The 144179-nt window shown below is 41.9% G+C and overlaps 1 protein-coding gene and 1 long non-coding RNA gene across 2 annotated transcripts; one reads left to right on the plus strand and one right to left on the minus strand.

Annotated features, from left to right (window-relative positions):
* Positions 1 to 13315: 13315 nt before the first annotated feature.
* Positions 13316 to 82580, minus strand: LOC131203692 (zinc metalloproteinase-disintegrin-like NaMP). Its single transcript, XM_058194155.1, has 25 exons — positions 81725 to 82580; positions 69367 to 69479; positions 68333 to 68409; positions 64132 to 64210; positions 57914 to 57990; positions 56711 to 56906; positions 55812 to 55874; positions 54011 to 54082; positions 52606 to 52775; positions 49735 to 49819; positions 48606 to 48736; positions 43255 to 43432; positions 41776 to 41865; positions 38376 to 38571; positions 35056 to 35158; positions 30540 to 30696; positions 28843 to 28923; positions 28250 to 28328; positions 24681 to 24783; positions 23450 to 23546; positions 21737 to 21805; positions 20612 to 20659; positions 18117 to 18185; positions 16377 to 16448; positions 13316 to 15106 (listed from the first exon to the last, which is right to left on the minus strand). Exons 1-25 carry the CDS (start codon positions 81774 to 81776, stop codon positions 15086 to 15088), a joined length of 2478 nt encoding a protein of 825 aa, XP_058050138.1. The 5' UTR covers positions 81777 to 82580; the 3' UTR covers positions 13316 to 15085.
* LOC131203694 (uncharacterized) lies at positions 67714 to 73870 on the plus strand. The gene is made up of 4 exons (XR_009156453.1): positions 67714 to 67793; positions 68014 to 68124; positions 69378 to 69514; positions 73692 to 73870. It is a non-coding gene; the product is annotated as an uncharacterized LOC131203694 (long non-coding RNA).
* Positions 82581 to 144179: the final 61599 nt, after the last annotated feature.

Below are 144179 nucleotides of genomic sequence, written 5' to 3' on the forward strand. Positions count from 1 at the left end.
TCAATAGATGCAATCTACATAGACTTCTGCAAAGCTTTCGACTCAGTAGTACACGATAAACTTCTCCTAAAACTAATATCCTATGGCATCTCAGGACCCCTCCACAAATGGATATCTGCTTTTCTGTCTAACAGACAACAAGTGGTCAAAATTGGCAATGCTTTATCAAATCCTGTTCCTGTCAAGAGTGGCGTTCCTCAAGGCAGCGTTCTTGGACCAACACTCTTTATACTATACATTAATGATCTTTGTGACCATATCTCAAGTAATTGTGTTCTCTTTGCTGATGATGTCAAACTATTTAACACCACAGACAATACTTCTATCATTCAAAACGACCTTGATCATCTAACCGCTTGGTCTAAAAATTGGCAGCTCCAAATTTCAACCAGCAAATGCTCAGTCTTACATATAGGAAAAAAGAACCCAAAAACTAAGTACATACTAGATGGACATTACCTTACAGACGACCCCCATCCCGTTAAAGACCTTGGAGTTTTCATGTCAAATGATCTAAGTGCCAAAGCCCACTGCAACTACATAGCAAAAAAAGCTCTAAGAGTTGTAAACCTAATCTTAGCTTCTTTTCCAAAACACCACACTACTAACCAGAACATATAAAACATTTGCTAGACCAATTCTAGAATACAGCTCACCGGTTTGGAACCCTCACCACATCTCTGACATCAATACAATTGAACATGTCCAGAAATATTTTACAAGAAGAGTTCTCCATTCCTCTGAAACAATAAATACCTTATCCCACCAGACTTGAAATCCTAGGCTTAGAAAACTTGGAACTCCGTCGCCTTGACAAGACCTAAGTTTAACTCACAGAATCATCTATTGTAATGTCCTTCCTGTTAAAGACTACTTCAGCTTTAATTGCAGTAATACTAGAGCAACCAATAGATTTAAACTTAATGTCAACCGCTTTAATCTAGATTGCAGAAAATATGACTTCTGTAACAGAATCATCAGTGCTTGGAACACTTTACCTGACTCTGTGGTCTCTTCCCATAATCCTAAAAGCTTTAACCAAAAACTTTCTACTATTGACCTCACCCCATTCCTAAGAGGACCATAAAGCGTGCATAAGCACAAACGTGCCTACCGTTCCTGTCCTATTGCTGTTACTTTTCTTCTTTCTATATATATGCTTATACCTCCTTATATTTACCCATATATGTTTATATACTATATAATCTTTTGTATGATTCCTACATATATTGTTGTGACAAAATAAATAAATAAATAAATAAATAAATTCTGTGTGGAGCGCATGCATCTCTTTTTTTATTTAAAATAAATTTTATTTTTATTTTTATTTAAATATTTTAAAATAAAATAAAATATTTTATTTTATTTATTTATTATTTATTTATTTTATAAATATTATTTTATTTATTTATTTTGTCACAACAGTATACACAAGCATCAACATAAAACAACAACACATCATATAAGCATATATATAAGCAAAAGTATGCAATAACTATATTAATTTGATATAATGAAAGGAAACAATAGGACAGGAACGGTAGGCACTTTTGTGCTCTTATGCACGCCCCTAATAGTCCTCTTAGGAATGGGGTGAGGTCAATAGTAGAAAGTTTTTGGTTGAAGTTTTTGAGATTTTGAGAAGAGACCACAGAGTCAGGTAGTGTGTTCCAAGCGTTAACAAGTCTGTTACAAAAGTCATATTTTCTGCAATCAAGATTGAAGCGGTTAACATTAAATTTAAATCTATTGTTTGCTCTTGTATTATTGCGATTGAAGCTGAAGTAGTCTTTTACAGGAAGGACATTGCAATAGATGATTCTCTGTGTTAAACACAGGTCTTGTCGGAGTCGGCAGAGTTCTAAATTTTCTAATCCCAGGATTTCAAGTCTGGTGGTATAAGGTATTTTGTCGTTTTCAGAGGAGCGGAGAACTCTTCTTATAAAATATTTCTGGATGCGTCCAATCGCATCCAGCCTTGACAAATCATCATGTCAAATACAAATACGTCACATCACATGCAACGGATTGGTTTGGCATCGATCGAATATGGAGATTTACAGATTAGTCTTCAAATATCGAAAAGGAAGACATGTAGGAGAGGACGGAACTTACAAAAGGACTGTCCTCCCTAAAGGAGGACCATTGGTCACTTTACTATACCTATCTCTATACATAAGGTGATGTTTTGGATACATTTTTAAACCATTAGTGTTGCTTGAATATACTTCTTTTGAATGGTTTCAAGAACTTTAAGCTTTGAAAAAGAGCAAATTTGGGAGCCATAGAGTAGCTGAATACCTTAGCTTGGAAAATCTTGCAAGCTGAGGAATTATAATGGGCTCTTTCTGAGTAATAAAAGTTATAGTACTATGTGCAACATTTTCCCAATGAAATTAATGAGTATCCCTCCCAATTCAGGAGTTCACTATGAGAGGGAATCCCATCTGAGATTACATCAGAATCAATGGTGAAATCAATTTTTTTTTACTACCTGTTCTGTGGGCACGTCTTGGTGGGCATAGTTTGGTGGGTATGTGTTGTGTCTTGCCCACTCTCACAGCAGCCGGGGCCTTCTTATCTGCTCCCAAACACGGAGGAATGTATGCCTCCCGTTCCCAGTCCTGGCTCCATGCCCAAGCAGGCTGCAGAGAAGGGAGCACCCCCCGGCCCCAGCCCTGGCTCCATGCCCAGGCAAACGGAGCAGCTAGACCCCTCCCCCTCCTCCACAGCATGTGAGCCTGAGGAAGGTTTATTTCCAACAGCTGCTGATTGGAGTGACCCTCGCATCAGAAGACTGGATAGGCGGAGGCAACAGAAGGAAGGGAGGGGCAGGCCTTAATGAGTGCTGAGTCATGGAGCCACACCCCATGGCCTATATAAAGGATCTGCTTTCTGGCAGTCTCTGAGTCAGGCAAAGTCGAACTTATCTTGCTGAAGTCACTTTCTGGTCTCCTGCCTGCTCTGAGGACTTTGCTAGGACTTTGGGCAGAGCTGCAGAGGCAAGCCTGATTCGGATTTCCCTGACCCGGCCTTCAGCGGAGGAGTGCGACACGACAGTATGGCAGGGGAAGGATACTGCAAAATCTCCATTCCCACCATACTCCAGGTGAAGGATACTGCAAAATCCCCATTCCCTCCCCACTCCTGAGGCAAGGATATTGCAAAATCTCCATTCCCACCCCACTCCAGGTGAAGGATACTGCAAAATCCCCATTCCTCCCACTCCTAGGGAAGTGTTATGTATTAACGTTTGTACCTTTAAATATTTTATTTATTTTATAAAATATTATTTATTTATTTAAATATTTGAGCGGGAAATCAGCACGTTGCTGATTGGACGAAGCCTCCAGCAGAACTGTATAAAAGGAGAGGGTTTTCCCCCAGCCTGTTGCTGGGTTCACCCTATATTAAAGAGCTGTCGTCACTACCCTGGTCTCCAGCCTCGTTACTTCCCGAACTTAACATTGGCGACGAAGGTGGGATCTCGAGGTTAAGGAGAACCAGAACCGAGCTGAAGCACGCACGATAGAACCGAACCCAGCAAACCCAGGGCAGAAAAGCGGAGATGGCCAGCTACACTCCGCCCGCACCGTTTGACCCGGCCAAAGAGAAATGGGGAACGTATATGACCCGTTTCGAAAGCTTTCTAGAAGCCAACGAACTGCACGGAGTTCCAGATAACCGAAAGAGGGCTTATTTCCTAAGCCACTGCGGTCCGGAGGTCATCGACATCGCGGAAGCCCTGGCAGAGCCAACGCCGTTGCAGTCGGTGTCGTGGCCAACTTTACAGACTTTGCTAAGGAACCACTTCGCACCAACGCCGTCCAAATACGTGCGGCGGTTTGAATTCGGGGAGCGAAGGCAGATGGAGGGCGAGTCTATCGGTGACTACATGGCCGCCCTGAGAAGAGCGTCCAAGGACTGCGGATACCGTGACCTAGATGAGGTGCTCCTCGAGCAACTCATCCGAGTCAAAGACATCCGTTCTGGCGGCGGCTGCTAGCAAAGAGCAACCTAACGCTGGCCAACGCTGTGGACGAAGCCAGAGCACATGAAATGTCATCCCAAGGGGCAGAGACGCTACAGAAGCCGGTTCCACAAAAGGCGAGCGCGAAGGCAACCCCGGTGCACCAGGAGGAGGTTCAGACCGAATCCGACGGTGAAGACGAGGAAGGGTCTGCCGCACCGGAAAACGCGACAAAGGGGACCGAGGCGAATGCGGAAGCTGCGGGTCAACACCAGCGCCAACGCTGCAAATTTAAAGATGCGACATGTCGGCGGTGTGGGAAGAAAGGGCACCTAGCTCAAGTTTGTCGAGCGGCCCAACCTTCCGCCGAAAATTCAAATCGCCAATCAGAGCGCGGAATCGGCAAGGCGACCCGCGATTGGCTCAAACAAAAAGGCGCGATTCCAACCAAACAACGGTGGTCATAGGCCGCGCCTCGACCAAAGTGGAGAAGAAGATCTTCACCAGGCCAAAAATAGAGGGAGTGCGGTGCCGGCTTGAAGTAGACACGGGATCAGCGATCACCATCATGTCCTGGGACACTTTGGCGAAGTCGCTGCCGTCCGTCGCGAAGCGCCACCTGCAAGCACAACGGCTACGAGTCCACGACTACCAGGGGAATCGCATCCCTGTTCGAGGGACCACCTCCGTCCGAGTCGAGTACGGCCCTCACAAGAAGACCCTGCCCATCACGATCGTCGAAGGAACTCTGCCCAGCCTGTTGGGACTAGACTGGTTTCGTGCCCTGGGCATGGGAGTGACTGGCATCTACAGAAGTGACTGTAACCTGAAAGACATTCTCTTTAACGAGTTCGAAGATGTCTTCAAGGACTGCCTGGGCAAGTACAAGGGGACCCCTATTTCCTTCAACTTAGACCCCCAGGTAGCCCCCATTAGGCTTAAGGCGAGGAGAGTCCCTTTTGCCCTAAAACCAAAAATCGATAAGGAGCTGGACAAGCTCATAAATCAGGGGATTTTGGTGCCAGTCGATCACGCAAAGTGGGAGACGCCAATCGTCACCCCAATAAAGTCGGACGGGTCAATTAGAATTTGCGCTGACTACAAGGCGACACTTAACAAAGCCTTACAGAAAAGCGCTTACCCGGTTCCCGTGGTGCAACACTTACTGCACTCTTTGGGGCAAGGGCAAGTCTTTGCGAAATTAGACTTGGCCCAAGCCTACCAGCAACTGCCCGTAGACGCCCGCACAGCCGAAGCCCAAACGATTGTAACGCACAGGGGGCATTCAAGTGCACCGATTGCAATTTGGGGTCAGTGTGGCACCAGGGCTGTTCCAAAACCTAATGGAACGACTACTGCAGGGCTCCCAGGGTAGTTCCCTACTGATGATGTCCTAATTTCAGGGAAAACATGGAGGAATTGGGGAACGCTTAAGAAAGGTTTTGGGGATTTTCCGGACAGCGGATTAAAAGTCAAGGCAAATAAATGCCAGATAGGGGTCGAATCCGTCGATTTCTTGGGCTACCGGATAGACAAGAAAGGAATTCACCCTACTGAGAGCAAGGTTAAGGCAATTAGGAAGGCTCCAGCGCCCAAAAACAAAGCAGAGCTGCAGGCATTCCTGGATTGGTTAATTTTACGCGGTCTTTTAAAGAACAAAGCGACCGTTGCAGAACCGCTGCATAGGCTCTTAGGAAAAATACTGTTTGGTCTTGGGGAAAGTCAGAAAATAGGGCTTTTGAAGCAGTAAAGAACCTGCTCTCAAGTGATAGCCTGCTCATCCAATATCACGACTCATTACCCCTAGTGCTGGTTTGCGATGCCTCCTTATGGGGTGGGGCTGTACTCAGCCATAGACTTCAAACGGCACAGAAGCCCCTATAGCTTCTACTCTAGAACGATGTCCTCCCAGAGAGGAACTACAGCCAATTAGACAAAGAAGCACTAGCCATTGTGTCAGGGGTCAAAAATTCCACAGTATGTTTTGGGCGGAATTTTGAAATCGTGACTGACCACAGACCGCTACTAGGGATACTGGCTGGCGATCACCAACGCCTGTGGCACTTTCGCCACGCTTGACCCGATGGACTATATTCTTAGCCGCTTATTCGCACAAGCTGCAGCATCGACCAGGAAAAGAAGTGGGCATGCAGACGCATTAAGCCGATGCCCACTACCAGGGGCGATCAAGACCCCACCCGGGACGCCCATCCTACTTATTGACTCTTGACTCTGGCCCAGTCACATCTAAGGAAGTGGCTCGGCATCATACCGACATTGTGTTAAGGACTGTACCGGTTGGGTACAGAGAGGGTGGCCGCTGCGCGAACGGTTCAAAGAATTTGTTAAAAAACGAGATGAGCTCTCGGCTCAAGGGGGGTGCCTGTTGTGGGGTGATCGTGTAATAATTCCTGATAAGCTAAGGGGAAAGGTATTGGACCTCCTCCACGAGGGTCACCCAGGGATCGTAAGGATGAAGGGGTTAGCTAGAAGCTATGTATGGTGGCCACTCATGGACGCAGAAATTGCTGAGAGGGTAGGGAAATGCCAAGCTTGCCAAGAGTCCAGACCTCTACCCCCAACGGCCCCAGTCAGAGAATGGGAAAAGCCCCAGGGCCCCTGGTCAAGAATCCACATTGATTTTGCTGGCCCTTTCCACGGCCAAACGTTCCTAGTGGTGGTGGATGCATTTTCCAAATGGTTGGAGATCATACTCATGAAGTCCACTACGGCCGAAGCAGTAATCGCAACCCTGCGCCACCTATTCGCAACTCACGGGTTGCCGGACACTCTGGTGTCCGACAATGGGCCCCAATTCACGGCAGCCCAGTTTGAAGAATACCTGGCAGAGGAAGGCATCCGACATGCCCTCTCTGCGCCTTTCCACCCTGCGTCGAATGGCCTTGCAGAGCGTTCCGTTCGGAGCGCTAAGGAGGCATTGTCCAGGCTCAAGCCAGGCGACTGGCAAACAAAAATAGACTTTTTCCTAGTGGCCCAGCACAGAACCCCAAGCACGGCCACTGGGAAAAGCCCAGCCGAATTGCTAATGGGACGGAAACTCCGGTGCCCACTTGACCGCTTGAACCCCCATTACACACCCGAGGGTTACAAGGGGGAACTAGAAAAGACAAGGGAAATGAGCATAGGCGACCGGGTGTGGGCCCGAAACTATGGGGACGGCCCGAGTTGGTTCGCAGGACAAATAATAAAGATAACCGGCCCAAAATCGTACGTGGTAGAGCTACCAGACAACCGAGTGTGGCGGCGCCACATAGATCAGTTAAGGAAACGAATAACTGATCAAACCGACCCAAGAGAGACAGCTAATGACCAATACCATTTTGAATCCACAGCTGACAATGACCCGGGGGAGGCGCAAGACTTAGCTGAGGTCCCAGAGTTCCAGCGACGCCATCAGGTCCCCGAGGGAAGCAGCAGGGAAAATCCCAAAATTAATCCAAGGCCGGATGGCCAAGAAAAAGAGTCGGCCAATAATCCGGAGCCCGATGGCCCAGAGAAAGAGCTGGGAGGGGAAAACAGCCCCTCCGACCAGCTCAAAACACCACCCAGAACTGAACCGCGCAGGTCAGAAAGAACTAGGAGACGCCCAGGTTATTTGCGTGACTACGTCGAAAAATAACATGTAAATAAATATGTAAATAGAGGCAAAGTGTTTTCTGGGAGGGGAGGAGTGTTATGTATTAACGTTTGTACCTTTAAATATTTGAGCGGGAAATCAGCACGTTGCTGATTGGACGAAGCCTCCAGCAGAACTGTATAAAAGGAGAGGGTTTTCCCCCAGCCTGTTGCTGGGTTCACCCTATATTAAAGAGCTGTCGTCACTACCCTGGTCTCCAGCCTCGTTACTTCCCGAACTTAACAGGAAGGATATTGCAAAATCTCCATTCCCACCCCACTCTGGGGCCGGTTCTCTGAACTACTCAAAATTTCTGCTACTGGTTCTCCAGAACCTGTCAGAACCTGCTGGGTTTCACCCCTGATCAGAATCCCTGCTAAAGGTGTCACAGAAGTGATCTTCCCATTTTCCTGCAGATATTTGTAGTGTTAGGACTACAGCATCTGTCTTTAAGGCACCAATTGATTAAATGCCAAAACCAAATGGAGTTCATATGTTTTTCTCCTGAAATTAAATTCCTCCAATTCTTTCTTACTGCCTGACTTTTCTTTATCCTCAAAAGGTATTTATATTTTTCCAGAACCTTGGATAATTGGGAAGCCCTCAAAGGATTTTCATGATGAAAGGAAGTTATTGCAAGAAGCTTTTTAGAAGGAGAAGGAGAGGGGAAAGGAGGAGGAGGAGGAGGAGGAGGTGGAGGAGGAGGAGGAGGAGGAGGAGGAGGAGGAGGAGGAGGAGAAGGAGAAGGAGAAGGAGAAGGAGAAGGAGAAGGAGAAGGAGAGGAGAAGACCTGTTACTAGAGAACTAATACATGCATTGTTTTATGCATGTATTAGCAAACTGTAACTTTGTTTTATTTATTTATTTATTTATTTATTTATTAAACTTATATACCGCACCATCTCCCATAGGACTCAGGGTGGTTCACAGGCATATTAAAACAATATAAAACAATATAATAAATAGACTTTTAAAACCCAGATTAAAACTAAATATTATCAAGGCCTGATCACTAAAACAATAAGAACCAATAAAACCCCCATTAAAATTTGTTTAAAACATTTTTATTCTTAGGCTAGTCCCGCGCGCTGAAATAATAGAGTCTTCAGTTCACGTCTGAAGGTCCGGAGGTCAGGGAGTTGTCGTAATCCAGGAGGAAGCTCATTCCACAGGGCTGGTGCCGCCACAGAGAAGGCCCTCCCCCTGGGGGTCGCCAACCTGCATTGTTTGGTCGACGGCACCCTGAGGAGGGCCACTCTGTGGGAGCGCACAGGTCGTTGGGAGGCAATCGGTGGCAGAAGGCGGTCTCGAAGGTATCCCGGTCCTAAGCCATGGAGCGCTTTAAAGATGGTAACCAAAACCTTGAATTGCACCCGGAAGACTACCGGTAGCCAGTGCAGGCCGCGCAGGATAGGTGTTATATGGGAGCAACGCAGTGCTCCCTCTATCACCCGCGCGGCCGCATTCTGGACTAACTGGAGCCTCCGGGTGCTCTTCAAGGGGAGCCCCATGTAGAGAGCATTGCAATAGTCCAGGCGGGAAGTGACGAGGGCGTGAGTGACCGTGCGTAAGGCGTCCCGGTCAAGGAAAGGGCGCAACTGGCGAATCAGATGGACCTGATAAAAAGCTCCCCTGGCGACGGCTGTCAAATGATCCTCTAAGGACAGCCGGTCGTCCAGGAGAACGCCTAAGTTGCGCACTCCCTCCCTGGGGGTCAGTACTTCATCCCCCACAGTCAGCGATGGTGTAAGCTTTGTTGCTTGTATGCTTACGATTTATATTGATATTGATTGTTTTCTGATTGCTTATTTGTACCTTGTGACTATCATTAAGTGTTGTATCTTAAGTGTTAAATTTGTACCCTTTGACTATCATTAAGTGCTGTAAGTGTTGTACCTTGATGAAGGTATCTTTTCTTTTATGTACACTGAGAGCATATGCACCAAGACAAATTCCTTGTGTGACCAATCACACTTGGCCAATAAAAATTCTATTCTATTCTATTCTATTCTATTCTATTCTATTCTATTCTATTCTATTCTATTCTATTCTATTCTATTCTATTCTATTCTAGTCTATAAATTGCAAAGCAGATTTCAATGCAACATTGAGTTGATCTGCATTTAACTTGAGAGTTTGATCAGATAGCAATTTGCCATTTGCTTCTAACAGTCCTACAGGCCTGGAAGAGAAACTGTAGGGGAATTGTAGAGGCCAAAAAGAGAATTAGAACCCTATTTTTCACCTGCAAGTATTCTTTTTCTTCAGCACCCTGTTTTCCCCCCCCCCCACTAAAAATCCTCAGTTCTGAAGATGACAAGCATGTGCAACGTATATTAATGTACACTAATTTTCTAATCCTTATAAACTAGAAAATCCAATCTCGTGGATAAGTCTGTAGCAGTCCTCGATTTACAATTATTCTTTCAGCAATTTGAAATTACAGTGATTCTGAATGGGGGGTGTGTGTGTTACAATTTCTTCCCAACCAGCATTTCTTGTACGTGCTTGCTTTATGATCGCATCACTCAGTGATGACAATTTTGGCCTCAGTTGCCATTATAAATTGAGGACCCTCCTGTATTTAAATTCAAGACAATGCAAATACCCCTTCCTCTTCTGATCTAGCAATCAATCTTGCTAAATTTAGACAAACGAAAGGGAGACTTGGTGATAACTGTCACCCAGACAGTATATATGCTCCCTCACTCCTAACATAAATGAATATTCTCTATTTATCCCTGACTCCCAAACTGAACTTGAAGTTTCCTACATGTAAGTTATGCATACATGGAAACCTAAAATTAAAAAGCAATATATTTAATTCTGTTAAAACAGCCAAAATCCTAGATGTGTGCCAAAATCCACAAGATGTCAGTGTTGTACAACAAAATAATGCAAGATTTCAGCCCAGAGCATGCAAAGTTTTGGCATTGATATATAAGAACTTGTAAAAAGTTGAAATCTTTTAAGACTTTGCAACCTTGTGTAATTCCAATTCATCTTTAAAAAACAAAATTTGACATTAAAGAGCCTGCCTACACCTCCTCTAGAATAAGATAATGCCACTCGAGGAGAAGTGATTGAACAGATACAATCAGTACAGATAAGGCACATTTTATGGTAATTTCCACATGTCAAACTGGGCTATTTCTGGTGCAGAGGACATGCAGTGGCGGGCAATGTTCCATCCACTTCACAAATGCCCATGTGTTTCTTTTGTTCATCAGGCAATGTAGGCTTTCATGCCAAGTACTTGCCTCTCCATGCCTCGTTAAATCTTGATCAATGGTTGTGCTGCTTAGAAAATTCTATCTGACTACTTTGAAGGCGCCAACTTAGAAAGCTATTTACAGTATGGAATTCTAATTGTAATTAGTTGTAGTTGTAATTGACTGTTGTCTTTCTGAAGATGACATAACTTTTGTTGACGGAACATGAGATGCTTACTCTGACCCGAAGGCTGTTTTGAAAACACCTTGAAATCTAATTTCAGTTCAATTCAGAAAATCAATTACATTTTTTTTCTGAATTAATGGGGGAAAGGGACTTTTTATCTATGCAAAAGCTTTTTACATTTTCTGATCATTTTGCAAGTACCTGATTCAATTAATCAGTTCAGTTTTTCCTGACTTTCAGATTCTGCCCTGAATCTGACTCAGATTTAATGAATAGAAGGACTAGGAGTGACATGATATCAATATTCCAATATTTAAGGGACTGCCACAAAGAAGAGGGGGTCAATTTATTCTCCAGAGCAGCTGAAAGCAGGACAAGAAGCAATGGATGCTTGCTTCCAAAAGTTGTGGGTGCTCCAACATTGTCTCGAATGGTATAGTATAGCATTTCTTGCTTGAGCAGGGGTTTGGACTAGAAAACCTCCAAGGTCCCTTCCAACTCTGTTATTCTGGTTGGAAGGTAAAGGTAAATGTAAAGTTTCCCCTCGCACATACGTGCTAGTCGTTGCTGACTCTAGGGGGCGGTGCTCATCTCCGTTTCAAAGCTGAAGAGCCAGCGCTGTCCGAAGACGTCTCCGTTGTCATATAGCTGGCATGACTCAACGCCAAAGGCGCACGGAATGCTGTTACCTTCCCACCAAAGGTGGTCCCTATCTTTTCTACTTGCATTTTTATGTGCTTTCGAAACTGCTAGGTTAGCAGAAGCTGGGACAAGTAGTTCACCCCGTTACACGGCAGCACTGGGGATTCGAACCACTGAGCTGCCGACCTTTCGATTGAGAAGCTCAAGCTCAACATCCTAGCCCCTGAGCCACTGCGTCCCTCTGGTTGGAAAGTTGACCCAATTGCCTTCAAGTTGAAAATCCAAATCACAGGTTTATGCTATCCTAGTCATGTCTTCCATATGTGCAAGGTATAAGCAACTTAGACTGAGGGACATGTGCATTCAATCTTTGATTCATTTAGCTGACACTATTTTTCTCAACTTCTATTTCTTTGTAGTATATTAGAAATCCCGTAAGAATACTGAAAAATGCAAGTCACCAGTTGCAGCAATCATGGCAGCTCTCCATGTCAGTCCTCTCAAATTTCAATTTATTTTTTATTTATTTATTTATTAATCGTATTTATATACCGCCCTATCTCCCGAAGGACTCAGGGCGGTTCACAGGCAAATAAAAACACATAAATACAGATTAAAATAACAATTAAAAAACTTATTCTAAAAAGGCTGAATGTTTAAAAACAATATAAAAAATAAAACCCATTTAAAACCCATTTAAAACCAATAAATTTAAAATCTAATCCAGTCCTGCGCAGATGAATAAGTGTGTTTTAAGCTCGCGACGGAAGGTTCGGAGGTCCGGAAGTTGACGAAGTCCTGGGGGTAGTTCGTTCCAGAGGGTGGGAGCCCCCACAGAGAAGGCCCTTCCCCTGGGCGTCGCCAGACGACACTGCCTCGCTGACGGCACCCTGAGGAGTCCCTCTCTGTGAGAGCGCACGGGTCGGTGAGAGGTATTCTGTAGCAGTAGGCGGTCCCGTAAATAACCCGGCCCTATGCCATGGAGCGCTTTAAAGGTGGTTACCAAGACCTTGAAGCGCACCTGGAAGGCCACAGGTAGCCAGTGCAGGCTGCGCAGGATAGGTGTCATACGGGAGCCACAAGGGGCTCCCTCTATCACCCGCGCATCCGCATTCTGGACTAACTGCAGCCTCCGGATGCCCTTCAAGGGGAGCCCCATGTAGAGAGCATTGCAGTAATCCAGGCGAGACGTCACGAGGGCGTGAATGACCGTGCATAGGGCATCCCGGTCTAGAAAGGGGTGCAACTGGCGCACCAGGCGAACCTGGTAGAACGCTCTCCTGGAGACGGCCGTCAAATGATCTTCCAGAGACAGCCGTTCATCTAGGAGGACGCCTAAATTGCGCACCCTCTCCATCGGGGCCAATGACTCGCCTCCAACAGTCAGCCGTGGACTCAGCTGACTGTACCGGGATGCCGGCATCCACAGCCACTCTGTCTTGGAGGGATTGAGCTTGAGCCTGTTCAACTGACATTTCCTAAACATGTAAAGGTTGCCTCCGTTTCTTTGATACCTTTGCATCCCCTGTTGAGCAAAATGGACAATAAAAAGCACTGCAAAAGAGTAGCCTGGCGGTACCTCAAGGCATCATAATTCCGTCCCATTCTTGGTGTTTCTTGCAATAGGCAAAACAACATATAAAATCATGTAGATGTGGAGATGTGTATTGTTTTTTTTTTTGGCAGTGTTTTTTTTTTTTCATGTGCAAAATGAAGAAGGGAGGAGGAAGAAACATGAATGAAGTGAAAACTGAGCAAACAGTGTTACTTCCTCTTCCACACAAAAATACAATGGAAAATCACAGACAGGATCAGTCATTCAAAAGCTTAACAAACTCAGAAAGAGTTTTAGATGTGGCGGAGTTCAGAAGCGGCCTTATTTAAAACACAAAAAAAGAATTTTAAAAAATCGACAAAATTATATACTTTTGGTTCTGTTCCTTGACCTATTTTTTTCAAATCACATTACATCTTTTGGTCCCTATTGCACCTGTCCCGATATCTCCCTTAGTCTCACAGCTGACTTTTTCAAAGAGTAGCACATTTTTTTAAAAAAAGAACATTGCATTGCTTTCTGCAATCCTGCCTCCTAACCTTTCTCATCATTTTAATCCATGGACTATTTGGCTGCTTGATGAAAAGGTCCTTGAAAGATCTAAGCATTTAAATGCTTTTTTTAAAAATTGTAATGTAACAAAAAGTAAGTACTTAAAATGATCTCCAAGGAGATCTCAGATGCTCCTTGAATAATTGAATAATTAGCATTATTCAAATGCTAATAATGAATTCCTTCTACCATTTAGAGTTATTAGCTCTTCATGTCTGTTTCTATCTCTGTCTCTGTCACTTTCCTTTTAAATACTAAAGAACAAATGTCAGAACCTGCTGAATGGCACCCCTGAGCTAGAACCTTTAGAGTTATACTCAGGGGTATCCAGGGGGAGGGGAATCAAAAAGTCAAGATGAAAGCTGTAGCCATGCCATTAATGCCCTGCCTCTTTTAATGCACCTATGTAAAAAGGGGGGAGCTTCAATGGCATGATCAGAGCCATTATCTTGACCACTGGACTGCAAATGTCCTAGGTAAACTGGTCAAGGCTGACCAGAGACAAAAAGCACCAGGAATTCCACTTCTTTATCTCTCTTGTACTTTTTTTAAAGTATTCCTTTTCTCTCAAGCAACATCCAAAAAGGGTTAAATATCTCTACTAGAAGCCTGAGAGGATCGCTTGCCAATGGCTTTTGAAATTAAGCCAAAGGTTACATGTAGCCTTAGGGAAAAGGAGCAGAATCTGGTGAAAAAGGTTGGCAGAGCTAATATAATAGTACCTTGAAAAGTCCTTGAGCAATACACAATAGCCACTGGAGTTCCTAAGTCTCATCTCTGCTTCTTTGTTTGCACAGGTAGAGAGAAGGTTCAAAGAGATCTGCCTTCACTTATGTCAAAGAATCTGGTGGCATCATACAAGACTCAGTCATTTTGTACTCCAAGAGAATAAAGTGATTAATTCAGTAGGCAGGGACAGTTTCTGTTTCCACTTGCAGCAAGCATCAAAAAAATATTTCATTAGTTTTGATTTTGTCCACAATTGGCAGTGATGGATGTTTAAATCTCCTATGGAGGCATCATTTGCTTCTACGCAATCTTTTGGCTCGGTTCACAATTCACAATATCATCCCAACTCTGCTAGGATTTCCCCATTTGATATCCAAGGATATAATGGAGGAACGCTGAAGATCTTCCTATCAGTTCCCATCTTTACTACAGGGGATGCTGTCCCCAAAGTTTAAAAGACAGAGGAAGCCTTAGACTTGTGGAAAGAAGTCACCATCAGTTGTCCTTTGCAGATATGGAAACTGAGAAAATGGAAAAGGTCTTCTTGGAAATCAGAGAATCGGTATTATTTCTGATTCTTGTTTTGTTTCATACACTCAGATTATTTAGTGGGTTTCAGCGCCTGCAGACGATAGCAAACAGATATCGAAATCAAATGACTGAAAGCAAAACATTATAAATTAATTTAAGTCATCAGTCCTGAAGATGGAAAACAAACCAGAGTGGAATAGGGAAGGAGGCAATAAACAGGTAGGAATCTTGCAGATTTTACTCTAGTAGTCATTGCCAACTATAAGGGGTAGCATTCATCTCCGTTTCAAGGTCATGGAGCCAGTGCTGTCCAAAGACACTTCCATGGTCATGTGGCCAGCATGACTGTATGCTGAGGTGCATGGAATGCTGTTATTTTCCTACCAAAGTGGTACCTATTTATCTACTTGTATTGCATTTAAACTGCTAGGTTGGCAAGAGCTGGGCAAGGATGAGATATCACCGTATCGATTTCGAAACTGGGCTGCCAGCTTTCCAGCCAATAAGCCCAACATCTTAACCACCGAATCACTGTGCCACAATAAATAGGTAAAGACACTTCCAAAATAAGCTTTGCTTTTGTTGTTTTGATTTTTTTTCCTGAAAAAAATGTACTGTATGTTTATTGATTATGATAGCTTCAGACTGATCAAGTTGATGACCACGTGTTTTTTTTTGGGGGGGGGTGAACATCATTGGGAGAAGTTATACCCAACAGGGCCAATATACATCCATCCATCCATCCAAGTCTCCAGCATATTTTATTTTAGGAATTAACAGCCAAACAAAGAACTAGTATATATCTAGTTCCATTTATTCACAGATAACTTCTTCATCCCACAAAGGCAGTTTCTCTAAACTAAATTATTTGACCTCGGAAATGTTAGTTTAGATGGTGCAATTCCCTTTTGTACCGTTCTTGTCCATGATCCGTGTATCAAAGATCATACGTTGCCATTTCTTTCTTTTTTTTGTTTGTTTACATTTATATCCTGCCCTTCTCCGAAGACTCAGGGCGGCTTACAGTGTGTAAGGCAATAGTCTCATTCTATTTGTATATTTACAAAGTCAACTTATTGCCCCCCCAACAATCTGGGTCCTCATTTTACCTACCTTATAAAGGATGGAAGGCTGAGTCAACCTTGGACCTGGTGGGGCTTGAACCTGCAGTAATTGCAGGCTGCTGTGTTTTAATAACAGGCTTCTTATAGCCTTGAGCCACCACGGCCCGTATTTCTAATAATACGTTGCATTTTTCTACCCAAATGTAATCTTGAGAACAAACCATAACCTCTTGATCTTTCTACCTCTACCATCACTCTTTAACATCTTTTATCATTTTTTGTAAACCTGCCTCTTACCTGCGGTGGAGGGGGAGGGGGAGGTGGTTTAGACTGAAGTCGAGAAGAAGGAGCTGGATTCATGATTTTTGTCTGTAAGAGAAATGCCAGGTTATTTCTATTAAATATTAACCAGCCGTTTAATATATGTTGAGTATATTATTGCTGAACTGCCATTTGCAAACAGCCAAGAGTCCTTGGTTGATTCAGCAGTTTATAACTCTAACAAGTAAATGAAGAAGATGCAAAGAAATGTTTATATCGAATTACTCTTGCTCACTTACTTTACACTTGCCTGCACCAGGTTTGTATGGAGCGTTGAGGGTCATAGTTGAAAATTGAACTGATAAAGGGTCATTTTTTAGAATTTTTATGGGTAAAATAGAGAGCTTAAGTACCAATTTTGTTTCTTAATATTGCCCACCTATCCCCTCCTCCCCAAATGAAAGGGAGAGACAAGCATTTTGCTCCAGGACATTCTGAATAGAATTTGGCAGCTGCAATATAGATTCTGGAAGGCCATTTTTAATCTCCAGTTAACCCTTGGTGCACTCCTGGTCTAAAACTTGGGCTTGGTTGTAAAAAAAACCCAAAACCCAGCATCAAGGAGTACAGATGTTATTGTGATAAATAACATTTCAAGAAATGAGCCAGCTTCTGCCTAATGGCCATGTTCTGGCGCCATTCTTGGATAATTTATCTGCAAGAAACTTTGTAATCCAAGATCTTCAGAATATGTGTTTAAAGCAATTTAGCTGGTTACAAAGAGTGGAATTCACTGCTTGAAAGGCAATTCATGATGAAGGGTTAAAAGTTTTGCACCAAGATCGGATGGCTTCAGTTTTCCTATGGGAAGTTGTTTCTTTGAAAAAGGAACTTTCAAGAATAAAATCTGGAAAGTAAGTATTTCTGGGCCTCTTAAATTCTTACATGAAGGAAGGGAGTATTTTAATAATGGAACATATTCCAACCATTTCCCATTAAAACTGGAGTTTGGACAAAGCTTTTATGAGAATATTATCACTCTGTTACTGTACAAAAGAGCAAGAGCAGAACTGAAGGGTGGAGTTAAATGCATTATCAGTTCAAAGTCCTTGCATTGTCACAAGAGTCACAAGTCCAGACCACCCTGAATTCTGTTGACCCTTATCTAGTGCCAGTGTAGTGTTGACCATTAGTTGACTAGATTCTTGTGTATAGGTTTGAATAAATCTTCTATGCTCTAACTTCTTGAATGATCTTGTTTCTTTGTACTTGACGTTAATCACATTTAACGCCCCCCTCCAGTTCTCTGCTCCTACAGTTACTATCGTAGATTAACTGTCCTAGATAGATGGAGATTCAAGAATAAGGCCATAATGCAATTCAATTTATTAATGGCAATTCAATCTCCCTTTACAAAAGCATCAGACCTAGACTAGATATGCAACATTCCAAAGGCTTTGTGACCTATCTTGGCTTTAGGAAGAAAACTGAATTACTACTAACTCTGGTTGTATTCAACAAGCAATTTAAGCTACTATATGGTTAGGCACAATCCCTGGAGGGTCAGGTCCATTAAAAAAAAAATCCCCACCAGTTACCCACCAGTTGAAGTTTTTCTCCCAGTGCAGTTCTTTGCCTTATTTTTCATCCAGAAGTCCAGAAAAGTGAAAATGTCATACTGGCTAGAAGGAGTTACTATCACAAAGCCTCACCCTAACATCCTGCTATAAAGGAACAAAATATGTCGGAAGAGTGATGTTTAGGAAGCTGACATACCATAGTTGGATATATGGTGGATTTTGCCGTTGGAACAGGAGGTGGAGGGATATTTGGTTTCACAATGGGCTGAAATGAAAGAAAATTGGAAGGGGTGTTTTTTTTAGTTGCCTTTGCACACAGTAGTCAAGATGCTTTCAACGTCTATTGGAGATCACATTTCCTGTCAGGCTTAAAATCTGAGTCATCTGTCTGCAACCCAAATTAACCCTTATTCTCTTTCTCCACCAAATGTGCGGTTGTATGAACTCAAAATTCTCAGCATTTTCACAAAGCGAAAAAATTCCCCTGGTTCTCTGAGGAAAGCTCTGACAGAAAATTCAGATAGAAATCCACAACAAATTTGTTTATTATCATAGGATCATAGACTATATGAAATTGAATATAGAATAGAATGTATATGGAGTGTGGAGTGGTATGTGAGGGTGTCCTTGGGAGACAAGAGGAAGAGAAGCAGAGGAAGTAGCCTCCCAGTACCTTAACAATCAGGTGAAGAAACTTAGAAAGGACTCACCTTAATTTATTAGGTAATTAAAGTGGTGGTCGGAAGTTTGTGCTTTTAGAATTGTAAGATTTTATTAATTTAGCCTTACAATAAAGTAGAACAAGTTTCTTTCTTTCCTTCCTATTTTACCCAGGACGGATGACAGACAAGTCTATGGCCCTCCAACCCGTAGTTGAAAAACATTCATAATGGGGAGTTGCCATTGTTCTAATCAAATTATTCACTAATATTCATCCTCACTGTTCTTTCTTGTCATTTCAATTCACCGAGGCACGTTCCAATTTCTGTTTCAACAGACGGCAGGCCTATTTTCTCTAGCGCATGGCAGCCCTTTAAATATTGGCAAGTCTTTTGCCAATTTCGGGTGCTGAGTTCCTTACATTTTGTCACAAAGTGAACATCTCCACTTTCCCAGACCCTTCAACTTTTCAAAGGACAGAGAGTCCAGGCCTATCATCCTAGTAGATCTCCTACAAGATCGCCCTCTGTTGGAGTCACAAGGGAAAGGCACAAGGATGTTATCATGCCTGCCATATAGAGGCGCCAATGGGAGTTCAGTGTGCCATGCCATAAGAAATCCTTTCCCCAGTTAGAAGAAACTAAAGTATAAAAGAATCTGGTTGATTCTCAAGAAACTGTATCTAGTAGGATTATAGAGCTCTGCAGAAGTCATAGGGAATGGTCTTGAAGGATAGGAGGAAGGGGCTTGAAGAGAGACTTGAGCCTGTGTCAAGGAAATAATTGTAGGAGGAGGAGTCACCGCCTGGAGGTGGAGTCAAGAGAGGAATCAGCCTGGACTCCTAACATTCCCATAAACAGTCTAAGTCCAACCCCTCTTGAATTCTGTTAACTTTCATCTAGTGCCAGTTTAGTGCTGACCGTAAATTGACTAGATTCTTGTGTATGAGCATGAGCAATACATCAGCTTAGTTGGAACTTAACCTATGGTCCTGTTTTTTCACGTCTGGTAATAACTTAAGAAAACACCTCAGACAAGTTCCTCGCTATTTCACATGAAGATAAAATGAGGACGGAGAAAACACATTTAGACTTACAAGATTCTATTACTCTATTGCAAACTTGGCTCTTTTAAGACTTGTGGACTTCAACTCCCAGAGTTCCTCAGCCAGCTTTGTTGAAGTTGAAGTCCACAAGTCTTAAAAGAGCCAAGTTTGCAGACCCCTGCTCTATTGCAATAAAAATAGTCTTGGTAAAAATAGTATGTCATTGGTTTCTACTTTGTTGGGCTGACAAGTCCTTCAAACTGATTTCTTATATCACTCAATCCTTGCAACACTCTCCACAGTGTTTTTAAAATATGGTGCCCAAAACTGTACCTAACATGTTCAGCAAACAAGATTTAACCAGCCAGAATTCAGTGGAAGCATTACATCTGGGCACAATGCTTCCATTAATACAGCCCAGGAATGCCTTCAACTATTTTAGCCCCTGGATTGTCCTAGTCTATTTTTCCTTGGCAGGGTTGCAACAAAAACTGCTCAAGGGATGCATTCTCTATCATGAAATCACTTAAATGCCCTCTGACTACATATATCCCTTTGGGTATTGAAAAACTTCACTCATAATGACTGACCTGTCGTTGGTTATTTTCTTGAAATCTGCCTAATTCAAAACAGAATTAGAATGTTTTGAGATAATTGACATAATCCAGTAATTTGCATCTCCAATTGATTTGTTACCAGTTTATGAAAAAAAAAAATCTCTGCTAGAAATGCACTGTAGAAAATACTATGTTAATGGACGGTTTGGGAAATTGAAGCATAGTACTCCATATTAGCATTTGTAGATGAAGAACAGTTGATTTCTTGTCTTAAAAAAATACTCATCAGATCAGATTTTCACTTTTCTATACAGAATGAGGTATGATTACAGGGTGGGGTGAATTGTCAGTGTATTAGCAAAATCAGAGGGAATGTTTACCAGTATTCTGAAATTGTTAGATCAAATGGCCATTTATTTAGAAACTTACCATTCTGGCATTTTCATATTTGTGTCTTAATGGATCATCTGGGGTTTTCTGTTAATAATGAAATAGTATCAGTTTAATCAGCTGATTTCTCTAAGAATGTGTGTGAACTCCCTAATTTTGTAGAACTCCCTTAATGGTAGAATCATGATGTTCCTATATAACATTGGATATTATGCAGATTATCCCTACTCTATATAGGGATTTAGAGTGCAGAAAGGAAATAATAATTTAAATAATCAGAAACTACTTATTGTGTTTCAGAATAGTAGTATGGATTTTTCAACAATCAGGTTAAAAAGTGTGTAGATTATTTGTTCTTCATTTGCAACATTCTAGATCTTAAAGTTGCTAAATTTGGAAAAAAAATACCTATTTTTTAAAGTACAGTTACAATCTCTCTATATATCTGCTTATAAAGAAGTACATTGAGTCCAATGGGTACTGCACAGAGGTGGGTTTCAGCAGGTTCTGACCAGTTCTGGAGAACGGTAGCAGAAACTTTGAGTAGTTTGGAGAACTGGTAGTAAAAATTCTGACTGGCCCCGCCCCCATCTATTCTCTGCCTCCCAAGTCCCAGCTGATTGGGAGGAAATGGGAATTTTGCATTATTTTTCCCCCCGGAGTGGGGTGGGAATGGAGGTTTTACAGTATCCTTCCCCTGCCACGCCCAACAAGCCACGTCCAGCAAGCCATGCCACACCCCACAAACCACACCCACAGAACCGGTAGTAAAAAAAATTGAAACCCACCACTGGTACTGCAGCCAAATGAACATAATAAATTAGAGACAACATTTTCACATTTGTTTAAAATCCTTCACATTTGTCAAGTAACCATACTCACATATCACAATAAGCTATATTGTTCTAATCATAATATATTGTATGAGCCACAATGCTTAGTTTACACTAACCATAAACCATGATTGATAAACTACAATATTCTGATTCACACAACATGCTAACCTGAAATAAAATAAAACTTACTTGGCTCAATATAATATGCACGTTTACACCACTGACAAGACACAGCATATTTTATTTTATTTGTGAAATATATGTATTTTGTTTGTTAAAGACTGCTTTAGACTCATATGCAGGAATTGTTCCATTGAATTCTACTCACGACATGGACTTCTGGTGTACTTGCTTGGAATGGAATCGGGCAAGGGAGGAGAAATCGGGAAGAATTTATCTGAAAGGAAGAAACAGTCAGACTGTTTGAGCATATTGGTTTTAAAGCCAATATCTTCAAACACTCAGCCACATCAGTTAGAAGCCTTGTAGCTGCACTTCCATACATACATAATTCCGTTAATGTTAATCTTAATTGTTTTGTGTCGCTTTCTTGACCAACACATTCTATTGACTTTATTGTGCAAACAATAAGTTAGTTCAGTATTTATAGCAATTGTGTTATTTTTGTTTTTGAAAACAACAGAGAGTTGTGTTGCATCTCGAAAAATAACAGGTTGATTGACCTTGTCTTATAATATTTTTTTTTATTTGCATTTATATCCCACCCTTCTCCGAAGACTCAGGGCGGCTTACACTATGTTAGCAATAGTCTTCATTCTATTTGTATATTTATATACAAAGTGAACTTATTGCCCCCAACAATCTGGGTCCTCATTTTACCTACCTTATAAAGGATGGAAGGCTGGTGGGACTAGAACCTGCAGTAATTGCAAGCAGCTGTGCTAATAACACAGCTAATAATAATTAGCTGTGCTAATGTCTTAGCAGCCTGAGCCACCATAATCACGGCAATAGAAGCAATAACATGTTTCTATGTATAATGAATAAAGGAGGCAAGCATTTTGTCGGTGTGTTGATGAAAAGCTACCACATATAGCACAGTTTCAGCATCTTGTTTCTTGCTCTAGGCGTTGTCCATGGGGTAAAGAGCCTCTAAACCCATCCTGGTTCCCAAATTCCTTAAATTGCCACTGAGGAACCATTCTTCTTATGACCTATTATGGAGCCAATGGATGAAGCATTTCATAAAATTGCAGTGTTCTACTTTGCTCAGTTAGCCCACTTGACCTCTCACCCAGTGGTGAAATCTGAACCAGTTTACTACCAATTTGGTGGCTGTGCATGCACCAAATGTGCTCTTCATGCACGCATGTACAGCATGCACCAAATGCGAGGTGCACGTGTGTAGTGCACGCCAAAAGGAGGCATGGGAAGGAAGGTAAGCAGAATGGTGCGCGGGGTGTGTGTGATCAGCTGTGGCACGAGATCATCGGAGCCTTTTTTTTTACTTTTTTAAAAGCGGGCGAATAGGTAGTAAAAATGCTTTAAAAAGTAAAAAAAAAAAGCTCTGACGATCTCGTGCCACAGCTATGATCATTGTAACCTTTTTTTTTTACTTTTTAAATGCATTTTTTAACTACCTATTTGGGCGAATAGGCAGTAAAAATGCTTTTAAAAGGTTAAAAAAGGCTTGACAGTCACAGCAGTGGTGTGCGATCATCAGAGCCTTTTTTTAACCTTTTAAAAGCATTTTTTAAACCTATTCGGCCGAATAGGTTGTAAAAAATGCTTTTAAAAGGTTTTTAAAAAGGCTCCGATGATCACAGCTGAGCAGTGCGATCGTCAGAGCCTTTTTTTAACCTTTTAAAAGCATTTTTACAACCTATTCCTACCATTCAGGCGGGGAAAGCGAGCGAGCCAGAAAGAAATGGCAAGCGGGCAAGCAGGCGACCAGGCGATTGGGTGGGCATGGGCAGGGGGACCAGGGATTTTTGATACTGGTTCTCCAAACCACCCACCGCCATCGCTACCAGATCGGCCGATCCGGTCCAAACCGGGAGCATTTCACCCCTGCTCTCACCTCTCGATCATTGGACACTGGACCAAGATGCTGTTTCCTCTTCTGATCTGGACCAGAGAAAGGAGGATTTGTGGCTGCAGGTGCACTTTTGTGAATGCTGCCATAAAATAATAGAATATTATAGTTAGGATAGGATTCTGCACCATACCCAACATCAAAGTCAAGGTAACACTGGAAATACATTAAATGTCTCCCTTCCTTCCTTCCTTCCTTCCTTCCTTCCTTCCTTCCTTCCTTCCTTCCTTCCTTCCTCCCTCCCTCCCTCCCTTCCTCCCTCCCTTCCCCCTCTTGTTAACTAGTTACCTGAAAACTGCTGATATCCTAGAACTGTTTTGTTTTGTACATATACTATATTTCAGTTCATACTATAATTCCGTCAACATCTATTAACTCCAATGAGAGATTTCCTGAACTGAATATCCAGTTTTATACAGCTTTTTCCAAGTCAGTTTATGTTCAGCTTCTTCATTAATTTGGGAGAAACCCCCCCATCCCCACTGCTGTTTTTCTGGGACTCAGCAAATTGGTAATATCCCCACACTTAAAATAATAGAAAGCTAAATGAGGGAAATGACAAAAAAAGAAATAGAAATCCAGATAACACCAGAGTAAATGGAAAAGGGGAATGGGAGTGGGGGAGAAAGAAGATTATAAATATAAATGTACAATTATGAAATGACAGATTGGGTAAAATGGTAAAGAAACTGAAAAGAAAGTATATATTATTAGAGAATCAGAGTTGCTCGGATACCAAACAAGGGAAATATTATACAACAAAGAAGAAAGAAGGAAGAGAGGAATAGAGGGTATGATAGAGGAGGAGAGGGAGAGAGAGGAATGGAAGAAAGGGGAAGGAGAGGAAGATAGGATAGAGGACAAGAGTAGGAGAGAAGGTGAGAAAGGAGGGAAAGAGGGGAGGAGTGGAGAGAGGAAGGGAAAGGAGGAAGGAGGAAGGAGAGGAAGAGGAAGAAAGTAGGAGAGGCGAGGAGGGAGGGGAAAGAGGAGAAGAAGGTTTATTGTGAAAGGAAGGGAAAGAAAGGGTAGAAGAGCAACCCCAAATGTAATTAAAATGTTTTATCTTTGTGCTTTCTTCAGAAAAAATATGTATGATTATTTTATGGACAAGAGAATGTACATTTATGACATGTGTAAAAAAGAAAAAACTGAGCAAAAAAGAAGAAGGAGAAGGAGAAGGAGAAGGAGCTTGACTGAGAGCATTCCAAAGTTTCACCTCTCTCTTTGTTTCTTCTTTAAAATATAGCAGCCGAAGAGAACTGCCAGGAGGATGGCTATGGCTATTGAGACTACTACAGTTACAACAATGATGATGATATCTAAAAGAGAAAAAGAAAATGGTATGAATATAGTGGATGAAATCGCGGTGGAAACATAGAGATAATCCATTGAAAATTATATTGCTCCAAGCCCTGGCGTTTCTCACCCATGCAATAAGAGCCATTGTTGAGAATTGGCTAGAGCCATGATGGTGAATCTATGGCATGCGTCACCACCTGTTTTTCCAGGTTTTGTTGTGTGCATGCTCGTCCGATGTGCATGAGCACCAGCCAACTGCTCTCTTCCAGCATGCGAGCGCCGGAACTCAGAAGAGAGCAGCTAGCCAGTGCGCATGTGTGCTGAACCAGCTGTCCAACATGCATACGCATGATGGAATCCGGAAGAACTGCTGGTTGCCGCACACATGTGCACTGCTCTCTACTGGGTTCTGGTGCTCTGGCGCATGCACGCTCCAGTTTCAGTACTTGGTGCTGAAAAGATTAACCATCACTGGGCTAGAATGTATTAATTTATTCAACTATTTTAATTTAGGTGCTACCCAACTCTGAACCAACTCTGGGCAATTTAATTTAGGAAAACAAATGATATACAATAGACATGAATGACTTTAACTAGATATCATCATTCTTTAAGATTAACACAGTCTAACTCAAGGATGTCCAAACTTGGACCCTTGAAGAAAGGTGGACTTCAACTCCCAGAATTCCCTAGCCAGCAACTTGCTCATATTTATAGCTCATGCTGGCTGGGGAATTCTGGGAGTTGAAGTCCACCATTCTTCAAAGGGCCAAATTTGGACACCCTTGGTGTAACTCAACATGCAGCAGACTTGGTGTCAGTCTGCTGCATATATGCATCTACCCACTATGAAGATGTAGCACCACCACAAAGCCAAACAACAGCTATGCAGCTCACCAGCTCAAATCCCCCTGCAACACAGACTAAATTGAGCACAACCAAGCCCCCACCCAAACAGGACACACCCCCAGCCAATCAGAGCACAAAAAAACCTCCATCCAATCAGAGCACAGCCAAGCTCCCACCCAATCAGTTCAAACCCCCACTAGCAGTTAAAAGGAAGAAACAGCTGCGATCACACATTGCTCCCAGAAGCACGAAGCTGAAGCCTGAAGATGACGAATGAGACTTCGTCGAAACGTTGCCAAGACATTTCCAATTTTACACGGGAGAAAACCCGAACAACCAAAGACCTACATACAAACACCCGTGAAAACCTCAGAAAACATACATACATACATACATACATACATACATACATACATACATACATTTATTTATTTATTTATTTATTTATTAATTAGATTTCTAGACCGCCCTTCTCCCGAAGGACTCAGGGCGGTGTACAGCCTTATTAAAACACATAGGTACACAATAAATTTAAAATACATTTAAAATGAAATATTTAACCGGCCAATTTAAAACTAAAAACGGTCAAACGACCGATATAAAACCCTAAACTATAAAATCACCATTAAAAACCCATAACTTAAAAAACTAACCCAGTCCAGCGCAGATAAATAAGTAAGTTTTGAGCTCGCGGCGAAATATATATTCTATTATGTGGGTCTTGGTATATCACAGAAGCATAAAGCCGAAAGCACCAGCCTGAAGATGATGAGTGAGACCTCGTCGAAATGTCGCCAAGACACTCTCAACCTTACATGGGAAAAGACCCGAATATGCCAAGACCTACATACCTATACCCGTGAAAACCCTACGAACACAAATATTCTATTATATATATACCGTATATACTCGAATATAAGCCGATCCGAGTATAAGCCGAGGTCCCCAATTTTACCCCAAAAAACTGGGGTAAACTGGGGACTCGAGTATAAGCCGAGGGAGGGAAATGAGGCAGCTACCGGTCAGGGAAAGCCTCCCTCCCTCAGCCGAGAAGGCTGGCGGCTCCCCCGCCCCGCCCTCTCACTGCACCGGCAGGGCTTCCCCGCGCTAATGCAAAAGCCCGCCAAGTTTGCACCATCCGGTATAATGTGAAAAAAAGAAGAAAAAAAAAACTCAAGTATAAGCCGTATATACTCGAGTATAAGCCGAGGGGACGTTTTTCAGCACAAAAAACGTGCTGAAAAACTCGGCTTATACTCGAGTATATACGGTATTTATATATTCTATTTTAAAAATACGAGTTCCAGGTATATTTCTAAAATAAAAAAACAGACATTCTGCGAGCTTCGGAACTGAAATAATTAAAATTTTATTCTACTATTCTACTAGCTGGCATGTAATGGCATTATATGCCCTATAATGGCATATAAAGGCAAAGTTCTCTGCAATGGTAATTTAATGCTCTGATGATGTCAGCAGACGGCTGATGAAAGCTTAGTTGAATAAAATTTTAATTATTTCAGTTCCGGACTCGCAGTATATATTGCGAGCAATATATATTGTTTTACAGATATAGATATATTTATTTTTATTTTATTTATTTATTTAATCATATTTATATACCGCCCTATCTCCCAAGGGACTCAGGGCGGTTTACAGGCACTAAAAACAGATAAATAGAATATAAATACAATATAAAACATTTAAAAAACTTATTCTAAAGCCCGTCCAATTAAAAATAGAAATAAAACCCAATTTAAAACCCAAAATTTAAAATCTAGCTCAGTCCTGCACAATTAAATAAGTATGTTTTAAGCCCGCGGCGGAAGGTCCGAAGGTCCGAAAGCTGACGAAGTCCGGGGGGTAGATCGTTCCAGAGGGTGGGAGCCCCCACAGAGAAGGCCCTTCCCCTGGGCGTCGCCAGACGACATTGCCTCGCTGACGGCACCCTGAGAGCGCACGGGACGGTGGGAGGTATTCGGTCGCAGTAGGCGGTCCCGTAAATAACCCGGCCCAATGCCATGGAGCGCTTTAAAGGTGGTCACCAAAACCTTGAAGCGCACCCAGAAGGCCACAGGAAGCCAGTGCAGTCTGCGCAGGATAGGTGTCATATGGGAGCCACGAGGGGCTCCATCTATCACCCGCGCAGCTGCATTCTGGACTAACTGTAGCCTCCGGATGCCCCTCAAGGGGAGCCCCATGTAGAGAGCATTGCAGTAATCCAGGCGAGACGTCACGAGTGCGTGAGTAACCGTGGATAGGGCATCCCAGTCCAGAAAGGGGCGCAACTGGCGTACCAGGCGAACCTGGTAGAACGCTCTCCTGGAGACGGCCATCAAATGCTCTTCTAGAGACAGCCGTTCATCCAGGAGGACGCCTAAGTTGCGGACCCTCTCCATCGGGGCCAATGACTCGCCACCGATGTTCAGCCGCGGATTTAGCTGACTGTACCGGGATGCCGGCATCCACAGCCACTCTGTCTTGACGGGATTGAGCTTGAGCCTGTTTCTCCCCATCCAAACCCGTACGGCCTCCAGACACCGGGACAGCACTTCGATAGCTTCGTTGGGGTGGTTCGGTGTAGAAAAGTACAGCTGAGTATCATCCGCATACAGGTGCCCTCCTGAATTAACTCACATTTATTTCCGGTGGAGTCATCACAGTAAGGAGGTGTTGATCCTTCTTTGCATTGGCACTGCAGTTCATGGTCACATTCCTAGGATAGCAAAGACCAGTATTAATCTTTGAAACAAATACAAGGAAAAAGTAGTCAACATTTCTCTTACACTTTTATGAAGTCTGAAGAAAGCAGAAAATACTGAACCATAAAATTGAAACTAAAACTGAGCCATGGTGGCGCAGTGGTTAGAGTGCAGTACTGCAGGCTACTTCCGCTGACTGCCGGCTGCCTGCAATTTGGCAGCTCAAATCCCACCAGGCTCAAGGTTGACTCAGCCTCCCATCCTTCCGAGGTGGGTAAAATGAGGACCCAGATGAACCAGTTGCCAAGCATCCAAGCATGACCATAGGGACGCTGCAATGGTCATAAGTGTGAACAACAGTCATAAATCACTTTTTTTTCATTCCTGTTATAGCTTTGGGTGGTCACTAAATGAACTGCTGAAAATCAAGGATTACCTGTAAGCTTTCTATAGGCCAAGCCCAAAGCAGAACAGTCTTAAAGAGCGTGGAGAATACTTTAGCCAGAATATAAAATACAAAATGCTTACCGAGTGTCCTGTGCATTTGTGGGAACAGTTGGTCGATCTGTAGGCTGTTTCTATCTCAACACACTGCCCGTTGTTGCAGACCTGAAAGTCAAAGTAAAAGATTATGAATAGAATAAGACAGCAGTTTCCTACACATCTAAACTCTGTCATTCTCTAGAACATGTCCCACAGGTGGCACATATCGGTGGGCACGCAAGTGTTGCTCTAGCTTAGCTCCAGTGTGCATGTGTTGATTTTTGGGCCTTCTGGGCCCACCAGAAGTCTAGAAACAGGCTGTTTCTGGCCTCCGGAGGGCCTCCAGGTGGGTGGGAAAGGCTGTTTTCGCCCTCCCCAGGCTCCAAGAAAGTCTCTAGAGCCTGTGGAGGATGCAAAACGGGCCTACCAGGCCCACTGTGCCATCACATGCCAAATATGGGGAGAGTGCGGTGGGGTCACGGGTGCACCGCTGGTGGGGGGGGAATTATGGGTGCAGGCATGTGTATGCACAACCAACCCCCTGTGCTCCCCACTCTTTTGGCAAAAAGGTTAGCTGTCACTGCTCTAGAACAAAACCAGGATATTCAATAAATTTCTTCCAAGTTCTACACTGTGTAAAAAGACAGGTGTGTGTGTGTATGTGATTCCTGATCCTTTGGAATCTAAGCTTTGGGATTGCTTCAGCACTTCAAAGTGGCTTCACTGAATTGGTGTCCTTTAGGTCAGGGATCTCCAATCTTGGCAACTTTAAGACTTGTGGACTTCAACTCCCAGAGTTCCTACAGCCAGCTTTGAGGGGTCTCCAACCTTGGCAACTTTAAGACTTGTGGTGCTGGCTGAGGAATTCTGGGAGTTGCAGTCCACAAGTCTTAAAGTCGCCAAGGTTGGAAACCCCTGTTTTAGCTCACAACCAGTTCAGTGGTGGGTTTCTACTTGTTCACCCCAGTTCAGGTGAACCGGTAGTTGCGGTGGCAGGAGGCTCCGCCCATCCACCCGGACATCTTCATGGATGCTCTGTGCATGTGCAGAAGGTTCTGCGCATGCACAGAAGCATCACACACGAGTGAAGCAAGCACATGCATGCAGTCCCGATTCTGAACCAGTAGCGAAGGTAAGTGGAACCCACTATAGAACCAGTTCTACCCCTGATTTTCTCATCTCTTTTCTCTCTTCCACCTTCCCTATGGAGATACCTATAAGACTGTCTCTGTCCAGAAGGTGTTGCAAAGAACAATCACAAGGCTCTGAGAAGGCCAGGCATTTTTTTTTCTTAGAAGAACAAAACAGCCCTGGACATTCACCGGAGAAGCCTTGGTGGTGCAGTGGTTAGAATACAGTATTGCAAGCTAACTCTGCCCACAGCCTGGAGTTAGATCCTGGTGGGATTCAAGGTTGACTCAATTTTCCATCCTTCCAAGATCAGTAAAATGAGAACCTAGATTGTTGGGGGCAATATGCTGACATTCTAAAGTGCTTAAAACTACCATGGGCTGATATATACGCCCAAGTGCTATTGCTAATGCTGATTTGTTGTCTGCAGGAAAAACAAAATAATAAAAACAAGAAGGCTAGATGGATTTTTTTTTTCCTTCTACAGAGATTCACTGTAGTATGCAAAATCTAAACCAGCTTTCAGCAAGATCCATTGCAAAATTATTTTATTGCTAACCCCTTGCAATCAGACCTTTCAGCACACCGATTAGATGTAATCTTTGACTAACCATTCCTTCTTCACATTTTGTTCCAGGATCAACCATTCCAACATCTATTTCCTTTCCTTTTGCAAAACTGGCTCTGCATGATCCAAATTCCACCAGGCTTCCACCTACGGGCATCTCTTTACCACCTACGCAATATAGCTTGCCACACTTTATAGACCTGAAAAGGAAATAACCAATTCTTTTTAACGAACAAGAGTAGAGTAGAGTAGAGTAGAGTAGAATAGAATAGAATAGAATAGAATAGAATAGAATAGAATAGAATAGAAATAAGGACTAGACTAGACTAGACTAGACTAGACTAGACTAGACTAGACTAGACTTGGCTAGGCTAGGCTAGAAATAAGGACTAGACTAGACTAGACTAGACTAGACTAGACTAGACTAGACTAGACTAGAAAAGAAAAGAAAAGAAAAGAAAAGAAAAGAAAAGAAAAGAAATAAGGACTAGACTAGACTAGACTAGATTAGACTAGATTAGGCTAGGCTAGGCTAGACTAGACTAGATTAGAACAGAATAGAATAGAATTCTTTATTGGCCAAGTGTGATTGGACATACAAGGAATTTGTCTTTGGTGTATGTGCTCTCAGGGTACATAAAGGAAAAATAAAATACATTCATCAAGAATCATAAGGTACAACACTTAGTGATAGTCAAGGTTACTAATAAGCTATCAAATCGTACTAGGAAACAAATAAAAACAATATAAATTGAAAGATACAATGGTTTCATGTTCCTTTGCTCATTTGCAAACATAAACTGGATTCTTGGATTAATGCTATTTTAAATTAGAGTGGGACAACCAGAGATTTGCTCAGCATCAAAATGAACTTGGTTGCATTTAAGAGATAATTTAAAAAAAAAAATCTCAAGAAGTGTTTCCAGGTTTTGGGGATAAAAAATAGAGAAACACAGTTTCTGTATCTCTAATGAGTTTGTGTGGATTCCCTGTTTTTGAGGGTGAAGGTAGTTTGAGTCAGAAAGTATTTTCTCAGAGCAGGTGATGCATCTGTTATCCACCTGGCAAACTCTTAAAGCAGATTCAAGAGGGCTTGATTTTTCCAGACCTCTAGTTTAACATTCCCATAATCTGTGACTAGTGGATGACAGGGAATGATGTGACCAGTAGTGGGATTCAAAAAGTTTTTACTACCAGTTTTCTGGGCGTAGCTTGGTTGGTGTGGCATGGCTTGGTGGCCGTAGCAGGGAAAGAATACTGTAAAATCTCCATTCCCACCCCACTCCAGGGGAAGGATACTGTAAAATCCCCATTTCCTCCAGATCAGCTGGTACTCGGGAGGCAGAGAATAGATGGGAGCGGAGTTAGTCAGAGGTGGTATTTACCGGTTCTCTGAGCTACTCAAAATTTCCACTACCAGTTCTCCAGAACTGGTCAGAACCTGCTGAAACCCACCTCTGACCCTATACCAGTGATGGCTAACCTTTCTGGACTGAGTGCCCAAAGTGCGCACGAACCCCAAAATGCAATGCGCGTACGGCTCCCTGCATGCGCCCCACCTCCCTGTGCATGCATGTGTGCTGCCTCCTCACGCACATGCACACCATGCATGACAGAGACCCAAAGATCAGCTGGCCGGCAGGAGGCACACAAACTTGTGCAGCACAGCACAGAACTGGGGCAATGGCTTGTGTGCCATCAGAGAGGGTGCTGTGTGCCACCTCTGGCACACGTGCCATAAGTTCGCCATCATGGCCCCAAACCATTCCAAACAAATGGCTGTTAAAGGTAAAGGTTCCCCTCGCACGTATGTGCTAGTTGTTCCCGACTCTAGGGGGCAGTGCTCATCTCCGTTTCAAAGCCAAAGAGCCAGCGCTGTCCAAAGACGTCTCCTTGGTCATGTAGCTGACATGACTCAATGCCAAAGGCGCATGGAACGCTGTTCCCTTCCCACTAAGATGGTCCCTATTTTTCTACTTGCATTTTTTACGTGCTTTCAAACTGCTAGGTTGGCAGAAGCAGGGACAAGTCACGGGAGCTCACCCCATTACATGGCACTAGGGATTCGAACCGCTGAACTGCTGCCCTTTCGATCGATAAGCTCAGCGTCTTAGCCACTAAGCCACCGCGTCCCTGTTAAATGGCTGTTAATCCTATTGTAAAAACCTCCAGTGATGGAGCACCAACAGCTTCTGAACTGAAGCCATTGCACTGATCAATTGTTCACACTGTCAGGAAATTTCTCCTTAGTTCTAAACTGGATCTTTGCTTGATAAGTTTCTATCCATTACTTTTTGTCTTGCCTTCAAGTGCTTTAGAGACTGGTTGTTCCCCTTTTCTTTGTTTGTTTTTTTTTATAAAAAAGTTTTATTTTTACATTCATATCCAACAACTCATCCAATGTAGAGTCATATACAATTAGTCGGGCTTGCCCAGTCACCACCCCCTCCTTTTAGCTCTCTTCCATCTTCTACCTTCTTCTACTTTCCAGACCTTCCTCCCCTTCTCTTATCTATGTCCTCTCCTCCCTCCACCCTACACCTTCCTTCTCCCTCTTCTACCCCTCTTCCTTCCTCTTCTCCCTCTTCTACCCCTCTTCTCCTCTTTCCTACCTCCTATTCTCTCCTCTTTTCTCCCTCCCCACCATTCTAAAATGGTAACTGGGCAGACCCGACCCTACATTAATTATATTTATACATCTTCAATAATCCCTGTACATTAACCATCACTCCATCCTCTACCCTCAACCCACCCCAATTCCCCTCCCCCTTACCCCCGCCCCCCCGACTTCCCAGAACAAAATGCAGGGTATCAAAACTAACAATCATAATCCAAAATAAATCCTAAATTATAATCTCTAGTCACTCTACACATAATCACACTCTCAATTCCCCTCTCCTTCAAAAATATATCTTTCCCCTTTTCTTTGTGACAGCCTCTTAAATATTGTAGGACTACTATTTGTGTCACCCTAGTCCTTCTCTTCATTAGACATGTCCAGATCTTACAACTGTTAAAAATGGCCATTATTCCATTTCAATTTCAAATAAATTAGAACAAGAAAGAAATTAAAAATGTAAATAAGAACTGCCCTTGTTTTAGTAGGAAAAAATGGTACAGGGTCTAAACCAGTGGTAGTCAACCTGGTCCCTACTGCCCACTAGTGGGCGTTCCAGCTTTCATGGTGGGTGGTAGGGGTTTTGTCCAATAGTGAAGCACTTTCCTTTTTTTTAATTTAATTGACTTTTTAAACAATTTTTATAGCATTAGAAACATTTTCATTAGGTTTTCATAAAATTCCCATGACAATTTAAATTTCTGAAAATATACTATTTGTATCGCCCGCGCATAAGTTTAGTTCATGTTACGTAAGTGAAACTAAATGGCGCTGTAGCGTGACCGCAAACAAAAGAGCCTCATCTCAGAATAGCTCGCGCATCTCCCCCGGAACCAGTAGGCGGTTAGAAAATTTTATTACTAACAGAGATACAAAAGTGGGCAGTAGGTCTAAAAAGGTTGACTACCCCTGGTCTAAACTGTTTAAGAGGCAGAATCTGTATTACACACACCACTAAACGATATTGTGGCTCATTCTTTGTTTTGGGTTCAACTTGTGGTGCAAATCTAGCCATTGTGGTTTCTAAATTGCACTTCAGCCAACCAGGGCTTATCAAAAAAATATTGCAAAATGAGTTATTGCTGGGTGGTGTCAGGACGGAAAGAATTGCTGACTGTGTGGTAGTCCTTGACTTAGGACCACATCTGGGTCCAGAACTTCCATTGCTAAACAAAACAGTGGTTAAGTGAGCTGCACCCAAGATTGATAATCTTTCTCCCGTGGTTGTTAAGTGAATCACACAGTTGTTCAGCAAATCCAACTTCCCCCATTGACTTTGCTTGTTGGAAGCTGCCCGGGAAGATGGAAAATGGTGACCCTGGGACACTGCAACCCTCATAAATGCATGATGGTTACCAAGCACCTGGATTTTGATCACATGACTGTAGGGATGCTAGAACTCATTGTAAGTCACTTTCAGTGTTGTAACTGTGAATGGTTAAAAGCTGAGGATTTCCTGCTCTTACTCACGCAGTCTTTTAAAGCATGGGTCTCCAACCTTGGCCCCTTTATGACTTGTGGACTTCAACTCCCAGAATTCCTCAGCCAGCTTTGCTGGCTGAGGGATTCTGGGAGTTGAAGTCCACAAGTCTTAAAGGGGCCAAGGTTGGAGACCCATGCTTTAAAGGGTACTTTAAAGGTTCTCGTGGCCTTTTTTGATATCCCGCTTTTGCTCCATCTTGTAACTCAAACAAAAAACAAAATTAGCCGTTCCAAAATTGACTCGCATTGCTGTTGATTTTAGTGAGATGATAGAATTATGTTCCCATGGATGACCCATATTTCTTATATTACCCGTACACGATCATCACCATAAATGAGGATCCAGATTGTTGGGAGCAATATGCTGACTCTGTAAACTGCTTAGAGATGGCTGTGAAGTACTGTGAAGCGGTATATAAGTCTATTATTGCTATAGTAGGAAATAATTTAGACTGCTTACTTTGGGTTACATGGAATGTATGTACCATTTGCTTTTCTGCAGTAGCCATAATAAAGCCCTTTCCGATTGACTCCATAACATGTATCTGCAGCCACTTTCCCACCTGTAAGAGGGAGTGAGGAAGAAACACAAAATACCTGAGTGTGTAACATGCCAGCAGGATAAAGAATGGCTTAAAGACATCTCAGAGGAGTTCCAACTAATTTAGTTAATGTTCGCTTATTTGTAACCAATTATTTTCTAACCCATTACTTAGCTCATCCTCATTATGCACGAAGCATTCACCATCTCCTGCAGTGTTACGATAAACTTGCTTGTTCCACTTTGTAGACACAACGCTGAAGGTACTCTTATGCAACTTACAGAAGACTACCTGGTAAATCAATGGCTGTCGAGAAATCTGGATCCAGATTCCTTTCCCCGTATTCCCATTTTTTAACTTCATCACTGTCAGATACATTTCTGTGCTGGAATGTAGTGAAGAGATAGAATCCCAGGAAGAGGGAGAGAGGCTGCATTCCAGAGGAATAAGAGGCAACTCTGCCTATAGACAAGAGTCCTAGTGGACAACCATTTAGATATGAGCCAGCAGTGTGCAGCAGCTGCCAAAAAAGCCAACTCAGTTCTGGGCTGCATAAACAGAGGGATAGAATCAAGAACACATGAAGTATTAATACCACTTTATAAGGCCTTGGTAAGGCCCCACTTGGAATATTGCATTCAGTTTTGGTTGCCACAATATAAAAAAGATGTTGAGACTCTAGAAAGAGTGCAGAGAAGAGCAACAAAGATGATTAGGGGACCGGAGGCTAAAACATATAAAAAATGGTTGCTAGAATTGAGTATGTCGAGTTTAATGAAAAGAAGGACCGGGGAGACATGATAGCAGTGTTCCAATATCTCAGGGGTTGCCACAAAGAAGAGGGAGTCAAGCTATTCTCCAAAGCACCTGAGGGTAGAACAAGAAGCAATGGGTGGAAACTAATCAAGGAGAGAAGCAACTTAGAACTAAGGAGAAATTTCCTGACAGTTAGAACAATTAACCAGTGGAACAACTTGCCTCCAGAAGTTGTGAATGCTCCAACACTGGAAATTTTTAAGAAAATGTTGGATAGCCATTTGTCTGAAATGGTGTAGGGTTTCCTGCCTGAGCAGGGGGTTGGACTAGAAGACCTCCAAGGTCCCTTCCAACTCTGTTATTATTATTATATCCTACCAAATAGTATATTAAGATTCTCAGTCTGACAGGATTTTGTCCATAGTATGAAACACTAAAGAACTCAGCTTGTAAGAACCACCACGTATCCGTCTGTCAATTCTTGGGCATAAGTCTTTTTGAATGTACGGTAGCTAGATTACTTGCAACAGATTGAGCTATTCCCATTCTTTGGAATGTAACATCATTTCATGTTATTTACTGACCAAAATAAAGACCTCTTTGTCTGAATTGAGAGTTTCCGTTCTGAAAGCAATAGAAATAAAAGAGTAACGTTCCATTTATGGTCTTAAATAAATGGACTGCAAAGGTAAGACCACACCTGGAGTAGTGCATCCAGTTTTGGTCAATATGTTAGGGGAAAGTTGCTGAAACCCTAGAAAAAGTGCAGAGAAGAGCAACAAAGATGATAAAGAGGTCTGGAGGCTTAATTGTACCATGAATGGCTGTGGAAACTAGGTATGAAGAATTTAGGGTTGACATGACAGCAACCTTCCAATATTTGAGGGGCTGTCATAGACAAGATACCTGAGGGCAAGACAAGACGTAATGGATGGAACCTTATCAAAGAGAGGCCCAACCTAAAATTAACGAGAAATTTCCTGACTGAGAAGAATTAATCATCTTGCCTCCAAAATCTGTGGGTGTTCAATCACTGGAGGTTTTCAAGATGAGATCAGACAACTATTTGTCCAGAATGATACAGGGTCTTCTACTTGATCAGGGGGTTGGTCTAGAACAGGGTCTCCAACCTTGGCAACTTTAAGCCTGGAGGACTTCAACTCCCAAAATTCCCCAGCCAGCTGGCTGGGGAATTCTGGGAGTTGAAGTCCTCCAGGCTTAAAGTTGCCAAGGTTGGAGACCTCTGGACTAGAAGACCTCCAAGGTCCCTTCCAATTCTCTTCTTTGTTCTACAAGAGAATGACAAGAATCACATCACCCAACACCTGTTCCTTTCATTATTATGCCAAATGGAAAGAAAATTTCAGTCACCAGGTATGAACAGTCTTAGCAGACAGTCCCATTTTCAATCTCCATTATCTCTGATGGAGAACTGTGAAAAGAGATGGGTCAGTCAGTGGCCCTAATTAACTCTTGGAAGAATAAAGCTAGATGGATAAAATTCTAAGCATATGATGCTTATTGATGTTCTTGTTTGTGCTTCTCCAGTAGTAGTGTTGGCTCGCTTCACAACACCCGTTGATTTAAGACAGAGTATTGGAGAATAAAAAAGGGATGCGGTTGCTCAGTGGCTAAGATGCTGAGCTTGTCGATCAAAAGGTCGGCAGTTCAGCAGTTCAAATCCCTAGCACCGCATAACAGGGTGAGCTCCCGTGACTCGTCCCAGCTTCTGCCAACCTAGCCATTCGAAACCACATAAAAAATGCAAGTAAAAAAATAGGGACCACCTTTGGTGGGAAGGGAACAGCGTTCCGTGCGCCTTTGGCATTGAATCATGCCAGCCACATGACCACGGAGACGTCTTCTGAGAGCACTGGCTCTTCGGCTTTGAAACGGAGATGAGCACCGCCCCCTAGAGTCGGGAACGACTACACGTATGTGTGAGGGGAACTTTTACCTTATTGGAGAATAGTTTTGAGCTGTTGCTACAATATACAAAATAAAAACCTATTTATGGCGTGCATGCATGTGCATGTACATGTACACAGACACACACACACACATCTTTGTGCAATTTGGGAATACATCCTTCCCCAAAAATCAGTCTTTTCAGATTTCCGGTCTACAATTGCTATCATCTTTAACCATCAGGCCAGGTTCTCTAGCAACATTTGGAGCTTTAAAGCAAAAGTTCAGGAGGAGTGAGCATTAAAACCTCCAAAGAAAGAACTTTATCTTCAAAGATTATGAACAAAACACAAATAGAACAGAAATAAAAAGAAGAAAATGTCTTCGATCGATACAAATGATTGTCTTAGGGGGTTTTGCTTTGCTTTTTGCTTCTTGCCTTGCCTTGCTTTGCCTTGCCTTGCCTTGCCTTGCCTTGCCTCGCCTCGCCTCGCCTCGCCTCGCCTCACCTTGCCTCCCTTCCCTTCTCTTCATTTCGCAATACCACTATTCTGAAATCCTAAGGTTGACTTACCTGGCCCCCAGAGAGCATGACATTGGTTTGCCAAGGTGGGACACTTCCCCATGTAGCAGTAACCTTGGTTGTTTTGGCATGGGTGTCCATTGATACGGAAGCGATCCAAGGGACACTGAGCAGACTGGCCAGTGCACAGTTCAGGCAAGTCACAGTCATGCTTTACTGCCCGGCATACAGCTCCTGCTCTCTTAAGCTGTGGGTGAGAATGAAAAATATTCCCAGCTATCACTCTTTAGCAGCAGAGATCGAAGAGCTAAACCATTATTCACAACACATTTCAAAGCCACTTTTCATCTATCTTGAAGGTTACCAATCAAGGCATTGTTCTGACCTATGTTTCCTGAGATGGTAAAAAGAACACAATTAGTCCCAAAAACCCTCTTTTTATTTCAACGGCTGTGAATTCTGTTCATTCACAGCCCGTAATGAGTCACAAATAGTTTGTAGAGAGTCAGACAGAAGTCTGCCACAGTCCTTCGGGATAAGGACCGATAAGCACCCACCTTTATCTCCCTTGACACGCTGCCCTGGATCTAATTGGCAATTAGCTTTGCAAGGCCACACGGAGTACAGAGTCAAAACGGAGCTTTAGAATTTAAACCAACCAGAACAAAGAAAGTTGCTTCCTACAAAGGCTCACGTGCCTTTGCTCCTCTTTTATGTTTGTGGGAGGGGCTCATTATCTCCAAGCCCTACTCCCAAGTCGTTCCTTTTGTCTTAACTGTTCTTGCCTTCTGGCAGCTCTGCATATGTGCGCACTGGGAACAGGCTCCCCCTGTTCCTCTGCCTTGATGATGTCCAACTCTGGAGGCTCTGGAGGCAGCACATAACTCCCAGATGGCCCTGGCCCCCTTTCGGCCACTAACGCAGAGCCCTCATTTGAGCCTTCCCCAGACTCCAGGACTGGCCCATGTTCCTCCCCACCTCCTCGCTATCTGCCAGCTCCACAGGCCACTGGCGGACCACAACAGGCATCGCTGCTATGTTATAAATGGCTTCCAGGTCTTAAGACATTGTGTGTAGTGCCTAGAGGTCCCAGCCTAGAAGTGCCAGCTTCTCTTATTTGCTATGAGAAAATACTTGCCACGAAAGGCTGAATTCCTGAAACACAAGTTCCAAATGTTAGCTGACCATGAAAGTCAATTTGTCTCTAGTGAAAAAGCAGCAAAAAGTCTATTGCTGAACATTTGCAGGGTATATTTTTATTCCTTTACCTCAGTGATCTAGACGTTGTCTGACTATATGGTAGAGCTTTTTAACATTCATATTTTATTGTATTTTTTAATTTAGGTGAAATGTTCATCTGAGTTGTAAGTTCGTCTATGTTACGTCATATGCTAAATAAATAATTTTCTCCATGTGATGAAAAAAAATGTGACTTCTGTAAATCGAGGCTTGTGATGGAAATATGGAAAGAACAAAATGTTTTGGGCCCTTCAAAATATTTGAGCCTTAGTGGCACAGTGGTTAGAGTGCAGTACTGCAGGCTACTTCTGCCGACTGCCTGCAATTTGACAGTTCGAATCTCACCAGGCTCAAGGTTGACTCCGAGATGGGTAAAATGAGGACCCAGATTGTTGGGGGCAACATGCTGACTCTGTAAACCACCTAGAGAGGGCTGGAAGCATTGTGAAATGGTATATAATTGTAAGTGCTATTGCTATTGCTTCTGCTCAAAAGGTTCATTACAGGGTCAACTGGGATTCCATATTGAAGGAATGAGCAATTTACACTTCTCACCATGGTCTTGCAGCACCTCCAGAATGCGCCACCAAAATAATGAATTTAGAGGTTTGGGAAGCAGTTGGAGAATTTACTGGTGGGAAAGAAAGAAAGAAAGAAGCCTCTGACTTCTAGAGGTTTTCTGTCCCCTAAAAGTCTCAGAGGGAAAAAAAATAATAAGTGCCAAAAATGGTCCTTAGTAATGTCATAGCATTATCAGAGGGCCACTTAGAATCTTCCAGCAAGCCAAGGAGTTGAGTTAGGGCAGTGTTGATGAACGTTGTGCGGAAACGTTGTGCGGAAACATCGCTCGTGCACGCACAAGTGTGTTCGTTGGGGCCGTGCTCTGGAAAAGCCAAACTTCTGGGTTCTAGCACGCATGCGCGCCCGACGATCTGCTGCCTATGCACAGGCCAGGTTTTTGCACTGCCACACACACAAAGGGATCACGCTCTGGAAAAGCTGAACTTCAGGGTTCTGTCACGCATGCACACCCAACAATCAGCTGGCCGACGTGTACGCACACATCGGTTTTCAGCACTGCTGCATGTGTGAAGAATAGCTGATCGTTGTGCGCACATACGTGCCAGAAACCCAGAAGACAAGCAGGCAAGGCTTTGCGTGCCGGGCGACATGGCTTCATGTGCCACTTTGGGCATGCGTGCCATAGTTTCACCATCGCAGAGTTAGGGCATCAATCTCAGATCTTGCCTTGATTGATTGATTGATTGATTTAATGTTTCACATTTCTGAACTTCTCATCTCTGTCGAAGAAGGACCCTGAGCGGTATACCATAAAACATCAAAAATATGGAATACTATATAAAAAAATAAAATGTTAGATTTTTTTAAAGAAATTAAAAACTTTTATGAAAAAATGTTTAAGGAGGCAGGACTAATTAAACCCTGTTAAAATTAGTTGACAAAGGAAAAGGGAAGGATCTCCTGGCACCAATCAACCCTCCGTGCCTTCACGCTCCTTTGGGCTCCCCACGCAAGGCCGCATGCTACGTTTTAACCCCTTTTAAGGGTTAAACCCCTTTAAACTGGGTGTCCATGCAAAGTCAGTCAAAGAAGGATAGATATTATTTACACAGCAAGTGTATTTTAGACTGTAACAGTGCAATGCTGAAATTTTGTAAACTGTCCTTCCTGTGGATATGTTCATAAGCAGGGGTCTCCAACCTTGGCAACATTAAGACTTGTGGACTTCAACACCCAGAATTCCTCAGCCAGCAAAGCTGGCTGAGGAACTCTGGGAGTGGAAGTCCACAAGTCTTAACGTTGCCAAGGTGCTGGCTGAGGAACTCTGGGAGTTGAAGTCCACAAGTCTTAAAGTTGCCAAGGTGCTGGCTGAGGAATTCTGGGAAATGAAGTCCACAACTCTTAAAGTTGCCAAGGTGCTGGCTGAGGAATTCTGGGAGTTAAAGTCCACAAGTCTTAAAGTTGCCAAGGTGCTGGCTGAGGAATTCTGGGAGTTGAAGTCCACAAATCTTAAAATTGCCAAACTTGGGAGACTCCTGTTCATAAGAGTCCATTGAGATGGAGGAAGGGACAGGAACAGAATTTGAATGTTTTTGTTCACAGTAAAGCGCCAAAAGGTATCCCATTTTCATGAGATTACTAAGGAGCAAGGTAAAATCTGTCCTGGTGTTAAAAAATAAACAAGACTTACCTGGCAGTTCTCACAACACTCCCCATGTGCACATTTTGCCTCAGGTTTCAGTTTACAGGTTGCAGCATCGCAGCATTCATTTTTACACTCCTGAAAAGCAAACGTATCAAATGACATCGTAAGCATTTCTTCCTGGTCTCTTTTAATTGGGCTATTTTGAAAAGGAGAACGGATATTTCTGCCATGTGCTCCAGAGGTGGGTTTCAGCAGGTTCTGACCAGTTCTGGAGAACCAGTAGGGGAAATTTTGAGTAGTTTGGAGAACCGGTAGTAAAAATTCTGACTGTCCTCGTTCCCATCTATTCTCTGTCTCCCAAGTCCCAGCTGATCAGGAGGAAATGGGGATTTTGCAGTAACCTTCCCCCGGAGTGGGGAGGGAATGGGGATTTTGCAGTATCCTTCCCCTGGAGTGGGGAGGGAATGGGGATTTTGCAGTAACCTTCCCCTGGAGTGGGGAGGGAATGGGGATTTTGCAGTAACCTTCCCCTGGAGTGGGGAGGGAATGGGGATTTTGCAGTAACCTTCCCCTGGAGTGGGGAGGGAATGGGGATTTTGCAGTAACCTTCCCCTGGAGTGGGGAGGGAATGGGGATTTTGCAGTAACCTTCCCCTGGAGTGGGGAGGGAATGGGGATTTTGCAGTAACCTTCCCCTGGAGTGGGGAGGGAATGGGGATTTTGCAATATCCTTCCCCTGGAGTGGGGAAGGAATGGGATTTTGCAGTATCCTTCCCCTGGGGATAGTGGGGATAGATAATGTGGCCGTGTCAAGAAAGTAATGCGACCATTTCAACAGAGTAGGGGTTTTCAGTAGGGAAGCATTTTCTTGGAGTGATAAATCACTCATTTTTTAAAACACGTCGTTCTCCCCAAAATAGTAGTGAGGTATCAGTACTATTCCTGATCAGTATTCCACTCCTCGCTGTGGAATGGTGAAAAGTTGATGGCTAACCTTTTCGGCACCAAGTGCCCAAAGCGCGCATGTGTGCACCCATAATGCAATGCCTGTGCCTCGCCCCTCACCCCCGACTGCATCCCATGCATGCGCCCCCCCAAGCATGTGCATGTGATCTCCCCATGTGCGTCCTGCCCCCGAGCATGCACATGCGACCACATGTGTACACTCCATCCCCCGTGCATGCATGGCAGAGACCCAAAGACCAGCTGGCCGCCGGGAGGCGCACGCACATGCGCAGTGGAGCTGGGCTGGGATAACGGCTCGCGTGCCCACAGAGAGGGCTCTGCGTGGCACCTATGGCATGCGTGCTATAGGTTCGCCATCACGGCTCTATAACTTTCTTAAATCCAGGAAACCGCTGCATAATACATGTACATAAAGGACACAAACCTATGCCATTCACAAACCAACCTGTTGGGCGGCTCATACCCGTTAGAAAAAACAGACGTTTTGCAAGGATTCCTATTTCTGAGAAATTTTTTGGAACCACCCTTGTTCATAAAAAAAAGAAAAAAAAAACCATACCTTTGGAGAACCACAGTCACATTCTTCTCCCACCTCCACAAAGTCATTCCCACAAACTGCAGGTGAAACTATATCTTTCCTTGTGGGTCTGTTGATGATACATTGTGGGGTTTCTTGCAAGATATACTTCTGATATTCCTGGAAACTGCAAGAACTGAACTCATGGGGAGGTTTATAGCTGTAAAGGTGAACCAATATACTGGTTATATTATAATATATAATATGAGAGAGAGAGAGAGAGAGAGAGAGAGAGAGAGAGAGAGAGAGAGAGAGAGAGAGAGAGAGAGAGAGAGAGAGAGAGAGAGAGAGAATATAATGGACATAAACTGTTTCAACTCCTATCATCAAAACAAAGCTATAGAGCACTGCACACCAGAACAACTAGACACAAGGAGAGTTTTTTCCCGAAGGCCATCACTCTGCTAAACAAATAATTCCCTCAACACTGTCAAACTATTTACTAAATCTACACTACTATTAATCTTCTCATCGTTTTCATCACCAATCTCTTTCCACTTATGACTGTATGACTGTAACTTTTTGTTGCTATCATTAAGGGTTAAATTGCAACCTATGACCATCATTTGTGTTGTAAATGTTGTACCTTTGATGAAGGTATTTTTTTTCCTTTTATGTACACTGAGAGCATATGCACCAAGACAAATTCCTTGTGTGTCCAATCACACTTGGCCAATAAATTCTATTCTATTCTATATGAGATCATGACATCATCTATATTTGGACCAGGAACAGAATTCATCGCAAAAACATATAAGGTAAAAAAAAAACAGCAAATAGAATAGAATTTTTTATTGGCCAAGTGTGATTTCAAGGAGTTGAAACAGTTTATGTCCAGGATGTGAGGGGCCTGTAGATATTTTCACAGCCCTCTTTTTGACTCGTGCAGTATACAGGTCCTCAATGGAAGGCAGGTTGGTAGCAATTATTTTTTCTGCAGTTCTAATTATCCATGTAATGAACAAAGCAGTATTTTTTCTCTCTAAAGCTAACAAAATAGCTAAGAGAACTCTTTGTACCCCTTGATCTTACTCCCAGATTATGATCCCTCAGTTAATTCCACCAACGTTTCCTCCCCACACACACACTTTATTTTAACATGATGAATTTGTAGCGAGAACTCCATGTGGTGTTAGTTGCTTAAGCGACTTCTTGTGTTTGAGTGGGCTGCCTTTTGTTTTCATTTTTAGTCAGTCTCACTGTAGAGGGGGGGTGTCTGGAAATGAGACAGTGACTTCACTGGTGGGATTCAGCCGGTTCGCACCACTTCGGGAGAACCGGTTGTTAACTTTCTGAGCACTTTGGCGAACCGGTTGTTGGAAGAAATCATTAGGGCAGAGAACCGGTTGTTCAATTACTTGAATCCCACCACTGGTGACGTTGCTGATGTGACAAAGAAGAAGGAGCAATAATATAACTGAAGGGAAAACAGTGACATCTTGACTCTCTTTCTCTTTTCTTCTTTTGGAGAAGGAAGGCTGGTACTTTTTAAAACAAATGAATGTTCCAAGGCAAAAGCAGAGTTATTATACTATTGGATTTCTTTTGTTGAAAAGGTCATAATATCAGCAACCTGCCACTGAGTTCTGAAACTGCATACTTAAAGAGATGCAAACCTGCTATCACCAAGTCCATCCAAGCTCCTTCCTAATGTTTGTTGCTGGCAATCCTTATGATTGATATTGATATATTGACCATCAATTGTGTTGTAAGTGTTGTACCTTGATGAACGTATCTTTTCTTTTATGTACACTGAGAGCATATGCACCAAGACAAATTCCTTGTGTGTCCAATCACACTTGGCCAATAAAAAAATTCTATTCTATTCTATTCTATTCTATTCTATTCTATTCTATTCTATTCTATTCTATTCTATTCTATTCTATTCTATTCTATTCTATTCTATTCTTCTATAACAATATATTTCTTTACAAAATCATTAGGAATATAATTAAGGTAAAGGTTCCCCTCGCATATACGTGCTAGTCGTTCCCGACTCTAGGGGGCGGTGCTCATCTCCGTTTCAAAGCCGAAGAGCCAGCACTGTCCGAAGACGTCTCCATGGTCATATGGCCGGCATAACTCAATGCCAAAGGCGCACGGAACGCTGTTACCTTCCCACCAAAGGTGGTCCCTATTTTTCTACTTGCATTTTTTACGTCCTTTCGAACTGCTAGGTTGGCAGAAGCAGGGACAAGTAATGGGAGCTCACCCCATTAGGTGGCGCTAGGGATTCAAACTGCTGAACTGCCAACCTTTCGATCGACAAGCTCAGCATCTTACCCAGTAAGCCACTGCGTCCCTTTTAGGAATATAATTACTGGCCCTCAAATTAGAGTGTGAAAGCAAGAACCCAAAGATGATCTGTTGGGGGGTGAGGGGGGGCATTAAAGAGACAACATAGTCTTCTTTCAAGATCAAAGTTGCACCTGACCCATTAAGTGAGGTTTATTGAGCAAACTGTTCTCTATGCAAGGCCTTCTGTACAAAATACCACAAAGTGGTTTTGAAGTATTAAAAAAGTAATCATGACGCACGAAAACCCTTCAGTAAGGACAGGAAAGGTTACATAGCATTTTCAATACTTCCTGAACTCATTGCTGTTGCATAAAATATGAGGCAACAAAGTCCTAGGGCTTTGGCAGAAGAAACCAGAAATTTGACAACAGGTGGCATGTTCACTGAGGCTATATAAAAATCTTACACAAAAGATGATTGGGTGTCTTTCAAAAGACAATTCCTTTCCTTTCCTTTTTTTTCCTTCACCTTTCCTTTCTTCCTTCTTTTCTCTTCCTTTCCTTTCCTTTCCTTTCCTTTCCTTTCCTTTCCTCTTCCTTTCTTTTCCTCTGCCTTTCTTTTCTTCTACCTTTCCTCTTCCTCTTCCTCTTCCTCTTCCTCTTCCTCTTCCTCTTCCTCTTCCTCTTCCTTTCCTTTCCTTTCCTTCCCTCTCCTCTCCTCTCCTCTCCTCTCCTCTCCCCTCCTCTCCTCTCCATTCTATTTCATTCCTCCTTTTTCTTCTTGAAGAAGTAGAAGCTAAACAAGCACTAGCAATATAATACAGGTGAATCCTCAACATACAACCACAACTGGGACCAGAATTTCCATTGGTAAACAAGGCATTTGTTAAGTGGACCGCACAATCATTAAGAAGTCAGGTTTCCTCCATTGTCTTATCAGAAAACAGTTGGAAAGTGCAGGAAATGGCAACCACATGAATTCAGGATCCAACCAGCATGCCGTCATAAAGGCAAGCTGGTTGCCACCCTCACCCCCACCCCCATTTTGATCATGTGACTGACAGGATGGTTGTAAGTGCAGCTGTAAGTCAGTTTTTTCAGTGCCTTCAAATGTAACTTCAAACGGTTGCTAAACAAACGGTTGTAAATTGATGACGTTACTACCTGTTGATTTCAGCAGATTGTAATATATGATAGATGTAACGTATCTTCTACCTGGATAAAGGGGCAAGGCAGGAAAACCCCAAGGACACTAATTGATCTTTTTCCTTCTGCTGTTGCCTAGTTCAGAATATTTTTTTTCCCATTCTGCGTCCCACTTCAGGAAAATCTTTAGCACTATAGCAATAGCCCTTAGACTTAGATACCGCTTCACGGTGCTTTCCAGCCCTCTCTAAGCGGTTTACAGAGTTAGCCTATTGCCCCCAACAATCTGGCTCCTCATTTGACCCACCTCAGAAGAATGGAAGGCTGAGTCAATCTCGAGCCTGGTGAGATTTAATCTGCAAAATTACAGGCAGCCGGCAGCCAACAGAAATAGCCTGCAGTACTGCAGTCTGACCACTGTGCCACCGTGGCTCATATGTAAGCTAGAACGAGGATGGAAGGCTGAGTCAACCTTGAGCTAGTCAGGTTCAAACTCCCGGCAGTGGGCAGAGTTAGCCTGCAATACTGCTCTCTAACCACTGAGCCACCAGAAAGAAGAATGAGAAAGGGAATAAGAGAGGGAGGGAGGGAGGGAAGGAGGGAGGGAGGAAGGAAGGAAGGAAGGAAGGAAGGAAGGAAGGAAGGAAGGAAGGAAGGAAGGAAGGAAGGAAGGAAGGAAGGAAGGAAGGATAGCAATAGCACTTAGACTTATATACCACTTCATAGTGCTTTTACAGCCCTCTCTAAGCAGTTTTACAGGGCCTATTGCCCCCAACAATCTGGCTCCTCATTTTACCCACCTCAGAAGAATGGAAGGCTGAGTCAATCTCGAGCCTGGTGAGATTTAATCTGCAAAATTACAGGCAGCCGGCAGCCAACAGAAGTAGCCTGCAGTACTGCAGTCTGACCACTGTGCCACCGTGGCTCATATGTAAGCTAGAACGAGGATGGAAGGCTGAGTCAACCTTGAGCTAGTCAGGTTCAAACTCCCGGCAGTGGGCAGAGTTAGCCTGCAATACTGCTCTCTAACCACTGAGCCACCAGAAAGAAGAATGAGAAAGGGAATAAGAGAGGGAGGGAGGGAGGGAAGGAGGGAGGGAGGAAGGAAGGAAGGAAGGAAGGAAGGAAGGAAGGAAGGAAGGAAGGAAGGAAGGAAGGAAGGAAGGATAGCAATAGCACTTAGACTTATATACCGCTTCATAGTGCTTTTACAGCCCTCTCTAAGCGGTTTTACAGGGCCTATTGCCCCCAACAATCTGGCTCCTCATTTGACCCACCTCAGAAGAATGGAAGGCTGAGTCAATCTCGAGCCTGGTGAGATTTAATCTGCAAAATTACAGGCAGCCGGCAGCCAACAGAAATAGCCTGCAGTACTGCAGTCTGACCACTGTGCCACCGTGGCTCATATGTAAGCTAGAACGAGGATGGAAGGCTGAGTCAACCTTGAGCTAGTCAGGTTCAAACTCCCGGCAGTGGGCAGAGTTAGCCTGCAATACTGCTCTCTAACCACTGAGCCACCAGAAAGAAGAATGAGAAAGGGAATAAGAGAGGGAGGGAGGGAGGGAAGGAGGGAGGGAGGAAGGAAGGAAGGAAGGAAGGAAGGAAGGAAGGAAGGAAGGAAGGAAGGAAGGAAGGAAGGAAGGATAGCAATAGCACTTAGACTTATATACCGCTTCATAGTGCTTTTACAGCCCTCTCTAAGCGGTTTTACAGGGCCTATTGCCCCCAACAATCTGGCTCCTCATTTTACCCACCTCATAAGGATGGAAGGCTGAGTCAACCTTGAGCCAATGAGAATCGAACTGCTGAACTGCAGGCAGCCAGCAGGCAGCAGAGCAGAAGTACCCTTGTATTATGCTCTCTATACTATTCCTTTACACTATTGTTAACTGCAACTGTTTGAAAATCGCTCGATTTGAAAGGCATTAAAAAATTTTCCCGAGTCCTTACCTTTGGTGGGCAGTCATAATGCATGTGCCACTGTTGCAAGTACACATATTTGTGTCATGTTCCATGCCAAAATTGTGACCCATCTCATGGGCCATTGTTGACCCAATAAGAATTGGGTTCCTGCTATGATCCTGAAAACAAGAGAACACTTTGTCTATTGTTAGTCCACCAAGAAACCAAAAGTGAATTCAATTATTATTAGCACTGAGCTGAAACCTTTGCTCCAGGACTTTCTAATGAAAAATCAAAGAGTTTCATAATTTGCAAAGCTGAAATAGGGTTTCCTACAAAAAGTCATTTCTTTTCTTTTTTTTTAAGTAACAAAGGGTACTAACAGTTTTCCTTTCAGTAGCTTAACGATGGCGCTTTCTCCACAATTATCTCACTGGAATGCTGTGATAGTACAAAGGAGTCTTCTATTATTTTTTATTATTTTATTAATTAAAAGTATTATTTATTTGTCCATGTTAAAAGCATTATTTGTCAATATTCACCAAAGCACCTGAGGTCAGGACAAGAAGCAACAGGTGGAAACTAAGCAAGGAGAGAAGCAACTTCGAACGAAGGAGAAATTTCCTGACAATTAGAACAATTAATCAGTGGAACAACTTGCCTCCAGAAGTTGTGAATGCTCCAACACTGGAAGTTTTTAAGAAGATGTTGGATAACCATTTGTCTGAAGTGGTGTAGGGTTTCCTGCCTAAGCAGGGGGTTGGACTAGAAGACCTCCAAGGTCCCTTCCAACTCTGTTATTCTATTCTAAAAATATTAAATGTAAATTGAAAGCTAGCTTCAAAGGGAGTGGAACGGGTAGGAACCTTTCTCCAGACCATGCTATTTTTTCTATAGGCAACAGGGTTTACTATTAGTGATTGGTTTTTAACGTGGAAAAATACTTTTTAAAAAAGTATACTGAAACCTGAAGCTAAAGGATTACATCAGTAGTTCTCAACTTATGAACTTAACTGAGACTGGCAATTATAGCTTGGAGATGTCAAAGTCATAAATAAAAGTGGATGAAAATGATGTGGATCAAATATAAGAAGAGTCTTTATTTGGAATAAAGTTTTTCCTGCATTAAAGTGTTTTTATTAACCATAACCAAGTAACAGGTAGCTTTTCTACCAACCTGAATAACCCCTGTAGAATACGAAGAACTGCACATGGTACCGACAAAAGCCAATCCTACAGTTGGTCCACTGAAGTCAATACCCCTACAAGAAAGAAGAGGGGGATAAAATTTGTGGAAGATGGGAGCACACTCTGTAGCCTTGGGCCATATGTAACCTCTTATGCTTTTCGCAAGCTCCTACGAGCCACAGCGGTGCAGTGGTTAGAGTGCAGTACTGCAGACTAGTTCTGCCGACTGCCTGCAATTTGGCACTTTGAATCTCACCAGGCTCAAGGTTGACTCAGCCTTCCATACTTCAAAGGTGGGTAAAATGAGGACCCAAATTGTTGAGGCAATAGGCTGACTCTGCAAACCGCTTAGAGAGGGCTGGAAAGCATTGGAAAGCGGTATATAAGTACTATTGCTATTGCTAATCCTGTCCTCAGTTCCTGCCAGTTTTCAGGGTGTTAGAATTCATTTTAGGCTCTGCTCACACAAGCCATTTAACTAAGCAGATTGTTAAACATAGTCAGGATGAATTTTCACTACATGCTACGCTTGGCTGATGTTAGCCTTCATTAAGTTGGGGAAAAGGGTTAGCATGTTGTGTGAACCCAGCCCATTATTTTATTTTATTTATTTATTTATTTATTTGTTGTAACAATATATACAAGCATTGCATAAAGGATTATATAATATATAAACATATATATGAGGAGAAACAAGGTACTATAAACATATATATATATATAGGGGAAGAAACAATAGGACAGGAACGGTAGGCACGTTTGTGCTCTTATGCACGCCCCTTAGAGTCCTCTTAGGAAAGTGGTGAGGTCAACCGTGGATAGATTTTGAGTAAAGCTTTTGGGGTTATGAGAAGAAACCACAGAGTCAGGTAATGCATTCCAAGCATATATAATTCTGTTACAGAAATCGTATTTTCTGCAATCTAAACTGGAGTGGTTGACATTGAGTTTAAATCTGTTGGTAGCTCTTGTGATATTGTTATTGAAACTAAATAAGTCATTGATGGGAAGGACATTACAACGGATGATTTTATGAGCTAAACCCAGGTCTTGCCGAAGGCGACGAAGTTCCAAGTTTTCTAGACCCAGGATATCAAGTCTGGTGGAATAAGGTATTTTATTGGTTTCGGAGGAGTGGAGAACTCTTCTCGTAAAATACCTTTGGACATGCTCAACTGTGTTGATATCAGATATATGGTATGGGTTCCAGACAGGAGAGCAGTAATCAAGAATTTACCTAGCAAATGTCTTATATGCTCTGGTCAGTAGCGTGGTGTTTTTTGAAAAGAAGCTACGTAGAATTAAGTTAACAACTCTTAGAGCCTTTTTTGCTATATAGTTGCAGTGGGCTTTGGCACTTAAATCGTTAGATGTAAAAACTCCAAGGTCTTTGACAGGGTGGGGGTCATCTGCGAGGCAATGTCCATCAAACATGTACTTTGTGATTGGGTTCTTTCTTCCAATATGCAAGACTGAGCATTTACTGGTTGAGATTTGTAGTTGCCAAATTTTAGACCAAGCAGTTAGATGATCAAGGTCCTTTTGAATTGTGGATGTATTGTCAGTGGTGTTGAAAAGTTTGACATCATCAGCAAAGAGAACACAGTTACTTGAGATATGATCACGAAGATCATTTATGTATATTATAAAGAGATTTGGTCCAAGAACGCTACCTTGAGGAACACCGCTCTTGACAGGAACAGGATTTGAAAGAGCATTACCAATTTTAACTATTTGTTGTCTGTTTGACAGAAAAGCAGATATCCAGTTGTGTAAGGGTCCTGAAATGCCATAGGATTTTAATTTTAGGAGAAGTTTATCATGTACTACTGAGTCAAAAGCTTTACAGAAGTCTATGTATATTGCATCTATTGATTTACCTAGATCAAGATTTGTAGTCCATAGGTTTTTACAGTGGAGAAGTTGTAAATTGCATGATAATTTTTTCCTGAAGCCAAATTGTTTATTTGAGAGAAGGTTATGTATTTCTAAGTGCAAGGTAATGGATTGGTTGATGATGGATTCCATTACTTTGCTTTACTTAGGTTAATTTAAATTCCATGCACTGTGAAAACCCCAAATGCAGATTTCTTTAATAATTAGATTTCTCCTATCAGTTTAGCCGTGGTGTTATTAAAAACTAGGTGAGCTTGGAAAATGCGACTAAGGGGGGAATCAAATCAACATCTGTGGGAAAAATAAAATATATATTTTCAATTTTTTATATTCTCATTTTTTACTTTGATCTGCATTCCATCTAGCCCCTAATATATTTTGTAAGACCCATTTGTTGTGGCTAGATCCTGAAGGGATTGCTCACAGCATAGTTATTACTTGTCCAATATATTATAGATGTAATCCAGTAAATTTGGCGATTACTCACTCATAAAATTGTATGGCAATATATAGGCCGAACTCACACTGCATCTATAACCAGATCACATTAAGATCTAGATGACAGATTTATACCACCTGTCAAACTCAAGATTACTATTTTATTTAGTTGTGTAATGGAGGTGCTCATTCAGCTGGTACAGAATGGGAACCAAAACATCATTTAATCAGATTAAAAATGCATGTGTAAGTACAGCCAAAGCATAACAGGATAATCAGTTCAGTTTCAATTTCAAATCCAGATGAAATGAAATCGAGCTGAGTTTTTGACCTGCAATTATTCAAGGACTTCTCAAAACCAGCTCTCATCTACCAAAAAAAATAAAATGGTTGGCTTTGAAATATATTTCACACATGGTTTAAAGCATGCAGCATAGAGTGGAATTTCTGTGCAAGCACTAACTTTCCCATAATCCTCCACTCCCGGCCACCCCCATTTCTTCCTTTCCCCCACAATCAGACATACGTGAGTAACTGAGCATTATCATTCCTTTTGCGCTTCAGCAAAACCGACTCTCTCCATGTCGAAAAGCGGCTCAAAGTGACACCTGCTGTTTCGTTGACACTAATCTTATCTTCATCGGACCAAATTTCTAAGCCAACCAATGCTATGTGAGTATTCAAAACTTTATAAACCTGTGGGGATAGACATGGCATCAATCAGAAACTCAAGCCCAAGTAAACTTTGAGAAACATTTCAAGACTAAAAAGCAACTGACATTGGCCTCTATGGGTGGGTGAAATGGAATAGATTTGGGGATCCATAGAAGAAAATATCTAGAGCAAAGATTTGAATTGTGGAGTCCTTGGTAGTGTCTGAGCCTAGTGGTTTGCTTGAGGACATTTAGTCAGACTTGGACAGCACCAAGGACTCTACATAGAGAATAATAATAATTTTTAAAACAAGAGAAATAAATGATAAACAGGGGATTGTTCTCTTTCATCAACAACAGAAGTGGAGGAGGACTTGAAGGGAGATTTGGCCCACCAGTCTTCCTGTTGTCTCCCTGATTCTAACTGATCATCAACAGTAAAGATGGTCAACAAGTTTAATAGGTACAATGTGTACAATAGTATAATATATAATAGTACAATATGATTGGATCAGTGGTGAGTTTCAATTTTTTTTACTACTGGTTCTGTGGATGTGGCTTGGTGGGCGTGGCTTGGTGGGCGTGGCAGAGGAAGGATACTCTAAAATCTCCATTCCCTCCCTAATTCAGGGGAAGGTTACTGCAAAATCCCCATTTCTTCCCAATCAGCTGGGTCTTGGAAGGCAGAGAATAGGTGAGGCAGGACCAGTCAGAATTTTTACTATCGATTCTCCGAACTACTCAAAATTTCTGCTAACGGTTCTCCAGAACTGGTCAGAACCTGCTGAAACCCACATCTGGATTGGATCTCCTTTTAAGTGAGTCCAACTCAAACTGGGTTCCTCTCTCCTGCTTTCTTCTCAGAGATCATGTTTGTAATCAGTTGACTTTAAAATGGGCTTACTAAGATCATCTCTACCTTCCAAGTAAGTCAGATTAACCACAGCCCTGAAGGAATCCAGTTCCTGAAATGTATTACTGATTGAATTCTTGCAACAGTTCGGGACTTGCATCCTCCCAACACAGTGACTGTATTCACATAAGAGGCTTATTAACCTAGGTACTGAACTAACCCGTTTTCTGAAATGGCCTTGCATACTGGATCACAAGTTTACCAAATGACCCAGCTTTGCTGAACTCAAAACTGGAAAAGTTAACATTCTTGTAGAAGTGCATCTCCTAGGTCTCTTTACCTGGTTAAGTTTGTTGTGTGAACACAGTGAAAATTCGGGAGGTTTAAATCCAAAAAGTGAAATAACTTTTGCCACGTCCTCTTACCATATTTATATAGTTGACTATATCAAATACTCTCGTCCTTATAGCAGTCATGTTGCGGTTGTACTTCCTGAACTACAGAAAAGACAAAAGGTTAAGAAGAGATAATACTTTTTTGGATGGAGGGATCGAAGGAGAGAGAGAAAGGACATATCAGGGAAACGAAGAGACTTTTTTTAAAAAAATCATGGAATTTGCTGATTCAGACAAAAATAATAATTCTATATCCAAGCAATCCAATGAATTCTTTTGTACTGATTGTTTAACCCTACATTTGAATCTACATTAATATATTAACATTAATTGTTCAGCATCACACCTGGGTTTTCCTCCTGGTTGGAGAAAATTTTGGTCAGCCTATTGAAAACCTTTCCTTAATTGGACACTATATTTCCCTGTTCAGAGAAGTGTGAGATAAGCATTCTTCACTACAAACTGAATTTAAATACCACCAGCCCGAGACCAATTTCCCTGAAAAAAATTTGCATAAGATGTTCACTTTTGCAATAGTATTAAAAGGGGAAACTCAAACTGGTGTCTGGAAATTCACTGAGCTCATGAACATACTTTTATTTTATTGGGGGGAAATGTGCACATATTCAGAGAGTTCAAATACCCCCGAGAGTTATTTTACTGCAAATGCTATATTACTGCAAATGAGATTGCCTAAGTCAAACGTGGATCTTATTTGTCTATTAGCCAAAGATTAGCTTCTATTCGAGCTAGTGGTGGTGGAGAAATATATTTAATCTGAATGATAGTATGAAAATTAACAGTATATAATTTTGAACTCTTAAACCAATTTATTAACTGAAATTCATGTTTGCACAAACACACATAAGGAGAAAATCAATTTCAAATCCACATATTCATAAAAAATAAAATATTTTTCTGCTAGGGAATTATTTTTAAAAATCAAGCAAAAGTGTAACTAAAAAAATAATATTCTGGGAGGCATAGAAACCAAAGTATATTTATATTTCAATACAATTAAAAAAGCAACTTGAATGTAATGATTTTGAAATAAAAAAAATAAGGAAAAGCAAAACATCCAAATATGCCCACCCACCCACTAATTCAAAAATCTCCTCATGAGTTTTGCTCTGGATTTTGGAATGCTAAATGCTAGAGATAGAAGAAGTATATAATGATTCTCTCTTTTAATCTTTTTCCTGTTTCAAAACTTTATTCATATTTTCCATGTTAACTAGCTTCAGTTTCCTGAACTGGGCATTTTTGGATAAACGATCATTAAAATTTAGATAAAGTCCAGGAACAATTTAATACAAATCAGAGAAATTGAATTTCAAATCTGTCTTAACTTTGTAAATAGGGGTCGGGTCCAATAACATTCGCAAAGTCCTCTTTCTAAAGGACCTCTGGTGGCTCAACAGACTAATGCAGTCTGTTATTAACACAGCTGCTTGCAATTACTGCAGGTTCAAGTCCCACCAGGCCCAAGGTTGACTCAGCCTTCCATCCTTTATAAGGTAGGTAAAATAAGGACCCAGATTGTTGGGGGCAATAAGTTGATTTTGTATATAATATACAAATGGATGAAGACTATTGCTTGACATAGTGTAAGCCGCCCTGAGTCTTCGGAGAAGGGCAGGATATAAATGCAAATAACAAAAAAATAACAAAAAACAAAAATTATCAAAGTATATTTTAACACATATTTTAGGATAAAATCTAGCTAGAATGTTGTGTTTTGTGATGCCTTCAAAAACACCCACATTGAAAAAAGACAAAAACAAAATGTTGTGTTCAATGCAGAAAGAAAATTGGTATCCAGGATACTTACCACTCTGTTGTCTGCAGCTATAAAAAGCTCAACGTGTTTTTTGGCCTGCAAGTATTCCTTTTTCTAAACAGAACATTAAACAAAAGGCTGTTTAGACATGATGCTTCCTGCAGTCAACAGAAATGTTGGGTCATCAGATAATCTTGTTATACTCCCTGGACAAAGTGCTCGAACTTTCAGAAATATTGGCTCTCTGAAGAAGACATTTATAGCGAGAGAGCTTGTTAAAACTTTAGCACTGTAGAATGTGCTGAGAAATTTCTCAGGAACTTTAGCACTGTAGAATGCGCTGAGGAATTTCTCCTGATGAGAAATTTCTCCTGAGGAAAAATTTCTCCTCATAAAGAAGGAACATTACCCAATGGTTAATCAGATTCACTTTATCAATTTTGATTCAACCCTTGCTTCAATCCAACTTGACGATTCAAATCATATTGGAAAATCAAATGGAGATTATGTATCGGTCTTATTAGACATCGCAAAGCACTTTGATTCAGTATTTCAAACCAGTTTCTCCCTCTATTCCCAAGTCCCTTATGCATGCATAACAACAGAGGCCTCCAATCGATAATTTGATTAAACTTATTTCTAAACTGATTCAGAAAGTTGAGATGATTTGGAGATTCAGTGGAGTCTATTTTGAACCGCTTCCCTAAATTATGTTTGCATGACCATAGAAAATGGCGTAAACTTGACATGTGTATTTTCTGTTCATTGAGTTTCCATATGTTCTTATGCAGCATGGGTGGAATAGAATTTTAGAAATGAGGGATCCTATCTTCTCGACTCTTTTTAGCAGTCCCAGAGAATTTCTCTTTCACTTTACAATTTAGGAACAAGTAAATGAATCCCTGTGCTCAAACCATGTTATATTCTTGAGGGTTTAATATGAGACTTACTTCAGCGTTCATGCTCGTCCGAGAGGTCTTCTTGAGGGGCTCATCTGATCTCCAAGTAGTGTTGGTTACCCCACAGATTTTGGGGGTCTCGTCCTCTTTTTCCAGACTTTCATATTTGAAGAGTGCATGAGCTTCACTGTTGAAAAGCTGCAAAGGTTCGATAAGGTACTTCTCGCCATCATTCTTGAAATACCCTCTGTTAAAACAATTGCAGATTTTTTTAAAAAAGCATTATTTGAGGTGGAAGACCAATAGAAAAGAATATTTGGAGCTCAGGGTTCAATTGTGGCATCCTTGGTGCTCCCTAAACTTGGTTGTTTTCCTGCAAATGTTTCATTACTCAGCTAGTAACATCATTAGTGTACTAGATGTTACCTAGATGGGTAATCTAGAAACACCTGCAAGAAAACAATTAAGCTCAGAGAGCACAAAGGATTCCGTAGTGAATAGCCAGTTTTAACTAACAAAGTCAACATAACTTTATGAATCTCTCCTTAAAATAAACTGAGTCTTATTTTCTTTCCCTAACTTACATATCACTTTCTCCTACTTCTCAAAGATACAGCTAGGCTCAGAAAAATATAAGATATTGCACATTCTCAGTACAATGATAAATTATCTATACAATATTTGTATGGATTTGGTTTGCCATGATGGAATCCAACACACCTGCAACAACTTATTCTATCATTTCAATTTTTCCTCCACCACATGGACACAGTCTTTGTTCAAAAGTGATCACTTGGTGTCTTCCTTCATTAATGATAATCTGGCCTTTCTAAATTTTGGGATCTTTATACAGCTAAGATATCTAGCTGGTTGGAGAAAGTGTGCAGAATGGCTCTAGAAAGTGTTTCTGGTAGAACTGAAAGTCTGCTTGCTTATTGCTGTATACTTCCTAGCTACTTCTGACACTTCTTTCACAATGAAACCTATTTATCTTCTTTTCTTGTAACATCAGCTCCTTTGTACAAAGGTGACCTGATAGACAGACTTGATTTAGCTCCCTGCTGTCTCTGCTGGCTGGCAGCAGCTCCCCTAGGTATCCAACCAAAATCTTCCTTAATTCTGCAGAACTTTAGAAGTTATGGAAGAAACCTGCATAAGGAACTCATGTTCCGCTTTTTAACTACGACAGCTTCAAGAACAGCAATAATATTTTCATTCTTATGAAATAAAAGGGAAGATGAAACGGTATCTTACTTCAAACCATGACACGCATTAATGCTTGCAGTTGAGTCAGTATCATTCTGGATGTGACCGTTATAATAGCAGTGATCCTATATGGAAGCAAGAGGACTTCATTGGATCGGATTGTGATTTGTTAAGCAGGAATAGGGTTCCAATGTATTCCACCACATAAATGAAGTAATGAGTAAGACAGAAAACAATCCGGAATATTTTGATTTGTGGGATACAGAATCTGTCTACCATTGGTTCTTTCTTTTTTTTTATTAGCTTATAATATAAAGTACAAAAAAAATACAAAAGAAAATAGTAGGAAAGTAGGGGGAGGCTGTTGTGGTCCGCCAGCAGCCTGCGGAGCTGGCAACAGAGTTGGACAGCGATGAGGCTGAGGAAGAGCGTGGTCCAGTCCTGGAGGCTGGGGAAGGCCCAGATGAGGGCTCTGCGTCGGAGGCTGAGGTGGGGCCAAGGCTATCGGGGAGTGAGGTGCAGACTCCAGAGCCTCCAGAGACTGACAGTAGTGAGGCAGAGGACCAGGAAGAGCCTGTTCCTAATGCACACGGAAGGCAAGAGCAGCTCAAGCAAAGAGGACAACTCAGGAATAGGGCCAAGAGATGATTGGCCCCTCCCATAAGGCTTAAAAGACCAGCAAAGGCATTTGGGCTCTTTGCTGGAAAACAATGTTGATAGCTTTGTCTTGTTGCATTTGTTTCATATTGGAACTTTTGCCAAGAAAGGCCTTTGGCAGTTTGCCTAATTAGACCAAGGTTGGTGATAGGACTGAGGAATTGTGTTGGGAGGAATTTGCTTTAATTTAGTTGAACTATGCTGAGAATGAAGTAATTCTCAGCTGTTCAAATAAAGTTTGTTTGTTTTTACACTGACTGAGTTTCCTACTACCTACTTGGGCCTGGGTCACAACAGAGGTGAAGAGAAGGGAAAAGTTTAGAGAAAGGGGGGGGAAAGAAACAAAAAGTGTTGACTTCCAACTCCTTTTGGTGCAGTAAAATAAGATAATAGCCTCGAACCTCAACTTTTTAACTTTTACATAACAGTATTAACTAACCATTTCTAAAACCTGTCTAATCAGTAAAACCCAAAATCAAAGTTTCACTTTTTTTCCCCACCTCAAGCACAAAGTCCAGAAGCGGTTTCCAAGTAGAAAAAAAAGTAATTGTGATTTTTTTCCCCCCACTTAAATCAAAGCATTCAATTTAGCCATCTTTGCTAACTCCACCAACTTTTGCAGCCATTGTGGGAATCAGAGTGACTGATTGTTTCAAAATGAGCACATTTCGTCGACTTGTGGCGTCTCCCTAAAAGCAAGTTGCGCTGCGCACCTGTGCTCCTGAATTATTGAATTGTTCGACAGAACTTATATTATTTATTTATTTATTTTATTTATTTGATTTTTATACCGCCCTTCTCCCGAAGGACTCAGGGCGGTGTACAGGCAAAAATAAAACAGACAGTACAATATACAATTTAAAATGCAATTAAAAAACTTATTTTAAAATTGGCCTGAAAAGTAAAAATATGCAATGAACTAAAAACCCCATTTAAAATTAGTTAATAAGAATTTAAAATTTAATAAAATTCAATTTAAGCCAGCCCCGCCCGAATAAAAAGATGTGTCTTCAGTTTGCGACGGAATGTCCGAAGGTCAGGTATTTGGCGTAAACCCGGGGGAAGTTCTTTCCAGAGTGTGGGAGCCCCCACAGAGAAGGACCTTCCCCTGGGGGCCGCCAGCCGACATTGCTTGGCGGACGGCACCCTGAGAAGTCCCTCTCTGTGAGAGCGTACGGGTCGGTGGGAGGCATGAGGTAACAGCAGGCGGTCCCGTAAGTACCCAGGCCCTAAGCCATGGAGCGCTTTAAAGGTAGTAACCAGAACCTTAAAGTGCACTCGAAAGGCCACAGGTAGCCAGTGCAGTCTGCGCAGGAGCGGTGTTATATGGGAGCTACGCGGAGCTCCCTCTATCACCCGCGCAGCTGCATTCTGGACTAACTGGAGCCTCCGAGTGCACTTCAAGGGGAGCCCCATGTAGAGAGTATTACAATAATCCAAGCGAGAGGTAACGAGCGCATGAGTGACCGTGCACAAGGCATCCCGATCAAGGAAGGGGAGAACTTAACCTGAAACCAAGGATATTGATAGGATATTGTTGCTGGCACCATTGCAATGCAGGCTAAAAAGAGGCAGACCATTGTGACTGCTATCTTGATTTTTATAAACTGCCCAGAGTCATTGCTTGAAACAAACAGCTATAGAAAGTGAATCACTCACTCACTCACTCAATCAATCAATCTATTTTTTTAAACTCATCATCAGAATGTTTCTCATGCTGTACTACTACTATTGCAGAACTGGGGAACATGTCATCTTCCAGATTTCATAAACTCTGATGCCATCATTCCTAGATGGGGAAATGGGTTTTTTTGTTGTTGTTTTTTCTGGGCTGAGGCCATTAAAAAAAATCTCATTAAAAATGTTCCCATACAGGGATGCTAAAAATGTTAGTTAAAGATAGCTTTAAATTTACTAATGAGGAGGCTATAAGTAGCTCTGTAAAATACTTGAGCATTCCAAATGAGAGTGTGAGAGAGAGACAAATGCATGAAAAACAACTGAAGGGAAATAAAATTTTAGATCGGCGGTCCTCAGTGTACAATTTGATGCATCAATGTGGTATTTTTCAAATCATCCAATAATTTATCCCCAGCCAAAGAAAGTTTCCCAGCTGTTCTTTCTCGTGATTCGACTAAATACCAGTTCTGATATTCCCCCTTGTTTGGGGTATAAGTTGGTAAAATCATTGGCTGACTTAAGTGTTTTGGACAATGGCTAAAAATAAAAATGCAAGTAGACAAATAGGTACTCTTTTGGTAGAAAGACAACTGCACTGTGCGTTTTGCTGCATGCTTTGCGCTGTGGGATGATGTCTTATCTTCAGGCAGTCTCAACAGCTTAAAGAAACAGATATAAGCACACCCTGTAAAGTTGGCTATGGCTACTGGAGTAAATGAGGGACGCGGTGGCTCAGGGGCTAGGATGTTCAGCTTGTCGATTGAAAGGTTGGCAGCTCGGCGGTTTGAATCCCTAGTGCTGCCGTGTAACGGGGTGAGCTCCCGTTACTTGTCCCAGCTTCTGCCAACCTAGCAGTTTCAAAAACATGTAAAAATGCAAGTAGAAAAAATAGGGACCACCTTTAGTGGGAAGGTAACAGTGTTCCATGCGCCTTTGGCGTTGAGTCATGCCGGCCACATGACCACGGAGACGTCTTCGGACAGCGCTGGCTCTTTGGCTTTGAAACGGAGATGAGCACCACCCCCTAGAGTCAGCAACGACTAGCACATATGTGCGAGGGGAAACTTTACCTTTACCTTACTGGAGTAAAATGTGCAGGGACTTCTTCACTTTTATCTTACATGTAATTTAAATAAGATTTTTAAAAAAACAAATAAACTCCCTTTCCAGTTTAGTCCATGCAGTGTTTAGGACATATGTGTTTGCTTATTTTAAATTAAATCAGGTTCTTTAGCTTATGTTGCAGTATTTTTTTATTCTCATTTCGCTGCGTAAGCACTACCCTTGTTATATTTAACTGGCTTTTGCCATTTCCTTGAAAAGTTCTCTAGAAGTCTTTAAGAGAAGTTGCCTTGCGTGAAGCGGATATCATCAGGAAAAAGGGATAAAAATAGAAAATCCTTTAAGCGTGCCAAAAAGGGGAAGAACCCCTTCAGGCAGAAATTTTACAGTTTCATTGTCTTTCTAATTAAATTAAATTAAATTTGTCACGGATCAAAGGAAATAATCTGGAATTGTCTGCAAAGCAATGGCTTCCTCATGTTGTTTTAATTAACATAGTCATGATTTGTATTACGACCTAATGACTTTTTCTGTAGCAAATCTCAAAGAATGCTTGAGGCTACGCTGGCTGGGGAATTCTGGGAATTGAAGTCCAATACATCTCTTTAATTCAGGGGTCTCCAACCTTGGTCCCTTTAAGACTTGTGGACTTCAACTCCCAGAGTCCCTCAGCCAGCAAAGCTGGCTGAGGAACTCTGGGAGTTGAAGTCCACAAGTCTTAAAGGGACCAAGGTTGGAAACCCCTGCTTTAATTGATCAGTAACATTGAGATGTGTGTGTTGGGGGAGGGAGAAAGAATCACCTGTAAGGTTTTTTCTTGGAATACAGACAGCAACACCTGTGTCGCTGTGGTAAAAGTTCCAGAGCTGAGATCTCTCAGCAAGCACAAAGCCACACAGTTCCCAAAATAGATTAAATGTCCTCCCACAGAGATTGAAACTAAGGTGTACCAAAACCTGTGCTGATTGTAAGTCAGATATGACCTTGCAAATGCTGGTCCTCAAACAGAACTGGCTTTGAACTGTTCTGAATTTAAGGAAGTGAATGTCTATAACAGAGAGAAATAATCACATGAAGTACACAAATGCCAAAAGACATTGAATTTCAAACAAATGTATTTCACAAATAATAACTCTTGGTTATTTGGAAGTACAGAATATCACTGCAGGAGGAACCCCATGGATGAAAAAAAGCTAAGAACCTTTAGGCAGACAATCAACAAAGGAATATAAAATGCGCTCTTCCTGTTACAAGGACTTTTCTCCACCAACTTGGTCTTCTTGGAGGTCAACTCTACTACTACTGCACCAGAGGATTTGCTGAATAAACTTTAAGACTTGCTCATTGTTCTATGTTCTGAAATCTTATCATAATGTGGGGAAAAGCCCATATTTATATATGATATCAACTACATGGTTATTTCCTTGAGCCCATACAATGAAAGCTTTGAGAAACACATCAGAGATATAAACACACAACGCTAACACTACACTAAAAAATCCTATATAACTTGGAAGACTCCAACAGGTGTTGAATTTTGTTCAGGTGTTGAACAGGTGTTGAATTTTGATTCCTAGCATCTTCTGCAAGCAGGACCCATATAGACATCAAATTATCAAAGCAGGCTTCTTTTACACATTAAGAAAAAACAGTTTGTTTGACCTTTGAAGATGCTAATTCAGGAGTAGACAATTTTTGGAGACAAAGGATGCACTTTTAGATGAATTTGGGAGGAGGAAGCCAAGGAAGCATGTAGTGCTGTGATATTGTAACAGGTTCTGGCCCATTTTAGTGTAAGGAACATAGAATGGGTTTCTATGTTCTGTAGAAGCAAAGTGAATTCCTCTTACTTTTGGTGTTCCAAACAAATGTTTTTGCATTTATCAATGTAAAAAAGTAAAAGTAAAGGTTCCCCTTGCACATATGTGCTAGTCATTCTTGACTCTAGGGGGCGGTGCTCATCTCAGTTTCAAAGCCGAAGAGCCAGCATTGTCCGAAGACATCTCCGTGGTCATGTAGCCAGCATGACTAAATGCCAAAGGTGCATGGAACGCTGTTACCTTTCCACCAAAGGTGGTCCCTATTTTTCTACTTGCATTTCTTATGTGCTTTCGAACTGCTTGGTTGGCAGAAGCTGGGACAAGTATTATTATTTATTTTTATTATTTTATTTGATTTTTATACCGCCCTTCTCCTGAAGGACTCAGGGCGGTGTACAGGCATAATAAAAAACCGACAATACAATATACAGATTTAAAATACGATTTAAAAAACTTATTTAAATTAGCCCAGTGATTAAAATTTACCATACTAAAACCCCGTTTAAAATTAATAAATTTAACATTAAAATCCCGATTTAAGCCAGCCCCGCGCGGATAAAAAGATGAGTCTTGAGTTCGCGACAAAATGTAACAGGAGCTCCCCCCATTACACAGCACTAGGGATTCAAACTGCTGGACTGCCCACCTTTCGATCGACAAGCTCAGCGTTTTAGCCACTGAGCCACCGAGTCCCTTATTCTCTAATTGGGTTTAAACTCTAATTGGGTTTAAAAAGCAAAGTGGATCCTATAAACATGATATTTTTTAAATAAACCTGTTTGTGGGGCTCAGTCCCAGAATGTTTGCTTTTAATCAGTAGGAAAGAACTGGCTGGTTGAAATATTGCCCTATTAATTCATTAAGTAGAACAGACTGGGTTTTAACCTTAACCCTAACCCACACATCCTTACACAGAGCTTACTCAGTATAAGACACTTCATGCATATACAGTCCTTCTTGTTTGAATAGCCTGGTCCGGTACATGCATATTTGTGTGCACAAATATTCTCAATTTATTTCATTAAAGTAAGACGTTCGGGATATTACCTCAACTGGAGGGCTTGTTGTAATTTCTCTGCCATCTAGGGTATAATGAGTCTCAGTGTAATCTTTTGAAAAAAGTTCCCTGGAAAGAATTCAAAGAAGATATTATGTAGTCTTGGAAACATAGATAATTGCATAATAAGCCTACAACTGCTGTATAATGGCATTTTCAGGATATTGGTTGGTATCCAAGGGAAGGATCAGGTATTTCAATCTCATGAGGATGGCTATTTAAAGGAGTGCAGACTAGATCAGGGGTCTCCAACCTTGGTAACTTTAAGACTTGTGGACTACAACTACTAGAATTCTGGGAGTTGAAGTCCACAAGACTTAAAGTTGCCAAATTGGAGACACCTGGACTAAATGGCCTATAAGGTCCTTTCCACCTTTGTTAATCTGTTAAATCTTGGATTCACCTTAGCAAAGAGCTGTGGACCAAGAAAACTGTGCAATGCTCTTCATCAAGGCTCAGAGGGGGCATGATTGACCAGGAGAAGACATTTTGTATGGCTGCTTCTTTGATTCTTCTGGCCAATGCAACAACCCAATGAAGCTGCTAGGTCTGCAATTAATTAATCTCCTTTCATTCCAGAGGAAAGGGACTCATATTGTTTCATGAAGCAATCTCAAAGGGATAAATACTTTGGACGTTCATCTCCCTTGAAGCTCTAAATCAACACAATGGAGTTACTTTCTTCTCCTGCTGCTTATGCAGACACATTCATGTGTACTTTTCTTGGCATTGACTTCCATTTTTCTAATATAGGCATATACCTGGCATTTTTTGCTGGTCTCCTACCTTTAGCCTGTTTTGCGCCAAGCCCGAACAAGGTCATCCAGATCAGAGGTGTCAAACTCAAGGCCTGCTGGCAGGATCTAGGCACCTCACAGGCCGAATCTGACCTACTATGGAAACAGCAAATGTTCTGTCCTCCCTCGCCTCCATCTGAATGATAGCTTAATTAGCTGGCACTATCAGCCCTGGCAGCAAAAGAGCAATCATCTGCCAAGTGGCTCTGTTATCTCCCTCAACGCTGATAAGTCAAACTTCAGTTCTTAGTTAATTTGCCTGCTACAAAGAGACACAGCAGCTCTCGCTGCCTTTATATCCTGTGGGGTGTGGCTCCATGACTCGGCACTTCCTAAGCCTGCCCCACCCCTGCTTCTGTTGTTCCCGCCTCTCCTGCCTATGAAATCTAGGGTCCAGCCAGGCCTGATTGCCATCAGCTGGGTCTGGAGGTGTGTCCTGGGAGGGGGAAAGTCAGGAGAAGGAGGCCTGCCTCCTGGAGCTGAGCCAGGGAAGCCGGTGCTCCCGAGGTAAGTCCTGACTGCCCTTCCCCCTCACTTTCCAAGTCACTTTCTGGCAGGAGGGCCGGCTCGGGGGGTGCAGACACAACAGCGAAGGACTGGCCTGCAGTGCGCAGCCCTCCCGAGCTCCGTTTTTGTTGACAGAGGGCTGCAGGAGGCCATCATGGCTGAAAACAAAGCCCAGGAAGACTGCATACAGTCTTCCTGAGCTCTGTTTTCACTGGGAGAGGGCTGTGGGAGGATCACACAGCTCCACCCTAGCTACACACCCCAATCCCCTGAGGTCAAGCACAACCTTGATGCGGCCCTCAATGAAATCGAGTTTGACACCCCTGATCCAGATGCTACCCTGAAGTTCTACGCAGCCTTCAGGTTTAGACAATAGAGAAGGGTAACATGATAATTTCTAAAACACACGTCATCTAATTTAACACGAAATGTCCCAACAGTATAAGATAAAGTGACACATAGTTTGTTCATAGTTCATCCTTAATAATTAGATTAATATACATTTAGAGAGCATGTACAGCATGATGGATGTGTCGTGTCCCACTCCTCCGCTGACGGCCGAGTCAGGGAAATCCGAATCAGGCTTGCCTCTGCAGCTCTGCCCAAAGTCCTAGCAAAGTCCTCAGAGCAGGCAGGAGACCAGTAAGTGACTTCAGCAAGATAAGTTCGACTTTGCCTGACTCAGAGACTGCCAGAAAGCAGATCCTTTATATAGGCCATGGGGTGTGGCTCCATGACTCAGCACTCATTAAGGCCTGCCCCTCCCTTCCTTCTGTTGCCTCCGCCTATCCAATCTTCTGATGCGAGGGTCACGCCAATCAGCTGTTGTTGGAAGTAAACTTTCCTCAGGCTCACATGCTGTGGAGGAGGGGGAGGGGTCTAGCTGCTCCGTTTGCCTGGGCATGGAGCCAGGGCTGGGGCCGGGGGGTGCTCCCTCCTCTGCAGCCTGCTTGGGCATGGAGCCAGGGCTGGGACCGGGAGGTGCCCCCTCCTCTGCAGCTTGTCTGGGAATGGAGCCAGGACTGGGGCCGGGAGGCATACATTCCTCCGTGTTCGGGAGCAGATAAGCAGACCCCGGCTGCGGTGAGAGCAGACAAGACACAACAGGATGGAAAAATAGAGACTCTAGAAAGAGTGCAGAGAAGAGCAACAAAGATGATTAGGGGACTGGAGGCTAAAACATAAAAAATGGTTGCTGGAATTGAGTATGTCTAGTTTAATGAAAAGAAGGACTAGGGGAGACAGGATAACAGTGTTCCAATATCTCAGGGGCTGCCACAAAGAAGAGGGAGTCAAACTATTCTCCAAAGCACCTGAGGGCAGGACAAGAAGCAATGGGTGGAAACTAATCAAGGAGAAAAGCAACTTAGAACTAAGGAGAAATTTCGTGATAGTTAGAACAATTAACCAGTGGAACAACTTGCCTCTAGAAGTTGTGAATGTTCCAACACCGGAAATTTTAAAAAAGATGTTGGATAACCATTTGTCTGAAGTGGTGTAGGGTTTCCTGCCTGGGCAGGGGTTGGACTAGAAGACCTCCAAGGTCCCTTCCAACTCTATTGTTGTTGTTGTTGTTGTTGTTGTTGTTGTTGTTAGTATTATTATCATCATCATCATTATCATCATCATTATTATTATATATTCTAAAATCAAAAGCAGGAAGTCATTCCCAAAGCATTCAGGATCTTAGTGTTAATATTAAATTGCATCAGGACTGCAGAGATTCTAGACAATTGTTCCCATGTTTACCATGGCAGTGGCTGCCATACAAATTTCAACTTTGGTGTGACATTTACTGGATTTGAGGCCATGAAAATGGCACTCCTTCTTTTAGCAGTAGAAATAGCTTATTTACAAGGGAGAAATGATTTCAGCCCCATGTCTAGCCCCCCTATTGAAATAAAACTGCTAATAAAAACGCAGTGGCCTGGCTAGACAAGTCAATGAAACACCCAAAACCTGTTCCGCTGGTTGGTTATTATGCAGATGTAAGCCAGGTGGCAAATCTACTTATTATTATCTTTATTAGTATCTTGATTTACAGTTCAAACGGAGAACCACTGAAAGGAATGAAATGGCATTCTTAACAGCAACAACAACAAAAAAAACCCAACAGGGTGTGTTGAAATTTGGGCTTGTTTAGGTCATGTCCCCTTTCATGCCTTAATAGGACATAACATTTCATGCCTTTCATGCTTCAACATGTAAACTCTGATGTAAGTTGAGCAGCTATGAGGCATGGTGGTGCAGTGGTTAGAATGCAGTACTGCAGGCTACTTCTTCTGGCTGCAGTTTGGCAGTTTATTTCTCATCGGCTCAAGGGTGACTCAGCCTTCGATCCTTCCGAGGTGGGTAAAATGAGGACCCAGATTGTTGGGGGGCAAGAGGCTGACTCTGTAAAACCACTTAGAGAGGGCTGTAAAGCACTGTGAAGCGGTATATAAGTCTAAGTGCTGTTGCTACATAGGGCTTTTAGGAAAAGTTATACAGATTGATGGAGTGTCTATGGAGCAGCATAAATGTGTAACCAATTACTTTTAAATCTCTAATATTTCATAACTAACCTAGGTAATTCAAGGGACCAAAGTTTATGAGCCTTGAGTGGTTCAGCTTTATCTAGAATTGTTATGGTTCATCAGTGTGCCATAGAAAGCAAGAAAAAGAAATTCTCAATTCCGGGTAAGACATAATTAACATGTTCACTAACTCTATCCCCTTCTCCTTTACAGTAATTATATATAATTTAACTCAATTAACTAATTTCATTTAGTTTTAATTTCCCAAACAAAGCAATACAATTTAATTTCTCTTGGATTGTGTTCAAGAATATATATCGAATATATCACATCGTCTTAGCAAAGTTAAAAGAATTTCTGAGTTAACTTACTTATTTTTTTCTAGGTGAAGGACCACTGGCTCTCCATTCACTTTAAATTGATATTGCATGGTATCATCATACTTAGTCTGAAATCCAAAGAGTTCAGTATTTAGAGAAAAAAACAGTTGAATATTCTTTTTAAAAAATTGGCAAATAGAAATGTGTACATTCCTAACAACTCAACACCTGTGTCAAACGGAAAGTTGCAGCCAATTCATTTATTAGATTTGGATTATTTCATCTGGTGCTTGAAAGCCACCGTAAGATCTTCTGAAATGAAACTTTCTCCAGATGTTCAAGTTTTTCTTCTCTAATTCAACTTCTTGATGAATGAGGAATGAATGGATTAGGACACAGTGACTGACTCAAAAGTTATCCCATGAGCTTTTCTATGGCTGAGGATGGACCTGAATCCACTCCTTGGTCTAAACCTCACTATGCCATTTTCATCTACAAATACAACTTTTATATTTCAAAGTGATGCATTCTGGGAAGCCAGAACGGATGATATTTTGTAAAGCATTAGGAGGCTGTATAGAAGTCTAAGTGCTGTTGTTATTGCTTTTGCTATTTTCATACTGCTTGGACAGATTTTTAATCAAAGTGAAACAGACCTTTGGAAGTTTAGAGTCTTACAAGATTTATGGTATGTCTGCCTACAAGGAGGAAATCATTTTTTACTTGTAATTGTCTATGAAAATCCATCTATGCAACTATTATTCAAAGGTCTGTAAGGGCTGGACGAGTATCCCAGACAACACCAGATCCAATCTAAAAATGAAACAGGTGATAGGTTCCAAATTATAACCTCCTTCTCATCATCACCTTTCATATTCTATCAACTGTAACAAATATGTGACTATATAACCATCTCCCTTTATGAAGCAGAACAACCTAAATGTAAAAATGAACAATAAAAACAGCTGAGACTGCAACATTTTGAAAGAAGTGTAGTTTTAACTCTGGTTCACATGAATCTTGAGCAAAACTCAGGGTCAGATTAATCAGTAAACAAATTGATGAAAAACAAATCTTTTTCTTACTTTTTTGTCAGGCTTCTGAGCGTCTCCTACGTCTCTCTTGTGTAATGCATGGACTTTTTGTGGATAAACTACTTCATAATCCTTAACTTTCCAGGAGTCCTTCGCAGAGCTCGCTTCACAAAGAAAAAGGGAAAAAAAGTTCACTTTGGTATGTTATTCTACCTTTTTCACATCTACAACACAATTTGTTATTCAGTTACCCATGAAGAATGAAAATAGTGGGAACCCACTTCAATTCTGCAGCCAAGGAAATTACAGGACCGTCACTCAGGGGTGAAATTCAGCAGGTTCTGACAGGTTCTGGAGAACCGGTAGTGGAAATTTTGAACAGTTCAGAGAACTGCAAATACCACCTCTGGCTGGCCCCAGAATGGGGTGGGAATGGAGGTTTTGCAGTATCCTTCCCCTGCCACGCCCACCAAGCCACGCCCACAGAACCGGTAGTAAAAAAAATTGAATTCCACCACTGCCATCACCATGTAATTACCAGAAGTTGTTTGAACTCAGGATTGTTTCTCCTACAGTAGATACTAAAGTTATTTATTTATGAAAAAGTGCTGAGGTGGTGCAGTGGTTGGTACTACTTCTGCCAACTGCCAGCTGCCTGCAAATTGGCAGTTCAGATCTCACCAGGCTCAGGGTTGACTCAGCCTTCCATCCTTCCGAGGTTGGTAAAATGAGGACCCAGATTGTTGGAGGCAATAGGCTGACTCTGCAAACCGCTTAGAAAGGGCTGGGAAGCACCGTGAAGCGGTATATAAGTCTAAGTGCTATTGCTACTTTTTAATACAGTCTTTCCATCAGTAGCCCAATACACATTACAAAAAAAGGACAACAATCATTGTAATTGTAATTGCAAGTGAAAACAAAACAATAAAGTAAAATATGAATAGCCATTCAGTGGGTGGGGGAAATTAATATCCAAACACTTCCGGAAGTGAGACAGACTTTATCATCTGCTTTAATGCAAAATTGAGAGAGAGGGAGATTTCTAAAGGTAAAGAGGGACAGTGCCTGAGATATTTCCAATATCTCAGGGGCTGCCACAAAGAAGAGGGAGCCAAGCTATTCTCCTGAAGGCAGGACAAGAAGCAATGGGTGGAAACTAATCAAGGAGAGAAGCAACTTAGAACTAAGGAGAAATTTCCTGACAGTTAGAACAATCAATAAGTGGAACGACTTGCCTCCAGAAGTTGTGAATGCTCCAACACTGGAAATCTTTAAGAAAATATTGGATAGCCATTTGTCTGAAATGGTGTAGGGTTTCCTGCCTGGGCAGGGGGTTGGACTAGAAGACCTCCAAGGTCCCTTCCAACTCTGTTGTTGTTGTTGCTGTTGTTGTTGTTGTTGTTATGAAGTGAAAGTATTTGGCTCTGGAAATGTATCTTCTCAGACTGACGGACATCTTCCAAAGGTAGCCCTAGGCAGAAGTTTACATCTTCCTCGTACTTTTATGTACCTGTCCATTTGTACCTGATGCTCCCAGAAACGTGGGAGCGGTTTGATTGCTTGCCCTACTGACAAGAAAGGTTACTACTCTCTCCTGCTTAGAGCACGGGGGGGGGGGAGCAGCAATTCCACATCTCTTTCTTCTTTACCATATTGTTCTCTACCAATCACTGTTCTAATTTTGGAACTTGCCTCCTTGGTAAGGGCACCTTTCCTTGCTTTTTTAAAAAAACACCAGGGCTACTCCAATGAGCTTCTAATTCTTAACTGTGTTTGGGAACCATCTGAATCCATTGAGTATCATTATCTGTAATGATCTGCAACCCAACAAGGTAGACATAGACTTCAGAGGATAATTAGAACTGCAGAAAAAACAATGGCTGCCAACCTGCCTTCCATTGAGGACCTGCACAAATCAAAAAGAGGGCTGGGAAAATATTTACAGACCCCTCACATCCTGGACATAAACTGTTTCAACTCCTACCCTCAAAATGACGCTATAGAGCATTGCACACCAGAACAACTAGACACAAGGACAGTTTTTTTCCCAAACGCCATCACTCTGCTAAACAATAATTCCCTCAACACTGTCAAACTATTTACTAAATCTGCACTACTAATAATCTTCTCATTGTTCCCACCACCCATCTCCTTCCACTTATGACTGCATGACTGTAACTTTGTTGCTTGTATCCTTGCAATTTATATTGATATTGTTTCCTGATTGCTTATTTGTAGCCTATGACTATCATTAAGTGTTGTAAGTGTTGTACCTTGATGAACGTATCTTTTCTTTTATGTACACTGAGAGCGTATGCACCAAGTCAAATTCCTTGTGTGTCCAATAAAAAAAACCTATTCTATTCTATTCTATTCTATTCTATTCTATTCTATTCTATTCTATTCTATTCTATTCTATTCTATACTATTCCATTCCATTTTATTGTATTCAGGGCTGTGCTTGTTACCTAGATTATCTCACAGGGCTAGCATTATTCCAATTGCTTTTTATTTTGAATTACTGTAGTAACACCGGGTAGCTAATAAAATACTGTAATACTAAAGAAATAAATGCGTAACCAGCTTTCTTTCATTCCATTCATCATTCTCCCTGTTCCAAGTAAAATGTAGATGTTTGCAGGGCCCAAGGCTACTGACCAAATGGCTCCTGAACCAGAAACTAGAAAACTCCCTGCCTTCAGCTTTAAAAGTAAATAGACTGAGTCTCGAAGGGATGGGTGAGGTTGGGCTGTGGGTGAATGTAAGCATATTTATCAAGAACACAAAGTCAAGGATGAATCGGTCAGAGAGGGAATTATGAATCACTTGCACATAATAGAGAATTCTTATGTGCATGTGTGCTTTGGAATCTTTCGGTCTGGTTCAACATTTCTACAATCCACTTTTCCAGCCTAGAGCCTGAGGTAAACTGACACATCCATTCTGAAAGTCCCTCCTGTAATTCCCGTGGGAGGATGAGTGGGATGAAGACTAGAATATTTCTCTACAACTAGGGATACTTACCTAATCTTAAAGGAAGTGAATATCTGAGCAGAAAAATGAAATGCTCCAGCTCCTGGTTTCTGATACAGAGTAATTATCTATATCTATATCTATATCTATATCTATATCTATATCTATATCTATATCTATATCTATATCTATCTATATCTATATCTATATATCTCTATCTCTATCTCCATCTCTATTTCTATTTCTATCTTATCTATCTATCTATCTATCTATCTGCTCGGGACCTTGCCCTCTCGGAATGAAACATGGCTTTCCTGAATTCTTGACTAACCCTTATCTATTGTATCATACTTCCTGTCAAAAATTACTTCAGCTTCAATTGCAACAATACACGAGCACACAATAGATTTAAGCCTAATGTTAACCGCACCAATCTTGATTGCAGAAAATATGACCTCAGTAACAGAGTTGTTAATGCTTGGAACACACTACCTGACTCTGTGGTCTCTTCTCAAAATCCCCAAAGCTTTAACCAAAAACTGTCTACTATTGACCTCACCCCATTCCTAAGAGGTCTGTAAGGGGTGTGCATAAGAGCACAAACGTGCCTACCGTTCCTGTCCTATTGTTTCCTTTCATTATGTCCAATTAATATAGTTATTACATATTCATACTTATATATATATGCTTATATATTATATAGTTAATTCATGATTATGCTTATATATACTGTGTGACAAAATAAATAAATAATAAAATAAATCTGCAAAAACTCAGGGTGTCATGTCATAACCTGTTATAAATAATTGCAAAAAAAACATTTTGTGGACACAGTCAGTTGGAGGCTTTTCTCTCACAAATACTATATATCTATCTATCTCCATCCATCCATCCCTGTCTATCTATCTATCTATCTATCTATCTATCTATCATCTATCTATCTATCTATCTATCTATCTATCTATCTATCTATCTATCATCTATCTATCATCTTCATAAAACAAAAATTATAAATTTGAAAAAAATGAAAGAACTAAAATGTGACAGGGATGACAGGCATATTAGTTCACTTAGGAACTGCCCCCTTAGGAACTGCTTAAAGATGGGATGAGGTCCACAGAAGTTAATTTGGAATTAAAACTGTGAAATTCAGTAGCTGAAACAACGGAATTGGGTAAGATATTCCAGACTTCGACAACTCTGTTATAAAAATCAATTTTTTTTTTTACAATCAAGTTTAAAGCAGTCTACATTAAGTTTAAAGTGGTTGTTCTCACGTGTTACAATTCGTTGGAGGCTATATAAGTGTATCGATATTGGACAGGGACAAAGCCAAAAGCCAGAAGGGATATTAGTCATTCTCCTTCTCTAATGCTCTCCTTCCTTCTTGCCTTCCTCCTCAGACAGCAGGCTGCCAAAAAAGAGGATGGATGGCTTTTTGTCAGAGATCTGATCTCTGCCAAAAGGCTTCTGAAATTAATACGCATATGGCTGAAGAGCTACATTCATCTGGAATCATCCCTTCAACAAGGCCTGTTTCACAAGGGTTGTTCTTTTCACACAGATCACGAGGAAACATGCCTTACAGGTAAAAAGATCCTTCATCAGCTTACTTCTTTAAAAACCACCTGTATATTTATAACATCTAAGCCCTAATGCCAGCCTGAAGCTATGAAACATTAGTAGTGGTGAGTAATTCAGAGCGGTTTTGTAAAAAAAACCTGTGCAGACAATTTACACTTGAGCTTGAATAATAGCAAAGTAATTAGGGAGTAAATAGATCCATCTTACAGGTCATTACATAGGAATGCTTAATAGCAACGGAGCTGGATATGCTGTATCCATAGTATGGATCCTACACAGCAAGTTTTGAATGGTGGAAATTATTATTATTATTATTATTTATTCGATTTTTATACCGCCCTTCTCCCGAAGGACTCAGGGCGGTGTACAGCCAAAATAAAACAAGCAATACAATATACAATTAAAACCCGGATTAAAAAAATTATTACACCATTGGCCTAAGACTTTAAAACATATAAAACTAAAAAACCCATTAAAATTCATAGGAAAAATTTAAAAACCCAATAAAAACCCAATAAAATTTAAGCCAGCCCCGCGCAAATAAATAGATGTGTTTTCAATTCGCGGCGAAAGGTCCGAAGGTCAGGTATTTGGCGTAAACCAGGGGGAAGTTCGTTCCAGAGGGTAGGAGCCCCCACAGAAAAGGATCTTCCCCTGGGGGCCGCCCGCCAACATTGTTTGGCGGACAGCACCCTGAGAAGTCCCTCTCTGTGTGAACGTACGGGTCGGTGGGAGGCATGCGGTAACAGTAGGTGGTCCCGTAAGTACCCAGGCCCTAAGCCATGGAGCGCTTTAAAGGTAGTAACCAAAACCTTAAAGTAACTCAAAGGATGCCAAAGCAGGGGTGAAATGCTCCCAGTTTGGACTGGATCGCCCAATCCAGTAGTGATGGCAGCTGGTGGTTCAGAGAACCAGTAGCAAAAATCCCTGCTTCCCCCTCCCATGCCCAGCTGAGCCGCGCGATCATCAGAGGTTTTTTAAAAAACTTTTAAAAGCATTTTTTCTTCAGCTGAAAAAATGCTTTTAAAAGGTTCTGGTGATCCCAGCTGAGTTGCCTGATCATCAGAGGCTTTTTTTTTCTTTTAAAGGCAAAAAAAAATACTTTTAAAAGAAAACAAAAGCCTCTGATGATCAGGCAACTCAGCTGGGATCGTCAGAGCAGCCTTTTAAAAGCATTTTTTCTACAACCTCTTCAGCTGAAGAGGTTATAGAAAAAATGCTTTTAAAAGTAAAAAAAAAAAGTTGGCAATGCCCACCCAATCACATTACCCGACCACCAAGCCACGCCCACAGAACCGGTAGTAACAAATTTTACATTTTACCACTGTGCCAAAGGTACCATCTCTGGTATGAGCCTTTCAGAAGAACATAAACAAGCAGAAGAGGCTCAAAAAATGGTGAAGAAGATGATTAAAGGTGTCTAACAATCTAACAAAAGGTGTATGTTCCCCTTCCCCACCAAGGGCCATATTTGATCTTTAGGTACCCTACCTGGTGTGTACTCCAAAAAGTGGATATGACCAATCCAACTGGATTGCATTTAAATTAAACTTTAAATTTAAGGTTAAAGATTAGAATGTCTACAGGCAGATATTTTAAGGCTTGGTGCACTAATCTCTTTTATTCTTTCTGCTGGCAAGCAGCCATTAGATTACCTCATAAGAAGGAGTGGTAGAAATCGAAATTCTCAATTCCAGAATACTTCGATTGCATGAAGCCCTGTTTAACTTTTCGTAAGAAAAACTTGATTGATGTTGAAGAACCAGTGAGCTAACTTCAAATGGGGTTTACACAAAGAATGATTGGGCCTGAAATAACACAGTGTCTCCTTTCCTGTCTCCTTCATTGATTTGTCTGGGTTAGGAACTTGCTTTTTTAAATAGACAGTTTGCTATTTTACTCAAAAATTTCTGATTAGAAACTTCTGGTTAGAAGGACCTCTAAGGCAGGGGTGTCAAATTGACATCATAACGGTGGGATCACGTGACATATCAGGACTTTTTCCCCCTTCGCTAAACTGGGCACATGACACATCCAGCCCGCAGGCCAGGAGTTTGACAGCCTTGCTCTAAGGGAGCAATGGCTGTTTATCTGACCATACATGGTAGGATTTCCTTGGCAATTTCCAGATACGTGGACTTCAACTCCCAAAATTCCACAGCCAGCATAGCCATTTCTCAGGATTCTGGGAACTGAAGTCACTCACCTTCAATTTGTCAAAGATGGGACTTATTGGTTGAGGGTTTCTTAGGTATCTAATGGTCCAATGGACACTTCCAGGAGCAACCCAATTTGATCTATAAGAGTTCTTCTCCAGGTACCATTCTCTATAGAAATGAATAAGATGTACAACTTAAAAGTTCAAGAGATACCTGCTCCATTTATCTATACCAGAGCAGGGTTCTGGTTAGGTCTGTCAGCATTGTCCTGCAATCGATCTGCTAGAAGTGAGCCATCTTACCTTTTACAAATGTTGCTTTTTAAGTAATCGGGTTTTTTCAAACAATTATTTTTGTATTCCCTGACTATAGCTGATTTTATATCAATAAGTAGATCAGTGGTGGTTTCAAAAATTTTTTACTATTAGTTCTGTGAGTGTTGCTTGGGCGTGGCATGGCTTCGTGGGCATGGCTTGGTGGGCGTGGCATGGGAAGGATACTGTAAAATCCCCATTCCCACCCCACTCCAGGGGAAGGATACTGTAAAATCCCCATTTCCTCCCGATCAGCTGGGACTTGGGAGGCAGAGAATAGATGGGGGCGGGGACAATCAGAATTTTTACTACCGGTTCTTCAAACTACTCAAAATTTCCGCTACCGGTTCTCCAGAACTGGTCAGAACCTGCTGAAACCTACCTCTGAAGTAGATACAAACTAGTTTCTGCATGGGTGTTTCAGAATCTATTTTGGGTAATTATTAAAAGCAAATTATTCATCAGAACCTGGGGAACAAAACATGCCACCAGCTAACATAAGACTTCATCTGTGAGGCAAACAGAGTACTGGCTGTTTCAGTCAGGGTTGTGTAATGAGTTTGTCAAAGAAATATCCCTCGCACTTCCAGGTTATTGAAATGTTGATGTGTGCTGCTGCCGCTGTTGTAGCTGCTAGATTGGATCCTGAAGACAAAGATTATTCCAAATTTATAAATTTGCCTCTTTCCCATGATTCGTTCCCCTTCTGAATTTGGTTACATTGATCAGTGTTTCTCAACCTTAGCAACTTTTAAGATACATGGACTTCAACGCCCAGAATTCTGGAGTTGAAGTTCAACTTCTGGGAATTGAAACCCACAGACTTTAAAGCCGCCGAAGGTTGAGAAACACTGACATAGAGTATGAAACAATGTGAGTTGCGATGGCACTGGATTATTTTTTTGGTCTTCAGCACACAAACACATTGAAGTGTTCGATGCAATTGCTTCTCAACATACATCAGTCTCCAGATGGACTTTGTGCTTGGCCAACACGCTTTAACACGTAAAAACTCTATGAACAATCACCGAATTGATGTATTGTTAATATAAGTTGCTCAAGACCCGTTGTTTTTTTTTAGGGAAACTTTCCTGTTTTTCTCCTTTTATATGTCAGTCTCGCTGATGCAAGGTTTTTAAATATAAACTTTCTTTTCTAAAAAAAACAATGCTGCAATTTTCCCAGAATGTTGAGTACAGGTAATCCTTGTCTTAGAACCATTCATTTAGTAACTGTTTGAATTTATGGTGGTGCTGAAAAAAAAAAAGATTTATGACCAATCCTTGCATTTACAACTGTCACAGTGTCCCTGCACACACCTGATCATGATTCGGGCATGGGACGACCATCATACATTTACAATGGTTACAGCATCCCTCGGTCATGTGATCATCACTTGTGCCTTTCCCAGCTGACTTCACACAAGCAAAATCGATGGGAAAACTGACAGGCAGGTAGAAGTCATGATAATGTGATGTCTCACTTAACAACCACAGCAAAAAGGTTGTAAAAAAAAAAAAAGGGCCGTGAAAATATTTACAGATCCCTCACATCCAGGACGTAAACTGTTTCAACTCCTACCCTCAAAACGATGCTATAGAGCACTGCACACCAGAACAACTAGACACAAGAACAGTTTTTTCCCGAACGGCATCACTCTGCTAAACAAATAATTCCCTCAACACTGTCAAACTATTTACTAAATCTGCACTACTATTAATCTTCTCATCGTTCCCATCACCCATCTCCTTACACTTATTACTATATGACTGTAACTTTGTTGCTGGCAATCCTTATGATTTATATTGATATATTGACCATCATTTGTGTTGTAAATGTTGTACCTTGATGAACGTATCTTTTCTTTTAGGTACACTGAGAGCATATGCACCAAGACAAATTCCTTGTCACACCTGGCCAATAAAAATTCTATTCTATTCTATTCTATTCTAAAATCAGGGATGGTCACAGACTGCACCAGTTAACAAAATTTCCTATCCCTACTGTGAATGTAAGTTGAGGATTATCTGTAATGTATTTTTTTTCTCTGGTGGACTTTGGGAGAAAGATGAACATCAAAGGAATTGGATATCAACATTTGCATTATGAGCAATGAGCATATGAGCATATGAGCTATGGTGACGCAGTGGTTAGAGTGCAGTACTACAGGCTACTTCAGCTGACTGCCAGCTGCCTGCAATTTGGCAGTTCAAATCTCACCAGGCTCAAGGTTGACTCAGCCTTCCATCCTTCTGAGGTTGGTAAAATGAGGACCCAAAAATGTTGGGGGCAAGAGGCTGACTCTGTAAACCGCTTAGAGAGGGCTGTAAAGCACTGTAAAGTGGTATATAAGTCTAAGTGCTATTGCTATTACTGTAGAGTAAGTTTAAAGAAGGGGGTGTGATGGCTCATGGGTTAAAAGATGCTGAGCTTGCCAGCTGGAAAACTGACAGCCCTGGTTCAAGACCTGAGCACCACATGACAGGGTGAGCTCCCATTATTTGTCCCACTCCCTGCCAACTTAGCAGTTTGAAAGCATCAAATGTGAGTAGATAAATAGGTACCACTTTGGTGGGAAAATAACAGTGTTCCGTGCACCTTGACATATAGTCGTGCTGGCCACATGACCACGGATGTGTCTTTGGATAATGCTGGCTTCCTTGGCTAAGAAACAGAGATGAGCACACACATCCCCTAGAATCGGATATGAATTGGACTATCTTTAAAGAATTGGAGATGGGGAGGGAGAGAAAGGTAGCACGTGAGAAACTGAGTTTGGAAGATGAAGAGGTAAGGCGGTATCTCAAACTCCAGTTAACCACAATTGTTCTATTGCAAATAGCAGGATTGGAGAAGGAGGTTGGAGAGAGTTAAAGGCATCTCCATTCCATCTCCACAGTGCTGATTCTAGTTGATTAGATCCAAGCAGGCATTTTACACAGCACGTTTGGTCCAGCTTTCCCGCTGCGAATCAGATTTCGCAAAGCAACCTCTCTTTGTCTCTACTTGCCAAAAAAAAAAAAGACACTATCTTAAATAGGAAAGAAGCATAAATGGAAGAATAATGCTAGCGGGCCAGGGGAATGCAGAGCGGAATGCAGCCCATTAAATGGCTCATTGATGTGTTCTCCCTGGGGTGACGGGCGGGGGATGATTTTATTATTTTAATTTATTAATTTACGCTTATTCTCTTTTATTAGTTGTATTGTTTTATATATGAGATTTTTATATTCTGGCTAGGATGCTGAGCTTGTCGATCGAAAGGTCGGCAGCTCAGCGGTTCAAATCCCTAGTGCTGCCGTGTAACGGGGTGAGCTCCCGTTACTTGTCCCAGCTTCTGCCAACCTAGCAGTTTCGAAAGCATGTAAAAATGCAAGTAGAAAAAATAGGGACCACCTTGGTGGGAAGGGAAGAGCGTTCCGTGTGCCTTTGGCGTTGAGTCATGCTGGCCACATGACCACGGAGACGTCTTTGGACAACGCTGGCTCTTCGGCTTTGAAACGGAGATGAGCACCGCCCCCTAGAGTCGGCAACAACTAGCATGTATGTGCGAGGGGAACCTTTACCTTTTAAGCTGCATTGAGTCGCCATATACAAATAGGCAGCAATATAAATTTCAATCAATCAATCAATCAATAATAAGGTAGGGCAGAGATACCATTTTGGAGGTTCAGATAGTCTTCAAGGACTACGTAGTGCCCCATGAAGCGTGTTTTGCAGTAGTCCAATCAGGAAGTGACTAAGACATGAGTGAACACAAGCACAGTGCCCTGCAGCCCAGGAGTGGACAAAACCATTGCAACAAATTTCCAGTTGTTCAAAGGTCTCCCTGGCCACAGCTGCCACCTGCTCTTTTGAGTAGCAGCTATGAATCTAGAAGAAACCCTAGATTGTGCATCAGTTCCGAATGGAGTACGCCATCAAAAGATGGAAACACTACATGTTCCTAAAGTGGGGTGCCTCCCACTCCCAACCCCCTCAGCAGCCTTTGATGCCACAGTTGATAGTATCAAAGGCTGCTGAGAGATCAAGGGAATCAGGATGAATGCACTACCCACATCCTAGGTTTACCACAGATCAAAAACAAGCATGGCCAAAGTAGATCTCCATACTGCACCCTACTCTAAATTCTGGCTTGAAAGTGGTTCATGCCATAATCTTAACCCAGCATTCTATAGTGAGCCCTATTTAAATTTACCAACCAGATTGACTTTAAAGTAAAGGTAAAGATTCCCCTCGCACATATGTGCTAGTCGTTCCCGACTCTAGGGGGTGGTGCTCATCTCCATTTCAAAGCCAAAGAGCCAGCACTGTCTGAAGAAATCTCCATGGTCATGTGGCCATCATGGCTAAACACCAAAGGTGTACAGAACGTTATCTTCCCATCAAAGGTGGTCCCTATTTTCCTACTTGCATTTTTTACGTGCTTTCAAACTGCTAGGTTGGCTGAAGCTGGGACAAGTAACGGGAGCTCACCCTGTTACACGGCAGCACTAGGGATTCGAACCGCTGAACTGCCAACCTTTCGATCAACAAGCTCAGCATCTTACCCACTGAGCAACTGCGTCCCTTTTATAGATATACTAAATCCCCAAGTCACATAACCAAAGTTATAATAGAGTATACCCCATTAGCGATACCCCTGCCTGGACTTCCGCCAAATTAGTTAAACATGTTGCATGAATATACCTTTCCCTACCATAGTAAACAAAATTTCTCCCACAGTCTCATATGAAAGGGAAAGTATATTTAAGGCCACACTTAACATGGATTTCAAAGAATATTCATCTATGCTCACTGGAAAATAAAATCTGTATTTCTGTGTTGCCAACTGGCATAAATCTGAAAATCTTATATTGAGAAAAGTACTAAGTACATTAGTTAGAGTACAGTTTGAAGACTCTTTGAAGATAATAATAATAACACAAGCTTTTGTTTGGCTGAATATTATGCAAGCTTAATTACAGGAGCTCTATTGGAAGAAAATTAAAACTGAAAAATATTTATTTTTCCCTTTAATATTTTGCTTCCTGAAATTTTCTTGCCACGAACTCTGTCTTTCTGTCCTCTTCAGTTTTCTAATTTTTACTCACATTATTGGAAAACTTTCCTTCTAACTTGAAGATGCTTTGTTTCTTAAGTTATTAGAACTTTTCTTTCTTAGGATCTGTTTCCTGCTTGAAAAACATTTAAGCAAATAAAAAAAAAATCCCTCTATGTAATTTTAGCACAAATGGGATCTTTGAGAACATTCTTTTAGCTAGTCTGAGACAAGGGCTTGTTAATCATCGAAAGGAAAACCATAGAAACTTGTCAAGTACAATAGTCTTTTAGCAGTAAGAATATGAAAAAAAAATGAAACTGAAGAAAACACCTTACCTTGGTATGAAAACATTGTTAAGCATATAGCAACCAAGAGAGCTTGGATCATTTTGGATCCTGGATTTGGCTGGCGGACAAGGAATCTCCTTCTGCTTTCCAGCCAACCTGAGCTGCTCTCTGGTTGACTCTGAGAAGCAAGTAATGAGTGCTCCAGTTTTATTCATGCCCTCGCATGAGGAAGTATTTGCTAAAGGTGTTGCACAACTTCAAAGTTGCAACAGTACTACTAGAGGGCAGGTTTCCAAGCTGGCTTAACGCATGTCACTCCAACAATGATACCTGGAAGGGTTCTTTTTCAAGGCAGCCCCCGAAGCAAAAGCCCAAAGGAGGGGATTAAGTGATCGCAGCAGAGCTCTCCCTGGCTGGCATGCTAATACAACTAAATTTGGGCGCTCCTGTGCAAGAGGTTTTAAATGCCAAGGAGAAGACAGCAGCGAGGTGATTTTAGGAGTATTTTGTGAGTCAGAGGCACTTTTTGAACCAATCTAACATCCTTTCAGTGTTGCTAGCATTTAGAGCTAGTTGGTCATCAGGAAACTCAGTGAGCTGGCTTGTAGACTCTGAAAAAATGATGAAAGGCTGAATCCGTGCCAATGCAGCTACCGAAAGGACCCTTGCCTTCACTAAAGGAGGAAAACTTTACACCATAATAGATTTTTCAGTTTGTAAAAACAAACAAACCAAGAACTTTTGTTATTCTCTTAGTATAACCTCCATTTTCTGAAACAAGGGATTTATATATTGGTCATCCAAGCGTCAGGCTTTTGAAGGGGAACTAGCTGATGAATCACAGAGCCGAGTGAATCATTTCAATTGCCTTAAGAGGATCCCACTTTTCCCCTTATAATCTCTCCTTTTGTCTCCATGTGGGATAGACATGGAGTGTGAAAAAAGGGGGCAACAGAACCCACCCTCCTGTTAAAGGCAAAGCAGAAATCTTTCAGAACTTAAGGGCCGTGCATAAGCGCACCATTGTGCCTCGCGTCCCTTTCCTACTGCCCCCATTTATTCATACCCATTTCCTGTGTTCATATCAGGGGTGAAATGCTATTGGTTTCCTACGGTTTGGGCAAACCAGTAGTGGTAAAAATGCTTTAAACAGTAAAAAAAAAAAAAGTTTCTGATGATCACAGCTGTTCTGTGCGATCATCGGAACCTTATTTTTTTTACTTTTTTAAAGCATTTTTTTTTTACTACCTATTCACCCAAACCGGTAGTAAAAAAAAAATGCTTTAAAAAAGTAAAAAAAAAAAAAAAAAGATTCCCACGATCGTGCAGAACAGCTGTGATTGTTGGAACTTTTTTTTTTTTACTTTTTTAAAGCATTTTTTACTACCGGTTCAGGTGAATAGATAGTAAAAAATGCTTTAAAAAGTTTTTTTTTTAAAGTTGGCCACACCCACCCAGTCACATGACCCCCCAAAACCAAGCCACGCCCACCAAGTCCCGCCCATAGAACCGGTAGCAAAAAGTTTTGCCATTTCACCACTGGTTCATATCCATGTTTATACTTATTCCTCGTATCTCGTACATGTTTGACAAACTAAATAAATAAATTAAAAATAAATAAAATTTCTGCCCTTGCCGTCATTAGCAGTCGTCTCTTGCAATGGCACCAAAGTAATTAAAATTACAAAGCCTGTCTAGGTGAAGAGCTAAAAAAGTAGCCTCAAGCCAAATCTTATGCCAATTTTAACGTTTCTCTTAGAGTGGAGGATAAATGATAAAACCAGTGTTACAATATATGAATGCCTCTGCATATATGCACCTGCCTTTTATGCTTTTCAGTTTGATGCTGAATCTGATCTGAAATTCCTAAATTCTTCTCTCATAATAGGGAAAAAGAAGGAAAAGCTTTCCCTTTCAGTCACTTTAAAACTGAGTTATCCAGTTAGCTTTCTTGCAGTGAGAACATGGTTCTGTTTTACAGTGATCAAAGAAAAGAAGAGATGAAAAAATCTAGAATTCCAGGATTGAGGTCATTCCTCATAGCTGCTACCCAGCAGAACAACCTCATCACCTCACATTAATTTCTCTTTTTGTGTCTCTATATTTTGATTCTAAAGAAGAGTTCATCACAAGTCGGTAGACAAGGAAACTTCTAGATCATCAGATATTTCTCCTCTGTAATAATTGTTGATCATTTCCAGGCAACTCAGATTAATTCTGTCTAAATTATTATTATTGTTATCTGATCTGTTTTCTTTTCTCTGAATGTGGCTACATTTTGCTTTATTGCTTGTAAAATATGCTGTATTTTGACCGTATAATTTATTGATTATAATATTTAGTTTTATTCAAGTTTTATTTGCTAGAGCTAGAATATTTGTCTTTTTCTTTTTTTTTATGAATTGGTCAACGACTGTACTTGTTCTCTTGTTCTCTTATTCTCACTGTACTGAGAATAACTGCTTCATAAGCCAACTCTCTGTGTAAATTATTTTTAGTTGTTCATCACAACACATGAAAATTAATCTTTTGACACTTACACCTAACACGTACTCTCAACTCCCTCCCTTGTCTAAATTTGTTTCAAATTCTTTCTTTAGTTCAGTCCAAGTTATTATTTTTCTCCATCTCTTCTTCCAGAGCCTGGGGAATGCAAGGCATTAAGATTCCCCATCTTTTCACTTCTTGTATATGCTGCTTCATTTGGTAAAATCGTCATTATCTATTTTTTTTTCTCTCCTGCAGATCTTTTTATGTGGGGCTAAGATTCCATTTTTATTCATCAGATCTGTTTGACTGGCCTTGTTTTATTTCCCTAAAATTTCAGTTTTTAATTGACAAATTGCCCAAAGAACTCCAGTTACTGGGTACTTTAAATCTATTCTTCCCCTATATATATATGTGTGTTTATAGTACCTTGTTTCTCCTCATATATATGTTTATATATTATATAATCCTCTATGTTATACTTGTATATATTGTTACGACGAATAAATAAAATAAATAAATAAAATAAATCAGTGGTGAAATTCAATTTTTTTTACTACCGGTTCTTGGGTGTGGCTTGGTGGGCATGGTAGGAGACGGATACTGCAAAATCTCCATTCCCACCCCACTCCAGGGGAAGGATATTGCAAAATCTCCATTCCTACCCCACTCCTGGGGCCAGCCAGAGGTGGTATTTGCTGGTTCTCCAAACTGCTCAAAATTTCCCCTACCAGTTCTCCAGAACCTATCAGAACCTGCTGGATTTCACACCTGCTTTAAATGTAAGGAAGACGATACCAGAAAACATGAATATTCCTGATACAATTCACTCACTCACACCTCTACTCGATCTGTATAATTTTAGTCTCCCCAATAGCAGAGGTTCTGCTATTATAATTTTGTTCAATGAGAAAAGCCACAAAATATAAATGCTACTTTTCATAGAGGAAATGAAACTATAATGTGTACATACGCGAATAAACATATATTGTCCCATGGTGTAAGAGTTAAAATGTACAAAATTAAACTGTTAACATCTAAACATGACTGTCTTTAGGATAAAAGCAACAGCAATAGCAACAGCACTTCGACTTCATAATGCTTTACAGCCTTCTCTGAGCGATTTACAGATATAATTGCCCTCAACAATTTGGGTCATTTTACCAGCCTCTGAAGGATAGAAGGCTGAGTCAACCTTGAGCCAATCAGGATCGAACCACTGGCAGTCAACAGTTAGCCTGCAATACTGCATTCTAACCACTGCGCCATCACGGCTCAAAAAAAATGGTTTTGATCACCAATTTCTTAGGATAGATGATCATTTGGGTATTTATTGGCTTCTATGAATTGAATTGCCCTCATCTTGATTGGAAGAGCTGATTCATAAAGATACGATGAATCAGTTTCACAAACTCATAATTTTGATGTCACTGTAGCTTGTAAATGAAAAGTGCGCCTACAGCCATTAGTTATTCATAATCACTTTTCATTCGTGTCATTTGATGTATAGCAGGGCACTCCATCTTCCTTTCCCTTGTGGATACATTGATTAAAAATATGCCAAAAGACAAAGAGATGAGCTGTAGCTTAATGACAACAACTTCAAGTAGGTTTTTATTTTTTAAAAAATTGCCACTCCGCCTAGTATTTCAAATCTGCTCCTAACATTGGCCATGCTGAATGATCTGTCTTAATAAAAGCCAAACACCTATAAAGTGAGCTAAACATTTCCTTCCCACACTTTATCTTGCTCGTTGGAGGGAGACATATAATCTCTCATAACAAATAATTTCTGAGAATAGTTCAGTTAATAAAGAGGCAAGTTTTCTTTTGTCTTTAAATAGCAATATTATATGTACAGGTATGTGTAATATGCATATAGAGATTTTTGTTTCAGAATTCTTTTTTCTTATTTTTACAAATAATTCCTTAGGCTTCCAGAAATCGATAATAACTGGGCTTCTCCTAGTTGCCCTAAGCAACACAGCCAAGGTATATAGATTTTAGTTTAGCAACAGCTGGAGGTCTAAGAGTTACCATCCCTTCTATGAAATCCAATTCCGTTCATTGGGACTTATTGCCAAATTTGCAGCTTCAAGAACCTGGTATCAATAAACCTCAACCATATTTATCCATAATTTAATTCCTAAAGCCAGATTTTCTGATTGCTTTATGGACAGACTGTGGAATGAGGTCTTGTCACCCCAACATGGCAGACCAGGCTAAGAAATCAATGTCATATAGGTCAGGATTATTTTATTGTCACATCTATAGTAATATAAACTACAAGTCTGAATGTGATTTTCCCCTCCTTTGCTTTACCTTTGTCTCAACTAAGGAGGGGCATTTTCTCAAGTTATTTTGTTGGCCCAGGCTCAAGTGCCTCTTATCTGACTGATAACTTGGTAGTGGGATTTTTCTCCTGTCCTTCAAAACCATTCTTTATGCACCCTACAAGTCTTCTGTGATTCTAAAAGTAGTAATGCTGGGTGAAACCAGGCTTAATAACTGTAACTGTGAGAGGGATCTTGGAGTCTTAGTGGACAACCAATTAAATATGACTCAGCAGTGTGCGGCAGCAGCCAGAAAAAAACCAATGCAATCCTAAATTGTATAAATAGAGGAATACAATCAAGATCAAGGGAGGTACTAATACACTCTATAAAGCCTTAGTAAGACCACACCTAGAATACTGCATCCAATGTCAGCGTTCCTGAAAAACCTCCAACTCCAAGTAAAAACTTGGAAGCAAGCATCTTTCAAAGTTCTATTTACTAGGACAAGTAAACAAGTAAATTAAAATATTATTATTATTAAACTGGCACATCTGAGAAAATCCGAATCTGAGAGGGCCGGGTTTTCCCTCAGTAAATCAAAACCACCCAAAACCATCCCCTCACTCCTCAGTCAATCACATGCTCCAATCGCCAACCATCCCATCTCGAGACAGCACTCTGACCACTCCTTCTCCAGATGCAGGATTGTCCAGACCTTGACCGGCAGACATTATTATGTCTAATGGCAACCCCTCTACTAAATCCCCCCCTCCTACTTTCTCACACATGAGAAAGTGGCAGCACGGAAGCTTCCGGCCTAATATGACTTCCAAAGCTGACATCCAGTTTTGGTCACCACACTGGTCACACCACAAAAAACTCTGCAACTCTAGAAAGAGTGCAGAGAAGAGCAACCAAGATGATTAGGGGACTGCAGGCTAAAACATACAATGAATGGTTGCAGGAACTGGCCATGACTAGTCTAGTGAAGAGAAGGACCAGAAGAGACATGATAGCCGTCTTCCAATAGTTGAGGGGCTGCCACAGAGAGGAGGGGGTCAAGCTACTTTCCAAGGCACCTGAAGGCCAGATAAGGAATAACGAATGGAAACTGAACAAGGAGAGATTCAACCTGGAAATAAGGAGACATTTTCTGACAGTGAGAACAATCAACCAATGGAACAACTTGCCTCCAGAAGTTGTGGGAACTTCATCACTGGAAGCTTTCAAGAAGAGACCAGACTACCATCTGTCAAAAATGGTGTAGGGTCTGGTTGGGTGGGAGTTGGGCTAGATGACCTACAAGGTCCCTTCCAACTCTGTTAATCTGTATCTATATCTGCTGTCACACTGGTATTCCGTCAGTTCCCTGAGATGTTCAAAATTTACGACCATGCAAAAAAAAAAAAAAAGCATTACGCAACAGCATAACATAATAGTCACCAAATGATGCAATTTCCAATAGCGGTCAGACCCGATTCCTGTGCTGTTGAGTGTAACAGGCTGAGGAGTTGGTGTGTAAATAGACAGAACTGGTATCTTTATTGTTCAGACTGCTCATCTCTTTAAATGCTCATGATCATTCTCTAGTTTTGGATTAAGCAATGCGGTATGTATGAGTAGCAGGTGTCCATAGATCACGTGACATCTACTATCTTAATAAGTATCTTATGGGCACTTTTAATTAAAAACCAATGGAAATCAAAAGTCCCTGCAATCTTTATTTACAGCAAGAGGGCTATGTATACTTCAAACATTATTCTGGAATTTACAGAGTGCAACAGCTCTTTGGTATTCATTAAAGCAGCCCAATATTATTTGGACTTTCACTTGAACATGAAAAAGAAAAGTATTACTGCTTTAAGAGCTACATTAATGTACAGGTTTAAAGTGCCAGGCTAGAAACTGGGAGACTGTGAATTCTAGTCTTACCTTATGCACAAAGCGTATATTGTTAATTGTGGACTGCACAATGAAATATCTATCGTCGGTTTACATGTGTTATCATGAAATACCTAAGACAGATGCAAGTTACACATGAAACATTAAAAGTATGTTACTAGTAACAGAAGGTTTCAACAGCCACAATAAGGTCTTAATCCATTAAGTAATAAAGTATTGGTAATCTGTTTTGCATGTAACTTGCATTTGCATAGCTAAAGGTAAAGGTTCTCCTTGCACATATGTGCTAGTCATTCCTGACTCTAGGGGATGGTGCTCATCTCCGTTTCAAAGCCGAAGAACCAGTGCTGTCCGAAGACAGTCTCCATGGTCATGTGGCCAGCATGACTAAATGCCAAAGGTGCATGGAACGCTGTTACCTTCCCACTAAAGGTGGTCCCTATTTTTTACGTGCTTTCAAACTGCTAGGTTGGCAGAAGCTGGGACAAGTAATGGGAGCTCACCCCATTAGGCGGCACTAGGGATTCGAACTGCTGAACTGCCGACCTTTTGATTGACAAGTTCAGTGTCTTAGCCGCTGAGCTACCACATCCCATTTGCATGACTACCCACCACCAATTTAAATTCTGCATCAGTCTAGCCACTCTGTGCATCTGATGAAGTCCGTAATAGGTCCTACCCTTTAATAAAATGTATTAGCTGGAAAAGGTATAACCAGAGTCTGCATTCACTAATCGGTACACTTTCACTGGAAGGACCCCAGAATTGGAAGGAGACAAATGCCAAGAATGAAATCCTATTCCTTCCTTGTGTCTCTGCATCCTGTGGAATATACTTGCATTCACTTGTCTTCAGCCTGTATTTTTTTTTCCTTCACTCATGGAGGCTTCCTCTGTTTTGAATTTTCTCTCTGCCTTTCAGTGATCAAAGTGCAAGCACTGACAATGGAAATGAAATAGAGGATCAGTGGCTTTGATTTGCTCTTGGTTGGGGACAGCTTAAGACAGAGGTGGGCGTCACATAATGTGACAACCACTTCACCCAGCACTGGAAATGTGAGTGTCTGTGCGTTCCGCACATGCGCACAGCCTTTTGCATATGTGCATGACTCCAAAAATTGGGCAATATATGCAGTGGTGAAATGTAAAATTTCTTACTACCGGTTCTGTGGGCATGGCTTGGGGGGGGTGGGGGGGTAATGTGACTGGGTGGGTGTGGCCAGCTTTTTTTTTACTTTTAAAAAGCATTTTTTTCGGCTGAAGAGGTTATATGCTTTTAAAAGGCTCTGACGATCCCAGCGGAGTTGCCTGATCATCAGAGGCTTTTGTTTTCTTTTAAAAGCATTTTTTTTACCTTTAAAAGAAAAAAAAAGGCCTCTGACGATTAGGCAACTCAGCTGGGATCGTCAGAGCCTTTTAAAAGCATTTTTATAACCTTTTCGGCCGAATAGGTTGTAGAAAAAATGCTTTTAAAAGGCTCTGATGATCCCAGCTGAGCCGCACGATCATCAGAGGCTTTTTTTTTAAACTTAACTTTACTTTTTTCAGCCAAAGAAAAAAGGCTTTTAAAAGTAAAAAAAAAAAACACCTCTGATGATTGTGCAGCTCAGCTAGGCATGGGTGAGGGCAGGGATTTTTGCTTCCAGTTATCCAAAACACTCGCCGCCATCACTACCGGATCGGGTGATCCGATCCGAACTGGGAGCATTTCACCCCTGGATATATGGCCAAAATAGCGCCAGGGTGGGTGCCAGTCAGAACTACCAGTTCACCTGAATTGGTCCGAACCATCAGCAGCCCATCAGTGGGTTAAGTCCTCATTGATTGCAGTGAGGTTAATTTCAGTATAATACAGAAGAGTCACTGTGCTTTGGCGGTACATTATTAGAGACATAATTTCCAAATTCTGAGGAGGAGTTTAACTTTAGTCTTGTATTATTCAGACCTCATGTGGCACCTTCAGCTCTGGTCTCTACCATTCAAGGAAAAAGTGAACCACTTCAGGAAAGGACCACAGAAATTGTCACAGATATAGAGAACATGTTGTGTGAGAAAAGAATAAAGTAGAATGAATAATAAAGGCACTTGTTGGTAGGAACAGCCAACACCCTAGATGAGAGGCTCAAGATCCAGATGGATCCTGATAGACTTGAACACTGGGCCCTCTCTAACAAAATGAAATTTAATGTAGAGAAAAGTAAAGTCCTACACTTACGTAAGGAAAACCAAAACCACACATATAGACTGGATGAAACCAGGCTTAATAGCAGTAACTTAAAAGGGATCTTGGAGTCTTAGTGGACAATCAATTAAATATGAGCCAACAGTGTGTGGCAGCAGCCAAAAAAAACCCAATGCAATCCTAAATTGCATTAACAGAAGGATACGATCAAGCTCAAGTGAGGTACTAATACCACTTTCTAAAGCCTTAGTAAGACCACACCTAGAGTACTGTATCCAGTTTTGGTCACCACACTATAAAAAAGATGTGGAGACTCTAGAAAGAGTGCAGAGAAGAGCAACAAGATGATCAGGGGACTGAGGTTAAAACATACAATGAATGGTTGCAGGAATTGGGCCTGGCTAGTCTAGTGGAGAGAAGGACCAGGGGAGACAGGATAGCAGTCTTCCAATATTTGAGGGCCTGCCACAGAGAGGAAGGGGTCAAGCTATTTTCCAAAGCACCTGAAGGCCAGACAAGGAATAATGGATGGAAACTGAACAAGGAGAGATTCAACCTAGAAATAAAGAGAAATTTTCTGACAGTGAGAACGATCAACCCATGGAACAGAAATTGCCTTCGGAAGTTGTGGGAGCTTCATCACTGGAAGCTTTCAAGAAGAGACTGGACTGCCATCTATCAGAAATGGTGTAGGGTCTCCTGCTTGGGCGGGGGGTTGGGCTAGATGACCCACAAGGTCCCTTCCAACTCTTGTTAATCTGTTAAGTGTGGAGGAGATGCTAGAAAACTGGGGCTGCTGACAGTACTTTTTAGAAGACTGTTGCAGAGAAAAGTCAATTGTTATTGTCTATCTCAGAAAACAGACTCGCTCTCATAGTGCAAAGATTGTGATTAGCACAAATCGATACACGAAGATTGGTATCAGTTGAACATTAGAAGCAACACTAGAAGCAAGAATAAGCAATTTACTGAGGAGGTAATGGGTCCCTACCAGGGGTGAAATCTAAAAATTTTCCCTACCGGTTCTGTGGGCGTGGCTTAATTGGTGGGCGTGGCTCAGTGGTCAGATGACTGGGTGGGCGTGGCCAATAACAATAAATAATAAAAATAATAAACAAAGTATAAAGAAACAATAAGAGGTACCAAAAACCAACTTTCACACTTTACAGACACACAACACAACACAACTGACTCACACGCAATGTAAAAGCAGCTGCACTTCACACTTCACACAGCCACAAAAAGCTCAAAAACCAACTTTCACACTTTACACACGCACAGCTGACACATACACACACACACACAATACCACATACAGCTTTCTGAGATTTTGTGTGTTTGTGTAGTTAGAGTGAAACACTACAGAAACACACCAAATCTCAGAAAGCTGCACAAATATTTTATTTTATTATTTTATTTTATTTTATTTTATTGTGGACTTCAATTCCCAGAGTTCCTCAGCCAGACAGCATTAATCACTCAGTGGTGAAATAGATTAGCTAAGTTTAGATTAGTTCTGTCTCCTGCTAAAAGCGAAACTGGGGCTTTCGGCCTATGAGCAGAGCCATGAGGTCGATCAGTAATCAGGTAAGTGGCTTAGACTCTTTTAAAAGGAGTTTTTCTACATGTTTTCTACAGAAAACATGTTTTTTAAGGTTCTGCTGATGAGGAACTCAGGTGAGATCCCCAGAGTAGCCTTTAATTTTAATTTTTAAGTTTAAAGGCTGCCGATCTCAGCTGAGGGGCGGGATCCTGAAAGGCTTTTTTTAGATTTAAAGGCAGGTTTCGGCTGAAGCAAAACCGGCTTTTAAAAGAAAAGAAAAAAACCCTCTGCTGATGGTGCGGCTCAGCAGAGGCAGGGGGGGTGGGGCCAGGAATTTTTGCTACCCGTCCTCCGAACCAGCAGCTGCCATCGTTACCGGATCGCGTGATCCCATCCGATCCGGGAGCATTTCACCCCTGGTCCCTACCAGAGGCTTTCATCCAGAGCCTAAACATCTGTAGCAGTTGCTGAAGCTCAGAATTCATATACCAAACATGAGTTTGAGAACTGAATTTGCAAAGCCTGCTCAATAGAATAGAATTTATAGAATTTATTGGCCAAGTGTGATTGGACACACAAGGAATTTGTCTTGGTGCATATGCTCTCAGTGTACATAAAAGAAAAGATACGTTCATCAAGTCTATGGATCTGGCTTTGTCCTAATTCTGCAGTCCCCAGACAAAAAACGAGAGAGAGCCAAGTAAATACTCCTCTTCATCTGTTAAATAAATCCAGGATAGGGTTTGTGTTTTCTTGGAAGAGGGAGAGAATGGATGCATCTCATGGAGATCCACTATTATTCATCACTGGCAGTACCAAATTGAAGCACTTCAGATGTTTGTTTGTTTTTTGAATTTTTTTTATTTTTAAACAAACATAAAAACATCTTCAATACAAATACAATGTATCGGTTGGTTGATTACAAATCTTTTGTGCAATTTCAGCAAATGTATAACATATAATTTATCTAGTTTTACATTTTATCAATCTGATATGTTCCAAATATATTGGTTTAATCATTGCTTAAATATAAGTATTTTTTCCCTCATTTCATGTAAAGTATCCTCGGTTTTTTGTTAATCATATTACATCATTCATTTCATCTTTTTGAGTCAATATGTATTTCAACCATTTTTCCATTGTGAAAACCTCTCTCAGACTTCATTAACATGTTTTTCCTTCTAGCCAATGATAAAATAAGTCCCATACCTTATAATATTGTTTATCTTCCAGCTCTCTAATTTCAAATGTCAATTTACTCATTTCTGCACATTCCATTATTTTCTTGATAATTTCATCTTGTGCTGGTATTTTTTTCATTTTTCCACTTTTTAGCAAACACAATCCTAGCCGCTGTTACAACATTCACAATCAAATATCTCAATTCTCTATTATAGGTTTCGGGTACGATCCCCTATAAAAAAAAAAAAATCTATGTGCTTTGTTATCATTTTTTCCAACTATGTGTGGATTCTAGTCCAGTATCTTTTAGCTTCTATCCACGTCCACCACATATGGTAATATGAAGCACTTCAGATGTTGTTAAGCCAGCATCTCACCATTCATAGCATCGCTGCTTGTTAGCTACACAAGGGAGCATTGCCATTCCTTCAAATCTGGAGAATCATACCGGTTGTCTATCTCTGTAGGAACATAATGCAGAGTGTTGGATAGCACCAAGATAAGTTGATGGCAAAGGGACTTCTACATTCAAAGTAAGTTGATCTTCGGTGTCTTCATACAGGAAGGATGTGTCATCTCTCTTCATATCAACGGATATCTGTCAACCCGAGAAGTATTGCAATTGTCGTAAATATGTCTACATCATTCTCCTACAGGAGCATCTCTGTGTCATGTTCTCAGAAAGCCCTGTTCATGAATTCTCCAAAATTTTCCCCCTATTTAATAGGATTATGAGCAATGCTTTAGTTAACTAGTTGAAAATTTGTGATGTCACTTATTTATTTATTTATTTATTTTATTTTATTTATTCGTATTTTTATACCGCCTATCTCCCTAAGGACTCAGGGCGGTGTACAGCCATATAAAAACACAGAAATATACAAAATAAAACATTCAACTAAAAAACTTATTATAAAGGCCAAATATTTAAAATCGGATATAAATAGTAAAACCCAATTTAAAACCAAAGCTAAAATTTAGTCATTTAAAAATTTAAAACCCTAGTCCAGTCCTGCGCAAATGAATAGATGTGTCTTAAGCTCGCGGCGGAAGGTCCGAAGGTCAGGAAGTTGACGAAGTCCTGGGGGAAGCTCATTCCAGAGGGTGGGAGCCCCCACAGAAAAGGCCCTTTCCCTGGGCGTCGCCAGTCGGCACTGCCTGGCCGACGGCACCCTGAGGAGTCCCTCTCTGTGAGAGCGCACGGGTCGGTGGGAGGCATTCAGTGGCAGCAGACGGTCCCGTAAGTAACCCGGCCCTATGCCATGGAGCGCTTTGAAGATCATTACCAAAACCTTGAAGCACACCCGGAAAATCACAGGCAACCAGTGCAGTGCAGTGCAGTGTCATGTGACTCACAGATAAACACTTGCTCAGAATGTACATTGGGCACATCAAGGGCTGACATCAATCTCGCAATCTGTTTTTGCTTTATTTCCCTTCCTCGCAAAGCCCAGTAGATGAGGAGAAGCTAGCCCAAGGCTGTTCGAAATGCAAGCTTATTTCTCAGAACTTAAGGAACGTTTCAACCCTCTTTGCTGATATAAAGTTCTTGTCTCAATCAGAGCCATCTCTCTGATTTCGACACTCTATCGTGCCTGCCAGTAAGCAAGACGAATTCAAATATTCTTCCTGAAATCAGGGAATGTTGCATTTTAAGAGGAACAGCTGCAAAAGAAAAGGGGGAAAAAAAGGCCTCCTTCTTTAATAATTGTACCAAGAGATTTTCATGAAACAAAAGCAGCCATAGCGGTGCAGTAGTTAGAATGCAGTATTGCAGGCTGACTCTGCTCACTGCCAGCAGTTCGATTCAGACCGACTCAAGGTTGACTCAGTCCTCCATCCTTCTGAGGTGAGTGAAATGAGGACCCAGATTGTTGGGGGCAATAGGCTGCCTCTGTAAACTGCTTAGAGAGGGCTATAAAGCACTGTGAAGTGGTATATAAGTCCAAGTGCTATTGCTATAACCATTCATATGAATGGTGAGTACACCTGCAAATTTCCCTTTCAGGCAATTACTAAAAGTGAACAAGCCCCTATCCTTTCCCCCGCCCCCCATCTGGCTTCCTATTTCTTGGAATATTAATGCAAGAAGGATATTTTTTAAAAAAAATGCAGGGTGCCTTGGCTTTGTCCAGAACTGAGCAGGAAAGGGAAGAAGCAGGTTTAAGTTGCTATGATAACTGCCACTCATACATCAACCATTTTGCAAACAACCTGTGGATAATTTTCATACCACTGTGTTTCCTTTGGCAATCAGAAACCAATCTGCTTTCGGGCGATAAATCATTTTTGCAAATATGAGTAATGCTGTTTTGAACAATAAAAGAGAATTTATCACCTTAGATCCATATTTTGAGCTTTGGTGACAAGTGACCTAAAATGTTTTTGGTGTAGCAATGATCCAAACGCCAAACATTTGCCCAGCTCAATCACATCATTATTTTTCTTTGAACACCTAAAACTGTACTCTTGTTTCAGTTAACAGGTAAGCAAGAACAGTGCTTAGGAAATATGAGTCCTCATAGAGTATATTGGTTTTTTTTAATCACATAAAACACTGTATGATAGTTTAATACAGGTAAGGCTGCATTTTTATCAAGAGAGTTACAAGATATGGGATCTCTTTTATCAATGGTTAGAAGGAAAAGCATGTTAAAGAGACTTAAGAAAGGTTAGAACAAAGGAAAATATTAAATTATATAATTGATTTTAGGGAATGGAATTGAAGATGTATAAATATTAATTTAGAAAAGCTGATTTGAAGGGAGAGAAGGAAATGTCATAGTTAATTAAAAGATTAATTGATTATAGTGTTGAGATACATATTAGATTGATAAAATACAAGATTAGATAAAATACAAGATTAGATAAATTAATTGGAATATATATATGGCGAGTTGCACAAAAGATTGGTGATCAACCCACCGACGCAATGTATTTGGATTGAAGATGGTTTTATGTATGTTTGTTTTTTAAAAAATAAAACATTTTCTACAAAACAAGAGAGAGAGAGTTAGATTAGTGATAGTAATTTCCAAATTCTCCCCCACCCCATTGAAAAATAAAACCTACACAAATCCATCTTTGCATTTCTGCTTAGTATCTTTCATGCACAAATATAGAAAATCAGCCATGCATTCACACCATGTTGTATTACACCAGCAATATCCCTGATTTATTGGAATGATCAATGTGAGAAACAGTTCCACTGATGTCATCTTCAGTTGCATCCTCCCATAAACCTGAGAAATAGTTAGCTTCATGTCACGATCTTCGATTACGACACAATGTCTAACCATCTTAGGGCAGGGGTGTCAAACTCAATTTCATTGAGGGTTGCGTTTGAGCTTGGAGGACCGGGGTCATGGCCAGGGGCATGGCCATGGTGGGTGTGGTCATCTCAACATCACTTGTGTCAAGGCCACCTGTGGTGGCCAAGTGCTAAGGAAGGACTTCCCTGAGACCCTCACTCACTCTCACCCTTCCTTCCTTCCTTCCTTCCTTCCTTCCTTCCTTCCTTCCTTCCTTCCTTCCTTCCTTCCTTCCTTCCTTCCTTCCTTCCTTCTCTCCCTCCCTCCCTCCTTCCTTCCCTCCCTCCTTCCTTCCTTCCTTCTTTTTTTTCCTTCCCTCTTCCTTCTCCTTTCTTCTTCCTTCCCCTCATTCCTTATTTTTCCTCCCTTACTCTCTTCCCATCATTCCTTCTTTGTCTTTCCTCTTTCCCTTTCTCCTTTCCTGTCCCTTCTTGCATGCTCAAATGCAAAAGGGAAAACATTTCTCCTTTGGTTTTTAGTTTGTTTTGCTAGCCCCCTGCCAACGAAAATGGAACCCAGGAGTTTTCACTGCCAGAGGCACCGTGGGCCAGTCCTTTGCTGTTTCCAGGGTGGCCCCACAGGCCAGATCTAAGCACCCCACAGGTCGGATCCGGCCAGCAGGCCTTGAGTTTGACATCCCTGGTCTAGGGTAGGGATCTCCAACCTTGGTCACTTTAAGACTTGTGGACTTCAACTCCCAGCAAAGCTGGCTGAGGAACTGTGGGAGTTGAAGTCCACAAGTCTTAAAGTGGCCAAGGTTGGAGACCCCTGGTCTAGGGTCATCTCTGAGACTAATTCTCAGAAGACAGAAGGAACGGGGGAAAGAGGCACCAACATTAGAAGGGAATGCTTTGTGTTATTGAACAGGAGATGAAACAGAATTCCTTAGCAATCCAGAACTAAGGACAATGTCCCAACAATGAGAACAATGAACCAGTGGAACAGCTGGCCTTCAGAAGTTGTAGGTGCTCCATCTCTGGAGGCTTTTAAGAGACTGGATAGCCACTTGTCTGAAATGGTAAAGGGTTTCCTGCTTGAGCAGGGAGCTGGATTACAAGATTTCCAAGGTCCCTTCTGTAATTCTGAGAAGAATTTTATTTTATATTAGCCTTGGCAGCAACCTTTCTGATACATCATATGCAAATAACAAAACCAACCGTATATGAATTTATCTTTATTACAGCCATTTATTGAGATGTGTAGATGAACTCTCAGAATTCCTAGCAATAAGCACGCTGCTTAGGGAATACCGGGAGGCGAAGTCTACGTCACTAGAAGATGGCAAATTTGGAGAAAGCTACCCAAACTATCTGCAGAACTTTCATCATTTTTTTTTAGACTTTAGAAGAAGAAGCTATATCTCCATGATCTCTGTGTTCTTTGAAATTATATTAGGAGGGGAACTTCTTGAGTCAAATGTTTGTATCTTCCAGTTCTATACATAAATTTCCTTGCAAGATGATGCATAGGTAACGTTGGTACTGTAATTAAAAAAAAAATCATGTATTTCAATTAGTACCAGCATTACTATCCATGTACTTGGTGGTGGCCTTATTTTTATTTCCTGCAATTTAAGCACCTACTGTACTTTCAAAACTCAAGTAAACAACAAAAGCACTGCTTTGAGTTTTGAGCACTGATTGAAATGTGAAGTTAATCAGAAAACCACAAAGGAACATGTTGCAAAATTTTGTTGCAATAGAATGTCACTTAAGCATCACACTCTTACAATAAAAACAGCAAATTCCTAAGATTGTAAACCAAATGAAATGGAAAAGCCTTTGAACGTTTATAAATAATAATTTTTTTCTAATCTGAAAATCTAAAATCAATCCTAATGATAATTGTTGTTCCCCAGTATCTCATTTCTCAATAAATAACCCTGTTTCTCTGTTATGTATCCCTACTACCATGTTTTCCCGAAAATAAGACCCTGTCTTATATTTTTTTGAACCCTGAAATAAGCGCTTGGCCTTATTGTCATGCACACAAAAGCCCAATTGGGCTTATTATCAGGGAATGTCTTATTTTTGGGGAAACAGGGTAAATAGTCAAATCTGAACACGTACAGATAATTCTTGCCTTTTTGATGTCCCGTCTCATTGTTTGAGCTCTTTTCTTGGTCAGTTGTGGTTTTTTTTTTTTTTTGTCATAGTTGTCAGACTAAAAGAAGTTGTCAGATGAAAAGAAATTTTCATAAATTATTGAACTGCCACATCACTTAAATCAAATTGCAGAGGCATGAATTACTTTGTTCACAAAATGCATATACACCTGACCAAAATATTTACTATTACTGGAAAATAATATTTTTACCTATATTTTAAACGCTGCAAAAATTAATTAAACTCAAGTAAATTTTGGTGAAGGTAACAAAGGAATTGCAACAGCTTAAATGATCAGATTTCAACTCTTCCATTATCATAGCTTTCCATACTGTTGTTCTGAAATAGACATAGCTTGACAGAAAACTCTCAGAAATGGTTTTCTGAGATTAGGATCTTCACGTACAGGCAAGAATGACACCTTATATCAGACAGTTGTTTGTTCTTTATAAAGTTAGAGATTCAAAGCTTCTATACTTCAGAGCAGAAGTTCTAGGGTTCTTTCCTCTTGCACTTTCCTCTTGCACTTCTAAGTCCACAAATAGTTCATTAATCTCTTGAGTGGTTTAGGAAATAGGTGAAAGATGCTTCATGGCTTTCTCTAGACTTGAAACCCATGGTTCCCACCTTTTCTGTCTTAGAACATCTACATTTGTCAAGAAGTCTCAAACATCCTTTCTCGCCGCAAACTTTTAAGTTATGTTTAGACCAGTGGTAAAATTCAAATTTTTTTACTACCGGTTCTGTGGGTGTGGCTTGGTGGGCATGATGTGGCTTGGTGGGCGTGGCTTGGTAGGCATGGCAGGGGAAGGATACTGCAAAATCTCCATTTCTTCCCCACTCCAGAGGAAGGATATTACAAAATCCCCATTCCCTCCCCATTCCTGGGGGAAGGATACTGCAAAATCTCCATCCCTAGCCCACTCTGGGGCCAATCAGAGGTGGTATTTGCTGGTTCTCTGAACTGTTCAAACTTTCCGCTGCCGGTTCTCCAGAACCTGTCAGAACCTGCTAGATTTCACCCCTGGTTTAGACATTCTCCCCTATGTAATCTGCATCCAAATTACATGCATACATACAGATGCAAAACTGCATCCAGTTTTGGTCACCACATTATCCAAAAAAAAAGAATGTTGAAACTTTGGAAAAAGTTCAGAGAAGTCCAATTAAGACTATTAAAGGCCTGGAGACTAAACCATATGAAGAACATTTGCAGGAATTGGGTATGACTAGTTTAATGAAAAGAAGGACTAGCACAGATGTGGGTTCAACAGATTCTGACCGGTTCTGGAGAACCGGTAGCGGAAATTTTGAGTAGTTCGGAGAACCGGTAAATATCACCTCTGACTGGTCCGGCCCGATCTATTCCTCCCGAGCCCCAGCTGATCTGGAGGAAATGGAGATTTTTCAATAATTTTCCCCTGGAATGGGGAGAAAATGGAGTTTTTACAATATCCTTCCTCTGCCACGCCCACCAAGCTACACACACAGAACCAGTAGTAAAAAAATTTGAAACCCACCACTGTACTAGCAGTGTTCCAGTATTTGAACATCCACAAAGAAGAGGGGGGGGGTCAACCTATTCTCCAAAGCACCAGACGGCAGGACAAGGAACAATGGATGGAAACTAATCAAGGAGAGAAGCCACCTGGAATTAAGGAGAAACGTCCTAACAGTGAGGACAACTAACCAGTAGAACAGCTTTGCCTTCAGAAGTTGTGAGTACTTCAACACTGAAGGTTTTTAAGAAAAAAACTAGACAGTCACTTATCTGAAATAGCATAGATTCTCCTGCTTGAGCAGGGGGCTGGACTAGAAGACCTCGAGCATCCCTTCCAGCTCTATTCTATTCTAAATTCTAAATCAGTGCAAAAAGAAAAATGTGATGAACTTTTGGTTCATCGGGATATTCCTGGAGTACATTCGGATTAATGTTTTCCATTGCTGGATTCCAACTGAGCTGTGGAAGCTGTTGACATGGCCAATTCAATTGTTCAAAAACAGCTTTACAATGATATCAAAAATCAATATGCCTAGTCCAGGGTCCTTGGGAAGGACTCACTAGGTGGATAAAACTGCCAAACCCAGTCTAAATATCTGGCTGACTATGCAATAAACATCATGAATTAGTTGCGGCTAAGAAGAAGCTGAAAAGGAAAAGGAGAAACTAAGCTGGCTAGTACAATTTTTAAAAAGGCTTTTAATTTCCTCTCCTTTGTCCTGTGAGTTTGCTCAATGTTTGGAAACATGCCCTCATTTCACAACTTTGTAAACGTGTTGTCAAGTGCTGAATTAGACAACTTGTTCGAATTAAGTGATGCTAAACATTATGTCCAACTTCCTTCCTCTTTTTTTAATCCCTACCCCATTTTCAACACGTATATTTCGGATTACATGTTCTGTCTGTCTTTGTTCCTTAATAGGAAAGCTTGCTAACATTTTCTGGGTTGGCTCAGCGGCTGTCTTTTTTTTTTGGAGGTAAAAATGTTGGCAATGTGAAACAGTGGAAATTAGTTCATTTTGTGAACTGTTAATGGTAGGATCTGGAGCCAGCTGCTCATTGCCCCATGCCTTAAGGATCACTGTACTTAAAGCAATATATGTGTACATTGCAATGAAGGGCACATTGGGTGCATCGAAGATCTTAATTGTGGACCTAATCCTGCTCTAAACTGTGCGTGATGGTGCTTAAAGATAAATGGAACCGGAGAATCTGAATGTAATAAATATCCTGGTCATTCTGATTTGTTTTATCTCAAACTGTTATTATTGGCTCAATCTGATTTTGTTTCCTTCACCACAGCCAAGTATTGTACAATGTAGTATTAATTCTAACCCTTTTTAGATATTTTAGAAAAATTATATTTTCCCTTTTATCTTAATCATATCCTTGTGTTTGTTTGCTGGTCTATTATCTGTTGTCATAAGCTAAGATTTATTAGATCTAGAATAGAATAGAATAGAATAGAATAGAATAGAATAGAATAGAATAGAATTTTTTATTGGCCAAGTGTGATTGGACACACAAGGAATTTGTCTTGGTGCATATGCTCTCAGTGTACATAAAGGAAAAGATACCTTCATCAAGGCACAACACTTACAACACTTAATGATAGTCATAGGGTACAAATAAGCAATCAGGAAACAATATCAGTATAAATCATAAGGATACCAGCGACAAAGTTACAGACATAAGTGGAAGGAGATGGGTGATGGGAACGATGAGAAGATTAATAGTAGCGCAGATTTAGTCAATACTTTGACAGTGTTGAGGGAATTATTTGTTTAGCAGAGTGATGGCGTTCGGAGAAAAACTGTTCTTGTGTCTAGTTGTTCTGGTGTGCAGTGCTCTATAGCGTCGTTTTAAGGATAGGAGTTGAAACAATTTATGTCCAGGATGTGAAGGGTCTGTAAATATTTTCACAGCCCTCTTTTTGACTCATGCAGTATACAGGTCCTCAATGGAAGGCAGGCTGGTAGCCATTGTTTTTTCTGCAGTTCTAATTATCCTCTGAAGTCTGTGTCTGTCTTGTTGGGTTGCGGAACTGAACTATGTTAAATGATATTGTCTTGGTCAAAGAAAAGAAGCATAAACAGAAAACCCATCGATATAATCAGTTGCATAAGAGCTATAATCAAAAATTCATAGTCCTTTTGTACATTAATCTCCCCTCTTTTCTCCATGGAGTTCAAGATGGTAAACATGAGGTCACCCCTCTTTTTATCCACACAGCACCAATCATGTGAGTTAGGCTGGACTGAGAAAAGTAATTGGGCCTCTGGTGGCTCAGACTGCTAAGACAGTCTGTTATTAACACAGCTGCTTGCAATTACTGCAGGTTCAAGTCCCACCAGGCCCAAGGTTGACTCAGCCTTCCATCCTTTATAAGGTAGGTAAAATGAGGACCCAGATTGTTGGGGGTAATAAGTTGACTTTGTATATAATATACAAATAGATGAAGACTATTGCTTAACATAGTGTAAGCCGCCCTGAGTCTTCGGAGAAGGGCGGGATATAAATGCAAATAAATAAAAAAAATTGTCCAAAGTCACCCAGTAAGGTGCATGGTAAATGGAGATTTAAACATGCCCCCCCCACCTAAACCCAATCCAACACCCTAACCTATACCATACTGGCCCTCCAAAAAGGATACCACGGTAAAATAAAATTTAAAAATAAATTAGAACATCTAGGATAGACCACAGCAGATTTGCAAATGTTTCAAAACGTGCTTGAACCATTCCTCTTTTTTGCAACTTCGCCTTAAAAAAAGCTGAGTAAGGAAGATCAAAGAAGTATTTTCTCCAGGAAGCTAATAGCCCTTTCTTCCCACACACCAGCTGATAGAAACTTCACTTGAGGTTAAGGAAAACTGAAAATGTTTGTGCGGGCACAGACGTTGCAGGCTGCTGACTTCAAGCCCTCTTGAGTCACCACACCAGCAGACAAGAATGGAGTTCAAAGCTCCGTTTGTCATTTACAAGCTGTCGGTAAAAAGCCAAAGGCTTTTGTGAGTTCCCACCTGGACAAGATGACGAGAAGAAACGGCTCCATCCCAAACCACAGCATTCCATAACTAGTGGCAGCCATTCCAAATACACTTACGGCATAGTGGTAGCACTATGATTAACGTCTTAATTGTCTTGGAAACTAGGCCTCAAAAAGCGAAGGGTCAGATTAAAGTCCCTGGAGCCAAGACTGGTCTCAAATGGAGACCCCTGAATATCAGCATTGTTGACAATGTGCAGTTCCTATAATATAATTATAGACCTATATGGTATAGGGCCAGTGGTGGAATTCAGCCGGTTCACACCACTTCGGTAGAACCGGTTGTTAACTTTCTGAGCAGTTTGGCAAACTGGTTGTTGGAAGAAATTATTAGGGCAGAGAACCGGTTGTTAAATTACTTGAATTTCACCACTGTATACGGCCAAATGCTTTGTTCTTGATTTTTGGTTTTTGTTTAGATTCCCCTCCCCCCCGCCTTTATTATTTTTATAAATATGTCAAGGTGGGGAACATAATACTCCTTCCTCCTCCGATTTTCCCCAACAACAACAACAACAACTCTATGAGTTCAATTGGGCTGAGAATGACTGGTGCAGAGTGACCCAGCTGGCTTTCATAGCTAAGACAGGACTAGAACTTGCAGTCTCCTGGCGATTGGCCCAAAGTCACCCAGCTGGCTTTCATAGCTAAGACAGGATTAAAGCTCGTGGTCTCCTGGTTCCTAGACCAAGATTTTAACCATGATACCAAATTAGATTTTGTTACTGCATTTATTATTCATTTTGCTAATGAGCTTCTCCCATTTCTAACCACCACTAAGATTCAGTGATTTTTTTTTTCTTTACTGCAACTATGGGACATCTGCAGGGAGAGTTAGTAAAAGACTGTCAAAGCCTCATCACTTTTTTTTAAAATTTAAATTTATATCCCGCCCTTCTCCGAAGACTCAGGGCAGCTTACATTGTGTAAGGCAATAGTCTCATCCATTTGTAGACGTGTAGGTGAAACGTGTGAACTATTAATTCTAATATTGCGTAAGTCACAGTATGTCCCTTTACAGCTTTAGAAAACGAGCAGAGACATGAAAAGAAATAAAAAAAACAGATCAGGGGAAAAAAATTATTCCTTCCTTCATTTTCTTTGGCATTAATTTCTTTTTATCCGATTCTTTGAATCAGATGCTGGTACGAGACCAAGCAAAACAACTGTGAAACAATTATTATGCTTAACCTTTTGGAAATCAATGATTATTAAAGTTATTCTTGAAAATGCAGACATTGTCATTGTAGAGCACGGCTAATATCACTGCTGTTTTGTAGCAGTTAATTCTTATGAATATCATGGTGTCCTTGATGCTATCTGAGCCTGGTTATTTTTTTGCAAACATTTCAATACCAAATCTTTCTCTCTTTCTTCTCTTCAGATTGACTAATATTTCCTCTGAGCAACTGGATGACCACATTAGACAATTACCAGATTAGTCACCAACAGTAATGCACTTTTTCAGTTAAAATGACAACCTGCAAAGTTTAGGTAAAGGAAAAGGTTCCCCTCACACATATGTGCTAGTCGTTCCTGACTTTAGGGGGCAGTGCTGATCTCTCATTTCAAAGCCAAAGAGCCAGCACTCTTTGACTCAACGCCAAAGGCTCACGGAACACTGTTACCGTCCCACCAAAGGTGGTCCCTATTTTTCTTCTTGCATTTTTTACCTGCTTTCGAACTGCTAGGTTGGCAGAAGCTGGGACAAGTCACGGGAGCTCACCCCGTTACGTGGCACTAGGGATTCGAACTGCCGACTTTTTCATCGACAAGGTCCCGCATCCCTTAAAGTTTAGTTACAAAACTGCTTTTTAAAAGCACCTATTCCATCTCTTCCTAGCATTTGCCTTTCCTTCATCTTCAAAAGTGATGCATGGAAAAAAGTAGACTGGATCTTGCCATTTTGGAGCTGAAGAAGTGGAGGGAGACCAACGTCTTCCAACCCTGAATCAGATTCCCTTGAAAGTATTCTTATTCTTCTCATTCTGAACATGGTAAGCTTTAAGGTGAAGAAAATGAAGATAGGAGTGTTCCAATATCTCAGTGGCTGCCACAAAGAAGAAGGAGTCAAGCTATTCTCTAAAACACCTGAGGGCAGGACAAGAAGCAATGGGTGGAAACTAATTAAGGAGAGAAGCAACTTAGAACTAAGGAGAAAATTCTTAGAAAATTCCTGACAGTTAGAACAATTAATTAGTGGAACAACTTGCCTCTAGAAGTTGTGAATGCTCCAACACTGGAAGTTTTTAAGAAGATGTTGGATAACCATCTGTCTGAGATGGTGTAGGGTTTCCTGCCTAAACAGAAGATTGGATTAGAAGACTTCCAAGGTCCTTTCCAATTCTTCTATTCTATTCTATTCTATTCTATTCTATTCTATTCTATTCTATTCTATTCTATTCTATTCTATTCTACTCTACTCTACTCTACTCTACCCTGGCCCCGACCAAAGGCGAAGGGTGAGCGGGCGACGAGTGGGCAGTGAGTGGGCGGCAGCTCCGGGCCAAGGCTGGTGTCGGGGAATGGTGCATTCCCCAACCCAGTTGAGGCAGGTGGTGAGCAGGTGGCGGCTCCGGGGCCTGGGGGAATGGGCCCTGGCTCCTGACCAAAGGGCAAGCAGGCAGCGAGCGGGTGGCGAGCTGGACTGCGGGCCGTGGACTGGTTCTGGAGCATGGCCAGCCAACGATTGCTACCGGTTCGGCGAACCAGACCCAATCTCCGCTACCTACTCGCCTGATTCGGTCCGATCCAGTAGCATTTCACCCCTGATTGAGCACCAAGATGACTCAAGCTTCTTTGAATGGAAATTGCCAAAAAACAAAAAAAAAGGCAAATAAGCATGCTGATATAGACATTATTCTGAAGCCTCTCCTTTATTTATATGCTGTTCAACTACTCATCTTCTTTATCTGTGAAGATGTTGTGTCTTGTCCGCTCTCACCGCAGCCGGGGTCTGCTTATCTGCTCCCGAACATGGAGGAATGTATGCCTCCCGGCCCCAGTTCTGGCTCCATGCCCAAGCAGGCTGCAGAGGAGGGAGCATCCCCCGGCCCCAGCCCTGGCTCCATGCCCAGGCAAACGGAGCAACTAGACCCCTCTCCCTCCTCCACAGCATGTGAGCCTGAGGAAGGTTTACTTCCAACAACAGCTGATTGGAGTGACCCTCGCATCAGAAGATTGGATAGGCGGAGGCAACAGAAGGAAGGGAGGGGCAGGCCTTAATGAGTGCTGAGTCATGGAGCCACACCCCATGGCCTATATAAAGGATCTGCTTTCTGGCAGTCTCTGAGTCAGGCAAAAGTCGAACTTATCTTGCTGAAGTCACTTACTGGTCTCCTGCCTGCTCTGAGGACTTTGCTAGGACTTTGGGCAGAGCTGCAGAGGCAAGCCTGATTCGGATTTCCCTGACCCGGCCGTCAGCGGAGGAGTGGGACACGACAGAAGACTTTCAAACTGCAACGGATGAGATAAAACTGCTGAGTCTGTCTTGTAAAATGATGTCACCGAGGCATGAAACTAATTGTTAAAAAAAGAACCAGCTGTATTTAAACAAGCCTGGTAGAGCCTAGTGAATTGTAGAAGAGGTTTTCATGGCTTTGGGAGATACAAAAAATATTAAAAAGCATTCCTGAAGGAAATAGCAATAGCTGGTGGTCATGATAGCTTCCATTTCCAAATAATGATTCTGGGCATGTTTTTACTTAGAAGTAAGTACTACTGAGGGACACGGTGGCTCAGCAGCTCAGACGCTGAGCTTGTCGATGAAAAGGTTGGCAATTCAGCGGTTCAAATCCCTAATGCCGCATAACGGGGTGAGTTCCCATTACTTGTCCAAGCTTCTGCCAACCTAGCAGTTCGAAACACGGGGGAAAAATGCAAGTAGAAAAATAGGGGGCAACTTTGATGGGAAGGTAACAGCATTCCGTGAGCCTTTGGTGTTGAGTCATGACGGTCACATGATCACGGAGATGTCTTCCGACAGCGCTGGCTCTTCGGCTTTGAAACGGAGATGAGCACCGCCCCCTAGAGTCGGGAACGACTAGCACATATGTGCAAGGGGAACCTTTACCTTTACCTAAGTTCTACTGAACTCAACAGAAACTACTGTTGAGTAAATGTAGTTTACTACTGTTGAGTAAAGGAAGTAAAATATTTTAAAACGAGCTTGGCAGAGAAACCATTTCATAAAGCTAATTCTCCTGAAATGCTGGCTCAGTTTCACAACCATTTTTCTCCCACGGCCAGATGTAGCCACTAATGACCTTCAGTTTAACCTGCATTTCCAAGAGTTGCTACCAAACTACATTTTTATAACTTGATAAAGGGGGCAACAATTCTACGAGTTCCGTTTAATTAATTAACTTAACTTGTGCAGAATTAAATTAGTTTTTATCCTGTTCTTTCCCATTGTTTTGTCCTAACTCAACCTAAGGCAAAAGCGGTCAATACTTGGCAACAAAAACTTGAGTATTTTTCAACTAATCATCCCCCTTGACAACCTAGATCAGGGATGTCAAACTCAATTTCATTGAGGGCCGCATTAGGGTTGTGTTTGACCTCAGGGAGCTGTGGTGGGCATGGCCAGCTCAACATCACTCATGTCGTGGGCACCTGTGCTGGCCCGAGTGCTCTGCCAGTGAAAACGGGCTCGTGAGCTCCATTTTCAGCTGCAACAGCCTCCTGCAACCCTCTGCCAATGAAAACAGAGCTCAGGAGGGGCATTTGTGACCCTCACAAGCTCCGTTTTTGGATTTGAGGGCCTCCTGCAGCCCTCTGCCAGTGAAAATGTGAAAGACCAACCTGCTGGCAGAGGCACCACAGCTCGGTCCTTCACTGTATCCTGGATGGCCCCACAGGCCAGATCTAAGCACCCCGCAGGCCGGATCCAGCCCATAGGCCTAGAGTTTGACTCTCTGAAAGTATCTACTCTATGATAGCAGCTAACCCAACTTTCCTGAAACTGAACTCTAATGTGTTGGTTTACAACCCTCCTAGAGCTGCAGCTGTCACAAATCCCAGCCAGCCAACACATCTGGATGGAAATTGCCTTGAGATCATTGACTGTGTTCTTCTGACAATAATTGGCTAAAGGATGCTTGCAGGTTCCAAGGGTCAGAAGAGTGCCCATGAACTCAGGGTTCAAATCAAAATATACACTTCTTCTTTTTACAGGGGAATTATTGAGTCTGTCATCTGCACCTCTATAACTGTCTGCTTTGGCTCTGAAACCCAACAAGACAGACACAGACTTCAGAGGATCATTAGAACTGCAGAAAAAACAATGGCTACCAACCTGCCTTCCATGGAGGACCTGTATACTGCACGAATCAAGAAGAGGGCTGTGAAAATATTTACAGATCCCTCACATCCAGGACATAAACTGTTTCAACTCCTACCCTCAAAACGATGCTATAGAATAGAATAGAATAGAATAGAATAGAATAGAATAGAATAGAATAGAATTTTATTGGCCAAGTGTGATTGGACACACAAGGAATTTGTCTTGGTGCATATGCTCTCAGTGTACATAAAAGAAAAGATACGTTCATCAAGGTACGACATTTACAACACAATTGATGGTCAATATATCAATATAAATCATAAGGATTGCCAGCAACAAGTTATAGTCATACAGTCATAAGTGGAAAGAGATTGGTGATGGGAACTATGAAACGATTAATAGTAGTGCAGATTCAGTAAATAGTCTGACAGTGTTGATGGAATTATTTGTTTAGTAGAGTGATGGCCTTCGGAGAAAAACTGTTCTTGTGTCTAGTTGTTCTGGTGTGCAGTGCTCTATAGCGTCGTTTTGAGGGTAGGAGTTGAAACAGTTTATGTCCAGGATGCGAGTGATCTGCAAATATTTTCACAGCCCTCTTCTTGATTCGTGCAGTATACAGGTCCTCAATGGAAGGCAGGTTGGTAGCAATTATTTTTTCGGCAGTTCTAATTATCCTCTGAAGTCTGTGTTTTTCTTGTTGGGCATTGCACACCAGAACAACTAGACACAAGAACAGTTTCTTCCCGAACGCCATCACTCTGCTAAACAATAATTCCCTCAACACTGTCAAACTATTTACTAAATCTGCACTACTATTAATCTTCTCATCGTTCCCACCACCCATCTCCTTCCATTTATGACTGTATGACTGTAACTTAGTTGCTTGTATCCTTACAATTTATACTGATATTGATTGTTTCCTGATTGCTTAATTGTTGCCTATGACTATCATTAAGTGTTGTACCTTAGAATTCTTGATGAAGGTATCTTGTCTTTTTATGTATACTAAGAACATATGCACCAAAGACAAATTCCTTGTGTGGCCAATCACATGTGGTCAATAAAGAATTCTATTCTATTTTTTTTTTTAAAAAAGAATGCTGAAATCCGAAGATCGAGCTGAAGAACACTAGTGAAATCATAATTCTGAATACTAAAATCTTGAGATGAGCTTTGGTGATGTTGTGAAGATTGGAATTATTATTTTTTGAACAGGATTGGGACATTAGACAAGGCTGTAAGATGCCATCAAATAGCAGATTGGAAAAATTTATCACTTTTTGTAGGGGACAGCAGTACGATATGAATAAGGGTTTTAACTTTTTCATTTTGTTAAAACAGTTTCCTTTGCAACAGTGATTAGCATATAGGTTTTCCTATTGTTTCCTAATTCCTCTCATGAGAAATCTGAGGGAGTGGTTACTATATTACAGGTACTTGACATGAATAGGATTTACTATGCCAGATTTTTTAATATATACTTTGCCATTAATGTGGCAAAAGAACTAATAGATGTTCTCGTCCTCTGAGGCTGTCTTTAGATCCACTGCAGCAGAGGTGGGTTTCAGCAGATTCTGATCGGTTCTGGAGAACCGGTAGTGGAAATTTTGAGTAGTTCGGAGAACTGGTAGTAAAAATTCTGACTGGTCCCGCCCCCATCTATTCTCTGCCTCCCAAGTCCCAACTGATCGGGAGGAAATGGGGATTTTGCAGTTACCTTCCCCTGGATTGGGGAGGGAATGGAGATTTTACAGCATCCTTCCCTGCCACGCCCACTAAGCCACGCCCACCAAGCCATGCCATGCCCACCAAGCCACACCCACAGAACCTGTAGTAAAAAATTTTGAAACCCACCACTGCATTGCAGCAAATGGGAATTGTCTAGTCTTTTAAAATGAGAGGGCAGCGTGGGAGGTAAACAACTACAACGTTCAGAAATGAATGTTCTTGAGACAGTAACATGAAAGAAAGCCCAACACTAAAGGGTTCATTTTAAAAGAAATAGGTTTTGAAGAAGAAACAACCTTGATCTCGGTGTCTTCTGTGAATTGGTCCTATCCTTTTAGGGTGGGGGGAAAGGTGAAGGGAGCTATAGGCATGTCTAGGATTAGAGGCAGTGGTGGGTTGCTGTTGTGACCCAGGCCCAAGTAGGTAGTAGTAAAGTCAATCAGTTCAAAAACAAACAGACTTTATTAGAACAACTGAGAATTAACTCATTCTCAGCAGGAGGAGGAAGGAAGGAAGGAAGGGAGGGAGGGAGGGAGGGAGGGAGGGAGGGAGGAAGGAAGTGTTGTGACCCAGGCCCAGGTTAGTAGTACTTTTTTAACTCATTCTCAGCATAGTCCAAACTAAATCAAAGCAATTTCTTCATAACACAATTCTTCAGTCCTATCACCAACCTTGGTCCAATTAGGCCAACTGCTAAAGTCCTTTCTTGGCAAAAGTTCAGAAGACACCGATACAAAATAAATGCAGCAAGACAAGGAGCAAGGCTATCAATGTTGTTTTCCGGCAAAGAGCCCAAGAGCCATTGCTGGTCTTTTAAGCCTTATGGGAGGGGCCAATCATCTCTTGGCCCTACTCCCAAATCGTCCTCTTTGCTTGAGCTGCTCTTGCCTTCTGGCCTCTCTTCTCATGTGTGCATTAGGAACAGGCTCCTCCTGTTCCTCTGCCTCACTACTGTCAGCCTCTGGAGGCTCTGGAGTCTGCACATAATTCCCCAATGGCCCTGGCCCCATCTCTGCCTCCAACGCAGAGCCCTCATCCAGGCCTTCCCCAGCCTCCAGGACTGGCCCATGTTCTTCCTCAGCCTCATCGCTGTCTGACTCTGTTGCCAGCTCGGGCGAACCTGTAGCGGCGGTGGCGGGAGGCTCCACCCACCCTCCTGGACGCTTCTGTGCATGTGCCCATGATTGACACAGTAGCGATGGGTTTTGAAACCCGCCCCTGATTAGAGGGAACATGAAAACTGCCTTTCTACAGTAGTACTTGAAGGACTATCACAGAGTCTTGACTTATTAAAGAAAGTTCCAAGCTAGAATTAAGAAGAAATTTTCTGACAGTGAGAATGATTAATCAAAAGAATAGTTTCCTCCCTAAAGAGGAAGAAAGAATGAAAGAAGGGTATTAGAAAGAAGGGAGAAATAGATAAATTAGAGAGAGGGAAAGAGAGGGAGAAAGAGTATGGATGCCCCCATGAAATTTTAACCCTGTCCCCTGTCACTAGTTTATCCAGTCTTGCCCATTATTTGTACAAAGTTTGTCCTAACTGAAGTTCAGAATATTGTTATGAACAGAAAGACAGGGGATTTAAAAGTTGATCTGCAAACATCATAATCCCAGACAAACATTCAATACATAAACATGTTAGAGAACATTGAGTGCACGGAGAGCACACAAAGGAATATATTGTTTTGACCATTTAAGGATTAATGTGTTTTTTTTAAAAAAAACACAGTTGTAATCTTAATTGTTCCCTAAATGTGTGAAGTCTATCATATATCTTCGAGTGAAGTGTTTCTCAACTTCAACAACTCAACTCAGCATGCTGACTGGGGGATTTTGGGAGATTTAGTCTACACATCTTAAAGTCGCTAAAGTGGAGAAACACTGTACTGGGGTTAGCATCTCATGGTATAATCTGTCTGGTGAAGCTTACCGCTGGCTTTAGTGTGTGGAGCAGAAAGACTGCAGTATGGACTGAAATAACTGTTTTTCCTCATATTTTACATGAATGTACTCTGGTTGTTTTCCTAAACCTTCTTTGAATGGGAAAAGAAGCCCCATTTATTCTTGCTAGAGTTTTGCATGATGTTAAGGTAAAGGTAAAGGTTCCCTTCGCACATACATGCTAGTCGTTGCCGACTCTAGGGGGCAGTGCTCATCTCCGTTTCAAAGCCGAAGAGCCAGCGCTGTCCGAAGACGTCTCCGTGGTCATGTGGCCAGCATGACTCAACACCAAAGGCGCATGGAACGCTGTTACCTTCCCACCAGAGGGGGTCCCTATTTTTTCTACTTGCATTTTTACATGCTTTCAAAACTGCTAGGCTGGCAGAAGCTGGGACAAGTAATGGGAGCTTGCCCCGTTACACGGCAGCACCAGGGATTCGAACTGCTGAGCTGCTGACCTTTCGATCGACAAGCTCAACGTCCTAGCCCCTGAGCCGAAGAGCCAGCACTGTCCGAAGATGCCTCCGTGGTCATGTGGCCGGTATGACTCAATGCCAAAGGTGCATGGAACGCTGTTACCTTCCCACAAAAGATGGTCCCTATTTTTTTACTTGCATTTTTACATGCTTTCAGACTGCTAGGTTGGCAGAAGCTGGGACAAGCAACAGCAACTCACCCTGTTACACAGTGCTAGGGATTTGAACCGCTGAACTGCCGACCTTTCAATCGACAAGCTCAGCATCTTAGCCATTGAGCTACCACATCCCTTTGCATGATGTTACAAAGCACATTTATGAGCTGAAATCTGCAATATTTGGACTGATCTTCGGACCTTTCGACGCGAGCTAAAAACATTTTTGTTTCACCGTGTAGGACTGGCCTAGTGGGGTTTTAATAAGGGGTTTTATTGGTTTTAAGTTCTTCAACCAACTCTAAATTTTCCTTTTAAACTGGTCTTAAAAAGTGTACTAACTGTCTTTACTTTGGCTGTAAACCGCCCTGAGTCCTTTGGGAGAAGGGAGGTATAGAAATTGAAACAATAAATAAATAAATAAATAAATAAATAAATAAATAAATAAATAAATAAATAAATAAATAAATAAATAAATAAATAAATATTATGAATGTTGTGATTCAGATCACTGCTAATGTAATTAGTTATCCAAAAGCATAGGTAGCAAACAAATGAGCACCATATTAGACATTGGCCTATTTTAGATGAAAGTCTGCTCAAAAGTATTTTATATTAGGGAGAATAATCTGTAAATTGTCCATGATAGGGGTGGGGGAGAGAGAGAGAATATTGAAAGTTGTATAAACTTTTATAAAAGTTTTATATATATAAAAAACCCAAACTTGATCAAGGAGCTACAGCTCAGACAAACAAGTTAACAGTAAAGGACTGCCTAATCAAGAAAGGACCAGGAACACTCCCATAACAATGACAGGACAAAACCACTTCCACCAATTGCATAATACATTAACAGACTTAACCATGGTTTCACTGATAACTGTGAGGATCCTAGACCAAGCTAAGGCCAAAACCATTAGAGAATTCCTGGAAGCCTGGCACTCAAATTGGCCATTGACAGGCATATAGAGATAAACAACATCTACACACCATTCAAAAGAGAGAATAAAAAAAGCCAAAAAAGAAAACAAAAATGGCCAAAGTAACAACACTTAGATCAGGGGTGGGTTGCTTCCAGTTCGGTCCGGTTCTTGCGAACTGGTAGTAATGGCAGCAAGAGGCTCCACCCACCCACCCAGACGTCATCACGGATGATCTGCGCATGCGCAGAAGCGCGCACACGCTCCCATTGCGAACCGGTAGTAAAGGTAAGTGGAGCCTACCCCTGACTCCGACAAGCAGAAATTAACACCAAGAAGGCCAACAATCAAGAAATAAAGTTGACCAAGGAACTACCAACTTAGATAAACAAGTTAATGGTAAACAACAGCCGAATCAAGGAACCACCACGAACAGTCCCACCAGCGTTGGCGGGACAAGCCACTTGCACTAATGGCACAACACATGAACAGAATTAACCATGGTTTCAACTGGGAAACTGTGAGCATCCTTGACCAGGAGTCTCCAACCTTGGCAACTTTAAGACTTGTGGAGAATTCTGGGAGTTGAAGTCTACAAGTCTTTTTTTTTTCTGTATATATATATTTTAATGAACTTTTTTACATTAAAAGCATAGAAAAAAAGGAAAAAGAAAAGCTTATATCATTTAACAGCTATTTGTGGTGTTTTTCATCTAACAATAATCCGTGCAATAATGACAAACATTAAATTATACATATTTGTGTTCTTATTTTATCTATTGATTATACTTAGTAACTAAATATTCCTATCTCCTTTCCATCCATCCATACCACCATTCCCATATACCATAAAATACTAATGTCTCTTTATCCTTCAGACTCAGAGTTAGTTTGTCCATTTCTGCGCAGTTGATAATCTTTTGTATAATAAGTCTCTCTGTGGGCACACATGGCTGTTTCCAACATTGAGCAAAGGCCATCCTAGTAGCAGTTAATATATGTAGTATTAAATATTTTATACTCTTCATGTATTTTTTTTAAAAAATCCCCAATAAAAAAAGTTCGGGTTCTAGATCCAATTGTTCATTCGTGATTTCTTGTAACCACTTTTTAATTTTTAACCAATATTTACGTGATTTGGGGCAGGACCACTACATATGGTAATATGTTCCCTCTTTATTTTAACATTTCCAGCATATGGGAGACATTTTGGGAAGTCCACAAGTCTTAAAGTTGCCAAGGTTGGAGACCCCTGTCCTGGACCAAGCCCCAAAACACTAGAGAATTACTAGAAGTCTGGCACTGAGACAAATCAGCCATTAACAGGCAGATAACGTCTAGATGCCATTCAAAAGGGACTAAAAACTAAGCAGGAAAACAAAAAGACCAAAAGACTCCATGCAGGCAATTAACATCCAAATAAGTAGTGATTAATACCAGAATTAATCAAGCAGTAAACGATAGTCAGGAATTACCCATTTAGACAAACAAACCAAAGTAAATCAAGACTAATCTTGAAACTACCAAGACCTTTCCCATCCAAACTAACAGGTCAAGCCACCTCTATATAAACAGAAAGCAAACCCCAGTCCCTTCTAGCACTGATGAGGTTACCTAGCTGGATAATGAAATGCCTGCAAGAAAACAGCCAAGCTCAGGGACCATCAAAGACCCCACAAAACCCACAACAAGCCAGATGTTGATGGACTCCACCTGCCATTAGTTACAAACAACATGAGATCATGACAGTCATGATATAATATAACAAATAATATTTAGAGGACATTGGGGTTCCTCTCCTTCTATTATGGAGAGTTGATTGATGTGAAATGTTAACTAAAGAGACTGTGGAAAATTTCATTCACTGAAGCCATTCATACAGTCAATGTCAGGTGCAAGGAACCAGAATAGAGACCAAAGCACTAAAGGTTTATTTCATGCTATTTATACTCAAGAAATCGGGACGTGGTCGCTCAGTGGCTAAGACGGTGAGTTTGTCGATCAAAAGATCAGCAGTGCAGCAATTTGAATCCCTAGTGCTGCCACGTAATGGGGTGACTTGTCCCAGCTTCTGCCAACCTAGCAGTTCGAAAGCACGTAAAAAATACAAGTAGAAAAATAGGGACCACCTTTGGTGGGAAAGTAACAGCGTTCTGTGCACCTTTGGCATTGAGTCATGCCAGCCGCATGACCACGGAGACGTCTTCGGACATCGCTGGCTCTTTGGCTTTGAAACAGAGATGAGCACTACCCCCTAGAGTTGGGAACGACTACCTTTATACTCAAGAATCTGAACTACAAACAGTCAAGCCAAACTGGCTCTAGGTATAAGAGTCAATGGAACTCAAGGCCGGCGGTGGGGGGGGTAGACTTAGGTTACCTGTGTGGATGTAATGATTCCAAACCAATGATGCCTTTGACCCTACCCTCAGGCTCTGCCTGGTCGTCTCCTCCAGTCAATGCCTGAAATTCATTCAGCGCAGCTGTCCATGCCATAGCTCAGGGGTCCTCAACATCGTAAGGGATTTGCAACCAGCCACAGAAATAGCCAGCAAGCACGCATGCGTGGTTGTATCCTCATTTACACAAGCAGTGGGTGAGCACACACGCTCCATTCAAGTGAGAGGCAGGTGCGCATGCATGCCACTCATGCAAATGCAGCTGCACCCATGCATTTGTGATTGCCAGCCACTCAGGCAGAACCATCCCCTCTTCCACGCCCCCCCCCCTTGCTGGCCCACAAATCTGGGAACATAAGGGAACTCTGCCATAGCTGCAACTAAGCACAGAGTTTCTGAGGAATCTGCTCCCACTGTGAAGTAGAGTGACTGACTATGAGGAAAGACACTTTTCACTGTTGCAAGGAGACATCATAGAAGCTGGACTGAATGGGTAAATGCCAAATTACAACAGTTGGCAACTCAGCATTTGCAATAATAATTTCTGAAAACGGGATGGAGGTAAATCTAATATAAAGGGGACACATACTGTAGTTTGTTACATATTTTTTCCCCATCATTCAGCGATATAGGCAGTCCTCAATTTACAAACACAATCGAGCCCAAAATTTTCTTGGCTAAACAAGGCAGCTGTTAAGTAAGCTTTGCCCAACTTTACGACATCGTTAAGAAAAATCACTGCAGGTTAAGTGAATCATGTGGTCATTGGATGAATGTGGCTTTCCCTGTTAAAGTTTGCACGTCGCAAGCTAGCTGGGAAGGGTACAAATGGTGACCACAGCATCATAAATACATGCCAGTTGCCAAGCACCCAAATTTTGGTCCTGTGACTATGAGGGTTGCTGCAATAGAATAGAATAGAATAGAATAGAATAGAATAGAATAGAATAGAATAGAATAGAATAGAATAGAATAGAATAGAATAGAAAATATGGAATGGAATGGAGTAGAGTAGAGTAGAGTAGAGTAGAGTAGAATAGAATAGAATAGAATAGAATAGAATAGAATAGAATAGAATAGAATAGAATAGAATAGGATAGAATAGAATAGAATAGAATAGAATAGAATAGAATAGAATAGAATAGAATAGAATAGAATAGAATATATGGAATGGAATGGAGTAGAATAGAATAGAATAGGATAGAATAGAATAGAATAGAATAGAATAGAATAGAATAGAATAGAAAAGAAAATATGGAATGGAATGGAGAATAGAATAGAATAGAATAGAATAGAATAGAATAGATTTTTTTATTGGCCAAGTGTGATTGGACACACAACGAATTTGTCTTGGTGCATATGCTCTCAGTGTACATAAAAGAAAAGATACCTGCATCAAGGTACACACTTACAACACTTAATGATAGTCATAGGGTACAAATTTAACACTTAATGATACAACCTTAATCATAGCCATAGGGTACAAAAAAGCAATCAGGAACCAGTCAATATCAATATAAATCATAAGGATACAAGCAACAAAGTTACAGTCATATAGTCATAAGTGGAAGGAGATGGGTGATGGGAACGATGAGAAGAGTAATAATAGTACAGATTTAGTAATAGTTGATAGTGTTGAGGGAATTATTTGTTTAGAACTTAGAATAACTTTATTGTCACTTTGAATGTACACTAATCGGCATATACTAAAATGAAATTTCGTTTTCATTTATACAGGTCTTGAAGCGTCACACCTCCAATATACACTACATACACATGACTAAATAAATAAATACAAAATTATGCATGCATCCACATATATTATACGACAGAGAGAAACAATCTAGTTTAGATATATACCTGTACATGGTGAGAAAAACTAAACTTGTGAGTTTACCAGACGGATGGCATAGGGAACAAAGCTGTTACAGACTCGGGTAGAACCACTAGAAATACTTTGAAACTTCCTCCCAGAAGTTTCAAAGCAACAAAAACAGACCATGAAGTGGATGCGTGGAGTCTCTAACAATGCCTTGAGCTCTAAGCACAGAGCACTTATAAGCAATATCCTGAATAATGGGAAGTGAGCTTCCTATTATCTTCTTGGCTGTCCTCACAACTCTCTGTAGGGACTTTCTATCTGAGACACCGCAGCCACCAAACCAAACAGGGATGCAGTTTGTTAAAATTCTCTCAATCGTGCCTTTGTAAAAAAAAAAAAATGGCCAGGACAGAAGAAGAAACTTATGTGATCCTAAGTCCTATTTTTTTTTTCAACGCTGCTGTAGCCTTGAATGGTCACTAAACAAATGGTTGTGAATCAAGAACTCCCTGTAAGTTGACATAAGGATCTGGACATGAAATTACTGATGATACATAGCACTAGGGTGTAACTCAGAAGTCCGCAAACTTGGCTTTTTTAAGACTTGTGGACTTCAACTCTCAGAGTTCCTCAGCCAGCAAAGCTCGCTGAGGAACTCTGGAAATTGAAGTCCGCAAGTCTTAAAAGAGCCAAGTTTGCAGACCCCTGGTGTAACCTAAAAGGCTACCCTTCATTTGCCCAATTTGGTCCAGGGCTTTTAGAAGATGTGACAGAGGCAAGAAAATGTTCCTTCAAGTTCGTCAGGTTACAAAATTGTAAGTAGGTATTTCCATGGCAATGATTGCTTGGTTCTTGCTGTGCAATTTGCTCTGAGCAGGAGTTGTTAGAAGGGCTCTCCACGTTCTTGAAGGAACAAAACAATAGCATCAAAAGAACAAGAAGTTCTGGCAAAGCAAAGCAGGCTATTGTGAGAAAAATCACCAAGTTCAGGTTCTCCAATTTCCATCAAGGAGACACCCACGAGTGATCACCTTGTGTTGTCCTGTCTTTGCTGTTGTTTCTTCTTCTTCTTCTTTGTGTTGCTAGAACATTTCCTCTGACCTCTGTTTTAGGCAAAGTTATTGTACATGAAGCTCACAACACCAAAGTTTTGTTTATTGGAAGCAATTGTTTATTAGAAGATACAACGAAAGATCCAGGTCAGATCAGGTCAAGATACAATGAAAGATCAGGTCAGATCAGGTCAGTAGTAAAGAAGGGATCAAAAGCAGATAGAACAGAGGGAAAAGTAAGTGGCACGCATAATTATACAAGGAAGTAAAACCCCATACTGTTACAGCAGAAACCCCATTTCGCGGAACGAATTAAGCCCAACAGACAGGCTCAGAATTACTTCATTCAACAGCATCTCTGGTTGAGAAATAATATATCCTATTTCAAATCAGCATTATATTTGATTCATCTTACAAACAATACATTGGGAGGGTTTGCTATCAGTGGGGTTAGAGGGTAAATAATCGCAGTGCCTCTGAAAATAGAATCAGGACATTTGTTTAAATTTGAGGGGTGTGTGTGTGTGTAAATATTTACAGATCCCTCACATCCTGGACATCAACTGTTTCAACTCCTACCCTCAAAACGATGCTATAGAGCACTGCACACCAGAACAACTAGACACAAGAACAGTTTTTTCCCGAACGCCATCACTCTGCTAAACAAATAATTCCCTCAACACTGTCAAACTATTTACTAAATCTGCGCTATTATTAATCTTCTCATCGTTCCCATCACCCATCTCCTTCCACTTATGACTGTCACTTTGTTGCTTGTATCCTTACGATTTATATTGATATTGATTGTTTCCTGATTGCTTATTTGTACCCTATGACTATCATCAAGTGTTGTACCTTAGGATTACTGATGAAGGTATCTTTTCTTTTATGTACACTGAGACCATATGCGCCAAAGACGAATTCCTTGTGTGTCCAATCACACTTGGCCAATAAAGAATTCTATTCTAATCTAAATATTGCATCCAGTTTTGGTCACCATATTTTAAAAAAGATGTTGAGATTTTAGAAAGAGTGCAGAGAAGAGCAACAAACTTGATTAGGGAGCAGAAAGTTAAAACACATGGAGAACGGTTGCAGGAGTTGGGTTACTCTGGTCTAGTGAAAAGGACTAGGTGGGACATGATAGCCGCGTCTCAATATTTGAGGGGCTGCCACAAAGAAGAGGAGGGTTCAACCTATTTTAAAAAAAAAACACCAGAAGACAAGACCAGAAACAACGGATACAAACTAATTCGGGAGAGAAACAACTTAGAACTAAGGAGAAATTTCCTGACAGTGAGAAAAATTAACCAGTGGAATGGCTTCCTTTGAGAAGTTGTGGGTGCTCCACCATTAGTGGCTTTTAAGAAGAAGCTAGAATTGTTTGGAATTGTATAGGGCAGTGATAGTGAACCTTTTTTTCCTCGGGTACCAAAAGTGTGCATGGAATGAAAGCCCTCCCCACGCAAACCCCGCCCTGTGCATGCAAGCACCCCCCTGCGCCTCCCCACACATGCGCACACGACCCCCATTTTGGTGCTAGCAGGCCTCCTAGAAGCCTCCTGGAACCAAAAACAGAGCTGGGGGGCACACCGCCCCCCCACATCAGAGGTGAGTTTCAGCAGGTTCTGACCAGTTCTGGAGAACTGGTAGTGGAAATTTTGAGTAGTTCAGATAACCGTTAGTAAAAATTCTGACTGTCTCTGCCCCCATCTATTCTCTGCCTCCCAAGTCCCAGCTGATTGGGAGGAAATGGGGATTTGGAGTAACCTTCCCCTGGAGTGGAGTGGGAATGGAGATTTTACAGTATCCTTCCACTGCCACGCCCACCAAGCCACTCCCACCAATCCATGCACACCCACCAATCCACACCCACAGAACCGGTAGTAAAAATGTTTGAAATGCACCACTGAGCCACATGCCCCGTTTTTGTGCTAGCAGGTCTCCTTGAAGCCTCCTGGAACCAAAAACGAGGGGCAGGGAGTGTCACATACCCCAACCCCCCTGAGCATGTGTACACCCCTCTGCATCCATACACGACCCCCACCCCACCCCCATGCATGCATGTGCATATCCTAGCAGAGACCCGAAAATCAGCTGGCCAGCTGGCCGGCGGGCATACGGAGTGGAGCTGACCTGGGCATCGGCTCGTGTTCCCGCAGAGATGGCTCCGCGTGCCACCTGTGGCAAACGTGCCATAGGTTTACTATTACGGGTATAGGGTCTCCTTGAGCAAGGGGTTGGACTAGATCAGGGGTCTCCAACCTTGGCAACTTTAAGACTTGTGGACTTCAACTCCCAGAGTTCCTCAGCCAGCTTTGCTGGCTGAGGGACCCTGGGAGTTGAAGTCCACAAGTCTTAAAGGGACCAAGATTGGAGACCCCCGTACTAGTTCATTTATTTTTTTATTACAATGTCTCTTACGTGAAAGAATTGGAAGTTGATCTGGATCAAACTGATGACCTACTGACAACTAATGTATCATCTTAGATGTATCATCTAACTTCTGATACATCCCCATGACATTGGATGAGTTGTTTAGTCATTTGGTCAATGGTACTTTTCTTCTTTGGTGAGTTTCCTCCAGACCCAGCATTTGCAAGTGCTGTGTGGGCTTATAAACATTCAAGAATTAATGAACCTTCAGTAGAACTCAAAACTGTCCCATCCATTTTAGAATCACTAGTCATTTTCCACAGCCACTAGTCAGGTTTTTATTTTTTTTTCTCCCAACAGTCAAAATCCATGTTGCCATTTAAGCTGCAAAGAATTACTTCCATTTTCAAGCTTTTTCTTCACATTCTTCACAGTTGAAGTCCACAAGTCTTAAAGTTGCCAAGGTTGGAGACCCCTGGACTAGATGACCTCCAAGGTCCCTTCCAACTCCGTTATTCTGTTGTTCTACAGTTTCAATAACCTTTCACCCTATAGGCAAAAAAAGCCCAAATCAGATGCTATTGTATCTCCCTTTAAACATCACAGAATTGAAGTGAGTTGAAGCAGGATGTATACGAATTGAATGTGAATTGAAGTGATTTGAAGCAGGATGTATACGAATTGAATGTGAATGTGAATCGAATGGGTGGTGAATTGAAGCAGGATGAATATAACTAAATGCCTATAAAGGATGCCTATAACTAAAGACTATAAAATAATAGAATAGAATAGAATAGAATAGAATAGAATAGAATTTTTATTGGCCAAGTGTGATTGGACACACAAGGAATTTGTCTTGGTGCATATGCTCTCAGTGTACATAAAAGAAAAGATACGTTCATCAAGATACAACATTTACAACACAAATGATGGTCAATATATCAATATAAATCATAAGGATTGCCAGCAACAAAGTTACAGTCATACAGTCATAAGTGGAAAGAGATTGGTGATGGGAACAATGAGAAGATTAATGCAGTGCAGATTTAGTAAATAGTTTGACAGTGTTGAGGGAATTATTTGTTTAGCAGAGTGATGGCCTTCGGGAAAAAACTGTTCTTGTGTCTAGTTGTTCTGGTGTGCAGTGCTCTATAGCATCGTTTTGAGGGTAGGAGTTGAAACAGTTTATGTCCAGGATGCGAGTGATCTGCAAATATTTTCACGGCCCTCTTCTTGATTCGTGCAGTATACAGGTCCTCAATGGAAGGCAGGTTGGTAGCAATTATTTTTTCTGCAGTTCTAATTATCCTCTGAAGTCTGTGTCTTTCTTGTTGGGTTTATTTTATTTTTATTTATTTATTCGTCGTAACAATATATACAAGTATAACATAGAGGATTATATAATATATAAACATATATGAGGAGCTTAGATATCTAGCAGGTTCCATGCTTGATCCAGCCTCATTAGATAAAATATACACCAGCCAATGCACAATACAAACCCCGAGCCAATGTTTGTTTTTCTTTATAAAACCTTGATTACGACATAGTATCACAAAGGTGTGCCAGGGAACCAACCTTTACATGTACAAATTCATCATCAAAAAACTGAGATCATTTCTTTCTCTTTTCCAAACAGCCCAGGGAGATACACTGATAGTTGATCTGATGTCATCCAGATACTTCATGACAAACTGCAGAATTAAACGGGACTTTCCCGATCTTCCTCTGACATTCTAACCCACTTTTTTATCATACGTGATGTCAACTCTTTCTGATTATGGCTTGGATAAGCTTCTAACTACAATTCCCATCATCCTCAGCTGGTAAAGCCAGCTACAGTCCCATGCACTTACTAATACGCAATAGATCTATTTTTCATCCCAGTCTCAGTAGGGAGCCACCTGAAATGGCTTCACCAAATGTTTCAGTCCCAGGAGATTGTGGAAGATTGAGTCTAATGAGTGTGTTGAAGTTAGAAGAGGATTAATGCACCAATTTGGCTTCTCGCTTTCTTATTTTTAAAAATAAATAAATAAATAAAACAAAACAAAAGTACTGCCAAACTTTGCCTCTTCGAATTAAATTTCCACAACCTATGCCAGGGACCTCAGAAGGAAGAAAAATATGGCGATTTCTGCCTCTGATTTTCAGCAGTCAGTTAAAATGAAAAAGGGGTCCACAGATAAACATACAGAGGTAGGTTGCACATAATCTGACCACCGGTTCGCCGCACTTGCACGCCTTCCCTGCATGTGTCCAGCCTTCCACGCATGTGCTTAGCTCTCATGTGCACCGTCCATGCAGTGGTGAAACACCAGTTCGGGAGAACCAGTAGTGATAAAAGCTACTGGTTTGGCGATCTGGTAGTTTAGAAAGAGCTACTGGTTGGTCCAAACTGGTATTTCTGATGATCAGGGGTGCCACATGATTTATATTCGCTAGAAAGCAGGAAATCCTGCTTTTTAATGAATCTAAATAGTGCGGTACAGCTGTTCCCCCCTCTGTGTTCTACTTACCTTTTTAAGCATCCTTTTTCCATGTGAAGCGTGCACTTGGCATGCACTGCGCATGCGCACACATGCGCTGTGTATTTGGTGCACACAGTGCATGCATGCGCACACAGCCTGCGTTTGGCATGCAGTGTGCATTTGGCACACATCATGCATGAGTGAGCAGCAAACCGGTGGCAAACCATGTGTCGTGTCCCACCCCCCACTCCGAGGAATGAGCCAAGGAAGTCCATAACAAACTTGGCAATGAAGCCTTTGCAGTTTGCCAAGTTCCTTCGAGGTTTATCAGGGCAGGCAGGAGTCCAAGTTGTGACTTCAGCGATAGGGTCCAGTATCAGCAAACTCGATAAGACTTTGCTTGACTCAAGGTTGGAATGCCAAAAGCAGGTCCTTTATATAGGCTGTGGCGTGTGGCTCCATGACTCAGCATTTATCCAGGCCTGCCCCTCCTTCCTTCTGCTGGTGTCGCCTCTCAGAACTCCGAAGCGAGGATCCTCCCACTTTGAATTGTCTTCAGTTGGATCTGCTGTCTGGGAAAGGGAGGGGTCACAAGGAGTAGGCCCAAGCAATTCCAACACCTGGCTGACTTCCTGCTCTGACGGCTGAGCCAAAGAACACACGCTGTATGAGTGAGATTTATTGGGCTACTCCTTTCACTCCTGGAATCGTCTCCGGGCATGGGGCCAGGGCTGGGGGCTGGAGGCATGACAGGCCGTTCATCTTCATTATCAGAGTTTGATAACAGGCCCGGTTGGAGATGGGAGGGGCCCGGCTGAGGAGAGGAGGGAGGACGAGTCACAACACCATGGAGGATTTAATCACTGCTTCCGCGCATGCGCCCGGCCTCGAAAACGTGGCTAAATAAGACGGTATTATGGTGGGGTTGCCCACCTGCAGTCGCCACTAGCGGTTCGCTTGAACTGCTCCGAACCAATGAATACCACTATTGTAAACATAACAAGGATAATTATTATATAGGTACCGACGTTTGATTATGCTAGGATTGGGCCCCACCTCTGAATAACCTAGAAAACAACTTTACATAATGACCAAAATGGTTACAAACACAGACCATTCTTAAACAGGTTCATGCCTGAAGTAAATGCCTCAAATGCCTCAAATGTCACCACGGGCCGTGGTGGCTCAAGGCTATAAGAAGCCTGTTATTAAAACCAGCTGCCTGCAATTACTGCAGGTTCAAGCCCCACCAGGTCCAAGGTTGACTCAGCCTTCCATCCTTTATAAGGTAGGTAAAATGAGGACCCAGATTGTTGGGGGGGCAATAAGTTGACTTTGTAAATATACAAATAGAATGAGACTATTGCCTTACACACTGTAAGCCGCCCTGAGTCTTCGGAGAAGGGCGGGATATAAATGTAAACAAAAAAAAAGGCTAAGTTAAATAAATGCGCTGTAAATGTGATTGACCAGCTGGTAAATCTGTTTCCCAGGTGGAAATAGCTGCATTTTCTTTTATTATCCTGTTTTTCAAGTTTGGAGGGGGGGGGATGTAGAACAGTCAGACTATTATGGACTTACAAACAATGGTGCAGCATTTTACACAAAGTTGTAGGCCTATACTGTACTTAACTAATCCTCCCCTTTTTTTATCCTCACCTCTTTCTTTAGTCTCTAGAAACCAGAGTCCCAGCTAATTCAGCTAAGAGAGAATTTGAGAGAAGGAGGGGAGGGGAGGGGAGGGAAGGGAAGGAAGGTAGGGAGGAGGGAGGAGGGAGGAGAGGAGAGAAGAGGAGGGAGGGAGGAAAGGGAGGGAAGGGAAGGAAGGGAAGGAGGAGAGGAGGAGGGAGGAGGGGGAGGAGAGGAGAAGGAAGGAAAGGAAAGTGAAAGTTTGTTTAGGATTATAGTATTTGCACATCAACTTTAATTTTCCTGCCTTTCGGTTCATAATGATATTTTGAAGATCAGTTAGGGGAAGCACAAATGGACAAGACTGAACAAACTATTGACTGGGGGTAAAAGGTAAAATTTCATGGGACATCCATATTTCTCTCCAAAATTGCGCACATGCACACTGGAGGCCCAGACACCAGCTGGAGCGCACGCACATGCACAGCTGCAGGTGAGTCGGGCGACAGCTTGCATGCCCGGAAAGATGGCTCTGCATGCCACTTTGGGCATGCTTGCCATAGGTTCGCCATCACAGCCCTAATCCATCATGAGGGTTGGAGAAGGTAGAAAAGCATATTTTGGTTGGCCCAAAGTCACCCAATCAAAACAGCAGGTTTTCCTACTCTTAGTTCATCAGCCTAACTACTACACCTCTCTCCCTCCCTCCCTCCCTCTCTCTCTCTCTCTCTCTCTCTCTCTCACACACACACACACACACACACACACTGAAGAACTATCTTCCAACGCTTACCACACAGTAATCGCCACCTCTTCCTGTTTTTCTTCCTTTACGAGATGCACTGCATACTCTGAGGATTCTCACTGTCGAACCTTAGAGATTTCTGTTTGTTCTGCACCTATTCATTTAATCCTCACCTCTGTACTCTGGTCTTTCTGCAAATCCTTCCCCATGGGGATTACTACAGTGGTGGGTTTCAACATTTTTTACTACCGGTTCTGTGGGCATGGCTTGGTGGGCATGGCATGGCATGGCATGGCATGGCTTGGTGGGCGTGGCAGGGGAAGGATACTGTAAAATCTCCCTTCCCACTCCACTCCAGGGGAAGGATACTGCAAAATTCCCATTTCCTCCTGATCAGCTGGGACTCGGGAGGCAGAGCATAGATGAGGGCGGGGCCAGGCAGAATTTTTACTACCGGTTCTCCGAACTACTCAAAATTTCTGTAATGTATCTTTAAATATTTTGGCGGGAAACAAGCACGTTGCTGATTGGTTGAAGCCGCCGGTTAAACTGTATATAAGGAGAGGTTTTTCCCCAGCCCGGTTGCTGGGTTCACCATATAGTAAAGAGCTGTTGTCACTACCCTGGTCTCCAGCCTCGTTACTTCCCGAACTTAACACTGGTGACGAAGGTGGGATTTCGAGGTTAAGAGCACCAGGAACGAGCTGAACGCACGAAAGAACCGAACCCAGCAAAGCTCAGGGCAGAATCGCAGTGATGGCCAGTTACACTCGCCTGCCTGCTTGACCCATCCAGGGAGAAATGGGAACGACATGACCCGCTTCGAGAGCTTCCTGAGGCAAATGAGCTGCAAGGAGTTCCAGACAACCGCAAAAGGGCATATTTCCTGAGCCACTGCGGTCCCGAGGTCATCGACATCGCGAAGCCCTGGCAGAGCCAACGCCGTACAATCGGTATCGTGGCAAACTCTGCAAAATCTATTGAAGAACCATTTCGCCAACACCGCCCAAATACGTACGGCGTTTGAATTTGGAGAGCGCAGACAGCAAGAGGCGAATCCATCAGCGATACATGGCCGCCTGAGGAAAGCCTCCAAAGACTGTGGGTACCGAGATTTGGATGAGGAGCTGTTAGAGCAACTCATCCGGGGGTCAGAGACATGCGTTATGGAGGCGGCTGCTATCAAAAAGCAATCTAACGCTGGCAAACGCCTGGACGGCCAGAGCTCATGAGATGTCCACCCAAGCGGCGGAAACCCTACAAAGCCACTCACGCCAACGGCGAGTGCAAAGGAAACCCCGTGCACAACGAAGAAATCCAGACCGAATCAGACGGCGAGGATGAGGAAGGAGACATTTTCTGACAGTGAGAACAATCAACCCATGAAACAGAAATTGCCTTCGGAAGTTGTAGGAGCTTCATCACTGGAGGTTTTCAAGAAGAGACTGGACTGCCATTTGTCAGAAATGGTGTAGGGTCTCCTGCTGAGCAGGGATGGGGGTAGGACTAGATGACCTACAAGGTCCCTTCCAACTCTGTTAATCTGTAACTGTGAGCAAGCAACCTGATGAGGACCTGTCATATGAAAAGAGCGATCTGAGCATGTTCACACCATGGTTCTGAGGTTAGGAAAGGCTACTCCCCGTTTCCATACGATAAGAAGACTGGGGCAATTGCCCCAATTGCTTCCTTGATGGGAAAAGATATTTCCAAAATACCCACAGAAAAGGAGAACCAACTGACAACAGAGAGACAGGGTCAAAAAGAAGGAAGAACCTCTCGGAAGTTCTACCTTCTTCACTGATTCATTTCAAAGATCTGGGAACAGTCCGATCCTTGGTCCAGCTTGTTCCCCATGAATGACGTACATAAAAGACATACACCTACCATTTCATCTATTTTTTCATCCCAGTCTCAGTAGGGAGCCACCTGAAATGGCTTCACCAAATGTTTCAGTCCCAGGAGATTGTGGAAGATTGAGTCTAATGAGTGTGTTGAAGTTAGAAGAGGATTAATGCACCAATTTGGCTTCTCGCTTTCTTATTTTTTTAAAAAATAAATAAATAAAACAAAACAAAAAGTACTGCCAAACTTTGCCTCTTCGAATTAAATTTCCACAACCTATGCCAGGGACCTCAGAAGGAAGAAAAATATGGCGATTTCTGCCTCTGATTTTCAGCAGTCAGTTAAAAATGAAAAAAGGGGGTCCACAGATAAACATACAGAGGTGGGTTGCACATAATCTGACCACCGGTTCGCCGCACTTGCACGCCTTCCCTGCATGTGTCCAGCCTTCCACGCATGTGCTTAGCTCTCATGTGCACCGTCCATGCAGTGGTGAAACACCAGTTCGGGAGAACCAGTAGTGATAAAAGCTACTGGTTTGGCGATCTGGTAGTTTAGAAAGAGCTACTGGTTGGTCCAAACTGGTATTTCTGATGATCAGGGGTGCCACATGATTTATATTCGCTAGAAAGCAGGAAATCCTGCTTTTTAATGAATCTAAATAGTGCGGCACAGCTGTTCCCCCCTCGGTGTTCTACTTACCTTTTTAAGCATCCTTTTTCCATGTGAAGCCTGCACTTGGCATGCACTGCGCATGCGCACACATGCGCTGTGTATTTGGTGCACACAGTGCATGCATGCGCACACAGCCTGCGTTTGGCATGCAGTGTGCATTTGGCACACATCACGCATGAGTGAGCAGCAAACCGGTGGCAAACCATGTGTCGTGTCCCACCCCCCACTCCGAGGAATGAACCAAGGAAGTCCATAACAAACTTGGCAATGAAGCCTTTGCAGTTTGCCAAGTTCCTTCGAGGTTTATCAGGGCAGGCAGGAGTCCAAGCTGTGACTTCAGTGATAAGGTCCGGTATCAGCAAACTCGATAAGACTTTGCTTGACTCAAGGTTGGAATGCCAAAAGTAGGTCCTTTTATAGGCTGTGGGGTGTGGCTCCATGACTCAGCATTTATCCAGGCCTGCCCCTCCCTTCCTTCTGCTGGCGTCACCTCTCAGATCTCCAGAAGGGAGGATCCTCCCACTTTGAATTGTCTTCAGCTGGATCTGCTGTCTGGGAAAGGGAGGGGTCAGAAGGAGTAGGCCCAAGCAATTCCAACACCTGGCTGACTTCCTGCTCTGACGGCTGAGCCAAAGGAATACACGCTGTATGAGTGAGATTTATTGGGCTATTCCTTTCACTCCTGGAATCGTCTCCGGGCATGGGGCCAGGGCTGGGGGATGGAGGCATGACAGGCCGTTCATCTTCATTATCAGACTCGGAGTCTGATAACAGGCCCGGTTGGAGACGGGAGGGGCCCGGCTGAGGAGAGGAGGGAGGACGAGTCACAACACCATGGAGGATTTCATCACTGCTTCCGCGCATGCGCCCGGCCTCGAAAACGTGGCTAAATAAGACGGTATTATGGTGGGGTTGCCCACCTGCAGTCGCCGCTAGCAGTTCGCTTGAACTGCTCCGAACCAATGAATACCACTATTGTAAACATAACAAGGATAATTATTATATAGGTACCAACGTTTGATTATGCTAGGATTGGGCCCCACCTCTGAATAACCTAGAAAACAACTTTACATAATGACCAAAATGGTTACAAACACAGACCATTCTTAAACAGGTTCATGCCTGAAGTAAATGCCTCAAATGCCTCAAATGTCACCACGGGCCGTGGTGGCTCAAGGCTATAAGAAGCCTGTTATTAAAACCAGCTGCCTGCAATTACTGCAGGTTCAAGCCCCACCAGGTCCAAGGTTGACTCAGCCTTCCATCCTTTATAAGGTAGGTAAAATGAGGACCCAGATTGTTGGGAGGGCAATAAGTTGACTTTGTAAATATACAAATAGAATGAGACTATTGCCTTACACACTGTAAGCCGCCCTGAGTCTTCGGAGAAGGGCGGGATATAAATGTAAACAAAAAAAAAAAAGGCTAAGTTAAATAAATGCGCTGTAAATGTGATTGACCAGCTGGTAAATCTGTTTCCCAGGTGGAAATAGCTGCATTTTCTTTTATTATCCTGTTTTTCAAGTTTGGAGGGGGGGGGATGTAGAACAGTCAGACTATTATGGACTTACAAACAATGGTGCAGCATTTTACACAAAGTTGTAGGCCTATACTGTACTTAACTAATCCTCCCCTTTTTTTATCCTCCCCTCTTTCTTTAGTCTCTAGAAACCAGAGTCCCAGCTAATTCAGCTAAGAGAGAATTTGAGAGAAGGAGGGGAGGGGAGGGAAGGGAAGGTAGGGGAGGGGAGGAGAGGAAGGGAGGAGAGGAGAGAAGAGGAGGGGAGGGGAGGAAAGGGGAGGAGGGGGAGGAGAGGAGAGGAGAAGGAAGGAAAGGAAAGTGAAAGTTTGTTTAGGATTATAGTATTTGCACATCAACTTTAATTTTCCTGCCTTTCGGTTCATAATGATATTTTGAAGATCAGTTAGGGGAAGCACAAATGGACAAGACTGAACAAACTATTGACTGGGGGTAAAAGGTAAAATTTCGTGGGACATCCATATTTCTCTCCAGAATTGCGCACATGCACACTGGAGGCCCAAACACCAGCTGGAGCGCACGCACATGCACAGCTGCAGGTGAGTCGGACGACAGCTTGCGTGCCCGGAAAGATGGCTCCGCATGCCACTTCGGGCACGCTTGCCATAGGTTCGCCATCACAGCCCTAATCCATCATGAGGGTTGGAGAAGGTAGGAAAGCATATTTTGGTTGGCCCAAAGTCACCCAATCAAAACAGCAGGTTTTCCTACTCTTAGTTCATCAGCCTAACTACTACACCTCTCTCCCTCCCTCCCTCTCTCTCTCTCTCTCTCTCTCTCTCTCTCTCTCTCTCTCACACACACACACACACACACACACACACACACTGAAGAACTATCTTCCAACACTTACTACACAGTAATCGCCACCTCTTCCTGTTTTTCTTCTTTTACGAGATGCACTGGATACTCTGAGGATTCTCACTGTCGAACCTTAGAGATTTCTGTTTGTTCTGCACCTATTCATTTAATCCTCACCTCTGTACTCTGGTCTTTCTGCAAATCCTTCCCCATGGGGATTACTACAGTGGTGGGTTTCAACATTTTTTACTACCGGTTCTGTGGGCATGGCTTGGTGGGCGTGGCATGGCATGGCATGGCATGGCTTGGTGGGCATGGCAGGGGAAGGATACTGTAAAATCTCCCTTCCCACTCCACTCCAGGGGAAGGATACTGCAAAATCCCCATTTCTTCCTAATCAGCTGGGACTCGGGAGGCAGAGAATAGATGGGGGGGTGGGGCCAGTCAGAATTTTTACTACCGGTTCTCCGAACTACTCAAAATTTCCACTATCGGTTCTTCAGAAATGGTCAGAACCTGCTGAAACCCACCTCTAGATTACTACAGTTAGAAGAAAAGCGCCACAAATTCCTAGCCAATGTGCCTTCTCATCAGCTGCATAAATGGCAAATGTCAGCCCATTGTAGTGGTTTATAGCAGAGAAGAAGAAGTGGAAAACCCCTTTTGTCCAAAAGGTGACAAGTTTAAGGTCATTCAGCGGAAGCCACTGAGGTGACCTCAGACTACATCTGCAAAAATTACATAACCTAGAGCAGGCCTCAAGGCTGGATCCGGCCCACGGGGTGCTTAGATCTGGCCTGCAGGGTCACACTGAAAACAGTAAAGGACGGTGCCTCCATATGTGGCCCTCGCTGGCAGAGGGTTGCAAAAGGCTGTCACAGCCAAAAACGGAGCTCGGGAGTCCGTTTTCGCTGGCAGAGCACTTGGGCCGCCACAGGCATCCCCATGAGTGAAGTCAAGCTAGCCATGCCCCCCTCCCAGCCCTCCCAAGGTCAAACCAGGGGTGAAATGCTCCCAGTTCAGACCGGATTGGCCGATCCGGTAGCAATGGCGGTGGGTGATTCATAGAACCGGTAGCAAAAATCCCTGCCCCCCTCCATGCCCTGCTGAGCCACGCAATCATCAGAGCCTTCTCTTTTTTTTTACTTTTAAAAGCATTTTTTAACAACCTCTTCCGCCGAAGAGGTTGTAAAAAAAATGCTTTTAAAGGGTTAAAACAAAGCTCTGACAATCCCAGCTGAGGTGCCTGATGTCAGAGGCTTTTTTTTTTACTTTTAAAAGCATTTTTAAAAGGTAAAAAAGCTGAAACTTGCTAGGCAAAAAATGGGGAGTGTAGGCAAAAAAATGGGGGTGGGGGTTTGTTTGAGAGAGAGAGAGAAAGACAGAGGGAGGGAGGGAGAGAGGGAGAGAAAGAAAGAAAGAAAGAAAGAAAGAAAGAAAGAAAGAAAGAAAGAAAGAAAGAAAATAAGAGGGAGGGAGGGAGGGAGGGAGGGAGGGAAAAGGAGAGGAAGGAAGGACTACAAACCTTGTACTAGATGCAGCTTCAGAGGATAATCCAGGGCTGGAAGGGACCTGGAGGTCATCTAGTCTAATCCTGCTCCAGCAGGATATTTCTAGTGAGTTTCTGACTTTCGATCCCCCAGTCACATAGCCACACCTACCCAGTCACATGGCCCCCCTATCAAGCCACACCCCACCAAGCCACGCCCACAGAACCGGTAGGAAAGAAATTTAGATTTTACTCCTGGGTCAAACACAATATTAATGGGGCTCTCAAATGAAATCGAGTTTGACATCCCTGACCTAGAGCTACTAATATCCTCATGGCCTCCCTGAGTATTGTGTATCGAACTGGGGAAGGGGGGGCATACTCTAAAAATAGGAAAAGGGGTAAGAGTTTCTAAAAGAGATAAAAGTTTCTAAGATGGTTTATGAAGCTTAGAGAATGAAAAGGTAACTTAATCGTCTACAAAACTTCAGGCTCCATCTTTGCTTCTGAAATATTTTGCTCCTCAAAAAAACAAAACCCCTGTGAAATTATCATTTTCAACTCCCTGCACGTGAAGAGTTTTGGATACTCATGATCACATGGGACAAGTGCACCAGGGGTAGGTTCTAATTTTTTTTACTACCGGTTCTGTGGGCGTGGTTTATTTTTGTGGGCGTGGCTTGATGGTCATGTGACACTGGGCGTGGCTTGGCGATCATCTGACTGGGTGGGCGTGACCAATAAGAATAAATAATAAAAATGATAAACAAAGTATACAAAACAATAAGAGGTATCAAAAACCAACATTTATACTTTACACACACAACACAACACAACTGACACACACAATGTAAAAGCAGCTGCACCTCGCCCAAAATGGCCCCTGCAAAAGCAGGAACTTCACACAGCCACAAAAAGCTCAAAAACCAACTTTCACACTTTACACAAACACAATATAACTGACTCACACACACTGTAACAGGCACATGGGCACCCAGTTTGCATTTTTAAAAAATTTCTTTTTGTCATATACACAAACAATTGTCATAGATAAAACAACATATTTTGAAGAAAATATATATATATATATATATGTAAAAAAATATGCATCAACTATATCAATTTGATATAATGAACACATAGGGTACCCAGTTTGCATTTTCCTCTGTCCTAAACAGTCAAAAACTCAGGTCACACTGCATCTGTAATGTCTTGACTTCCGAAAGGTGTATTACTTCCAAAGCATCTTATACAATAAGATTACCTAGCATGAACCAAACAAAAACAAAACCAAGGAGAAAACAGAATAACCCCCTGCCCTGTATTTCTGTAATGTTTTCCTGTCACCCAGTGGTGACTAATTGAATTGCATGAGGAAAATGAATCATTTTTCATATATGGAGAGTGCTTGCTTTCAATTGCTGAGGTTCAAGTTACAAGGGACGTGGTGCCTTAGTGCGTAAGATGCTGAGCTTGTTGATCGAAAGGTCGGCAGTTCAGCAGTTCGAATCCCCAGTGCCGTGTAACAGGGTGAGCTCCCGTGACTTGTCCCAGTTTCTGCCAACCTAGCAGTTCGAAAGCAGGTAAAAAATGCAAGTAGAAAAATAGGGACCACCTTTGGTGGGAAGGGAACAGCGTTCCGTGCACCTTTGGCTTTGAGTCATGTCGGCCACATGACCACGGAGATGTTTTCGGACAGGGCTGGCTCTTCGGCTTTGAAACTGCCCCCTAGAATCAGGAACGACTAGCATGTATGTGCAAGGGGAACCTTTACCTTTACCTTAAGTTACAAGAAGGCAGCAAGTAGAAAAAAACCCAAGAATTGGATACACCGGATTTCTCTATAAGACTATAAGACGTACCGCAATTTAAGACACACCAAGATTTCGAACAGATAAACAAGAAAAAAAAAGTTTTTGCCTGCCCCTGCAGGGTGCTCCTGGCAGCTAGGGAGGGCAAAAATGCCCCCATTTTCGTGAAAAACGGGCCCGTTTTTGGCCTCCAAAACCCCACACCCATCGCATTTCCACCCCCAGCCCCAGGAGCACTCTTCAGGCCTCCCAAACCCTCTGCGCATCCCATTTTTGTGAAAAAAGAGGGCATTTTTGGCCTCTCAAAACCCCCACAGGTCACGTTTTTGCCCTCCCCAGCCCCCAGGAGGGTTCTTCAGGCCTCCCAAACCCTCTGCACATCCTGTTTTTGTGAAAAATGGGCCTGTTTTTAGCAAAAATGAGACACCTGGGGCGGGGTTTTGGGAGGCCAAAAATCGCTGTATTCAGTGTATAAGATGCACCAACATTTCTTGGGGAGTAGGGGGGAAGTGTGTCTTATACTCTGAAAAATACGGTAAGTTATTGCAAGATGCCAAGGAAAGAGTGGAGTTCGGTCTACCAGATTGGCTGATATATAGTAAAATTTTATCTTTTAATTCTGGTAAGAAGAACTTGAAACAGAAGGTCATGCATGCCCCGGGTTTATTTATCAGCAACTGAAAGGAAGGTTCAAATTGGATAAAAAATGTTGTGGATTTGATTTTGCTAAAAAAAAAAAATGGGAACTTTTTAGAAGTTTTAATATTGGAGTTTAAATTTTATTTAATGGGTTTTATTGTTTTAAATGTATTTTAATTTGGGCCTATATTTAATAAGTTTTTTAATTATTGTTTTTACTGTATATTTATTCATTGATTTATCTGGCTGTGAACCGCCCTGAGTCCTTCGCGAGAAGGGCGGTATAAAAATTTAATAAGAATAATTATTATTATTATGTTGCCACAATGAACATATTATCGCTAAGATTTATATAATGTTGTTGAAATTGAATTTGGAAAATGATCACGTAAAACATTGTATGATTCAGTGGACAAAGAATTTTGGATATAATGGGATGCTTGAACAATGGGGAAAATACGTGGATGAAGGGTTTTTAAAATTAAATTAAATTATAATCTAAAAGAGAATTTCTATAAGAGGATGTATTGCTGGTATTTAACACCAGATAAGCTATCTTAAGGGACACGGTGGCTTAGTGGGTAAGAGACGCTGACCTTGTCAATTGAAAGGTTGGAAGTTCAGCGGTTCGAATCCCTAGTGCTGCGTAATGGGGTGAGCTCCTGTTACCTGTCCCAGCTTCTGCCAACCTAGCAGTTTCGAAAGCATGTAAAAAATGCAGGTAGAAAAATAGGGACCACTTCTGGTGGGAAAGTAACAGTGCTCCGTGTGCCTTTGGCATTGAATCATGCCGACCATATGACCATGGAGACGTCTTTGGACAGCGCTGGCTCTTCAGCTTTGAAACGGAGATGAGCACCGCCCCCTAGAGTTGGGAACGACTAGCACATATGTGAGAGGGGAACCTTTGCCTTTACCTTAAGCTATCTATGATGTATAAAGGAATATCAAATGAATGTTGGAAGTATAAAAATAAAGAAGGGATTTTTTTAACATTTATGGTGGACATGATAAAGAAAAAGAGTGGAGTATGATTCATACTTTAAAACAGAAAATCCTGAAAATGGAGATAGAAGTGAAACCAGAACTTTTCGTTTTGGGCCTAATGGAAAAAGAGCTGCAGAAAGAAATTGGAACTTTGTTATTATACATGTTGACTGCACCAAGATTATTGTATGTGCAAAAATGGAAAGACCCTTTGATATCTACCACAGAAGAACGGTTGCAGATGTTGATGGAGTTGGCAGAAATGGCAAAACTGACTACTTTGATTAAAGAAAAGAACACAAGTACTTTGGTTTCCACATGGAAACCGCTTCTGAACTTTGTGCTTGATGTGGAAAAGAATGTAACTTTGACTTTGGGTTTTACGGATTACACCAGGGGCATCAAACTCAATTTCATTGAGGGCCGCATCAGGGCTGTAGTTGACCTTGGGGGACCGGGTGGGCATGGCTAACTGGGCGGGCATGGCCAACTTGACATCATTTCCCAAACCGCTGGCATATTTCCTCTTCGCATTGGGTAGACCGAGCTGAAACTAGACTGACCTGATCTTTCCTCTTCACACTGGATAGACCAGGACAGTCCTGCAGGCCTTGCGTTTGACACTCCTGGATTAGACGGATAGATCTAAATGACTTTTTCACACTATTATGGAAAAGCAAAAAGCTGTGATTTGATGTTAATGCCTTTTTTTACTGTAAGAGAGAGAGTCAAAAGTCAGTGCTTCTTTTTCTCCCCCCCCCCCAAATCTTTCCTCACTTCACTTCCCCCTGTTGTGCCTCGCTCGCCCCCCTTGCCACAGCCGGGCCCTTCTCATCTCCTGCCAGACACTGATAGTACAGGAGAATGTCCTGGCATGCCTCCAGCCCCCAGTCCTGGCACCATGCCCGGAGAAACTGAGCAAACAAACCTCCCTCCGATAGCATATGCGCCTGAAGCCAGCCACGAGCTGGGATTACCGGCAGCTGGGGACGAAATGATGCAGTGGACAGATCCTCGCTTCCGGAGAATGGAGAGGTGACGTCAGCAAAAGGAAGGGAGGGGCAGGCCTGGATAAGTGCTGAGTCATGGAGCCACACCCCATGGCCTATATAAAGGATTTGCTTTCTGGCATTCTCTGAGTCAGGCAAAGTCTAATCTGGATTGCTGAAGTCACACCTTGGATTCCTGCCCTGAGGATCTGATAGGACTTTGGCAGAGCTGCAGAGGCACGCTTGATACGGACTTCCCCGACCCGGCCGTCAGAGGAGGAGTGGGACACGACACCCCCTTTCCCCTCCCACCTCACTGTTCTATTTACATTTGTATCTTATAATACTCTATAACTTAATTTAAGAAATGTATGATGAAATTACAAGAAGGTTTGGTTCTTTTTACGCAAAGCTATCGTGGCAAGAGAAGTTGAGCACCTCAAGAATACAGAATAACAGAATTGGAAGAGACTTTAGAGCAGGGGTCACTAGCCTTTCAGACCTCAGGGACCACTAAATTCATAATTTTAAATCCTGAGGACCACTAATATGATTTATCTTTTTAAAAAGAGAAATAGTATTTAGTGCAATATAAAAAATGCAAATAATTTTTCTCGCGGATCACCAGTGGTCTATGGACCACTTTTTGGTGACCACTGCTTTAGAGGTCTTCTAGTCCAAACCCCCCCCCCAAGTCAGAGACTCTAAACCAGAGGCATCAAATTCAAAGTCCACGGGCCAGATCCAGATGTGGTCGAATCGAGCCCGTGGGGCCGTCCTGATCTACTCAGTGTTAAGAGGAAACATCAGACCAAAGTAGCTTCAGCCCCGTCTATCCAATGCAGGGAGGAAACATGCCAGCAGTTTGGAGAGTTTATTTATTTATTTATTTATTTATTTATTTATTTATTTATTTATTTATTTATTTATTTCGATTTTTATAACACCCTTCTCCCGAAGGACTCAGGGCGGTGTACAGCCGAATAAAAATACACTATGTACAAATTAAAAGAAATTAAAAGAAAACATATTATCATGTGGCCGAAAATTTAAAACAATTTAAAATCTTAAAATATAAATAACCCCAATAAAGTTTTAATAAAATTTTAATCCAGTCCCGCTTGAATAAATAGGTGCGTTTTCAGCTCATGGCGAAAAGTCCGAAGATCAGGCACTTGACGTAAGCCAAGTGTCAAGCTGGCCACACACACACACACCCAGTTGGCCATGCCTGGCTGCCCCCCCCCCAAGGTCAACCACAACTCTGATGTGGCCCTCAATGAAATTGAGTTTGACTCCCCTGGTCTAATGGACAAATGGCTGTCCAGTCTCTTCTTAAAAACCTCCATTGATGGAGCACACCCACAATTTCTGGAAGCAAGCCTTTCCTGTAGATTTAATTTTTTTTTTTATTTGCATTTATATCCCGCCCTTCTCCGAAGACTCAGGGCGGCTTACACTATGTCAAGCAATTGTTCTCACTGTCAGGAAATTTCTCATTAGTTCTAGCTTGGCTCTCCCCTTGATAATTTTCCATCCATTATTTCTTTCTTTCATTTTTTTATTGAAAAAGTTTTACAAATTTCCCCCCCCCCCTTTCCCCCTTCCCTCCTCCCTTCACAAACCCTCCTCCCCCCCCCCCCCGACTTCCCGGAACAAACACAAGGTATAGTAAAAATAAAACAAACATATACTAAAAAATTTTCCTTCCTAACTAAATTATAATCCTACAATTCTCATCAATTCCTAACCTCCCCCAAAACAATCAAAAATAATACATCCTAATCATTCAAAGGCAGACTGATAACTCTTAGTCTGATATCTGTTTTGAATATAGTCCATCCATTATTTCTTGTCCTGCCCTCAGGAGCTTTGGAGAATAGGTTGACTTCTTAAAGTATAATTTCTTGTTATGTAAGATCTGAATACCATCATTCTTTTGTTTTAATAGGTGTCACCTTTTTTTTATTTTCTCTCTCTATGTTTCTACTGTTTTCTGGCTTAATTCATTTTTTTATCTGTCCCTATTATCAAATATTTTTTTTCTTTCCTTATTATACTGTACTTATTGTCTTTTCCTTCTGTTATTGATGTAAAAGTACTAGAGGGGAGATTCATGGAGATGGAGATGGAAAGAAAGTGGTTTGTTAAATAAATAAGTAATATAAATAATGCAAGCAAGCAAGCAAGTCACCTCAGAATTAATTTGACAACTGTTGAGAAAAAAAACATTTTTCACCTTAACTGAAACCTAGGCTACTCATTACATGAATTCATTTTTTTTTTTACTTCTATAAACTTTAAAACTTTTCTATGCTATTTTTGGCCAGTTTCCATGGAAGAATCATTTCTGCTTTCATACTTTCTTGCACAAATCATTGGAACATCCCATTTTTATCAACTTGTTCCTCCAGGGCTTCTATTTCCCCTGACTTTCTATCATCCATATGACTTCGCCACCTCTATGGATGGATGGATGGATGGATGGATGGATGGATGGATGGATGGATGGATGGTCCTAGTGTTTCCTTAAAGCTTCCATTGTCTTCAGATGCTATAAGGGCCAACAACAGTTCTGTTCACAGATGACCATTCTTAGTTTAGACACACTGGTTTTGACATATAATAAAGAATACAGAGAGATTGAGTATATTTCACCCCTACTGTGTTTTTATTAATACTTCCTTTGTCTTTGCTTGTTATATTCCTTATACCGCTTGGCTATGACTTTGATTTCTCTCCTGGGTGTATCTGGGTTTAATCAAGAAAGTTAAGGGAGTCCCCGCGGATTTTATTCCGCTGATCGTTGCTGACTGTGCATTTCAAATTTGGCCAGATGGTGGCAATGTGGTTATGGGACACTCTTGAAACCTCCTAAGTGTTACTTGTCTTCTGGTATCATAGAATAGCCTCTCCTCTTTCCTACCAATCTTTAAATGTCCTGTAACTTCTAAGGCATTTGGCATCTGCATGGGGCCAGACCCTTAATATGTTCTTCATTTGGAACATCCTCTCAAATATATATTACTCACTGAATATCCACAGGAAACTGAGCTTAGTTCAGACCCATAAGGCACATTGCAGAAAGACATTTCCCTGGTCAAGTGGCCAGCATGACGTCACAGAGCACTGTTATCTTCCCACCAAAGTGGTACCTATTTATCTACTCGCATTCACATGCTTTCGACCTGCTGGGCTGCCAGAAGCTGGGGCAAGGACCTGAGCTCACCCCATCACACAGCGCTTGGGTCTCAAACCTTGGTTGCCAGCTTTCCAATAACAACTGTATCTCCAAATAATTCCTGGAAAGAAATCAAAGTCAAAAAAGCCAATTGGTTCAATCTCTCTCTCTCTCTCTCTTTCTCTCTCTCTCTCTCTCTCTCTTTTTGTGCAAGTCTCCCAATATTGAAATAATGTTTGATTTATGGTACACATGGTTTGATTTATGTTTGATTTATGGTACACATGGTACACATGGTACACATGATTTATGGTACACATCATTACAACAGAATATCTAGATTGACCTTACGGATCACAGAAAAGGTACAGTCCTGCATTTCAGATTTGGCCAGATGGTGGCAATGTGGTTGTGGGATACTCTTGAAACCTTATCTTCCTGTATCATAGAATAGCCTCTCCTCTTTCCCACCAATCTGTAAATATCCTGTAACTTCTAAGGCATAGGACCAGACTATTAACATGTTCTTCATTTGGAGGGGTTCTCTCAAAATATATTACTCTCTGAATATCCACAGGGAACTGAGCTGAGATCAGAGCCATAAAGCACTTTGGAGAAAAAAAAATATGAAGCAGTATATTCTAGGAAAGAATTATTTGTGGAAAATAATAAAATATTAACCATAGGAGGGCGCTATATATATATTATTCAGGTCCCTCTGTAGAAATCACCCCAATTCTATATGAAGAAATTATATAAGGGACTGATCACTTATATTCCCCAGATGGAGAATGGTCAATGATCAAAATGATGGTTGCAAATGCACAACTGAAGCCTTACACTTTTTAACACATATTGCACATGGCAGCTTGATTTTTTTTTTACCCTAGCACCACTAAATACTACCAACCCCAGTGTCAAATAATCACTACATTCCTAAGACATTTAGAATCTTCTCTAAGTTGCTAACACTTCCCCATTTACTGCACTTTTCAGGGGTGTCAAACTCAAGGCCCATGATGGCCCACATTGTAGTTGATTCCAACCTGCAGGTCCGTCCTGGTCTACCCAATGTGAAGAGGAAAGATCAGGCCAGCTTAGCTTCAGCCCGATCTATCAATGTGAAGAGGAAACATGCCAGCAGTTTGGGGAGTAGTGTCAAGCTGGCCACACCCACCCAGTTGGCCACACCCACCCAGTCAGCCACGCCCCACCCAGCCCCACGAGGTCAACCACAGCCCTGATGTGGCCTATCAATGAAATTGAGTTTGACACCCCTGGTACTTTTGAATGCAAGTTGGTTTACATGTGTAGGGTTTTCTTTCCCTTTTTTTTTAGCAATAGCAATAGCACTTAGACTTATATACCACTTCATAGTGCTTTTACAGCCCTCTCTAAGCGGTTTATAGAGCCAGCCTCTTGCCCCCAACAATCTGGGTCCTCATTTTACCCACCTCGGAAGGATGGAAGGCTGAGTCAACCTTGAACCTGGTGAGATTTGAACTGCTAAATTGCAGGCAGCCGGCAGGCAGCAGAAGTAGCCTGCAGTACTGCACTCTAACCACTGCGCCACCTCGGGGCAATTGTTCAGTTTATGGATAGAGGAGTTCTTCTCAACATTTATTTCAGTGAAAAAGAAATTGCCCTGGAATTCCTATCAATGAATTGTGCTATTTGTGCACTTGTTCTACAATGAGATGATCAAGAACTGCAAGTGGAGCCTAGTTTGATTGTACAATCCTTCCTCCCATGGAGTACATTCTCTATCTTTTCCGTTAAACCTAAACAAAAAAACTGACAATAGAATTATTTCCATGGGACTTTTGAATAGCATTGTTACTGTTATCCGTAAAAGGAATTTTAGCCTTGAAAAGTAGGTGAAGCCTGGGTATTAGTGGAAGTTATACACTTAAGTGCTATCCTTGTAATTTTAATGCATTATTTTAAAATGACACCAGTACCCATTCTTCAGAATTCAAGGGGATTGTCTTCCCAAGAAGCACACACAACTGGCTTTTAAAAAGTATGTTTCTTAATCTGAACACGTTTTACAGAAAAGAAATGGGGGGGCAAGAAAACCCACAAAAACATGAAAAACTGCAAAACAATGTAGACACCCTGTTAATGAAACAAAACAGCAAAAAAAAACCAGCAAAAAAAAAGCAAAATTATATTGGCTACATATTAATCAAAATATCAAACACATTTCTAAATCTGTATCAAAAAGAATGTTAAAAAGTAATAAAATATCATAAATCTATGCCATAAATTGAAATATGCACATTGAATCATTTTTAAATTAGCGGATAGATTTGCTTCTTAAAAGGTAAAGGTAAAGGTTCCCCTTGCATATACGTGCTAGTCGTTCCTGACTCTAGGGGGCAGTGTTCATCTCCATTTCAAAGCCAAAGAGCCAGCGCTGTATGAAGACGCCTCCGTGGTCATGTGGCAGACATGACTCGATGCCAAAGGCACACAAAACGCTGTTCCCTTCCCACCAAAGGTGGTCCCTATTTTTCTACTTGCATTTTTTACGTGCTTTCGAACTGCTAGGTTGGCAGAAGCTGGGACAAGTAATGGGAGCTCACCCCGTTACACAGCACTAGGGATTCGAACCGCTGAACTGCTGACCTTTCGATTGACAAGCTCAGCGTCTTACCCACTAAGCCACCGTGTCCCTATAGTTTGCCTTCTTACAAGTGGATAAATTAAGTAAGCACTCACACAAAATTGACGGTTGATTCCCCTGTGATGGGAAGTCTTGCTTACTACTACTAGTAGTGTGTGTGTATTGTTGTTGTGACCCAGGTTCCTGGACCCGGACTCCTGGACTCGGATGATTCAGAAAGTGAGGGAGAAGACCTGGCCAGCCCTGCTTCTCTTGAGCCCTTTCCCTCCCTGGCACCCACTCAAAGGGATGGGGAGGGGCCGGCACAGCCTGATTCCATGGAGCCTCCTTCTGATTTGGCAACGCCCCAAGAACAGTTTTGGAGCGCAAGATTAGACGATCGCGCAGCAGCGGAAGAGTTGGGACAAAGCCAAGTCATAATTGTCATGCAGTGACATCTGCAGAGACTATAAATAGGAGGCGGGACTTCCTGGTTTTTTGTCTTGGACAAAGTAATGAGTTGGCGCGAGCTAATGAATTGGCGCGAGCTAACTATTTCAATGGAGGAAAGAATATATTCGTGAGTAATTCTGGCCTTATCTATAATTTCCTCGTTATCTCCAGAAACTTGGCAGGCCCGTGGGTAGGCGTGGCCAGGACATGTATCTATGTAAATAAAAGGAAAAAAAGGAAGGCCTCTGACGGACTCTTTGCTGGGAGTATTGGGGAAGGAAACAGAACATTTTGTCCGAGACCTGACTAGAACATCTTCCACCAAAGAGGGATCAGCAGCAGGTACAGCAGCAGTTAGACCAGCTACACGCGGCTAATCAACAGCTCCAGCAGCAAGTGGCTGACTTGGCAGGCCAACTTGCTGCCAGGAATGTGCCTGCAGCCCCCATCCTCCCACTCCTCCTCCTCGCCGCAAGTGCCCGATAACCGTGCGGATAAGTTTTCTGGGCAGCCTGAGATGTTCCCGACCTTCTTGGGACAGTGCCAGCTCTACATGGCTATGAGGCCAGAGGATTTCCCAGGCGACCGGGCTAAGGTGGCCTTCGTGATTAACCTTCTTTCCGGCTCGGCTGCTCGATGGGCCACGCCCTCTTGCTCCAGGACAGCCCCTGCTGGCGGACCAACAGCGTTTTGGCAGCACCTCGCACCATGTATGAGGACCCGTTCGAATGCTGGCGGCAACCAGGCGCCTTAAGGAACTCCGTCAAGGAAACGCCCCTGCAGGAGTACATCGCGAATTTCGTCTTTTGTGCCAGGACTCTGACTGGAATGATGCAGCGCTGGTGGGCCAGCGTTCAGGAGGGACTCTCAGAGGAATTGCAAGGCGAGCTGGCCCGGCGTGGGCGCCGCGGACCCTCGACAACTTGGTGCCCTTTGTCTCCGCCTCGATGC

This window comes from Ahaetulla prasina, chromosome 9, assembly GCF_028640845.1.
Source record: "Ahaetulla prasina isolate Xishuangbanna chromosome 9, ASM2864084v1, whole genome shotgun sequence".
Classification (NCBI taxonomy): Eukaryota; Metazoa; Chordata; class Lepidosauria; order Squamata; family Colubridae; genus Ahaetulla; species Ahaetulla prasina.

What these genes read in the sequence shown, in the direction of transcription:
- LOC131203692 (XM_058194155.1), bottom strand. Translation starts at nt 81,776, where the DNA reads ATGATCCAAGCTCTCTTGGTTGCTATATGCTTAACAATGTTTTCATAC. An exon ending in TACATTCCATGTAACCCAAA is followed by an intron (nt 30,697 to 35,055) that starts GTAAGCAGTCTA and finishes TTTCCTTTTCAG; the next exon opens with GTCTATAAAGTGTGGCAAGC. An exon ending in CCACCATATATCCAACTATG is followed by an intron (nt 16,449 to 18,116) that starts GTATGTCAGCTT and finishes TTTCTCTTACAG; the next exon opens with ACAAAAATCATGAATCCAGC.